At 27.8% G+C, this 136,656-nt stretch overlaps 1 protein-coding gene across 3 annotated transcripts; it reads left to right on the top strand.

Annotated features, from left to right (window-relative positions):
- Positions 1–20,315: 20,315 nt before the first annotated feature.
- Positions 20,316–126,804, top strand: LOC145270819 (uncharacterized). Of its 3 annotated transcripts, none has more exons than XM_080126395.1 (3): positions 20,316–20,511; positions 116,553–116,667; positions 119,875–126,804. In XM_080126395.1, exon 3 carries the CDS (start codon positions 119,919–119,921, stop codon positions 121,464–121,466), a length of 1,548 nt encoding a protein of 515 aa, XP_079982521.1. In that variant the 5' UTR covers positions 20,316–20,511; positions 116,553–116,667; positions 119,875–119,918; the 3' UTR covers positions 121,467–126,804. The 3 variants fall into 3 exon arrangements, with proteins under 3 accessions (XP_079982521.1, XP_079982520.1, XP_079982522.1); XM_080126394.1 differs by having other exon boundaries at positions 116,550–116,667; XM_080126396.1 differs by lacking the exon at positions 116,553–116,667.
- The last annotated feature ends 9,852 nt before the right edge of the window (positions 126,805–136,656 follow it).

Below are 136,656 nucleotides of genomic sequence, written 5' to 3'. Positions count from 1 at the left end.
ATTGTATAAAAATATAATTCTAAAAACATTTATTGAATAAAAATATAATTCTAAAAACATTTATTGAATAAACATATAATTCTAAAAACATTTATTGAATAAAAATATAATTCTAAAAACATTTATTGAATAAAAATATAATTCTAAAAACATTTATTGAATAAAAATATAATTCTAAAAACATTTATTTAATAAAAATATAATTCTAAAAACATTTATTGAATAAAAATATAATTCTAAAAACATTTATTGAATAAAAATATAATTCTAAAAACATTTATTGAATAAAAATATAATTCTAAAAACATTTATTGTATAAACATATAATTCTGAAAACATTTATTGAAACGTCTGCGTAAAAAAATATCATTTTGATAAAACAATTTTGTAATAAAACAACATTGGATTTTTGTAAAAAAAAAAAAAAAAATCAACATAATCAGTAAGTACGCCTGGAAAAAATTAAAAATTTCATTTCAGTAAGAAAGAAAACGAAATAGTAATTCAGTCTTACTAAAATAATAACAGGTCATTAAAAATGAAAATATCGAAAAAGATTATAGTTTTGGACTGAAGATATCTGAAAAAAAAAAAAAAAATCACTTAATTTGATCGAGTAGTTTTTTTTTTTGTTTTTTTTTTTTACAGCAAAAAAACACGTTCTTATGAGAGCGCGTTGAAGGCAGACATTATGGAATTTATTGAACACGCCACAGAGAGATAACTCCATGTAAAGCGCCGATACTCCCTCCCCATCTTTAATTCTAGCTTTTCTTCCTAAAAATCGAACCTTTTGCTTGGTATCATAACAAATTGTTTTTCCGCTGTAAAAAAACAAACAAACAAAAACACCTACTGGTGCACTGTGCAGTTGGTGTGCATTGGTGCAAGTCTATAAATGGTCCACAAGTAATCTTTTTTATTATAAAAATCTGAAAAATATCTTTATAATATACGTACTTGTCACTGCATGAAAATGTCATATTCCAAAAATTACGTAAATCGATCAAGTAGTTTTTTTTTTTTATTTAAGAAAATCCAATATTATCGGATGACGGACGTTTTATCGAAGATTTGCCACGCGCCATCTTGTTTGAGAGATAACGCAACTAACGACCCCTGGCGGAAATATGGGTCAACAAGGGAAGTACATACAGACCATCAAATATTTTATCAATCAAGTACTATTTTTTTTTTTTTTTTTTTTTGAAGAAAATCAAATTTTACGATTTCTAGGGATAACAAATAAATAAATTGACTTCTTTTAAGAGAATGTGTCTTTGGGTTTGTATTACTGTACACACAGATTCAAAAAAGTTGTCAAAAACAAATAAATGTTATCAAAGGCAAGATAAGTTACTTTTCTACTTAACTGGATAATTTTTAGTGTTTTTATTTAATGTAACATGTTTATCCAGTTCGAAACACATACAGTGTTTACTGAGGTATTTGGAAAATTTCAAATGGCGCCGGCTTCTCTGTTGAACCCGGTATGTTTGGGAAAATGAGTTAAAAATAAAAAATATACAAAATACTGTTAAAAACTCACTGAATATATGTCAGCCTATGTCATGGTAACATATTGAGCGACTTTCTAACAGTATTTTGTCTAGTTTTTTTTTAAATTATTTATAACCCCTTTTCCCAAACTTATCGTGTGAAAGAGAGAGTCGGGCGCCATTTTAAATTTTCCAATACTATGTTTTTTGAGCTGAATAAACATGTTACATTAAATAAAAATGCCAGAAAATTATCCAGTTAGGTAGAAAAGTAACTTATCTTGCCTTTGATAACATGTTATATATTTGTTTTTTGACAACTTTTTCGAATCTATGTGTATAGTAATACAAACCCAAAAAGGGGTTTTGACATTCAAGAAAAAAAAAAAAAAACTAAAAATAGTCGATGGTCTGCCCTCCACATTATCTTTATTAAAAGAAGTCAATTTATTTATTTATTATCCCTACAAATCGTAAAATTTGATTTTCTTCTTCTTCTTAAAAAAAAATACTTGATTGATAAGTGACAAGTACGTACATTATAAAGATTTTTTTCAGATTTTTATAGTAAAAAAAATTACTTGCACCAAACTACTTAATGAAATTAAGTGAACTATTTTTTTTTTCGGAGAACTAAATTCCATAACGGATACGTACAATTTAAACTTTTTTCAATATTTTCATTTTTTAATGTCTTGATTAAACTTTACACGTACCCAGGGGAAATACATCTTTTCTGGTAATAATAAAACTAAATATCATGTCATGAAACAATTTTGCAGTTTCCGATTTTTAAGTTTTATATGCGCGGATGATTTTTTAGCAGTGATTTGGCTAGGGTATTCCGACATTGACGTATGCCTGTGTGACCATTATATTCATAATATATTGTACCCAACCAAGTTGACACGTCAGATCACCAAAGGTAAGCAACGTTGAGCCTGCCAGTATCAGATTGGTGACCATTTGGGAAGGTTAAGCGCTGTATGTGATGCGCCGAGTCATAAGAAATTTCTAGATTGGTATCTGAGGGCGCACTGCAAAAGATGCACCCCCAGTCTTCGTTAAGACATGCAGCAAGGAGGAGGTAACTCTGACGTGAAAACCTGCATTGTACTGTATGCTTTGTCTTGTGGCAGTCATCTGCACCAACAATAATTAGCAGTAATAGCAAAAAGCGTAGTCGGTTCTACACAAAGCCTTCACCACTATAAACAAATCATGTGTGTGGATTTCCGAGCAACTTAGTTGTTGTGGCATAAACTCATACGTCGAAATCGATGGGAGAGTCCATCATATAGTTATCATTTTAAAACAAAACTAAAAAAATAATAATAATTAAATTAGAAAAAAATCCAGCAAAATTTGAGGGCCATCAGCTAGAATTGAAACCGAAACACAAACATAACAAAGCATAGTTTTGTTAGAGAATTGATAGAGGGAGAGGGAGAGGGAGATGTGCAATTTGTATTGAGACACGTTGACCGGAAGTCAATATCAGCTGATTGGATTGCGTGTGAGTCATGTGATCAGGTTAGCTGAATCGAGAAGATTTAGTTGGGACTTGGAAGAGAGCGGATGGCTTTGCCGTTGTCTCCTCCCCTTCGCTGGGGGGGGGATGAATGCTGACGTGGTAGAAATAAGACCTAGAGGAAGAGGCCAAATTCACTTTCCATTCTTCTGCGATCGATCTGGAAGGTGAATAAAAACTATAGAACCAATTTCTTGTCTTGGAGTGAAATAAATCTTCGTCCTCAAAAACAGGTATCAAGTCTCCCTCCCAGACGAGATGTTCCAGATGGACCAACAAAATGGCAGAAGGTATGTCTGAAAATACATGACATGTCACACACATATTCACACTTAACAGCATATGAACATATGTAATAGAAAGACCACTAGACGAACACACACACACACAACGACATTAACTCTGGTAAGATAATTAAACATTCAATCCTTTTATAAATAGACAATACAACCGTTTCTATGTCTACAAATTAAACAAAGACTGGAGTTTATTTGTACTCAATTTGGTTGGACTGTGGAATCGAGTGTGAATTTTATTAAATACAAGGTAGTTCTATGTTTGGCACTTGTACAGTTTAATCAAGACATTAAAAAAATGGAAATATCAAAAAAAGGTTATATTGTACATATCCGTTTGGGTCTGAAGATCTCCGAAAATAAAATTTCGCAAGTAGTTTTTTTTTTTTTTTTTGCAGCGGAAAAACACGTTTTTATGACAGCGCATTGAAGGTAGCAGTCTTTGAATTTTTAAAACACTCCATGGGGAGATAACTCAACTTAAAGCGCCGATACTCCCTCCCCATCTTTAATACTAGCTTTGATTCCTAAAAATCGAACCTTTTGCTCGGTATCATAACAAATTGTTTTTTTTTTATCATTTCAAAAACAAAAAAAAAACTACTTGATGAAATTAAGTGAAAATCTAACGGATATGTACAATGTAAACATTTTTCCATATTTTCATTTTTTAATGTGTTGATTAAACTGTACAAGTACCCAATGTTTTTAATAGATACGCCAACTGCTTATCTACAACAGAGGGGGGGGGTTTCTGAAACAATTTGGACATTGTATAAAATTTCATTGGCACTTGTGCAGTATGCGGATGGTGGCCATTTTTTTGTGCCTTTCACTAAACTGTTGCCAGCTGGCGCTTCTTGATCAAAGAACAGGGGACAATTTTACATCAAAATATATTTTGGAAAAAATAATTCAATGTTGCTTTAATTCAAAAAATATTTCATTTAAATTAAAGAAAAAAAAAAAAGAAAAAAAAATCTATTTTACTTTATAAAAATCCAATGTTGCTGTAAATAAAAAAATTGTTTTATTAAAATTATATTTTCTTTTGCAGACTTTTAAATGTTTTTAGAATTATATATCGATACATTTTGATACAATAAATATTTTGGTTTTCAACTATTTTTCTGTTCGGGAAAAAATCTTGGTACTTATTTGATTTGCTGTGTTATTTGACCAAGAAGAAATTGAAGCTATCGCCTCCTAATATTATTACTGCTGTCCGCATACTGCAGAAGTGCAATTTCATTTGTACTGTATATCAAATTTTTAATTCTCAACTTCCCACATCATATATATATATATATATATATATATATATATATATATATATATATATATATAAATGAAATAAGAATCCCAAATAGTAAAATAAAAATATATTATAAATATTAAAAACTTAATATTTATAAAGTAATCCTAACCAGATGTAAAAGGTCAATAAAACCAAATAGAAAATAGAGCTTATAATAAGAACAAAGAATTAATAAAACATGTTAAAACGCTTTAAGAAGAGTTAAAAACATTTAATTTTCAAAAAGGAAACACAAAAGAAGTGGACTGTACTTAATCCGTGGAGTTTCGAAAGAAATACTTTCCTTCTCATCAGAGGGTAGGAATTAGCAAAATGCGGAATCGGATTTTGCTTGCAAAGTATTTACTTAAACTATAAGTAAGCCATAGAGCTTACTTGGTAAAAGTTAAAAAATAGTGAAGCAGAGAGAATGGGGAAAAAATGAAAAATTATTTCATGTGAATGGATGATCGATTGAAGAGTAGAATGTCAAATAACGATAAAATCCAAAAAAAAAAGTTGGTAAAAGTTCCGTATCCAGAAGTAAAAATTCCAAGGAATCGCATTCATTACTGGAAAATATTTCGATGTCATACACAAAGGCAGAATTCTATGAAATAATTCACAAATGGGTACGAGTACAAAAGAGTGAGTTCAAAATATTATTATACAAAGATAAGTAAATTGTGCATAGAATGAAGAAATAGAGAAATTTTAAGACACATCTGCCGAGGCCAATTTTTGTCCTTTATTCGCGGAGTTTAAAAAAAAAAAAAAAAAAAAAAATTCTTTCCTTCATTCGAAATTCGATTCTGACTTTTGCAAATTCCTACCATCTGATGAGAAGGAAAGTATATCTTTCGAAACTCCACGGATTAAGGACAATCCACTTAGTTTGTGTTTCCTTTTCGACAATTAAATATGTTTTTAACTCTTCTTAAACTGTTTTTAACATGTTTTATTTACCATTTTATAATTTTTATCATGTTTTATTACTTATTTAATATTTTTATTATGTTTTATTAATTATTTAATATTTTTATTGTTTTATTAATTATTTAATATTTTTATTATGTTTTATTAATTATTTAATATTTTTATTATGTTTTATTATTTAGTTAATATTTTTTATCATGTTTTATTAATAATTTTATAGTTTTTATAATATTTTATTATTTATTTAATATTTTTATTATGTTTTATTATTTATTTAATATTTTTATTATGTTTTATTATTTAGTTAATATTTTTATTATGTTTTATTATTTATTTAATGTTTTTATTATGTTTTATTATTAAGTTAATATTTTTATTATGTTTTATTACTTATTTAATATTTTTATTATGTTTTATTATTTAGTTAATATTTTTATTATGTTTTATTACTTATTTAATGTTTTTATTATGTTTTATTATTAAGTTAATATTTTTTCTCATGTTTTATTAATAATTTTATAGTTTTTATAATATTTTATTAATTATTTAATATTTTATTATGTTTTATTATTTATTTAATATTTTTATTATGTTTTATTAATTATTTAATATTTTATTATGTTTTATTATTTAGTTAATATTTTTTATCATGTTTTATTAATAAATTTATAGTTTTTATAATATTTTATTATTTATTTAATATTTTTTTATCATATTTTATTATTTATTTAATATTTTTATAATTTCTTCTTATTTAATATTTTTATCATGTTTTATTATTTATTTAATATTTTTATGAATAAGTCTCCTGTGCATCATGAGTAAGTTGCTGGAATCTGTTAAATACAGAAGTAATCAACCATCTCAACAAAAATAACCTTCTTAGTGACACTCAATATGGTTTCCGTTCTGCTAGATCTACAGCAGATGTGCTTACAGTTATATCTCATAGGATTAGCAAATCTCTCAACGGAGGCAACCTTTCTAGGGCAATTGCTCTTGACATATCTAAGGCCTTTGATAGGGTATGGCATAAAGGTTTACTTCATAAGATCTCTAGCTATGGTATTGCTGGAAATGTCTTCTCAATTATTAAATCATTTCTTTCTGATAGGTTCATAAGAGTAGTAGTTGAGGGGCAAAAATCAGAAGCTCACAGTATTAATGCCGGTGTCCCTCAGGGATCCATCCTGGGCCCAACTCTTTTCCTGATCTACATTAATGATCTGCCAAATCACATCCTTACATCATTTGTAGACATCTATGCTGACGACACTACCATTTATGGTAGCACATCTAAGACAGTAAACGACCAAGTTCTCTCCAATTCTCTCTCCTCTGATCTTGAGCATGTAGTACAATGGGGAAAGGAGTGGCTGGTTACTTTTAATCCATCTAAAACCAATCTTCTCTCTTTACATCATCAACATTCTGATCCACATCTGGCATCAATTGAAATGAATGGCTCTTGTCTTCAGGAGGCCTCAAGTTTTGACAAGCTTCTTGGCTTGACCATTACTCCTGATCTTAAATGGAACACTTACATCAAATCTGTTGCCAAGGCCGCTGGAAAAATGGTGGGATCTTTCTATCGATCCGGTAGATATCTCACTGCTGATGCTATTCTCTATCTATATAAGAGCCAGGTACGTCCAAGGATGGAATACTGTTGCCACATCTGGGCAGGAGCTGCTAGAAAGGACTTTGCCTGCCTTGATAGAGTTCAAAATAGACTTCGTAGCCTCGTGGGAGATGTCCTTTTCTCTTCCTTGCAACCTCTATCTCACAGAAGAGATGTTGCGAGTTTGTCTCTGATGTATCGTTATTTTCATGGAAAGTGTTCGTCTGAGCTTGAATCTATGGTCCCCCCTCGCCAAACTTTCACAAGAAACACTCGTCTAGCTGTAAACACTATCAATAATTCCCCCCACTCTTTATCTGTACCTAAACCTAAATGTAGATTCCATGAACAAAGATTCTTTCTTAAAACTGCACGCCTGTGGAATTGTCTTCCGTTTTCCTGCTTTCCGGCTGACTACAATATCGTTGTGTTCAAGTCTAACGTTAATAAGTTCTTGATGAGCCGTTCCATATAAGATATCAAATTTACCAAATTTTCATTACTAATGATTACTATATTGTCCAATTTCTACTGTACACTCTTTAACCCTTATCCTTGAGTGGCCTCTGGGCCTTGATAATGTGGTGATGCCTATGTAAAAAAAAAAAAAAATCATGTTTTATTATTTATTTAATATTTTTTATCATGTTTTATTATTTATTTAATATTTTTTATCATGTTTTATTATTTATTTAATATTTTTTATCATGTTTTATTATTTATTTAATATTTTTTATCATGTTTTATTATTTATTTAATATTTTTTATCATGTTTTATTATTTATTTAATATTTTTTATCATGTTTTGTTATTTATTTAATATTTTTTATCATGTTTTGTTATTTATTTAATATTTTTTATCATGTTTTGTTATTTATTTAATATTTTTTATCATGTTTTATTAATTATTTAATATTTTTTATCATGTTTTATTATTTATTTAATATTTTTTATCATGTTTTGTTATTTATTTAATATTTTTTATCATGTTTTATTAATTATTTAATATTTTTTATCATGTTTTATTATTTATTTAATATTTTTTATCATGTTTTATTATTTATTTAATATTTTTTATCATGTTTTATTATTTATTTAATATTTTTTATCATGTTTTGTTATTTATTTTATATTTTTTATCATGTTTTGTTATTTATTTTATATTTTTTATCATGTTTTATTAATTATTTAATATTTTTTATCATGTTTTATTAATTAATATTTTTTATCATGTTTTATTATTTATTTAATATTTTTTATCATGTTTTATTATTTATTTAATATTTTTTATCATGTTTTGTTATTTATTTAATATTTTTTATCATGTTTTATTAATTATTTAATATTTTTTATCATGTTTTATTATTTATTTAATATTTTTTATCATGTTTTATTATTTATTTAATATTTTTTATTATGTTTTATTATTTATTGAATATTTTTTATCATGTTTTGTTATTTATTTAATATTTTTTATCATGTTTTATTAATTATTTAATATTTTTTATCATGTTTTGTTATTTATTTAATATTTTTTATCATGTTTTATTATTTATTTAATATTTTTTGTCATGTTTTATTATTTAGTTTATATTTTTATCATGTTTTATTAATTATTTAATATTTTTATCATGTTTTATTAATTATTTAATGTCTTTTATCGTGTTTTATTAATTATTTAATATTTTTTATCATGTTTTATTAATTATTTAATATCTTTTATCGTGTTTTATTATTTATTTAATATTTTTTATCATGTTTTATTAATTAATTAATATTTTTTATCATGTTTTAATATTTATTTAATATTTTTTATCATGTTTTATTATTTATTTAATATTTTTTATCATGTTTTATTAATTATTTAATATTTTTTATCAGGTTTTATTATTTATTTAATATTTTTTATCATGTTTTGTTATTTATTTAATATTTTTTATCATGTTTTATTATTTATTTAATATTTTTTATCATGTTTTATTAATTATTTAATATCTTTTATCGTGTTTTATTATTTATTTAATATTTTTTATCATGTTTTATTAATTATTTAATATCTTTTATCGTGTTTTATTAATTATTTAATATTTTTTATCATGTTTTGTTATTTATTTAATATTTTTTATCATGTTTTGTTATTTATTTAATATTTTTTATCATGTTTTATTAATTATTTAATATTTTTATCATGTTTTATTAATTATTTAATATCTTTTATCATGTTCTGTTATTTATTTAATATTTTTTATCATGTTTTGTTATTTATTTAATATTTTTTATCATGTTTTGTTATTTATTTAATATTTTTTATCATGTTTTGTTATTTATTTAATATTTTTTATCATGATTTATTAATTATTTAATATTTTTTATCATGTTTTATTAATTATTTAATATTTTTTATCATGTTTTATTAATTATTTAATATTTTTTATCATGTTTTATTAATTATTTAATATTTTTTATCATGTTTTGTTATTCAGTTAATATTTTTTATCATGTTTTGTTATTTATTTAATATTTTTTATCATGTTTTATTAATTATTTAATATTTTTATCATGTTTTATTAATTATTTAATATCTTTTATCATGTTTTGTTATTTATTTAATATTTTTTATCATGTTTTGTTATTTATTTAATATTTTTTATCATGTTTTGTTATTTATTTAATATTTTTTATCATGTTTTGTTATTTATTTAATATTTTTTATCATGATTTATTAATTATTTAATATTTTTTATCATGTTTTATTAATTATTTAATATTTTTTATCATGTTTTATTAATTATTTAATATTTTTTATCATGTTTTATTAATTATTTAATATTTTTTATCATGTTTTATTATTTATTTAATATTTTTTATCATGCTTTATTATTTATTTTATATTTTTTATCATGTTTTATTATTTATTTTATATTTTTTATCATGTTTTATTAATTATTTAATATTTTTTATCATGTTTTATTAATTATTTAATATTTTTTATCATGTTTCGTTATTTATTTAATATTTTTTATCATGTTTTATTAATTATTTAATATTTTTATCATGTTTTATTAATTATTTAATATCTTTTATCGTGTTTTATTAATTATTTAATATTTTTTATCATGTTTTATTAATTATTTAATATTTTTTATCATGTTTTATTAATTATTTAATATTTTTTATCATGTTTTGTTATTTACTTAATATTTTTTATCATGTTTTGTTATTTATTTAATATTTTTTATCATGTTTTATTAATTATTTAATATTTTTTATCATGTTTTATTAATTATTTAATATTTTTTATCATGTTTTGTTATTTATTTAATATTTTTTATCATGTTTTGTTATTTATTTAATATTTTTATCATGTTTTATTAATTATTTAATATTTTTTATCATGTTTTGTTATTTATTTAATATTTTTTATCATGTTTTGTTAATTATTTAATATTTTTTATCATGTTTTGTTATTTATTTAATATTTTTTATCATGTTTTGTTATTTATTTAATATTTTTTATCATGTTTTATTATTTATTTAATATTTTTTATCATGTTTTATTATTTATTTAATATTTTTTATCATGTTTTATTAATTATTTAATATTTTTTATCATGTTTTATTAATTATTTAATATTTTTTATCATGTTTTATTAATTATTTAATATTTTTTATCATGTTTTGTTATTTATTTAATATTTTTTATCATGTTTTATTAATTATTTAATATTTTTTATCATGTTTTATTAATTATTTAATATTTTTTATCATGTTTTATTAATTATTTAATATTTTTTATCATGTTTTATAAATTATTTAATATTTTTTATCATGTTTTACTAATTATTTAATATTTTGTATCATGTTTCGTTATTTATTTAATATTTTTTATCATGTTTTATTAATTATTTCATATTTTTAATCATGTTTTATTAATCTATATATATATAAAAATGTAAATTTGGTTCGTTACAAGTGAATAAAACCATATTTCTATGTTACCAATTTATTTGAAATTTTCAGACAACCCATCTTTAGAGTCGAGGTATGTTTTTATGTTATTAAAATAAATTTACCTCGGGAATTATTAAAATATTAAATAAAATAAATATATTTTCGCAAGCCGTTACTGCGAATCTGTTCTGTTGATAAAACTGAACTTCCGGTTCGATTCATTTCACAGCCACGAATTGACGAAAGATTTCCTTTTCTGTTAACTCGATAAGTAAAAAAAAACAACAAAAAAACATAATTCATTTGTTTATCTCCCAAATTTTTTAATTTACACATCTTTCTTTATTATATAAGGCCAAAAAGAAAGTTTGTCGCTTGCTTTTGGAGTTTTTTTTTTGTTTTTCGATATAAGATTGGTTGGTAAAGTACAGTTTTTTTTGTCTGCGCTATTTTTTAAATCGTATTTCCAGGTTTAATTACAGTTTTATTATATGTTTTTTTATTCAATTGTAAGGTTAAAATACACCCTCCCCTCTCCATGTTAAGAATGGCTTTTTAAATATTAACGTTATTATTACAACACGATCACTCTCTGCATGAGTACTGTACTTTCACTTAACAATTTAATAAACAAAACATGGTACTTATGCAGAGAAAGTACCATAATAATATAATAGAATAATAACGTTATTTAGAAAGCCATTCTTAACATGGGGAGGACGTTTTGTTACTATTCTATACTTTCACCTAACAATTTAATAAACAAAAGATGGTACTTATGCAGAGAAGGTACCGTGCTGAAATAACGCTATTAAGAAAGCCATTCTTAACATGGGAAAGGGAGAGTGTTCTGTAACTATTTTATATTTTCACTGAACAATTTAATAAACAAAAGATAGTACTTATGCAGAGAAGGTACCATGCTGAAATAATACCGTTATTTAGAAAGTTATTCTTAACATGGGGAGGGAGTTTTGCATCTATTCTATACTTTCACCTAACAATTTAATAAACAAAAATAGATAGTACGTATGTATAGAAAATACCGTGCTGAAATAATGTTATTTAGAAAGACATTCTTAACATGGGGATGGTATTTTGTAACTATTCTGTCCTTTCACCTAACAATTTAAAAACAAAACATGGTACTTATGCAGAGAAGCTACCCCGCTGAAATAATGCCGTTATTATTTAGAAAACCATTCTTAACATGGGGATAGGGGTGTTTTGTAACTATTCTGGACTTTCACCTAACAATTTATTAAACAAAAGTTAAACTTAAGCCGACAAGGAACAGTATTGAATCATTAACATTATTTAGAAAGCCATTCTTAACATGGGGAGGGAGGATGTTTTCTAACTATTCTGTACTTTCGGTGCTGATGCAGAGAGTGATCTGCGCTATTTTTTAAATCGCATTTCCACGTTTAATTAAAGTTTTATGATATGTTTTTTATTCAATTGTAAGGTTAAAGTACAGATTAGGTAACAAACCCCCTCCTCATGTTAAGAATGGCTTTTAAATAATAACGTTATTATTTCAGCAAGGATCACTCTCTGCATGAATACCGATTAACGTTTTGTTCTTTGCTTTTTTTACCATATTTTTTTTTAAAGAAAACCTTTTTTTAACAAAGATTGAAAGTGCACGTTTTTTTTTTTTTTTTTTTTTTTTACAGAAGTTGTCTTTATATAAGAAAATATGAATGCTTATAAAGAAATTGGGTACTCGTGCACTTATTGATCCGTGCTGAAATAATAACGTTATTATTTAAAAAGCCATTCTTAACATTGAGAGAAGAGGGTGTTTTGTACCTATTCTGTACTTTAACCTTACAATTGAATAATAATAAAAAAAAACGGTAAATTTTTAGATTAGGTCCACCTCCACAATTTTCTTTTAAATGACGACTTTTCTCGGTTTTCGACTATGCTGAATACGGAAATCGCATTGAAATTTTGCAGAAATAAGTAGTTATCGAGATATTAAAAATTTGTATAATGCATTGTAATACGTGTCAAACAAATCTACGCGCGTAACAAAGATGGCCGCCAAAGAATACAATGCATTAAACAACTATCTATATCTCGATAACTACTTATTTCTGCAAAATTTCAATGCGATTTCTGTATTCAGCATAGTCGGAAACCTACAAAAGTGGTCATTTAAAAGAAAATTGTGGAGGTGGACCTAATCTAAAAAAAAATACCCAAAAAACATAAAACTTTAATTAAGCTTGGAAATACGATTTAAAAAAATAGCGCGGATCAGTAAGTGCATTAGCACCCAATTATCGACTCACGTGACCTTATTAACAAATATTATCAAAGGCAAGATATGTTACTTTATTACCGAAATGGATAATTTTTTTTGTTTTTTTTAACGCAAAATTTTTATTCGGCTCAAAAAAAAAAACAAAAAAAACAGTGTTTACTGTTATATTTGAAAATTACAAATGGTGGCAGACTGTGTTAACACATTAGGTTTGGGAAAATTAGTTAAAACTAAAAAAAAACTATACAAAATACTGTTAAAAACCACTGAATACATGTCCGCCTATGTCACAGTAACATATATTGAGTGAGTTCCTGACAGTATTTTGTATAGTTTTTTTAGTTTTAACTCATTTTTCCAAAGTTAATGTGTTCAACAGTCTGTCGCCATTTGTATTTTTCAAAATGTAGTGTTTATCTGTAGATAAACACTACATTTTTTCAAACCGATTAAACATTTTACACTAAATAAAAACACTAAAATCTTATCCAGTTAGGTAGAAAAGTAACTTATCTTGCCTTTGATTACATTTATTTGTTATATTTATTTTTCAACAACTTTTTCGTTTCTGTGTTTAGTAATACAAACCCGTTTTATTTACTATAACGTTTAGTCGGCTCGAAGAACAGTGTTTATCAGTGTATTTGAAAAATACAAACGGTGATGGACACTGTTGATGATGTTAAGTTTGAGAAAATGATTTAAAACTAAAAAACTATACAAAATACTATCAGAAACCCACCGAATATGTCAGCCTATGTCACAATAACATATAATCAGTAGGTGTCTGACATTGTTTTGTATAGTTTTTAACTGATTTTCCCAAACTTAACGTATTCAACAGAGTCCGCGACCATTCGTCTTTTTCAAATACTGCGTTTTTGAGCCGATTAAACATTTTACATTAAATAAAAACACTAAAAAATTATCCAGTTAGATAGAAACGTAATTTACCTTACCTTTGCTTTCATTTATTCGTTTTTGAACAACTTTTTCGAATCTGTGTATAGTAACCCCCCCCCCCCCCCTACCGAAATATTAGTTAAAAACTCACATTTTTTAATACAATAAAAAAAGAAAACTATTTAGCGTTTCAATGCCAACTTTCGGCTTAATCCACTTAATGTTGGTTGAGCCCAAGCCATGATTGATGGTAACACCAGAGGATCCGGATCCAATTCTGCAAGAGTACCATATTTTTTTTAATTTCGCCTTTTTTTTTACTTTTTGGAGTGGATTGCTGTACTAAGAATATAAGAAACATGCATTTTCTCTTTTTATTAGAATTTTCTATTACACGAAATTAAGCCACAGCAACGCGTGGCAGGGTACAGCTTGTTATTTAATATTTTTTATCATTTTTTATTATTTAATACTTTTTATCATGTTTTATTATCTATTTAATATTTTTATTATATTTTATTATCTATTTAATATTTTTTATCATGTTTTATTATTTAATATTTTTTATCATGTTTTATTAATTATTGAATATTTTTTATCAGGTTTTATTAATTATTTAATATTTTTTTATCGTGTTTTATTATTTATTTAGTATTTTTATTATGTTTTCTTAATTATTTAATATTTTTTATCGTGTTTTATTATTTATTTAATATTTTTTTATGTTTTATTAATTATTTAATATTTTTATAATGTTTTATTATTTAGTTAATATTTTTTTATCATGTTTTATAAATAATTTTATATTTTTTAGAATGTTTTATCTATTTAATATTTTTATCATGTTATTAATTATTTAATATTTTCTGATCATGTTTTATTATTTATTTAATATTTTTATCGTGTTTTATTATTTATTTAATATTTTTTATCATGTTTTATTAATTATTTAATATTTTTATCATGTTTTATTAATTATTTAATATCTTTTATCGTGTTTTATAGTTTTTATTATGTTTTATAAATTATTTTATATTTTTATCACGTTTTTTTTATTTATTTAGTTTTCTTGATTTTTTATAAATTATTTAATAATTTTTACTTAATATATTAATGTTTTATGATTTATTCATTATGTAATATTTTAATGTTTTATTATTTAATATTTTTATCAGGTTTTTTGATTATTCAATACATTTTATCATGTTTTAATTATTATTTATTATTTTTTTCATGTTTATCAATTATTAAATATTTTATATCATTTGTATTAATTATTTAATATTTTTTATCATGTTTTATTAATTATTTAATATTTTTTATCATGTGTTATTTAGTATTTAATATTTTTTATCGCATTTTATTAATTATTTTATATTTTTTATCATGTTTTATAAAGTATTTAATATTTTAATAAAATTTTATTTAATATTTTTATCATGTTTAATGAATTATCATATATTTTTATCATGTTTAATTAATTATGATATATTTGTATCATTTTTAATTAATTATGATATATTTGTATCATGTTTAATTTATTATGATATATTTGTATCATGTTTAATTTATTATGATATATTTGTATCATGTTTAATTTATTATGAAATATTTTTATCATGTTTAATTTATTATGAAATATTTTTATCATGTTTAATTTATTATGAAATATTTTTATCATGTTTAATTTATTATGAAATATTTTTATCATGTTTAATTTATTATGAAATATTTTTATCATGTTTAATTTATTATGAAATATTTTTATCATGTTTAATATATTATGAAATATTTTTATCATGTTTTTTTAATTATTTAATATTTAATCATGTTTAATTATTTGATATTTTTATTATGTTTTATTATTCATTAAATATTTTTTCATGTTTTATTAACTATTTTATATTTTTTATTTAATATTTTTTTCATGTTTAATAAATTATTCAATATTTTGTATTGTTTTACTATTATGTTTTATTGTTTATTTAATATTTGTGTAACGTTTTCTTATTTATCTAATATTTTTATCACGTTTTTTTATTTATTTAATAGTTTTCTGCATTTGTTTTATTAATTTTTAAATAATTTTAATTATTTTTTATTTATTATTTAATATTTTAATCATGTTTTATGATTTATTTAATATTTATTATGTTTTATTAATTATGTAATATTTTAATCATGTTTCATTATTTATTTAATATTTTTATCAGTTTTTTTTATTATTGAATACTTTTTATCATGTTTTAATTATTTAATATTTTTATCATGTTTAATTAATTATTTAATATTTTTTATCATGTTTTGTTTATTATTTAATATTTTTTATCATGTGTTATTTATTATTTAATATTTTTTATCATGTGTTATTTATTATGTAATTTTTTTATCAGATTTGTAAATTATTTAATATTTTTTATTATGTTTTATTATTTTATATTTTTTATTATGTCTTATTTATTATTTTATATTTTTCTCATGTTTTATTAATTATTTAATATTTTTCATCATGATTTATAAATTATTTAATATTTTTATCATGTTTTTAATTATTCAATATTTTTTATCATGTTTTTTAATTATTCAATATTTTTTATCAGGTTTATTATTTATTTTATATCTTTTATTTATTTTTTAAATTATTTAATATTTTTTATCATGTTTTATTAATTATTTAATATTCTTTATCATGATTTATTAATTATTTAATATTTTTACCAGGTGTTATTTTTTATGTAATTTTTAATCATGATTTGTAACTTATTTAATATTTTTATTATGTTTTATTTATTATTTTATATTTTTATCATGTTTAATTATTTAATATTCTTTTTATGATTTATATTATTTATTTTTTTTAAAATTATTTCATATTTGTTTTCATGTTTTATTAATTATTTAATATTTTTTATCATGATTTATAAATTATTTAATATGTTTTATCATAATTTATTAATTATTTAATATTTTTATCATAATTTATTAATTATTTAATATTTTTATCATAATTTATTAATCATTTAATATTTTTTATCATAATTTATTAATTATTTAATATTTTTAATCATGTTTTTTTAATTATTCAATATTTTTAATCATGTTTTTTCATTATTCAATATTTTTTATCGTATTTTATTAATTATTTAATATTTTTTATCAGGTTTTATTATTTATTAAATATATTTTCATGTTTTACTAACTATTTTATATTTTTTATTTTTGTTATTTAATATTTTCTATCATTTTTTGTTATTTAATATTTTTTATCATGTTTTGATTATTATGTACTATTTTTTTTCATAATTTATTAATTATTTGATATTTTTTATCATGTTTTATTAATTATATAATATTTTTTATCATGATTTATTAATTATTTAATATTTTTTATCATGATTTATTAATTATACAATATTTTTATCATGCTTTTTAATTATTCAATATTTTTTATCATGTTTTATTAATTATTAAATTTTTTTTATCGAGATTTATTATTTAGTTAATATTCTTACCATGGTTTACTATTTAGTTAATATCTTTTTAAAATTTTTTCATTAAGTATTTAATATTTTTATCATGATTTATTAATTTATAATTTTTTTATGTTTTATTTATTATTTTATATTTTAATCATGTTTTATGATTTATTTAATATTGTATTATTGTTTATTAATTATTTAATATTTTTTCCGTTTTTTTAACTATTTAATATTTTTTATTTTTTGTTATTTATTTAATAATTTTTATCATGTTTTATTATTTATTTATTTTTTTCATTTTTAATGAATTATTTAATAATTTTTATTATTTTTTATTTATTATTCAATATATTTATCATGGTTTATGGTTTATTTAATATTTTTATCATGTTTATTTATTTAATATTCTTTATCATGTTGTTATTATTTATTTAATATTTTTTATCTTGATTTATTGTTTAGTTAACATTTTCTTATCATTGTTCATTAACTATTTTATATTTTTATCATATTTTATTTATTATTTGATATTTTTTATCGTGTTTTATAAATTATTTAATATTTTTATCAGGTTTTTTGATTATTTAATTTTTGTGTATCATGTTTTTCTAATAATTTAATGTTTTTATCATTTTTATTCATTATTTTATATTTTTTATCATGATTTATTAATTATTTAATATTTTTATCATGTTTAATTAATTATTAAATATTTTTATCATGATTTATTATTTATTTAATATTTTTTATCATTTTTTATTATTTAGTGAATATTTTTATCATGTTTTTTTAATTATTTAATGTTTTTATCATGTTTTATTATTTATTAAATATTTTTTCATGTTTTATTAACTATTTTATATTTTTTAATTTTTTGGTGTTTATTTAATATTTTTATCATATTTTATTATATATTTAATATTTTTTATCATGTTAAATTAATTATGTAATGTTTTATCATGATTTATAAATTATTTAATATTTTTTATCATGTTTTTAATTATTCAATATTTGTTATCCTGATTTATTAATTATTTAAAATTTTTATCATTTTTATTTATTATTTAATATTTTTATTATGTTTTATTAATTATTTAATATTTTTTATCATGTTCCTTATTTAGTTAATATTTTTCATCATTTTTTATTAAATATTTAATATTTTTATCATGTTTTATTAAACATTTAATATTTTTATCATGTTTTATTAAACATTTAATATTTTTATCGTGTTTTATTAAACATTTAATATTTTTATCATGTTTTATTAAACATTTAATATTTTTATCATGTTTTATTAAACATTTAATATTTTTAATCGTGTTTTATTAATTATTTAATATTTTTATCATGATTTGTTAATTATTTAATATTTTTATATTATGTTTTAGTATTTATTTAATATTTTTTATCATTTTTTATTAATTATTTTATATTTTTTATCATTTTTATTAATTATTTAAGTTTTTTATATCATATTTTATTATTTATTTAATATTTTGGTTCTAATGCAGAGAGTGATCCGCACTATTTTTTAAATCGTATTTGCACGCTTAATTAAAGCTTTATGATATGTTTTTTTTTTATTCAATTGTAAGGTTAAAGTACAGAATAGATACAAAACACCTTCCCCTCCCCATGTTAAGAATGCCTTTTTTTTTTTTTTTTTAAATAATAACGTTATTATTTCAGTACGGATCACTTTCTGCAGGAGTACCAATATTTTTTTTTATCAGGTTTTATTATATATTTAATATTTTTTATCATGTTATATGTGTGTGTGTGTGTTTAAGTAGGTGTTTCAACATGGAGCGATTTTGATGAAAGACTAGTGAAATTATCAAATGTTAAAAAAGACATGTTTAGCTCCCTCCCTTTTTTCGCCTTGTGCCACATTTTGTATTTATTTTCCTCTTGTAATTTTTTAAAAATAAACTACCGGGGGGGGGGGCTTTGTCCGGGCATAAAATACGCTTAAATATGATATTTTAATTTGTCTAGATTACTGGTGAAAAAATAATGTCATTTTTTGATATGAAGTTGAACGTCAAGAGAACGACATTATTTTTGCACCAACATAATATTATTTTAGAGTCGTAATTTCAGAAGTAAAAAACTGAAGTATTTTGGATGTCATCAGTTAGAATCGAAATCGAAACTGTAGCATTCAAAGTTGGTGACGTCACCAACGTGACACCTATACGAACTGATTAAACATTAAAAAATAAACTAAGATGAATGTACAAAATGTCTAACGATTTTTAACATTTTTACCCTTTTTTGATCCCTTAAAAATTATTTAAACCAGATAAAAAGTAAAAACCCATAAAAGAACGGTTCATAAAAAATTCAATCATGAGCACTCTACAGACTTTAGTTTCGGTAGTTTGAAAGTATATGGAAACAGACAGACGAACCGACAGACAGACAGACATATAGCCGTTTATATATTAAATATAGTTTTTAATAGACAAGATGCAAGCAAAGATGGTTGGAGGGTCCACAGGAAGATGGTGATGCACTTTTTTATTTTTTTACATAAGGAACGAAATTAGTTCTTACACCGGTCGGTGATTGATTTTGTTGTCCCCATCTTTTAATAATATTCGCTTTCTTTGTCTTTAATGACAATTTTTTAAAACGGCATTTCAGGAATTTTGTTTACATTTTACACGAAATCAAAAACGAAATTTAAACACAAGAAACACTTTTTAATTTTCGAGGTAAGTCGAAATTTTTTTTTATTTATTTTGGTTAAATCCAAGCTTTCGTCACCCAATATTGACAAACGTTGGTATTTATACGGAACACGGACCGTGCTGAAATAATAACACTATTATTATTTAGAAAGCTATTCTTAAAATGAGGAGGGGATGGCATTTTGTAACTATCCTGTACTTTCACCTAACAGTCTAATAAGCAAAAGGTGGAGGTGGGGTTAGTGCACTTATTGATCCGCGCTATTGCTTAGTTTAATTTCAAGTTTAAAGTTTTATTATATCTTTTTATTAAATTGTAAGGTTAAAGTACAGAAAGCATCCTCCCCATGTTAAGAATGGCTTTCCAAATAATAAGATTATTTCAGTACGGATCAATAAGTTCACTTGCACTAGTACCCAAAAGATGGAACTTACGCAGAATACTGACCATGCTGAAATTCTAAAGATATTATTTAGAAAGCCATTCTTAACACGGGGGGGGACAGTGTAACTATTCAGTACTTTCACCTAACAATTTAATAAATAAAAAAGTAACTTGTGCACTTATTATACCGTCCTGAAATAATAGCGAGTGCTTTTTAGGGTAGAGTCGACAGATCGATTTTTTTCAAATGTCGCTGAAAGCAAAAAGGGTACAAATAAAGAAAGTAGGTCTAGCAGCAGACGACTCTCATTTTGAAATTTGGAAAAAAAAAAAAAAAAAAAAAACGGCGAAGCTACCGAAAAGTAACCTTTTTGAATGAAGATGATATAAACAATATTTTTTAAATTAATTTCTTTATTTTACTTAAAAACAAAATGTAAACATATATAAACGAAATATTTTAGAAAATAATTTCTTAATTTTAATTTAAAATAGTCTATGCTTATTCCGAAAGCCGTTCTTAGTATGGGGAGGCTAGGGGTGTTTATTCTGAAAGGCATTTTCTTATTTTCAACCACCCTATGTTAAGAACAGCTTTCGGAATAAACAGGTTGGACAACAACCACTGCAACTGCACATTGACTAAAAGTAGAATTTTTTTTTAACAATAATTATTAAAAAATATTGCAAAGTTTGTTTACATACCTGGTGCTTTGAGATAATGGGGGCGCCTCCGCACACCCCTTCCCCTAAAAAATGACAAACTGAAAAAAAAAAAAAAGGTTTAAGTGGTCTTTTTTTTTTTTTTTTTTTTTTTAAAGTTTGAAACAAAAGTAGTGCCTAGTTATTAACACTAGGGCGCATATCGCAGAAATTCTTCAGAGTATTGTAATGCTTTTATTGGGAGGTGGGTGGTAGCATTGATGTCAGATGTCACGTGACCTAACTTTTCAGATTTTTCAAAACGAGGCTCGTTTGCCAGACCTACTTGCATCACAAAACACTATTACGTACTTGAGTGTTATGTCGAAAATAGTAATATATAAAAAAATTACGAAAATTCATCGACTAGAACTGCTATTGTGCTTTTAGTAAAAAAGAAGTCTATTGCAGCCGTGACACAAGTAATCTAAATTTTGCGTTCCGAATTATGTCCCTTGTGCGAACGCCATTTTTATTTTTAAAATTTTTTTATTTTAATCACATTTTCACCCCCAACAAGGCATATTGCCACTTTGTTGTAGGGAGCTACTATCAGGGACATAGGCATCAGAGGTACTGTGTAGGGAGTTGGGCAGCAAGTTCACATTGCACTTGAACTTCTGCATGTCAGTACAATTGGGGAAGCAGGGACCTGGCAGGGAATTCCAAAGTCTAGCTGTCCTGGAGAAGAAACTACTGGAGTAGAAGGCTCTCTTACATCTAGGGATCTCTACTTTGAAGGGGTGGGATTTAGTTGCTTGTCGGGTTTGTTAGGGGTATTTACGTCGACGGGGCACAAGTGTTTGCAGTTCATCAGAGCATTCACCATTAAAGTACTTGTAGAAAAAGCAGAAGGATGCAACATTTCGTCGATGGGACAGGGGCTGAAGTTTAGATGCCAGTTCAGGACCTATCAGGTTGGCGACTCTCTTTTGAACCTTGTCTAGGAGCGAGAGACTAGTGGTAGATTCACCAGCCCAAATATGACAACAATACTCCATACATGGATGAATGGTGGCCTTATAGAGGTATAGGATACTTTCGGGCGTTACTATCTTTCTAGCACGGTAGAGAGTGTAATGTGCATCCAGGAGACAAGCGCCCACGTGTTTGTGTGTTGTGTGGGTGCGTAAGAGAGACGGACGAAAAGGAAAGACTTACCTCGGGGCCGGCTCAGCGTCACCGACCGAAAATAGAGAAAGAAAGATTAAGATGGCGGGCGCCGTCTTTTGTAAAGGATGATATCTCGCAAAGTCACATGAATTCTCGCAATATGCAAATTTAGCCGGCCTGCAACGGCCATAAAAGTAGGTGATTGAAAGACGTTGGGAGAGCGATGATTGACTTGGTGTTGCTTCTCATGCCGTGTGGGTGTGAGCATATCTTACCGTTGTTGGGTCCGTTCTGAGTAACCGTTTGCGTCCGTCTAGGTACCTTGCTAGTTGGATTCCATGCAGAACCTGTGTTTACTGGTTATTGAATTGCTTTACGTTGCTGCAACATTATACATCTACAGAGGGCGCAGTACTTTTAAAGGATCTTCCTTATACATCTACGGAGGGCGCAGTAATTTTAAAGGACTTTCCTTACACATTTTCTACAAGCTATTTCGGCTATTTGCCCTCTAGGACTATGACTGAGTCGAAATTCGACTTAAAGCTCATACCCGAGTTTGACGGGTCCACGTCCATTGTCGACTGGGTTGAAAGGGTCGAGCTGACGTGCGACCTTTGTAAGGTAAAAAGGGTACACACTGTGATTCCCCTGAGATTGGCTGGGGGTGCCTTGAGTGTGTATCAGCAACTCAGTGCTGCCAAAAAGGGAGATGTCACCGCAATTAAAGCTGCGCTGTACAAGGCATTCGCCATGGATCCTTGTACGGCCTATGAAAAATTTGCTTCCCGAAAACTTCTACCGGAGGAAAGCGTGGACGTTTTCTTTGCGGAGTTAAAGAAACTCGCAGTCCTATTCGGTGGAGGGGTGTCGGAGCGGATGCTCGCGTACGCGTTTGTGGTGGGCCTTCCCACTCGGGTGAAGCAGCTATTGAGAGCCTCAACCAGCGTTTCAACAACGCCCATGGAACACTTGATGGAACGTGCTTGAGCCATCATCAAAGATGAGGAGGACCTGTGGGAACCAGTTGTGATGGCGACACAGACAGGCCAGATTGGCGCTCGGGAGATTCCGAATCAGAACCCTGCAAGCAATGGGAAATGTTTTCGCTGCGGCCGACGCGGACATTTTGCAAGGAATTGCACCAACAGGGGGCGTGTGCGCTGTTTTAATTGTGGCGGTTTGAGGCATCTAGCTGTAAACTGTGCGGGAAACATATCAGGGGAGAGGACGTCAGTGCCGCCCTGCTCCCCGAGCAAAATTTGAACAAGGCGCAACCAGTGATGACCGTCTACGTAAACAGGATACCCTGCTCAGCACTTCTCGACTCAGGCTGTTCGCATACTATAGTGAGCGCCAGGCTGTGTCCAAGTTGGACTAAGAGAAAGATCAAAGTCACCACGATAGGAGGCGAGACCCAGACATGCTGTGGAGCTGGAACTGTCGAGATCTACATGGACACCGGTGCAGCCACTAAGATCAATGTGCTCGTGACCCAAGGAAATCTCCTGGGGTTTTACCTGTTGCTCGGATACGATGCCATCAAGGTGCTGGGGGGAGTCGCAATTCATCAGGATGGAAAAGTGCGATTCTTGGAGGCCCCAGTGTGTGCAGCGCTCCACATCGATCAGCCGGATTTTACAGTGGACTACGACTCTCGCAAGAGGGCCTGGATTGCATCTTGGAAGTGGACCGAGGGAAGGGCACCGACTAAACTCTGAGAAAATTGACCAAGTCCTTTCTACTTATCCTTCAGCTAACATTCACGTATGTGGAGACTTCAATGTTCACAACGTCGAATGGTTGACCCACTCAAACAAGACCGATGATGAGGGGAGGTTCTGTCATGATTTCTCCATTGCCTATGACCTCACTCAGATTGTTCAGGAACCTACCTGTGTGCCCGATAATGACAGCCAGTATGCGAGCCTACTAGACCTTTTTCTCACAACTTGCCCTGAACTATGTTCAGTTTCTGTTCTGTCGCCTCTTGGATCTTCCGACCACTCTGTTGTATCAATTAAGATAAAAATGAAATGTAATAAGTCCCCAGACGTACCACTTCATCGTACAGTATATCGATGCACTAAGGCTGACTGGGATAGCTTCCGTACATTTATATCTGATCTACCTCTGCATTCCATGTTTAAAAAGGATGTGTCCTCTATAGTATTAGACCTAACTGAATGGTTAATTGTAGGTATTGACCATTTCATACCCTCTAAAAAGTTTCAGCAAAAACCTAACAGCCAGCCATGGTTCTCTCCAGAATGTGCTGCTGCCATTGCGCACAGAAATCACTTTTTCCACTGCTTCAAACGTAATAGATGTATGGAAACTAAAGCCGTTTTCAGGACTGCCAGCAACCATTGTAAGAAAGTAATAAGGAACGCAAGAGAGTTGTATGCTCAATCTGTTAAGTCAAAAGTAGCTGAGCAGCGGCTTGGTTCCCACCAGTTTTGGCAAATAGCAAACAGAATCCTGAACAGAAGCGTGTGCTCCATCCCAACTATTATCAATGGACCTGAGGTAATCTCGTCAGCATCAGACAAAGCCAAACTCTTTGTCAAGAACTTTGCAGCTAATTCTACCCTTTGCGACCAAGACCGCCAACCCCCAATATTTCCTCCTGTATCAGAAAACACGCTATGTGATATACGTATATCTGTACGTGATGTTGCCAAGCTAATCAAAAACCTTGATTCCAGTAAAGCAACTGGCCCTGATGGTATTCCAATTATAGTACTCAAAAAACTTCAACCTGAACTAGTGCCCATACTTACAAAACTGTTTAAACGTTGTCTTAAGGAGAATAGTTTCCCATCTCCCTGGAAAATCTCATCAGTATGCCCTGTATTTAAGAATTCAGGTGATCGCTCATCCCCCTCTCAGTACAGGCCAATAAGTCTCCTGTGCGTCATGAGTAAGTTGCTAGAATCTGTGTTAAATACAGAAGTAATCAAACATCTCAACAAAAATAACCTTCTTAGTGACACTCAATATGGTTTCCGTTCTGCTAGACGTAAAGCAGATGTCCTTACAGTTACGTAAAGCAGATGTCCTTACAGTTATATCGCATAGGATTAGCAAATCTCTCGACGGTGGCAATCTTTCTAGGGCAATTGCTCTTGACATATCTAAAGCCTTTGATAGGGTATGGCATAAAGGTTTACTTCATAAGATCGCTAGCTATGGTATAGCTGGAAAAGTCTTCTCAATTATTAAATCATTTCTTTCTGATAGGTTCATAAGAGTAGTAGTTGAGGGGCAAAAATCAGAAGCTCACAGTATTAATGCCGGTGTCCCTCAGGGATCCATCCTGGGCCCAACTCTTTTCCTGATCTACATTAATGATCTTCCAAATCATATCCTTACATCATTTGTAGACATTTGTGCTGACGACACTACCATTTATGGTACCACATCTAAGACAGTAAACGAGCAAGTACTCTCCAATTCTCTCTCCTCTGATCTTGAGCATGTAGTACAATGGGGAAAGGAGTGGCTGGTTACTTTTAATGCATCTAAAACCAAGCTTCTCTCTTTACATCATCAACATTTTAATCCACATTTGTCATCAATTGAAATGAATGGCTCTCGTCTTCAGGAGGCCTCAAGTTTTGACAAGCTTCTGGGCTTGACCATTACTCCTGATCTTAAATGGAACACGTATATCAAATCTGTTGCCAAGGCCGCTGGAAAAATGGTGGGATCTTTCTATCGATCCAGTAGATATCTCACTGCTGATGCTATTCTCTATCTATATAAGAGCCAGGTACGTCCAAGGATGGAATAATGTTGCCACATCTGGGCAGGAGCTGCTAGAAAGGACTTGTCCTGCCTTGATAGAGTTCAAAATAGACTTCGTAGCCTCGTAGGAGATGTCCTTTTCTCCTCCTTACAACCTCTATCTCACAGAAGAGATGTTGCGAGTTTGTCTCTGATGTATCGTTATTTTCATGGAAAGTGTTCAACTGAGCTTCAATCTATGGTCCCCCCTCGCCAAACTTTCATAAGAAACACTCGTCTAGCAGAAATCACTATCAATAATTTCCCCCACTCTTTATCTGTGCCTAAACCTAAACATAGATTCCATGAACAAAGCTTCTTTCATAGAACTGCACGCCTGTGGAATTGTCTTCCGTTTTCCTGCTTTCCGGCTGACTACAATATGGTTGTGTTCAAGTCTAAGGTAAATAAGTTCTTGATGAGCCGTTCCATATAAGTTATTAAATTTACCAAATTTTCATTACTAATGATTACTATATTGACCAACTTCTACTGTACACTCTTTAACCCTTATCCTTGAGTGGCCTCTGGGCCTTGATAATGTGGTGATGCCTTTGTAAAAAAAAAAAAAAATAAATAAAAGAATGGGGTTGCAGAGTACCCTATACCCAGTGAGGCCCGAGCAGAATACGAAAGGGAACTAAAGGCGTGGATCCAAGATGGCTGGTTAATCCCCTACCCTTAGGACAAGCTTGGGCCTCCCAAGGGTCTAATACCCTTGATGGCAGTAGTCCAGCATAGCAAGTCGAAAGTATGCCCGGTGCTGGACTATAGGGAGCTTAACAAGCATATTGAAGCCTACACTGCCGTTGCTGACGTATGCGCCAGCAAGTTGAGGGAATGGCGTCAGAAAGGCACTAATGTCTCGATATTAGATTTGTGAAAAGCCTATTTACAGGTGCGAGTTGATGAGACATTGTGGCCATTCCAGACAGTTTGGTTCCAGGGGCAGAGGTACTGCCTTACACGCCTCGGCTTTGGCCTAAATGTGGCATCACAGATCATGAAAACTATTGTCAACACAGTATTGTCCCAAGAAAAGCCCATGAGGGACTCAACGTCAGCTTACATTGATGACATATATGTCAATGAAGATGCACAGTCTGCGTCGTGTGTCAAAGAAAAGTTGGCTCAGTTTGGTCTGGAATGCAAGAATCCCGAATGTTTGAGGGAAGGAGCACGTGTATTGGGATTGGATGTTTATGAAGAAGATGGCACCCTACAATGGAGGCGTGGCAGTGAAATTCCAAGCATCCCCAACATCGTTACAAGGCGGACCATTTTTTCTTGGTGTGGAAAACTTGTTGGTCACTTACCGGCCTGTGGCTGGCTCCACGCAGCTGTTGGTGTAATTAAACGCAGAGCAAATTTAACAACCACGGGTTGGGATGACATATCCGATGATGTCCTACTAACTCTGATGATCAAAGAGACACTGGAGAGAGTGAACAAGAAGGACCCTGCCTGTGGGCGGTGGTGTGTTAACGGAGACAACGTAGGTGTGTGGGTTGATGCCAGTTCTTTGGCGTTGGGAGTATTGTTGGAGCAAGGAGGAAATGTGTTCGAAGATGCATGTTGGCTGCGGCCCGTAACAGATTCTCAGCATATCAACCTGGCAGAGCTGGACGCCATTGTAAAGGGGATAAATCTGGCCCTGCAGTGGCAGTCTAAGAAGTTGACCTTGTACACAGATTCTCTCTGTGTCTACCACTGGGTGTCTGACACACTTTCAGGATGGACACGAATCCGTATCAAGGCAGCAAGCAAAATGTTAATACGGAGAAGGCTAGACACGCTAAAAAACGTGGTATCTGAGTATGGGCTATCACTGAGCGTCACTCTGGTGCCATCACATTGTAATCGTGCTGACCAACTGACCCGAGTACCTCACAAATGGTATGAAGCCGCGAAGATGGGAATGGAGATTACTGCTCGATCTTGTGCAGTTGCAATCGACCCATGTCAAATACAAAAAAATTCATGCACAGAGTGGACATCCGGGTATAAAGACGACCCTTTATTTTGGGAGGCGCGTATACCCAGCAGTGACCAAGATGGATGTCAGACAGATCGTCAGAAATTGTGAGGCTTACCAGTCTATTGATCCTGCACCAGAGTGATGGCAGAAGGGTCGATTGGAAGTTGAGGGTGTGTGGCAGCGGCTGGCCATGGATATTACCCTTTCTAACTCTCATTGATTGCGGGCCTACGAGATTTGCGGTGTGGTGGTAGATGACCAGACAGGATTCGGCAAATGTTGTTCGCCACCTATCATCCATTTTTTCTGAGCGAGATGTGCCGGAAGAGCTCCTGACTGACAATGATGCAGCGTTTTGTAGCCAGCAAGTCCGGCAGTTGTTAGATGAGTGGGGCGTCCAACTACAGTTGCGATGTGCGTATGTGCCGTCAGGAAATGGCATTGCTGAAAGAAGCCATCGCAGCATCAAGAGATTTGCTGCCAGGAAGCGATGTACTATTACAGAAGCCACATATTGGTATAACATTACTCCAAAGGACGGGACGTCTCCTTCAACTGCACCTGCGAATGCTATTTACACATACCGAGTCGGAGTGAAGGGAATCAACACTACACAGCCAGCCGACAAGGGAACATGCAACAGATATGAAGTGGGAGATCCAGTGTGTGTGCGGCCCCCAGGAAATCGGTGCACCGACAAGTTTAAGCGAGGACAAATATCTGGAGTGATTAGCCAGCAGTATGTTTTGGTCGATGGAACCCCACGACATGTGCGAGATCTTCGCCCAGCTACCGAGGCGCGTCACACAACTACAGAAGAAAGCAGTGAAGCGTCCAGTGATGAGCTGCCGATACACGGATTCAGTGAGCCCCCTTCAGAGACTGATAGCGATACTTTGTCTGATGAGGCGGAACCAGATCCAGAGCCCGAATCTGAAACAGTGAATGTACCTCTTTGCAGAAGCACATGCACTAAAAGGCCACCCCCACAATGCTCCCTATGTGATCATCAGATCAGGGGAAAGTGTAATGTGCATCTAGGAGACAAGCGCCTGCGTGTTTGTGTGTTGTGTGGGTGCGTAAGAGAGACGGCCGAAAAGGAAAGACTTACCTCGGGGCCGGCTCGGCGTCGCCGACCGAAAATAAAGAAAGATCAAGATGGCGGCCGCCGTCTTTTGTAAAAGATGATATCTCGCAAAGTCACATGAATTCTCGCAATATGCAAATTTAGTTGGCCTGCAACGGCCATAAAAGCGGGTGATTGAAAGACGTTGGGAGAGTGATGATTGACTTGGTCGGGAATCGTGTTGGTGTTGCTTCTCATGCCATGTGGGTGTGAGCATATCTTACCGTTTTTGGGACCGTTCTGAGTAACCGATTGTTGGGTCCATTCTGAGTAACCGTTCGCGTCCGTCTAGGTACCTTGCTAGTTGGATTCCATGCAGAACCGGTGTTTACTGGTTATTGAATTGCTTTATGTTGCTGCAACATTACACATCTACAGAGGGCGCAGTACTTTTAAAGGATTTTCCTTATACATCTACAGAGGGCGTAGTAATTTTAAAGGACTTTCCTTACACATTTTCTACAGAGAGAACCTACCTTCTTCCCAGCGGTCCTGGTGATATTCTCGATGTAATTGTTCCAACTCATGTTTCCTGAGAGCATTAGGCCGAGGAGTTTAAAGAATGTATTTTCAGATAAAGAGTCATTGGCCATTGCTATTGGTGGTAGAGGTTTCTTGTAATTATTGAAGGAAACGAGTTTAGTCTTGGCAGCATTAAATGTGACCATCCATTTATGTCCCCATTCCACTACAGATCGGAGGTCATCCTCTAGTGTTCCTGCCATTTCTTTAGATATGTGTTCATTTGTTTTCCTGTCGTGTCTGTCATAGAGTGTGGTGTCGTCAGCATATATACCCATTTCACAGGCAATTTTGTCAGGGAGGTCATTTATGAATATTAGGAATATCAGGATAGACCCCTGAGGCACTCCTGCATTTATATTGTATTGTTTAGATGTACGACAGTCGAGGACAACCAGGATTTTTCTCTTATCTAAGAAGGATTTAATTATGTCATGTATTCTTCCAGTGATACCATATGATCTGATTTTCCTGAGAAGACCTTCATGCCATACCCTGTCAAAAGCCTTAGATATATCTAGAGCTACCGCTCTACCCTCCCCCTGTTACATGAAAAGGCTTGTCCCCTTTTCATGTAAGTAAAAATAAAGAGAATTAGTTAAATGAAAATAAAATCAGATAAAACGGGAATCGAACCCTTTGATAAGTTTTAAAGAACAATAGGTTTTAAATGGAATGTATAGTAAATTGCTGATTCTGTTACAATATTTAATAAATACAAATTTGGCTGGAAACTATTCACATTGTTAGAAAGAATGCATAATGCAATATGGGTTATAGAATTAGAGAAGTAGGTTAAATTCCTTTGTAAAACAACAAGTAGAATGGGAAATTTCCTGGTCGTCAGAAACGGTTTCAAAAACGTGCAAATCGCGCATGTTGATGACACGTGACTTATAGTCACATTGAGCAGACATAGGTGATTTCTCAATATAGGAAAGAGTTCGAAGTTAGTTAGGGGAGTCAGATCAGTCCAACCAGGGAAGCAGAGAGGTTCAGACTGAATCTTGGCACCGTCTGGAAGCGAGAGGGTTTTAAAAGAAGAAGATGTAAAGAAACTTTGAATTCCTGGATGCAAAGCTATTGACCGGTCATATGAAAGAAATAAGAAATAAATGATCATCATGTTTTTCATAACATGCGTCTTCGTGTTGTAATTCAACAGAAAAGGTATTGTCCATTTATGTTATAAGAACCATTTGATAAAATCATCATCTAAAAAAATATGGGTTAGAAAGTATATGTGTCAAACTATAAATGTTATATAAACACTCCCATTTCATACAGAACTGTCAAAAGCATAAATGCCAATCTCTCGGTCTATCTGTCTATATATCAAATCGTCTCTCAAAGTGTATTAATATGAACTTTGTGTTTATAAAAATGTACAACTGTATCTCTCTTTACATGTACCTGTTAATATCACCAATATGCTATCTCCCACAGCACACAACATGAACAACAACAAATATATAAGTCGTCATACAAACAAGAACACTAAATAAGAACAACAAAACATATGCGCGCAAGTGGTACCTTCGTCTAATAATAACACCATTACATAACACCCCGCTTTGTCCAGTGACTGGTATATATGTTCTGAGATTACAGTTAAGATGTCTGCTGTTGAACGGGCTTGTCTAAATACATATTGTTTGTCAGTCAGAAGTTTAGCATCTGTAAGGTGATGGACTAGAGCTTGGTTAATTATTGTCTCAAATATTTTGGCAAAAAGTGGGAGGAGGCTAATGGGGCGATAATTTACTGGGTCAGTTCTTTCGCCAGAATTCTTGAAAACTGGTACTACAGAAGTAGTTTTCCAGCAGGCAGGAAAGCAGGATTCATTAAGGCATTTGTTGTAAAGTGTGGAGAGAACTGGAGCTACTTCGGCTGAGCACTTTTTTAAGAACACAGCCGGGATGAGATCAGGTCCACATGCTTTTGCAGTGTCAAGATTTCAAAGTCAGGGAGGGAGTAGTTGGCAGGGTCCAGTGTGGAGTTGGAGGCAAACCGACTGAAAAGCATGTTAGCCTTCTCAGTTGCAGAGCAAACAATCTCATGATTGTTGGATAGTGGGGGGATTGTTGATTTCCCATTATTTACTACACTTTTGTAGATTTTCCAGAAGTCGCGGGTTCTTAATTTCTGTGCTTCGATGCATTTTTGGGTGGTTTGAGTAAATTCTCTCTCTTAGCTGTCGCTATTTCTTTCTTACAGTTACTTCTGGCTTCTATATACTTCTGTCTGTTTGAACTGGATTTATGTCAGTTAAATCTGCGGTATGCATGCTGCCTTTGCGCGATAGCGGCTGCACAAGTAGAAGTAAACCATTGGTGAGAGTGGGGCTTGCTATAAAATTTCCGTCTTGATTGAAATAACTTTCTACTCGACGAATTTTCGTAATTGTTGGATGTATAACTATTTTCGACATGACAATTAATTACTTAATATTGTTTTTTTTCCGACTCTATCTTAACGAGTACATAAAGTCTTGCGTTTTTTATTTACTACTGAAAACTTTAGTAAAGGTATTTTTTGTTTAAACAAAATAATACATTTCCACTCGGATTTAAATAAACATAATTAGTTCATTATATTCCGCGATCATTATTCGATAAGTACTGAAAATTTCATTAAAATTGGTTAATTTCCTGAGTTTTGGTGATTTTTCTTAAGTTAAGGAAGGGCTCAAAATGTTTATACATTTTGAGCATCTGCATTCATTTTGCCAGTACATAACAAACGAATATTGCTTTTCAGGATATATAGGTTTAGTAGTTTGTAGATTCTTTTGAAAATTTTTTCATTTTATTTTTTTCTCAATTTTCACCCCAAACAAGGCACAGTGTCACTTTTAAGTCATCATCATCATCATCATCATCATCATCATCATCATCATGCAGTCCGTCAGTCTTGACGATGACTAGTTGGAGCCTCAGTGCTTTATCCATTGGTGTTGGTGTAGTCTCTCTCCATCACCACAGGGCATCCCACCTTGGCTCCAAACTTGATTGCGCAGTTTAGGTGCAGTATCTGTTGCGCATCAGATAGACACCCTCTGAACCTCCAATGCTAATTTCCAGTGGAGTGAACCCGCGACGACTGGCAGCAGAGGAGGCCACAGCTTCTGGCTGAAAGTAATCTCATCAAGGTAAACAGTCGCCCCATCGTGTCCGCTACTACACCTTTTCTTTCAGGATGAGGTTCCATAGCCTTTTAAAGAAAACCGCAATGCAGCAGTAGGATCTTAACCTTTTGCTGTGATAAGGCCCACAAGGGAGTGGTGTTTGATTTTGGGGTTGGTTCCCCTAGTCTTCGCCCTAGTCTTCGCCCAACCAAGGGCATCTACAAGACAGTGGGGTAGGGGTTGGTTGTGTGCCAGGGCATGTCCACACATTGGTGGGCCATAGCGCACTACCTTTCGGGTCCCCTACTACTCCGAGATCTCCTACAAGTTTAGCCTGGGGCCACAAGGCACCCAGTTACTGTGTGTGACCAACGTGGAGGCACTGTAGGAATCTTGATGATGAAGAGGCTATGTACTAGCAGGGAAGACTTATGCATATCTGCTCCCTTTTCACCATGAGGTTAGCCAGTGGTGTTACCTGGAAGTGAGAAGGCATGCAAGCATGAACATAACACTAACTTATACCTAACACACTAGATGCATCACATCCCTTGCCGGATTAAGAATCCAAACGCACACACACTTTTATGTAGGGGATACTATCGGTGACATAAATTGCAGGGATACTATGTAAGGAGTTGAGCAGCAAGATGTCTCTTCATAATTACACTTGAACTTCTGCATGTCAGTACAGTTTGGGAAGCAGGAAGCCAGAGAGGAATTCCAAAGACTAGCAGTTTTGGAGAAGAAACTATTAGAGTAGAAGGCTTTCTAACATCTAGGAATCTCTACTGTGTAGGGGTGAGATTTTGCTGTTTGTTGGGTTTGTCGCTATTTACATTGAGGAGGTACAAAGGCTTAGAGCATCCACCATTAAAATACTTGTAAAACAAGCAAAGGGATGCAATATTTCATTGATGGGACAGAGGTTGAAGCTTTGATGACAGTTCAGTTCAGGTTGATGACCTTCTTTTGAACCCTGTCCAGGAGCGAGAGACTAGTAGCAGCAACAATACTCCATACATGGGCGAGTGGTGGCCTTGTGAAGGTATAGAATACTTTCAGGCATAAGTAACTTTCTAGCATGGTAGAGAGAGCCCACCTTCTTCGCAGTGGCCCTGTCAGTGCTCTCAATGTATCTATTCCAACTCATGTTTCCTATGAACGTTGAGTGAAGTACTTTCAGGTAATGTATCTTTAGTCATAGATATTAGGTTGAGAAGGTTTCTTGAAATTATTGAAGGAAACGAGTTTAGTCTTGGCAGCATTCAATGTGACCATCCATTTTTGTCCCCATTCTACTTCAGATTGGAGGTTTTCCTCTGGTGTTTCTGCCATTTCCTTAGATATGTGTTCTTTTGTTTTCCCCTCATGCCTGTTATAGAGCGTGGTGTCATCAGCAAATATACCCATCTCAGAGACAATTTTATCAGAGTGGTCATTTATGAATATTAGGAATGATAAAGGTTCAAGGATAGACCCCTGAGGTACTCCTGCATTTATATCATATTGTTTAGATGTATGACTGTCAAGGACAACCTGGATTCTTCTCTTATTTAAAAAGGATTTAACTATGTTAAGTATTTGTCCAGTGATACCGTATGATCTGATTTTCCATTCCTTGTCAAAAGCCTCAGATATATCTAGGGCTACCGCTCTACCTTCTCTTGTTTTGAAACCGAAACCAAAACTTACAAAGAATTCTTGATAAAATTATTTATAAAAAAGATTACTGGAGTGCAATCAGTTATAATTGAAACCAAAATCAAAACTTAAGAATTCTTGATAAAATTATTTATAAAAAAAGTAAATGACCTGAGTCGTATCAGCTATAGGGTTATTCCGAGTCAAATAATCTTGACACTCATATACATAGATGTTATACCGGCCTTCCTTGAACAGAGGAATTTACACTGATTAGCACTATAAATAGCGCTAGTAATTCCAACATCGGTGAGAGAGATGTGACTGCACTTCAACTGCTAGTCGAGTGCCCAGCAGATATACACACTTTCCTATCTTTGTAGGTTATTGTTAATACACTTGTTCCTTAACCGAACCTCGACTTGATTGTTCTTATTTTCACTGTTGTTCCACGACACAATAAATCTGGCTGTAGTTTGCACTGCAGATAGACAATATATTGCTGCTGTGCATTCTGTGGGTGTTCAGCATGAATGAAAACCTCATTATATTATTCTAGCCTTTTGTTAAAACTGTATCGCCCCCCCCTTACTAAAATAATAATGTTGATATATTGTCTGGGCTGATTATTTCATTACAAACATACCAATCAATTAACTCCAATTATATCATTTTTCATAATTCTGGGATATGTTACTAATTTCGACAATCATTTTTCATAATTTTAACCCACATTAACACCCTCTTCTTACTAAAGTAATAACTTTGATAGATTGTCTGCGTTGATTATTTCATTACAAACACACTACTCCATTAACTCATATTTTATCATTTTTCATAATTCTGGGATATTTTACTAATTTTGACAATAATTTTCATAATTTTAACCCACATTTTCGTCCAGCCCTACTAAAATAAGAAATTTGATCTATTTCTTAGGCTGATTATTTCATTACAAACACATCAATCAATTAACTCACATTTCATCATTTTTCATAAATCTTGGATATGGTACTAATTTCGACAATTAGTTTTTATAATTTTACCCCACATTATCGACTCTCCCCTCACTTAAATAATAACTTTAATATATTGTCTGGACTGATTATTTCATTACAACCACACCTATTAATTTACATTCCATCATTTTTCATAATTCCTGGATATGTTACTAATTTCGACAATCATTTTTCATAATTTTAACCAACCTTATGCCCCCCACCTTTACTAAAATAATAACTTTGATATATTGTCTGGGCTGATTATTAATTTAGACATTTGTTAATCTCATGTGCACCTTAATTTTAGAGTAAGATTTTGGAGTAAGCCAAATACTAAAAGTAAACCGGCTCAATTCAATCAAATAAAACTTGTTCTCACAAAGGCTTTCTCCATATATTTATCTCGCACATTAAATTGTTTCTCCACCAAAAAATGGTTAAAAGTTCTTGTTTTGTTCACTAACATTGTTGAAAGTAAAAACTTTTTCAAAAGTCTTGAAACAATTCAAAAACTATGTATGCTCATTTTCTGCCTTTTTTGACTCCTCCCCTCGTTCACTTTTCTTATGCAAAAAATGGCAATTTTGATGAGGGCTGTTTGTTTTAGCTAGACCCTTCTCTCTGAGTGAACATATTCATACACAAAAACGAACTTGAACTATCCCTTGAGAAGTATGCTAATGGGAAGCAACATCCAGTAAAAAAAAGTTGAATAAGTAAAAATAAAGAGAAAACAGTTGCAGTGAAATGCTATTCAGAAAATAATGAATTTCACAACTTAAGTCAGCATCCAACATTTACATGCTGTTGTGTTCTTTTCGCCATTGAGATGGGGAAATGTTTTTTTTTTGATAATCTTGGTCAATTATTGTGTATGTCCTTCCAATACATGTTATTGGAATAAAACACAAAGAATTTTCTTAATGAGAACAAAGAATTGTATCGTCAATCTGCGGCCAACTGTATGTCTTGCGTTGGTCCATGGAGATGCATGAACTTGACAACTGCATCACCTTCCTCTGCATTTATTTCATTCACGATACCAAATTATAAATTGATGAAATGCACCTTCAATACTGTAGAATAATCAAAAGAACTGTAGTAGTCAATAACAACAACAACAACAATAATAATAATAATAACAGCAGCAACACTTACCAAGGGTCCAGCTTATGCACAAGACTGACACCAGATTGAGCTGGACTAAGGGCTTGTATTTATGTACAAGCATATCCAATCAGGTGATTCAGCCAATCATAATCCAAAGAATAGACTGGCTCATGTGTGCACAATGGAATCTCCCATTGTGCCATAAATAGTTCTCCTCTTTCATGAGAGGTAACTTTAGTCTTTGCCAAGTTATTCACAACTTGAATGCTGACCGAAAGTCCACTACACAATCCAATATGGCGCTACGAACAGGATTCGAGACAGAAGATTGGGAAGACTATTTCCTCAAAGCAGGCATTGCTGCCGATTCCGCCAAGAGCTACGCTGCAACTTTCGTTAAGGAAAAACTGAGGAAAGAAAACCTTCAAGTAATGGATCGAGCCATGCTAAGAGAATTGGGAATCACAACAATGGGAGAAGCTCTGTCTATCCTTCGACAAGCCAAGGAGCCCGCTACTCAGACCACCTATGCTAAGGCACCAGCTGCCAGGCCTCCCCAACTTCATCTCGAAATGACCCCTCAACAATTCAGAAAATTTCGGATTGATTGGGAAGTATTCACCAGAATAACGGACATGCCAACTTCTCAGGCCAATATCCAGTTATACAGTTGCGCTGATGAATCTATCCAAAACGCAATCATAAATACGTACCCTAAGTTCTTCACCACCAACCCAGACAAGCTGCTAGAGATGACAGAAGCATTGGTAACTCAAAAATTAAATCCCATGGTCCATCGGATGACATTTGCATCTATATCACAGCATGAAGATGAACCCATCCAACAATACCTTGTTCGTCTTAGATCCACGGCCATAGACTGTAATTTCTCATGCCCCAACTGCGATCACGACCTGTCCGACATTTACATCAAGGACCAATTTATCAAAGGGATATCGAATGATACGCTTCAGACCGATCTACTGGCAAAAGCTCTCAACCAAAATATTTGTCATGCTGAGTCATTTGAGTCTGCACTACGGGACCAAACCACAATGACTGATACCTCAGACATAGCTACAGTCCGGATGTCAATATATCGCAAAAAAAAAAACAGTGCTGTACGGACTAGCAGAGGCAATATTCGCACTAGCTCTACTGCTACTCACAATGATAACATTGCTGATAAAGAACCCCGTCAAACCTGCATAGGTTGCGGTAGTCACCAACACTGTACTCTAAGGACAAGTGCCCGCCATTTAACATGTCCGGCATGGAATCAAATGTGCAACACTTGTGGGAAACTTTACCATTTCTCAGCAGTGTGCCGGACAAAGAAATATCGCCCGGCAGTGATAAAAAGTTTTGAAGACCAAGAAGCTCCCATGAATACACTCATGGCCCATATCACATTCGATCAAATGAGGGGCACCATTATGACTACAGAAGGTGATCTGTTAACTGAAATAAATGCATCAGTAATCCCATTCTCACCAAAACCAGATCCCAGACAAGCTGTCAATATCCCTAAGAGTCGTAGTACAATGCTAAAGGTTTTTCCCGACAGTGGTGCCGCCATTTGTCTTGGGGGACCAAAGCATTTAATCAAAATGGGCCTCACAGAGATTAGTCTTGTCCAATCAAGAAAGATCATACGAACAGTTGGAGGTTTCACACTCATGTGTCAGGGTTGGCTACGAGTTGAGTTTGTGGTCAGAGGGAAAACAACTAAACAAGCCCTCTACATATGCAAGGGCATACAACGGCTTTATCTCAGCAGAGCAGCCTGCATCGATGTGGGAATATTGCACAAACATTTTCCAAACCCTTTAGCAGACGAACATGAAGAGGTAGACACCGAGTCTAAAAAGCGTGCCAAAACGACATTCAACAAAGATGGGATATTTCCAGCCATGTCTGGCCCAGCTGCCCACATTCACCTCAAAGAGGGAGCAATCCCTAAAGCCAGGCATATCCCAATTCCTGTACCCTTCCACTTCAAGGAACCAGTAAGACAAGCCCTTTGGAAGGATGTAGAAAAAGGTATCATAGCTCCAGTACCCGTGGGTATGCCTACTGATTGGTGCAGTACTATGGTAATAACTGCCAAAAAGAATGGTAATCCACGGAGAACAGTAGATTACCAACACCTTCCACCGTTACAAGCTGGTGACACTGTAGCCATCCAAAATCCAGTCAATCGCAAATGGAACACAACGGGCAAAATTATCAGTTCCCTACCAGATCGACAATACTGAATCAGGGTTAACGGATCCGGAAGGGTCACACTTAGGAACCGCCGTTTCCTGAGAAAATGCGAACTCAAGCCTGCACCAACCCCAATGCCAAGTGCAACACTAGGACCAACAATTCCCTCAAGCGATACTACATTCTTGCATCTCCTACTGTCTCCCTGTAATAGCACATACACAGCAACCAAACCCCAACAACAAACCACACATATATCCCCACGCTTTCGATCATCAAGGATTCCCCGAGCTCTTTCTAGGTTACTACCACACAACAAACTAGGCCTAAAAGAGAGATATACCTCTCATACAACCCAGCCTACTCGTAGGGGGGGGGAAGAGGGGAGATGTAGAATAATCAAAAGAACTGTAGTAGTCAATAACAACAACAACAACAATAATAATAACAGCAGCAACACTTACCAAGGGTCCAGCTTATGCACAAGACTGACACCAGATTGAGCTGGACTAAGGGCTTGTATTTATGTACTAGCATATCCAATCAGGTGATTCAGCCAATCATAATCCAAAGAATAGACTGGCCCATGTGTGCACAATGGAATCTCCCATTGTGCCATAAATAGTTCTCCTCTTTCATGAGAGGTAACTTTAGTCTTTGCCAAGTTATCCACAACTTGAACGCTGACCGAAAGTCCACTACACAATCCAATAAATACCAAATTATAAATTGATGAAATGCACCTTCAATACCAAATTATAAATTGATGAAATGCACCTTCAATACCAAATTATAAATTGATGAAATGCACCTTCAATACCAAATTATAAATTGATGAAATGCACCTTCAATACCAAATTATAAATTGATGAAATGCACCTTCAATACCAAATTATAAATTGATGAAATGCACCTTCAATACCAAATTATAAATTGATGAAATGCACCTTCAATACCAAATTATAAATTGATGAAATGCACCTTCAATACCAAATTATAAATTGATGAAATGCACCTTCAATACCAAATTATAAATTTATGAGATGCACCTTCAATACCAAATTATAAATTGATGAAATGCACCTTCAATACCAAAGTCCTTATAAATTGATGAAATGCACCTTCAATACCTAATTATAAATTGATGAAATACACCTTCAATACCAAATTATAAATTGATGAAATGCACCTTCAATACCAAATTATAAATTGATGAAATGCACCTTCAATACCAAATTATAAATTGATGAAATGCACCTTCAATACCAAATTATAAATTGATGAAATGCACCTTCAATACCAAATTATAAATTGATGAAATGCACCTTCAATACCAAATTATAAATTGATGAAATGCACCTTCAATACCAAATTATAAATTGATGAAATTCACCTTCAATACCAAATTATAAATTGATGAAATGCACCTTCAATACCAAATTATAAATTGATGAAATGCACCTTCAATACCAAATTATAAATTGATGAAATTCACCTTCAATACCAAATTATAAATTGATGAAATGCACCTTCAATACCAAATTATAAATTGATGAAATGCACCTTCAATACCAAATTATAAATTGATGAGATGCACTTTCAATACCAAATTATAAATTGATGAGATACACCTTCAATACCAAATTATAAATTGATGAAATGCACCTTCAATACCAAATTATAAATTGATGAGATGCACCTTCAATACCAAATTATAAATTGATGAAATACACCTTCAATACCAAATTATAAATTGATGAGATGCACCTTCAGTACCAAATTATAAATTGATGAAATACACCTTCAATACCAAATTATAAATTGATGAAATGCACCTTCAATACCAAATTATAAATTGATGAAATGCACCTTCAATACCAAATTATAAATTGATGAAATGCACCTTCAATACCAAATTATAAATTGATGAGATGCACTTTCAATACCAAATTATAAATTGATGAGATACACCTTCAATACCAAATTATAAATTGATGAAATGCACCTTCAATACCAAATTATAAATTGATGAGATGCACCTTCAATACCAAATTATAAATTGATGAAATACACCTTCAATACCAAATTATAAATTGATGAGATGCACCTTCAGTACCAAATTATAAATTGATGAAATACACCTTCAATACCAAATTATAAATTGATGAAATGCACCTTCAATACCAAATTATAAATTGATGAAATGCACCTTCAATACCAAATTATAAATTGATGAAATGCACCTTCAATACCAAATTATAAATTGATGAGATGCACTTTCAATACCAAATTATAAATTGATGAGATACACCTTCAATACCAAATTATAAATTGATGAAATGCACCTTCAATACCAAATTATAAATTGATGAGATGCACCTTCAATACCAAATTATTAATTGATGAAATACACCTTCAATACCAAATTATAAATTGATGAGATGCACCTTCAGTACCAAATTATAAATTGATGAAATACACCTTCAATACCAAATTATAAATTGATGAAATGCACCTTCAATACCAAATTATAAATTGATGAAATGCACCTTCAATACCAAATTATAAATTGATGAAATACACCTTCAATACCAAATTATAAATTGATGAGATGCACCTTCAATACCAAATTATAAATTGATGAAATGCACCTTCAATACCAAATTATAAATTGATGAGATGCACCTTCAGTACCAAATTATAAATTGATGAAATGCACCTTCAATACCAAATTATAAATTGATGAAATGCACCTTCAATACCAAATTATAAATTGATGAAATGCACCTTCAATATCAAATTATAAATTGATGAAATGCACCTGCAATACCAAATTATAAATTGATGAAATTCACCTTCAATACCAAATTATAAATTGATGAAATGCACCTTCAATACCAAATTATAAATTGATGAAATGCACCTTCAATACCAAATTATAAATTGATGAAATGCACCTTCAATACCAAATTATAAATTGATGAAATGCACCTTCAATACCAAATTATAAATTGATGAAATGCACCTTCAATACCAAATTATAAATTGATGAAATGCACCTTCAATACCAAATTATAAATTGATGAAATGCACCTTCAATACCAAATTATAAATTGATGAGATGCACTTTCAATACCAAATTATAAATTGATGAGATACACCTTCAATACCAAATTATAAATTGATGAAATGCACCTTCAATACCAAATTATAAATTGATGAGATGCACCTTCAATACCAAATTATAAATTGATGAAATACACCTTCAATACCAAATTATAAATTGATGAGATGCACCTTCAGTACCAAATTATAAATTGATGAAATGCACCTTCAATACCAAATTATAAATTGATGAAATGCACCTTCAATACCAAATTATAAATTGATGAAATGCACCTTCAATACCAAATTATAAATTGATGAGATGCACCTTCAGTACCAAATTATAAATTGATGAAATGCACCTTCAATACCAAATTATAAATTGATGAGATGCACCTTCAATACCAAATTATAAATTGATGAAATGCACCTTCAATACCAAATTATAAATTGATGAAATGCACCTTCAATACCAAATTATAAATTGATGAGATGCACCTTCAGTACCAAATTATAAATTGATGAAATGCACCTTCAATACCAAATTATAAATTGATGAAATGCACCTTCAATACCAAATTATAAATTGATGAAATGCACCTTCAATACCAAATTATAAATTGATGAAATGCACCTTCAATACCAAATTATAAATTGATGAAATGCACCTTCAATACCAAATTATAAATTGATGAAATGCACCTTCAATACCAAATTATAAATTGATGAAATGCACCTTCAATACCAAATTATAAATTGATGAAATGCACCTTCAATACCAAATTATAAATTGATGAAATGCACCTTCAATACCAAATTATAAATTGATGAAATGCACCTTCAATACCAAATTATAAATTGATGAAATGCACCTTCAATACCAAATTATAAATTTATGAGATGCACCTTCAATACCAAATTATAAATTGATGAAATGCACCTTCAATACCAAAGTCCTTATAAATTGATGAAATGCACCTTCAATACCTAATTATAAATTGATGAAATACACCTTCAATACCAAATTATAAATTGATGAAATGCACCTTCAATACCAAATTATAAATTGATGAAATGCACCTTCAATACCAAATTATAAATTGATGAAATGCACCTTCAATACCAAATTATAAATTGATGAAATGCACCTTCAATACCAAATTATAAATTGATGAAATGCACCTTCAATACCAAATTATAAATTGATGAAATGCACCTTCAATACCAAATTATAAATTGATGAAATTCACCTTCAATACCAAATTATAAATTGATGAAATGCACCTTCAATACCAAATTATAAATTGATGAAATGCACCTTCAATACCAAATTATAAATTGATGAAATTCACCTTCAATACCAAATTATAAATTGATGAAATGCACCTTCAATACCAAATTATAAATTGATGAAATGCACCTTCAATACCAAATTATAAATTGATGAGATGCACTTTCAATACCAAATTATAAATTGATGAGATACACCTTCAATACCAAATTATAAATTGATGAAATGCACCTTCAATACCAAATTATAAATTGATGAGATGCACCTTCAATACCAAATTATAAATTGATGAAATACACCTTCAATACCAAATTATAAATTGATGAGATGCACCTTCAGTACCAAATTATAAATTGATAAAATACACCTTCAATACCAAATTATAAATTGATGAAATGCACCTTCAATACCAAATTATAAATTGATGAAATGCACCTTCAATACCAAATTATAAATTGATGAGATGCACCTTCAATACCAAATTATAAATTGATGAAATGCACCTTCAATACCAAATTATAAATTGATGAAATACACCTTCAATACCAAATTATAAATTGATGAGATGCACCTTCAGTACCAAATTATAAATTGATGAAATACACCTTCAATACCAAATTATAAATTGATGAGATGCACCTTCAATACCAAATTATAAATTGATGAAATGCACCTTCAATACCAAATTATAAATTGATGAAATGCACCTTCAATACCAAATTATAAATTGATGAGATGCACCTTCAGTACCAAATTATAAATTGATGAAATTCACCTTCAATACCAAATTATAAATTGATGAAATGCACCTTCAATACCAAATTATAAATTGATGAAATGCACCTTCAATACCAAATTATAAATTGATGAAATACACCTTCAATACCAAATTATAAATTGATGAAATGCACCTTCAATACCAAATTATAAATTGATGAAATACACCTTCAATACCAAATTATAAATTGATGAGATGCACCTTCAATACCAAATTATAAATTGATGAGATGCACCTTCAGTACCAAATTATAAATTGATGAAATGCACCTTCAATACCAAATTATAAATTGATGAGATGCACCTTCAATACCAAATTATAAATTGATGAAATGCACCTTCAATACCAAATTATAAATTGATGAGATGCACCTTCAGTACCAAATTATAAATTGATGAAATACACCTTCAATACCAAATTATAAATTGATGAAATGCACCTTCAATACCAAATTATAAATTGATGAAATGCACCTTCAATACCAAATTATAAATTGATGAGATGCACCTTCAATACCAAATTATAAATTGATGAAATGCACCTTCAATACCAAATTATAAATTGATGAAATACACCTTCAATACCAAATTATAAATTGATGAGATGCACCTTCAGTACCAAATTATAAATTGATGAAATACACCTTCAATACCAAATTATAAATTGATGAGATGCACCTTCAATACCAAATTATAAATTGATGAAATGCACCTTCAATACCAAATTATAAATTGATGAAATGCACCTTCAATACCAAATTATAAATTGATGAGATGCACCTTCAGTACCAAATTATAAATTGATGAAATTCACCTTCAATACCAAATTATAAATTGATGAAATGCACCTTCAATACCAAATTATAAATTGATGAAATGCACCTTCAATACCAAATTATAAATTGATGAAATACACCTTCAATACCAAATTATAAATTGATGAAATGCACCTTCAATACCAAATTATAAATTGATGAAATGCACCTTCAATACCAAATTATAAATTGATGAAATACACCTTCAATACCAAATTATAAATTGATGAGATGCACCTTCAGTACCAAATTATAAATTGATGAAATGCACCTTCAATACCAAATTATAAATTGATGAAATACACCTTCAATACCAAATTATAAATTGATGAGATGCACCTTCAATACCAAATTATAAATTGATGAAATGCACCTTCAATACCAAATTATAAATTGATGAGATGCACCTTCAGTACCAAATTATAAATTGATGAAATGCACCTTCAATACCAAATTATAAATTGATGAAATGCACCTTCAATACCAAATTATAAATTGATGAAATGCACCTTCAATACCAAATTATAAATTGATGAAATGCACCTGCAATACCAAATTATAAATTGATGAGATGCACTTTCAATACCAAATTATAAATTGATGAGATACACCTTCAATACCAAATTATAAATTGATGAGATGCACCTTCAATACCAAATTATAAATTGATGAAATGCACCTTCAATACCAAATTATAAATTGATGAGATGCACCTTCAGTACCAAATTATAAATTGATGAAATGCACCTTCAATACCAAATTATAAATTGATGAAATACACCTTCAATACCAAATTATAAATTGATGAAATGCACCTTCAATACCAAATTATAAATTGATGAAATGCACCTTCAATACCAAATTATAAATTGATGAAATTCACCTTCAATACCAAATTATAAATTGATGAAATGCACCTTCAATACCAAATTATAAATTGATGAAATGCACCTTCAATACCAAATTATAAATTGATGAGATGCACTTTCAATACCAAATTATAAATTGATGAGATACACCTTCAATACCAAATTATAAATTGATGAAATGCACCTTCAATACCAAATTATAAATTGATGAGATGCACCTTCAATACCAAATTATAAATTGATGAAATACACCTTCAATACCAAATTATAAATTGATGAGATGCACCTTCAGTACCAAATTATAAATTGATGAAATGCACCTTCAATACCAAATTATAAATTGATGAAATGCACCTTCAATACCAAATTATAAATTGATGAAATGCACCTTCAATACCAAATTATAAATTGATGAGATGCACCTTCAGTACCAAATTATAAATTGATGAAATGCACCTTCAATACCAAATTATAAATTGATGAGATGCACCTTCAATACCAAATTATAAATTGATGAAATGCACCTTCAATACCAAATTATAAATTGATGAAATGCACCTTCAATACCAAATTATAAATTGATGAGATGCACCTTCAGTACCAAATTATAAATTGATGAAATGCACCTTCAATACCAAATTATAAATTGATGAAATGCACCTTCAATACCAAATTATAAATTGATGAAATGCACCTTCAATACCAAATTATAAATTGATGAAATACACCTTCAATACCAAATTATAAATTGATGAGATGCACCTTCAGTACCAAATTATAAATTGATGAAATACACCTTCAATACCAAATTATAAATTGATGAAATGCACCTTCAATACCAAATTATAAATTGATGAAATGCACCTTCAATACCAAATTATAAATTGATGAGATGCACCTTCAATACCAAATTATAAATTGATGAAATGCACCTTCAATACCAAATTATAAATTGATGAAATACACCTTCAATACCAAATTATAAATTGATGAGATGCACCTTCAGTACCAAATTATAAATTGATGAAATACACCTTCAATACCAAATTATAAATTGATGAGATGCACCTTCAATACCAAATTATAAATTGATGAAATGCACCTTCAATACCAAATTATAAATTGATGAAATGCACCTTCAATACCAAATTATAAATTGATGAGATGCACCTTCAGTACCAAATTATAAATTGATGAAATGCACCTTCAATACCAAATTATAAATTGATGAAATGCACCTTCAATACCAAATTATAAATTGATGAAATGCACCTTCAATACCAAATTATAAATTGATGAAATACACCTTCAATACCAAATTATAAATTGATGAAATGCACCTTCAATACCAAATTATAAATTGATGAAATGCACCTTCAATACCAAATTATAAATTGATGAAATACACCTTCAATACCAAATTATAAATTGATGAGATGCACCTTCAGTACCAAATTATAAATTGATGAAATGCACCTTCAATACTAAATTATAAATTGATGAAATACACCTTCAATACCAAATTATAAATTGATGAGATGCACCTTCAATACCAAATTATAAATTGATGAAATGCACCTTCAATACCAAATTATAAATTGATGAGATGCACCTTCAGTACCAAATTATAAATTGATGAAATGCACCTTCAATACCAAATTATAAATTGATGAAATACACCTTCAATACCAAATTATAAATTGATGAGATGCACCTTCAGTACCAAATTATAAATTGATGAAATGCACCTTCAATACCAAATTATAAATTGATGAAATACACCTTCAATACCAAATTATAAATTGATGAGATGCACCTTCAGTACCAAATTATAAATTGATGAAATGCACCTTCAATACCAAATTATAAATTGATGAAATGCACCTTCAATACCAAATTATAAATTGATGAAATGCACCTTCAGTACCAAATTATAAATTGATGAGATGCACCTTCAGTACCAAATTATAAATTGATGAAATGCACCTTCAATACCAAATTATAAATTGATGAAATACACCTTCAATACCAAATTATAAATTGATGAGATGCACCTTCAGTACCAAATTATAAATTGATGAAATGCACCTTCAATACCAAATTATAAATTGATGAAATACACCTTCAATACCAAATTATAAATTGATGAGATGCACCTTCAGTACCAAATTATAAATTGATGAGATGCACCTTCAATACCAAATTATAAATTGATGAGATGCACCTTCAATACCAAATTATAAATTGATGAAATGCTCCTTCAATACCAAATTATAAATTGATGAGATGCACCTTCAATACCAAATTATAAATTGATGAAATACACCTTCAATACCAAATTATAAATTGATGAGATGCACCTTCAGTACCAAATTATAAATTGATGAAATGCACCTTCAATACCAAATTATAAATTGATGAGATGCACCTTCAATACCAAATTATAAATTGATGAAATGCACCTTCAATACCAAATTATAAATTGATGAAATACACCTTCAATACCAAATTATAAATTGATGAGATGCACCTTCAGTACCAAATTATAAATTGATGAAATACACCTTCAATACCAAATTATAAATTGATGAAATGCACCTTCAATACCAAATTATAAATTGATGAAATGCACCTTCAATACCAAATTATAAATTGATGAAATGCACCTTCAATACCAAATTATAAATTGATGAAATGCACCTTCAATACCAAATTATAAATTGATGAGATACACCTTCAATACCAAATTATAAATTGATGAGATGCACCTTCAATACCAAATTATAAATTGATGAAATGCACCTTCAATACCAAATTATAAATTGATGAAATACACCTTCAATACCAAATTATAAATTGATGAAATGCACCTTCAATACCAAATTATAAATTGATGAAATGCACCTTCAATACCAAATTATAAATTGATGAAATACACCTTCAATACCAAATTATAAATTGATGAAATGCACCTTCAATACCAAATTATAAATTGATGAAATGCACCTTCAATACCAAATTATAAATTGATGAAATGCACCTTCAATACCAAATTATAAATTGATGAAATGCACCTTCAATACCAAATTATAAATTGATGAGATGCACCTTCAATACCAAATTATAAATTGATGAAATACACCTTCAATACCAAATTATAAATTGATGAGATGCACCTTCAATACCAAATTATAAATTGATGAAATGCACCTTCAATACCAAATTATAAATTGATGAAATGCACCTTCAATACCAAATTATAAATTGATGAAATGCACCTTCAATACCAAATTATAAATTGATGAAATACACCTTCAATACCAAATTATAAATTGATGAGATGCACCTTCAATACCAAATTATAAATTGATGAAATGCACCTTCAATACCAAATTATAAATTGATGAAATGCACCTTCAATACCAAATTATAAATTGATGAAATACACCTTCAATACCAAATTATAAATTGATGAGATGCACCTTCAGTACCAAATTATAAATTGATGAAATGCACCTTCAATACCAAATTATAAATTGATGAAATGCACCTTCAATACCAAATTATAAATTGATGAAATACACCTTCAATACCAAATTATAAATTGATGAGATGCACCTTCAGTACCAAATTATAAATTGATGAGATGCACCTTCAATACCAAATTATAAATTGATGAAATGCACCTTCAATACCAAATTATAAATTGATGAAATACACCTTCAATACCAAATTATAAATTGATGAGATGCACCTTCAATACCAAATTATAAATTGATGAAATGCACCTTCAATACCAAATTATAAATTGATGAAATGCACCTTCAATACCAAATTATAAATTGATGAAATACACCTTCAATACCAAATTATAAATTGATGAGATGCACCTTCAGTACCAAATTATAAATTGATGAAATGCACCTTCAATACCAAATTATAAATTGATGAAATGCACCTTCAATACCAAATTATAAATTGATGAAATGCACCTTCAATACCAAATTATAAATTGATGAGATGCACCTTCAGTACCAAATTATAAATTGATGAAATACACCTTCAATACCAAATTATAAATTGATGAAATGCACCTTCAGTACCAAATTATAAATTGATGAAATGCACCTTCAATACCAAATTATAAATTGATGAAATGCACCTTCAATACCAAATTATAAATTGATGAAATGCACCTTCAGTACCAAATTATAAATTGATGAAATACACCTTCAATACCAAATTATAAATTGATGAAATGCACCTTCAGTACCAAATTATAAATTGATGAGATGCACCTTCAATACCAAATTATAAATTGATGAAATGCACCTTCAATACCAAATTATAAATTGATGAGATGCACCTTCAGTACCAAATTATAAATTGATGAAATACACCTTCAATACCAAATTATAAATTGATGAAATGCACCTTCAGTACCAAATTATAAATTGATGAGATGCACCTTCAATACCAAATTATAAATTGATGAAATGCACCTTCAATACCAAATTATAAATTGATGAAATGCACCTTCAATACCAAATTATAAATTGATGAGATGCACCTTCAATACCAAATTATAAATTGATGAAATGCACCTTCAATACCAAATTATAAATTGATGAAATGCACCTTCAATACCAAATTATAAATTGATGAAATACACCTTCAATACCAAATTATAAATTGATGAAATGCACCTTCAATACCAAATTATAAATTGATGAAATACACCTTCAATACCAAATTATAAATTGATGAAATGCACCTTCAATACCAAATTATAAATTGATGAAATGCACCTTCAATACCAAATTATAAATTGATGAAATGCACCTTCAATACCAAATTATAAATTGATGAAATGCACCTTCAATACCAAATTATAAATTGATGAAATACACCTTCAATACCAAATTATAAATTGATGAAATACACCTTCAATACCAAATTATAAATTGATGAGATGCACCTTCAGTACCAAATTATAAATTGATTAAATGCACCTTCAATACCAAATTATAAATTGATGAAATGCACCTTCAATACCAAATTATAAATTGATGAAATACACCTTCAATACCAAATTATAAATTGATGAAATGCACCTTCAATACCAAATTATAAATTGATGAAATGCACCTTCAATACCAAATTATAAATTGATGAAATGCACCTTCAATACCAAATTATAAATTGATGAAATGCACTTTCAATACCAAATTATAAATTGATGAAATGCACCTTCAATACCAAATTATAAATTGGTGAAATGCACCTGCAATACCAAATTATAAATTGATAAAATCACCTTCAATACCAAATTATAAATTGATGAGATGCACCTTCAATACCAAATTATAAATTGATGAAATACACCTGCAATACCAAATTATAAATTGATGAAGTGCACCTTCAATACCAAATTATAAATTGATGAGATGCACCTTCAATACCAAATTATAAATTGATGAAATGCACCTTCAATACCAAATTATAAATTGATGAAATGCATCTTCAATACCAAATTATAAATTGATGAAATGCACCTTCAATACCAAATTATAAATTGATGAGATGCACCTTCAATACCAAATTATAAATTGATGAAATGCACCTTCAATACCAAATTATAAATTGATTAAATGCATCTTCAATACCAAATTATAAATTGATGAAATGCACCTTCAATACCAAATTATAAATTGATGAGATGCACCTTCAATACCAAATTATAAATTGATGAAATGCACCTTCAATACCAAATTATAAATTGATGAAATGCACCTTCAATACCAAATTATAAATTGATGAAATGCACCTTCAATACCAAATTATAAATTGATGAAATGCACCTTCAATACCAAATTATAAATTGATGAAATGCACCTTCAATACCAAATTATAAATTGATGAAATGCACCTTCAATACCAAATTATAAATTGATGAAATGCACCTTCAATACCAAATTATAAATTGATGAAATGCACCTTCAATACCAAATTATAAATTGATGAGATGCACCTTAAATACCAAATTATAAATTGATGAAATGCACCTTCAATACCAAATTATAAATTGATGAAATGCACCTTCAATACCAAATTATAAATTGATGAAATGCACCTTCAATACCAAATTATAAATTGATGAAATGCACCTTCAATACCAAATTATAAATTGATGAAATGCACCTTCAATACCAAATTATAAATTGATGAAATGCATCTTCAATACCAAATTATAAATTGATGAAATGCACCTTCAATACCTAATTATAAATTGATGAAATGCACTTTCAATACCAAATTATAAATTGATGAGATGCACCTTCAATACCAAATTATAAATTGATGAGATGCACCTTCAATACCAAATTATAAATTGATGAGATTCTTTAAGTTTTTATATTGAGCTCCACATGCATCACTCAAGTAAATCATTTTATTCACATGTGGTAATAAGGTCTGGATTAAGTGAACAGTCAGTGTCTGAGTTTTATACACGAATGCAATATCAAGGTTGTTGTCATATCAGCTCCTCATCCAAAATTTCTGCAATGCTTCTCTACCAGGACGATTTTCACAGCGATGCATCGTACACTCTTTGTTAGAAGAATTACACACAAACTAACTTTGAAATCAAATCTTTGTAAGTGATGTTCCACTTAGACATCAACAACAAGTTTTGCATTCTGATGTATGCCAAGGACACAAACAGAATGTATACAACACACACCACTTTGGATGTACCTTGACATCAGGATACTTCTGTTTCAAACTGACATACAGTTCATGCAAATTGCACAATATTAAGCGTTAAAAAAATGCTGATTTTCATGCAAACCAATTTTTGCCATATTTCATCAAGTGTTTCTATTATGATCAATATATTTACGCAAATCACACAATATCAAGCGTTTTTGTTTGTGAATACCGTTTGCTATACTAACAAAGTCCTTTTTGTCTGGCATTTGTACTATCAGATCGACTGTCTCGGATGAAAGTGGTTTCCGTTTTTAAGAGTTAGTTTTGACAAAATGCCATTGGCCCTTGGTCAGTTCCCTGGCAGTTTGAACAACATATCATTAGTTTCTTAATCAAAATTCTCAAATAATTTGGAAATTGCAGTTTCACTTAATGCCATAACCAGCAAATTCTAGCATTTCTACAAATATAATTTGCTGATTTCTTTCTGTCCTCTGGTGAGATGAATAGCACGAATAGCATTCTTGGAAACTCTTCAGAATAAGAACTTTGTAAATTGTGTTTTAGAGTATCCAGTTGAACAATAAATTTTGATTCATTTATTTTTATTGGCTGATCTTCCATCGTCAGTTATAAAACATATACCATTCGGTACGGACCTGACCATGGAAGATTAGGTAATAAAAGAACATGAATTTATAAGACCAAAAAATTCAACCTTGATCGGGGCCCGTGGTGCAGTTGATAGAGATGTTGAATCTCTACAGTTCCAGGTGAGAATTGTCTGAAGATAGCGGTTTCAATCCTACCCAAAGCCGGCTAGAGGCTTACTTGGCCAAAATGTGGTGAGACGACAACAACTACAGAAGGCAATAATTGCAGTGAGGAGATTCAGAGTTCCTATCCGTCGCGGTTACCACCTGACGAAGGCCATAATGATGTTTCACTAAAACGTGAAACATCTAAGGACGATGGACGTCTAAGGACGTGAAACGTGAAACATCTAAGGACGATGAAACGTGAAACGTAAAGACGTGAAACGTGAAACATCTAAGGACGATGTTTCACTGAAACGTGCAACATCTAAAAAAAAAATGTGGATAATAGTCCGCAATAAATAAAATTAATAAATAATACTCATCTCAATAAATTCCAATTGTAAATTTCAACTTAGAGTTTTCATTTTCTTTCTTATATATATATAATTGTTTACTATAATAGACTACAGACATGAGTGTTTCATCCTTTTGTGAATCTTTAGTGCAGGGTGTCACGATTAACACCAGTTGATAGATTCGAACCCGGCAACACAAGCATCTCTGGCTCGATTAGCAAAGACCGCATCCATTCGGCTACCATTAACCACGTGAAATAACGTTAAAATTAAATATTTTTATTTTGAAATGTTTTTTATGTCAGTCAGACAGTGATCTAATCATTATATCATGATCATAAGAGCTAAATTGACCGACTTCAATTCAACTGAAAGTGCTCAACGATAAGAAACATGTTTTTTAAAGGGGCTGACATAATTATTTAATACAATAATTAAATACCTACAGACATTAGTGTTTCATCCTTTTGGGAATCTACACACACACACACACACACACACACACACACACACACACACACACACACATATATATATTTTAAAATAATCATTAATCAAGTATACAACCACAACACAATCCCCCTCCAGCTATAAAACCCCAAACCCTTGAAAAGTTACTATTAAAATGCACCACACAAGTTCCCTTCACTGATCCCAATGGGAAAATATACACCCAAATAGATGTCTCAATGGGATCACCTCTATGCCCGACATTCACAGAACACTATATGACCCACCTCGAAAATAAAATTTTTTCATATTCAAAAAATAAATCCACTATCTATGCCCAATATGTCCACGACATATTCATTGCAGCAGAATCAGTAAAAGACATTAAAAAGCTCAAACTAAACCTAGAAACACACTCTGTCCTCAAATTCACACATGAACCAAATATAAATAACAAAATACATTTCTTGACATATTAGTATATATTATTATTAGTAGATTCCAGCAACCTCACTAAGTACACAACTTTAACATATAAAAAACTACCAACAATAATGTAATACTTCTAAATTCCCATAGTGAATGCCCCCCAAAAATATAAAACTGCCCTTATAAAAAATTTAATCAACTGCTCATGCAATATAGCATCAACCCAACAAATATTTTACAAAGATAAAACAAACCCTAATAAACAATAATTTTCCCAATAAAATCGTCGATAAATAATAATAAAACTCTATTTAAACTCACTCCACACAAAAAACACAAACCCTAACAAAAACAACACTATACTATAAAAACCAACTACAGACTAACTACAAAACAGATGAAAAAATAACAAACCTAGTTAAAAGATACACCAAACCCACCAACCAAAACAAAAAGATCAAACTAATAATATACTAAATTAAAACCTCCAATTTAATAATTAAAACAATAATAATATTAACACCACACTAAACCAAACTAATGTAGTGTATGAATTTATTTGCCCCTTCGAAGAATGCCTCCGAACCCACTCTAAAAACTCATACAACGCATACATAGGCCACACCACAAAAACACTCTCCCAACAACTAACCTATCATTTAGCTGACAATAGTGCAATAAAGCCACACCTAACATCCCACGATGAAAACCTACAGTTGTCCAACATAAGAAATATCTTAACTAACAATACTAAAATTCGATATCTTAACAATTGCACACAACTAAAATTACAAGAAGCCATACTTATCAAAAGACTACAGCCCCCTTTTAACTGGATCTCATTTAACACCGGGACAAATATATCAACAGTATTTAATAACTAACAAGAAACTAAATAAAGTATAAAATAAGAAAATTGAAATTAAAAATAAAAATCATTCGCCCTTAACCTTCCTACACTCACCTTTATAACCAATTAATAAAAAAAAATTATAAATACACCAAGCCTCAAACGAAAAGTAAAAAAAAAAACTACAACAACGACAATCGCTCCTGATGATAATTGGACGCACTGATAGAAAGCGCTTCAGTAGAAAATGGCTGAACAACAACTTTTGGGTGCCATTTTATACAACATGCCAGCTGAAATAAAAAAGGACCACTTGGCAAATGAAAACGATATCCAGGAAAATCGGAAAAAAGAATAACTCATGTTCAATCAGACGTACTTAAATACACACACACACACACACACACACACACACAGTAATATATATAATAATGGTACTTGTGCATAATTTGAACCAGACGTAACTCAATGTCCAATCGGTGTTGCTTGGAACATGACAATAACTGCCAAGCTTTACCGATTATGAAAGCATAACAAACGCTGCTAAAAAAAGATGAAGAAAACACGTAAACATAATAATTTTAACAGAAGAAATAAACAAAACAAATAATAAACCAAGAAACAACAACCTACTGTAACAAATTTTTTTTTTATTGTTCTGTAATTTTGTTTTTTGTCCAACAAAAAAATTCCAAACGAAACAGATAACATACTAGAACTGTCTACAAAGACCTGTGGCACAGTGGTTAGAGTACTTGGAAAAATTATATGTAAAAGTGATATTCTCCTGAAGGTTTAATTCTCAGTGTGGACAACCAAAAATCCAATTGCGAATTACTTAGGGCCTCTATCCAGTTATGGCTGATGGAACAAGAGCACTCTAGCCTCATGAAGTAAATAAAAATGACCGTTATCATCCTGACCATCCCTTAAAAGGAAAGTGGAATATTCCAAATAATAAAAAAAATCCCATTAATAAAACAAAAAGATTGTTGTCGCTTGGAAGGCAAACACATTCTTATTATATACTAGTGGGGGTACTCGGCATTTCCCAGGTGTTTAGGTGTAGTTAGGACCCCTGGGTGGAGGTGGGGGGGGGTCAAAACAACAGTAGCAGGGGTTCTGACTGTGTGTAGGTAGTAAGGAATCCTGGGGGGTGTAAAAAAGTCGTAGTAGCAGGGGAGGGAGAATCAAAAGAACAGTAGGCAGAGGTGTAAAAAAAAAACCAATAAAGTGGTAGTAGGTAGGCAGGCAAAGGTAACGCAAAGGAGGAAAAAAAGACCTTGGCTCTTAAGCAATGTCTCCATCGCCTGACCGGAAGTTGAGAACATTGAAATTAAGGTTAGTCAATCGAAAAGAGGATGACTTGCAAACATGATGACGCAAAAACTGACTCCTCAAAACATACAAAACGTCTAAGCTAAGAGACAATTTTTTGATATTTGTTGTCCGAATGATCCAGGTTTAAAACGATACCGGTTTTGTAAGGTTCCGTCATATCTGTCGAAAGTTTTTGTGAGATATACAAACACACACACACACATATTTTGCCTTTTCTATATTAGACTGGTGTGGGTGCCCGGCATTGCCCGGGTGTTTGTAGGTGTGGAAAAAGAAGTGGTAGTAGGCAGGCAAGCTAGAACCCATGACACGAAGGCAGGAAAGAACAGAAGTGTAAAGTGTTCAAATTTAGCAATGAAAAAGAAATGAATGAGTTTGTAATTAAGTTAAACATCATGCAGGTGCAGACATGAACGTCTGGATGGAGGCCAGTTAAGCTTCTAGCTTTCTGCCATTTTATTTATCGGTTTCCCCCACGATGTTTGGGAAAACCATCTCCCTCCAAAAAGGGGGAACTCTGGCAATGTCCAAATGAATAGCAATTGTCTGATATGAAGGGTTTTCCCCACATTGATCAAAGCTAATTGCCTTCACGATGTCCCGGCCAGGAAAGCCTTGCATTTGCTTCGATTAGTTTTGCTTTATTTATTTGAAAAAGACAAACAGAGGATTACTGTCAGCATTTTAGAAGGGGACTTCATATAAAGCATGTGCCGATGAGATAATACATATTAAGAGAAAGTAAAAAACACATTACTTTGTTGAAATTCGCTTCCTGAAAGAGCTCAGGCTTACTCTTTTTTCTCTCTCAACTGCCAACTCTAACTCTTTGAACTAACTATTATTTTGAACTCTACTCTATATTTCTTTATGACATCAGAATGTGGCCAAACATGTGCATGTTTGCACTTGAATATTACACATGACTCCAACACATTTTTCTAGCGTCTATGAATGATGTAAGGGTGTGATTTGGAAGATCATTGATGTAGATCAAGAAGAGAGTTGAGCCCAGGATCAGAATCTGTAATTGTATTGGTATCAGAAAATATTGGAATTATCCTGTCACTAATCTATATATATATAAAAATGTAATTCTTGGTTCAAAGTCGATAAAACTATATTTCTACATTACCAATTTATTTGAAATTTTCAGACAACCTATCTTTAGAGTCGAGGGATGTTACTATGTTATTAAAATAAATTTACATCGCCCATTATTAAAATATTAAATAAAATAAATATATTTTTCGTAAGCCGATAGTGCGAACCTGTCTTGTTGGTAGAACTGAACTTCCGTTTCAATTCATTTCATACACCACGATTTTACGGAACAAATTAGAAGATTTCATTTTCTGTTTACTCGATAAGTAAAAAAACATAATTCATTTGTTTATCTTCCAAATATTTTAATTTAAAAATTTATTATAATAAAGAAAAAAAATTTTTAATTAAAAAATTTGGAAGATAAACAAATGAATTATGAATTATGTTCAGGCAAAAAAAAAAGTTGAGTTGAAGCATAAAAGACGAAGTGTTTTTTTTGTTTTTGTTTTTTTAAACAGTTGTTTCGATATAAGAAAATATGAACTTTTTATTATTAAAACTATAAATTGTTAGGTGAAAGTACAGGTTTTTTTTCGAAGAAAATTTACGGATTTGTAACGTGCTTAAATAATATTTGGTGCTAATGCAGAGAGTGATCTGCGCTATTTTTTAAATCGTATTTCCAAGTTTAATTAAAGTTTTATGATATGTTTTTATTGAATTGTAAGGTTAAAGTACAGAATAGGTAAAAACACCCTCCCCTTCCCATGTTAAGAATGGCTTTTTAAATAATAACGTTATCATTTCAACACGGATCACTCTCTGCATGAGTACCAATATATTATATGTACACAATGTTTAAATATTATTTCAACAGTGCTCAATACTTTCACCTAACAATTTAATAAATTATGGTACTTATGCAGAGAAAGTACCATGCTAAAATAATATTATTTAGAAAGCCATTCTTAATGTGATGAGGGCGTTTTGTAACTATTCTATACTTTCACCTAGCGATTTAATAAACAAAAGATGGTACTTATGTAGAGAAGGTAACATGCTGAAATAATACAGTTATTATTTAAAAAGCTATTCTTAACATGGGGAGGGAGTTTTGCATCTATTCTATACTTTCACCTAACAATTTAATAAACAAAAATAGATAGTACTTATGCATAGAAAATACCGTGCTGAAATAATGTTATTTAGAAAGACATTCTTAATATGGGTACGGTATTTTGTAACTATTCTGTACTTTCACCTAAAAATTTAATAAACAAAACATAGTACTTATGCAGAGAAGCTACCGTGCTGAAATAATGACGTTATTATTTAGAAAGCCATTCTTAACAAGGGAAGGAGGGTGTTTTGTAACTATTCTGTACTTTCACCTAGCAATTTAATAAACAAAAGTTAAACTTAAGCAGACAAGGAACAGTACTGAAACATTAACATTATTATTTAGAAAGCCATTCTTAACAAGGGAAGGAGGGTGTTTTGTAACTATTCTGTACTTTCACCTAGCAATTTAATAAACAAAAGTTAAACTTAAGCAGACAAGGAACAGTACTGAAACATTAACATTATTATTTAGAAAGCCATTCTTAACATGGGGAGGGAGGATGTTTTCTAACTATTCTGTACTTTCGGTGCTAATGCAGAGAGTGATCCGTGCTATTTTTTAAATCGTATTTCCACATTTAATTAAAGTTTTATGATATGTTTTTTATTCAATTGTAAGGTTAAAGTACAGAATAGGTACAAAACACTTCCCATGTTAAGAATGGCTTTTTAAATAATAACTTTATTATTTCCGCACGGATCACTCTCTGCATGATTTTATAATTAAGACAAGCGTATGGTAGCAAGAAAAACGTGAACACGGAGATTGTGTATATACATATATATGCATATATTTATTCTCGACAAACGAGATGTTAGAAGAAAAAAAAAAAGAAAGGATCGTTAGTATTTACTCGAAGTTGACTGGGACGACGATAAGGTATCGGCCGTGGCGTCGTTGGTGAGAAGAGAGGTGGTTGAATGTTTGACTCGTGCGTCGGTGAAGTAGCTGTCGTGGCGACGGTGGAGACGACGATTAAGATGGCGTCGGAGAAGAGGAAGGTGCTGATGTTGACAGCATTCGAGGCGAAGATGACGGCGTCGGCGACGAAGATGGCGGAGGCGGCAACGAACGCGAAGCGTGATGTGTTTGACTGGTCGGTCTGTCTAAACTGCCGATTTGAACATGCTGCCACTTTTTTATATCGAGGCGCGATGAAAAAGTGGCTCAAGAAAGCCTGTGTTTAATTTAGGCCGGAGGCATTGTTATTGGCCAAAAAATATAAATGTTATTTTGGCAATGTCTGCGGAATTGCGCGTAAATCGTCTGAGATTTGTATTTCTGTTTTATAACAAAGCTCCCCCAGATCTCAGACAGATTTACAATTTGTGGGTGTGTTTAGTAGTGTAGTGTTTAGATCATGACAAAGTCCCTGAAGCGGGTGGGGAGGTTCCCTCTTGTTGTTCTCACCGGGGGTAGGGTCGGGATAGTGTTATTGTCGTGTGGTGATGATGTTGAGGGATTCATGTTTTGATTTTGTGGGGGGTTATTTGGAAAATGTTGTGTGGCATGAAGCTGGTTGGTGTTGCAAGGTGGAGGCAGGGGGTTTGTTTTGCACAAATGCGGTGGTCGAGGGGCCAAGCGTCTGATATGTGCGCGGTGGATCCAGGCTGTATCGCCCTTTTCATTTTGCACCTGAGACATCATGTCATTTGTTTTTATGATTGTGAAGTCACCTACCCATGGTAGATGAGATGATTGTGCCGTTGCTGATTGTGGCCGATGGAGTAAAACTTTATCACCTACTTGTATCGGGTCTCGACAGGTAAAGTGATGGGTGCCTTTCTCAAGTTTGTGATCGGCCTCATCGTTGGCCAGGGTGACATGGTGGTGGACCTGTCTTAGCAAAGCGTTGATTTGCATGCCATATGCTCCCGGGTCGTCGCTTTTAATTTGTTTATTATGAAGCGTAGGCAAACCAATGTTGGGGTGACGACCGGTGATTGCATAATGAGGGAGACACCGGTAGTGCTATTAGTCATGGCGTTCATGGATGAGACTACCGATTCGAGGACGTCAGTCCATTCACAATTCCTCTCCTCGCATAGCATGTATAGGGCATTTTTCATTGTCCGATGTTGCCACTCAATGTTCCCCGAGCTTTGTGGATGCCAGGGGCAGTGGAGCTCCTGTGTGATGGACAGCTGGTCACAGAATTGTCTATAGACTTCTCCCGTGAAGTGTGTGCCCCGATCAGAGGAAACTATTCTTGGAATTTCCCTGTGCCGAAGAAAAAACTGAAACAGCCCGCGGGCCGCGTCAATGGCACGGTCCCTTGCACATGGTATCGCCATGAAATACCAACTAAAGCTGTCCAAAATCGTCAGTATGTACCGTTTTCCTTTTGAATTTGGCATTGTTACAAAGTCGATAAAGACCAGCTCGAATGGCCTTTTTCCACGTTTGCAGCGACCCATCGGCCAGTGGGTGCGTTTACCATAGTTCCCTTTGCATTTTGCGCAAGTTTCGCAAGAGTCGACATAGGCCTTAATGTCGCAGTTCTTGAACTCCCACCAGTAGCCGGACAAGAGTTCTCGCATGCGAGTGATGCCTGAGTGGTTGCTGCCCTCGTGGGCCTGGAAGAGGTATCTGGGATGAAGTTTATATGGCACAACCAGTTTGGGGGAGTTATTGCTGTCCCTCATCATCAGCACGGCGGTACCCGGTTCCAGAAAAAATTGTTGGAAGTGATGTTTGAAGAGCGTAGCTCGGTGATCACTAAGATCAAAATGTGGTTCACTGGGGTTGGTTGACTGGAGGGCACTGATGATCTTTGCTAAGGTTTCATCCTTCTGTTGTTCGTTTGCAACGCCTAGGTGGTTGCAGATTTTCTCCATAGGGATGGGAGATGAGTGGTATGCGAAGAATGCATTGCTGATATGTTCTTGGGTGTGGGCGTCCCGTGTTGTGTGTGTCTTGGGAATGAGTTGTAGACTGTGTGAGTCGTTGAGGCACCAAGATGGGATGTATATGCGTAAGGTTGATCCACTTAGCTTGAAAGTCTGGCCTGCTGGGGTCGGGTTGTGTGGAGTTTTGATTTTTCTTTGTCCATTACTTCTGCTGAGCATGTCGACCCAAATGTTGGATTCACCCTCGATGTATTCCAGGACAAATTTATAGCATGAAATTTCTTCCTGCCATCTTCGTATTTTGGCGTTATTGAATTCTCGTTGATCCAAATATGTTAATGATCGATGGTCAGTGAAGAGAACAAAAGGGTGGCTTCGGAGGAAATAATCGAATTTGATTATCGCCCACTTGACAGCGTAGGCCTCCCGTTCCGTCTTGGACCAGTTCTGTTCTGTGGAGTTAAAAGTTGGCAACAGCGACGATATTTTTCTTCCCGTTGTCAGTCTCTTGCATTAGTATCGCACCACATGCCACGTTGCTAGCGTCGGTGGTGAGTGTAAACAGCTTGGAAAAATCCGGAAATGAAATGATGGGTGGTGAAGAGAGTCGTTCTTTAATTTTTTTGAAGGCTTTGTCGGCGCTCTCTGTCCATATGAAGGGTTTATTGATCTTGTTGAGATCATGTATAGGAGACATGAGTTTTGAGAATGTGCCCGACCTGATTTGTTCCTGCAGGCGCGTCTCAAGGAACTGTCTGATCCATACCAGTCGGCCGATGAGGCTTTGTAACTCCTTCTTTGATGTTGGGGGCTTCATTTCTCGGATAGCTCGAACGTATTCGGGGTCAGGCTTGAAGCCTTCCTTGGTTATAATGCAACCCAGGAATTTTGCCTCGGTTGTGAGGAATGAGCACTTGTCAGGGTTTAGTTTGAGTCCAAAATTTCGGAGGGCGGTGAAAAGTTGTTCTAGAGCGAGTAAGTATTCGTCAAAAGTTCTTGCGTGAACCAAATTGTCATCGATGTAGGACGAGATGTTATCACGCGACGTGACTGTAGCCAGAGCTTCTGCTACACAGTGGGAAAAGATCTGTCCGGCCGAAGTAAGACCGAAAGCCAAACGAGTGTATTGGTAGCACTGGTCTTTCCACGTGAATGCGGTTTTGTGTCGGTCTTGTTGATCGATTTCGATTTGCTAATATCCGCTGCGTAGATCTAGGGAAGCAAAGTATGTGTTGCCTTTGCCGATCTTGTTGAATAACTGGTCAATTCTCGGTATTGGGTAAGGGTCTAGATCGACCAAGACTTTGTTCAGTGTCCTTTTGAAATTGGCTACTATGCGGACCGAACCGTTTTTCTTGCGCACGGCGAACACTGGGCTATTGAAGCCTTTGGGGTCGGTGCATTTTTCAATGACGCCTTCATTTGCCATGCGATTGATTTCCGCGTCGACATCCGCTTCTAAGGCCTGGGCGATCGGGTGTTGCTTTTGACTGCGGGACTGACCATTGGTTGGTATGCGGACGGGTCGGATGAATGTCCCCTTTTCGCTGTTATTTGTACCAATGATGTCTGCATATCTAATGAATAGGTCAGCTGTAGCCCCCAATTCGTCACGACGAGGGTGGCTTGGTAATGACAGTCCAGTGTTTTGCTTCAGCCAGGTAAGTTTTTCCTCTAGCTTCGGAAGACAGCAGTTTGGGGTTCAAATGCCGAAATGTGGGTTAACGAAGCCGGCGGTGTGATGGGTGCTGAGTGTGTTAGGTGTCCCGAGGGAAGTATACGTCTGAATTCTACAGTAGAGTTCTGGTTGTCAATTACGTATGAGTTGAGCGTGTTATGGCGCAGGATATTTTGGCCGATCAGAATTGGAGTGTTTTGGGTTCTCTAAAAGTGGGGGAGTCAAAACTGCCAATAGTGACGTCACTGGTTAATTCGCCGAACGCGGTGATGCTGCCGTTAATGCCTTTCACTCGAACGTCAGTGTGGGCAATGTGTTTCTTAGCTTCTTTCGGAAGCTGACATAAAGGGATTATGCATGTAGAGCATCCCGAGTCTAGCATCGCGATGGCAGAGAAATAAATATCTTCGATTCTGAAAACAGACTGGACAAGTGGTGACTGGTGGTCAGGTCCTTGATGATTGAACATGTGATGGTTGATGTGGGGGTAGGGTGAACGAGCCATCACATCTCGTCCTGCTCGAAGTGAAAATCCTGGAGGTTTGTGGATTGTTGCGGCGATGTGGGTCTATCGGCTGATGGGTCGTCATCTGCCGTGGCGACGTGGGCTTGAGCTTGGGTATGAGGTGGGTGACGAAATGGGCAGTTACGCCCACGGAAGCAGGGTCGACCTCCGAGGTAATTCTGACACAGTGGCGGTCTATGCTGGCGCTTCTTGTGGTATTGAGGGCGGTCCTGTCTTTGTTGTTGGTTAGTTGGGCCAGTTTGTTGAGGGTGTGGCTGCCTACTAGATCGGGGTGATAGGTTCGACTTGGGTGGCGCATTCTCCCGATTTGACTGCCATGGTCTTTGAGTGTAAAATGATTCCTGGGCAGTCGCGTGTGTGAGATCAGATTTTATACCGCGATCGAGGTACCTTTGGGCCTCGCAAGCTATACCGATCGCGTTGTAGTGGGAGTCCATAGTTTTGACCAAGTGGGGGTAAAGACTTGGGTTCCAAGCCTTCACCTTCTCGCTCATCAGCATCGCGCCTATGATGGAAACAAGGCCGTCCACCGTTCGTTCGGTGTTTTTATCTTTTTTAAACTTGTTTTTAATGTGGACGGCCGCATCTCTGAGGGTGCTTTCTAAGCGAGATGCGAAGTCCGGTAGTCTCTCGCCATCCAGTCGCTCCAGGTCCCAGGCACGGCTAAGGTGTTGAAAATTCGTCATCTGGCTGCCGTGTGCTGCCTGTAGGTAGTCTTTCAACGCGTTGAACGTGGATGTGTCAGCCTTCGAATCGACCATTTGTTGAAAGATTCCCTGGTCGAGGAGATCCTTCGCAGATTTGACAAACTCGCCCTCTAGTCTTGTCTAATTCCGGTGCGACATGGATGGCATAAACCTTGGACAACGCTGTGATAAACTGGTTGACATCGTTACCCGGTCGGAAGGACTTTTGCTGCCTCATAATGTCCCGTATCGTCTGCTGCCGTATAACCAGACTGTAATCGCCTTCCGATCAGTTTGTATAGGGTGTTGTTGAGGTTGATAGCCTCATAGCCGACAACATTTCGTCGATGTCCTCCTGTAACTCGCGGAGGGTATGTTCCGATGGTTGTGTGTCTCTGATTTTTATGTTGAATATCAGTGCTTTCTGTTCCCGGATAAGGGTAAAAAAGTTCAGCTCGTGTGAAGTCTGAATATTTGTTCATATTTTCCTTGCTGCACGCTCTGACACCAATGTTATAATTAAGACAAGCATATGGTAGCAAGAAAAACGTGAACACGGAGATTGTGTATATACATATATATGCATATATTTATTCTCGACAAACGAGATGTTAGAAGAAAAAAAAAAAGAAAGGATCGTTAGTATTTACTCGAAGTTGACTGGGACGACGATAAGGTATCGGCCGTGGCGTCGTTGGTGAGAAGAGAGGTGGTTGAATGTTTGACTCGTGCGTCGGTGAAGTAGCTGTCGTGGCGACGGTGGAGACGACGATTAAGATGGCGTCGGAGAAGAGGAAGGTGCTGATGTTGACAGCATTCGAGGCGAAGATGACGGCGTCGGCGACGAAGATGGCGGAGGCGGCAACGAACGCGAAGCGTGATGTGTTTGACTGGTCGGTCTGTCTAAACTGCCGATTTGAACATGCTGCCACTTTTTTATATCGAGGCGCGATGAAAAAGTGGCTCAAGAAAGCCTGTGTTTAATTTAGGCGGGAGGCATTGTTATTGGCCGAAAAATATAAATGTTATTTTGGCAATGTCTGCGGAATTGCGCGTAAATCGTCTGAGATTTGTATTTCTGTTTTATAACAAAGAGTACCAATTAATGTTTTTTTTTTAAAGAAAACCTTTTTTTAACAAAAATTGAAAGTACACTTTTTTCTTTTCTTTTTTTTACAGAAGTTGTTTTATATAAGAAATTATGAATGCTTTTTCTTTATTAAAGAAATTGGGTACTCATGCACTTATTGATCCGTGTTGAAATAATAACGTTATTATTTAAAAAGCCATTCTTAACATAGGGTTGTACCTATTCTGTACTTTAACCTTACAATTGAATAAAAAAACGGTAAATTTTTAGATTACATCCACTTCCACAATTTTTTAAATGACGACTTTTATAGATTTTCGGCGATGCTGAATACGGAAATCACATTGAAATTTTGCAGAAATAAGTAGTTATCGAGATATAAAAAGTTATATAATGCATTGTAATCTCTGGCGGCCATCCTTTTTACGCACCTGCATGCACGTCATAAACAAATCTACACGTGTAACAAAGATGGCCGCCAGAGATTACAATGCATTATATAAAACAACTATTTATATCTCGATAACTACTTACTTCTGCAAAATTTCTATGCGATTTCTGTATTCAGCATAGTCGGAAACCTATAACAGTTGTCATTTAAAAGAAAATTGTGGAGGTGGACCTAATCTAAAAAAAATACCAAAAAAACATAAAACTTGGAAATATGATTTAAAAAATAGCTCGGATCAGTAAGTGTATTAGCTCCTATTAATCGACTAACGTAACCTTATTGCCAAATAAGCTCCGGCTACAATGTTGAACGCGCCGTTCACATTGTTTTTTTTATTATTTTTACAGTTAAATTCAACTTTCACAATATCTTTATTTTTTTATAATTTTACAATATCTTTTTTTAATAATAAATTGTTAGTTGAAAGCACAGAATAGTTACAAAACATCATCCCTTCTCTATGGCTGAAAAAAAAAATATTAGGTAGAAGAGAGTGATCCGTGCTGAAATAATAACGTTATTATTTAAAAAGCCATTCTTAACATGGGAAGGGGAAGGTGTTTTGTACCTATTCTGTACTTTAACTTTACAATTGAATAAAAAAACATATCATAAAACTTAAATTAAACTTGGAAATACGATTTTAAAAAATAGCACGGATCAGTAAGTTCATTAGCACCAGAAATTGTTAGATGAAATACAGAAAACCGTTATTTTTTTCAGCCATTTTTACCAAGGGGAGGGGATGGTGTTTTGTCATTATTCTATGCTACTGTGACATGATGCGGACCGAGCGATGCCGAGTGACCTTGCTAGTCGACAGAAATTCAGAGGAATTCGCACGGCTGAATTCTAATGATGATGATGATGATGGTTTGATGTTGTTTTAAACAGAAATGTCTATGGGATTTTGTCAGAAAGAAAAAAAAAACAATAATTGTTCTTATCTTATTGCTATTGTATATCCGTTAACAACAAAAAGGTTGTTTTTGAGCCCTCTGTTGAGCGATATGAAGAAATCCAGAGATTCTTAAGCTGACAGCTTGGGGTGGGAATTGGGGGTGAGGGGTTGCCGCCAGGCATTGTTCGACCTGGAGGTGACTAATAGCTCCTAATGACATGATAAGTGAACACCTCAGTGCAATGAGGGTTAAAAATGGGGATAGATAAAGCCAAAAGGAGGAGTAGAAATTAGGGAAACAGAGAGAGGGAGGAAATTCAAAAGAGGAAAAAAGGAAAGGGAGTACAAATTAATAGGATAAAAGAAGAGAGGGAGAAGAAAGAAAGAAAGAATAACTCCAAAAAGGTGGAAGGAGGAACGACTGATTTGATAAAAACAAGACACTTGGTTAATTGGGGTCCTTTTTTTGCTGATCCTTTTCCATGGACTGACGGTAGATGAAGAACGGAGAACTTGGTAAAAGAAACAAACTGCCAGCCCCCTAAGTTGCATAACTAGGCCAGTGTGTAACTATTATTTGTAAAGTCAAAGACAATAATCAATTCTATGTTAAGAAAAACCAATTAAGTTTTGACTTTCTTTTCTTTGATTGAAACGCCGTTGTGAATGCAATATATTTCTCCGATAGCCCAGGTGACGGTTGGAAGCTGATTTGAAAGCAGAACCGGAGAGCGACCGACGACGACGGCGAAGACGAATTCGACCACTAGATGAAACCACGGGTAATGCCACAGGTATTGGCTACGGGTGCATTTCAATCACGAGCCTATGCACCTGAGCTGAGCTGCACTGGAGGGGTTACACTACAACTAACAATTTATTAAAAAAGCAGAACGTAAATTTTCACATTAGGTCCACCTCTACAATTTTGGACATGGGTAGGTTGGGAGTGTTTATTCCGAAAGCCGTTCTTAACATGGGGAGAATGGTGGTATTTATTCCAAAAGCTGTTTTTAACAGACAAAAGACAGGTAAAATGTTAAAACACGTGGTTAGGAATGGGTGTTGTTTATTCCAAAAGCCGTTCTTAATATGAGGAGGTTGGGAGTGTTTATTCATGGCCGCCAATGAATTATAGTGCATAGTACAGGTCTTTATATCTCGAAAACTACTTGCCTCTTCAAATTTTAAATGAGATTTTCTTATTCAGCATAGTCGAAAATTGTGAAGGTGGATCTAATGTAAAAAAAATACCCTCCCCCCCAAAAAGATATTGTGAAATTTAAATTTAAGCGCGGTACCAAAAATAAAATTAGACAGAAAAATACCCCTTTGGGTTTGTACTTGCACAAAACTTGAAAAAGTTGTCAACAAAAACAAATATATAACAAGTAAATATTTCAAAGGTAAGATAAGTTACTTTTCTACCTAATTGGATAATTTTTAGTGTTTTTATTGGGTTTGTACTACTGTACATATAGATTCAAAAAAGTTGTCAAAAAATAAATGTATAACAAATATTATCAAAGGCAAGATATGTTACTTTATTACCAAAATGGATAATGTTTTAGTTTTTTTAATGTAAAATGTTTATTCGGCTTGAAAAAATAGTGTTTACTGCTATATTTGAAAATTACAAATGGCAGCAGACTCTGTTTTAAACACGTTAAATTTGGGAAAATGAGTTAAAACTAAAAAAACTATACAAAATACTGTTAAAAACCACCGAATACATATCTGCCTATGTCACGATAACATATATTGAGTGAGTTCCTGATAGTATTTTGTATAGCTTTTTACTTTTACCTCATTTTCCCAAACTTAACGTGTTCAACACAGTCTGCCGCCATTTGTATTTTTCAAATATACCGATAAGCACTACATGTTTTCAGACCGATTAAACATTTTACACTAAATAAAAACACTAAAATCTTATTCAGTTAGGTAGAAAAGTAACTTATCTTGCCTTTGATAACATTTATTTGTTATATTTATTTTTTGACAACTTTTTCGTTTCTGTGTTTAGTAATACAAATCCATTTTATTTACTGTAACGTTTAGTCGGCTCGAAAACAGTTTTTATCAGTGTATTTGAAAAATGCAAATGGTGGTGAACACTGTTGATGTTAAGTTTGGGAAAATGATTTAAAACTAAAAAACTATACAAAATACTGTCAGGAACTCACCGAATATGTCAGCCTATGTCACGATAACATATAATCAGTGGGTGTCTGACACTGTTTTGTATAGTTTTTTAGTTTTAACAGATTTTCCCAAACTTAACATATTCAACAGAGTCCGCGACCATTCATCTTTTTCAAATACATCGATAAACACTGAGTTTTTCGAGCCGATTAAACATTTTACATTAAATAAAAACACTAAAAAATTATCCAGCTAGGTAGAAACGTAATTTACCTTACCTTTGCTTTCATTTGTTCGTTTTTGGACAACTTTTTCAAATCTGTGTATAGTAAACCCCTCCCCCTAAATATTAATTAAAAACCCACATTTTTGAATACAATAAAAAAAAAACTCTATTTAGCATTTCAAAGTTTTAGCGATGCTCGGCTTAATCCACTGAATATTGGTTGAGCCCCTGCCATGATTGATGGTAACTCCCGAGGGTCCGTATCCAATTCTGCAAGAGTACCATTTTTTTTTCATTTTCACCTGCTTTTTTTACTTTTCGGAATGGATTGCTGTACAAAGCCATGTCACTAGTAAGGGTGCTGGAGGTAAACGTTTTGTCTGGGCTGACGTTATCCGCCTGATAGTCAGGGACCCGAACCTTGGATTGACCACTAAGGAGGCTGTCCTATCAGCAGGTGCAAAGTACTGGGGCTGCTGTATTGCCATTTGGTGAATGGATTCTGGACCATGCAGTAGCTTCTGGTGGGGCCTCTCGATGCCATACTAGTGGGTAATTGTTACGGCTTTACCTTATCATTAGCTACAAAAAAAAAAAAATTCTTCGTTTCTTTTTCTCTCTTAGTTTCCCCTCTCTGTCCTGCTCTAAGTAAATCTGACGACCTAGTCCACAAATTCCAAAATTTCATCATGACAAGTTTCAAGAAAAAATACACGATTAAACCCGGTTCTCCAACTTCCAACGTAGACCTCTACTACCATGTCTCCTTCTCCAACATCAGGGGTCTACGTTCTAACCTTCCAGAGGTTGAAACCCAATTACAGGAGGCTAAACCAGACCTTTTATTTTTAAGTGAAACTGGCATTGGACAGGCTATTTCCCTAGAAGAGTTTGCAATTACAGGATACTCTAACTTAACTTCTAAATCTGACCCCCAAGATCGCCATGGGCATGGAATATGTGCCTATATTAAAGATAGCTTTCCATGTGGGAGGGACATCTCCAGGGAAGATCCTAACTTACCCTATATGTGCTTCTGGGTTGCTTTAGCTCACACTACTGCATTTATATTTACTCTCTATCGCCCCCACAACAGCGGAGTTACTATCTTTCAAAGCATATCTGAGAAAATTGACCAAGTCCTATCTGCTTATCCTTCAGCAAACATTCACGTATGTGGAGACTTCAATGTTCACAACGTCGAATGGTTGACCCACTCAAACAAGACCGATGATGAGGGGAGGTTCTGTCATGATTTCTCCATTGCCTATGACCTCACTCAGATTGTTCAGGAACTCACCCGTGTGCCCGACAATGACGGCCAGTATGCGAGCCTACTAGACCTTTTTCTCACAACTTGCCCTGAACTATGTTCAGTTTCTGTTCTGTCGCCTCTTGGATCTTCCGACCACTCTGTTGTATCAATTAAGATAAAAATGAAATGTAATAAGTCCCCAGACGTACCTCTCCATCGTACAGTATATCAATACACTATAGCTGACTGGGATAGTTTCCGTACATTTATATCGGATCTTCCTCTGCGTTCCATGTTTAAAAAGGATGTGTCGTCTATAGTATTAGACCTGACTGAATGGTTAATTATAGGTATTGACCATTTCATGCCCTCTAAAAAGTTTCAGCAAAAACCTAACAGCCAGCCATGGTTCTCTCCAGAATGTGCTGCTGCCATTGCGCACAGAAATCACTTTTTCCACTGCTTCAAACGTAATAGATGTATGGAAACTAAAGCCGTTTTCAGGACTGCCAGCAACCATTGTAAGAAAGTAATAAGGAACGCAAGAGAGTTGTATGCTCAATCTGTTAAGTCCAAAGTAGCTGAGCAGCGGCTTGGTTCCCACCAGTTTTGGCAAATAGCAAACAGAATCCTGAACAGAAGCGTGTGCTCCATCCCAACTATTATCAATGGACCTGAGGTAATCTCGTCAGCATCAGACAAAGCCAAACTCTTTGTCAAGAACTTTGCAGCTAATTCTACCCTTTGTGACCAAGGCCGCCAACCCCCAATATTTCCTCCTGTATCAGAAAACACACTATGTGATATACGTATATCTGTACGTGATGTTGCCAAGCTTATCAAAAACCTTGATTCCAGTAAAGCAACTGGCCCTGACGGTATTCCAATTATAGTACTCAAAAAACTTCAACCTGAACTAGCGCCCATACTTACAAAACTGTTTAAACGTTGTCTTAAGGAGAATAGTTTCCCATCTCCCTGGAAAATCTCATCAGTATGCCCTGTATTTAAGAATTCAGGTGATCGCTCATCCCCCTCTCAGTACAGGCCAATAAGTCTCCTGTGCGTCATGAGTAAGTTGCTAGAATCTGTGTTAAATACAGAAGTAATCAACCATCTCAACAAAAATAACCTTCTTAGTGACACTCAATATGGTTTCCGTTCTGCTAGATCTACAGCAGATGTGCTTACAGTTATATCTCATAGGATTAGCAAATCTCTCGACGGTGGGAATCTTTCTAGGGCAATTGCTCTTGACATATCTAAAGCCTTTGATAGGGTATGGCATAAAGGTTTACTTCATAAGATCGCTAGCTATGGTATAGCTGGAAAAGTCTTCTCAATTATTAAATCATTTCTTTCTGATAGGTTCATAAGAGTAGTAGTTGAGGGGCAAAAATCAGAAGCTCACAGTATTAATGCCGGTGTCCCTCAGGGGTCTATCCTGGGCCCAACTCTTTTCCTGATCTACATTAATGATCTTCCAAATCACATCCTTACATCATTTGTAGACATTTATGCTGACGACACTACCATTTATGGTAGCACATCTAAGACAGTAAACGACCAAGTTCTCTCCAATTCTCTCTCCTCTGATCTTGAGCACGTAGTACAATGGGGAAAGGAGTGGCTGGTTACTTTTAATGCATCTAAAACCAAGCTTCTCTCTTTACATCATCAACATTCTAATCCACATTTGGCATCAATTGAAATGAATGGCTCTCGTCTTCAGGAGGCCTCAAGTTTTGACAAGCTTCTGGGCTTAACCATTACTCCTGATCTTAAATGGAACACGTACATCAAATCTGTTGCCAAGGCCGCTGGAAAAATGGTCGGATCTTTATATCGATCCGGTAAATATCTCACTGCTGATGCTATTCTCTATCTATATAAGAGCCAGGTACGTCCAAGGATGGAATACTGTTGCCACATCTGGGCAGGAGCTGCTAGAAAGGACTTGTCCTGCCTTGATAGAGTTCAAAATAGACTTCGTAGCCTCGTAGGAGATGTCCTTTTCTCTTCCTTGCAACCTCTATCTCACAGAAGAGATGTTGCGAGTTTGTCTCTGATGTATCATTATTTTCATGGAAAGTGTTCGACTGAGCTTCAATCTATGGTCCCCCCTCGCCAAACTTTCACAAGAAACACTCGTCTAGCTGTAAACACTATCAATAATTCCCCCCACTCTTTATCTGTGCCTAAACCTAAACGTAGATTCCATGAACAAAGCTTCTTTCTTAGAACTGCACGCCTGTGGAATTGTCTTCCGTTTTCCTGCTTTCCGGCTGACTACAATATGGTTGTGTTCAAGTCTAAAGTAAATAAGTTCTTGATGAGCCATTCCATATAAGTTATCAAATTTACCAAATTTTCATTACTAATGATTACTATATTGTCCAATTTCTACTGTACACTCTTTAACCCTTATCCTTGAGTGGCCTCTTGGCCTTGATAATGTGGTGATGCCTATGTAAAAAAAAAAAAAAAAAAAAAATTGAGCTACAGCAACGTGTGGCAGGGTACAGCTAGTAATACGATAAATTGATACGTTTTCAGAACTCAACTCTTGCCAACTCGACTTCAGATTCTTTATGACGTCATTTTAAGCCGAATCTTCATTGATATACAAATTACTGCATATCAAACTACATTCCCACCTGATCCTTAAAGCTGACTTCATAAACTTAAAATCCAGCTAGACTCTACTGGCCTCTCAAAACCCTGTTAGTTTCTCTACTAGCCCCTTAAAACCCTGCTAGACTTTACTAGCCCCTTAAAACACTGCTAGACTTTACTAGCCCCTTAAAACACTGCTAGACTTTACTAGCCCCTTAAAACACTGCTAGACTTTACTAGCCCCCCCCAAAAAACTGCTAGACTTTACTAACCCCTCCAGAAAAAAAAAACTGTTAAACTTTAATAACCTATCAACAAATATTGCTATGCAATACTTGTTACAATACTTTTTTTAATGGGGTATGATCTCACACGGGAAATGATGAATTGAATTCACATTCTGCTACCAACCAATCAGAAACCAGAATTGCTCCATAAATATTGAACCTTTCTGTAGCAACTTCGCATATGTTTTCTTCGTGTCAACACAGGAAGAGTCTTTTGCTGTGTGGATTCCAATTCGAGAACCAGCCACCTCCAGGACTTGTGCAGAACAACTAACCATCGGAAACTGTTCTGAAACTAAACATGGCTCTAAAAAAAGGTCACTTAAATCGTAATTCTCCATTATATGATGACGGCAATTAGAAAAACATTTTTCTAGTTTAATTTTTCTCGATGCTTTCTATTTTAAAAAATCACGCTTTCATCTTGGTCACATTATCTTTATATTTCTGGTCAAAATAGATTCTAATAAAAAGAAATGGAGTCTTGGCAGTATTTGAATGGCATTGTTAGTTGTGACCTGTTCAGTTTTTAGAACTCGACTCTTGCCAACTCAACTTCAGGTTTTTTATTACACATTTTGGGGGTTTCTATGCTGACTGCCCAAATAGTTTTTTTTAACTTCCTCTCTTAAATTTTTGGACTAAACTAATTAGTATAATCTCTTCCTACAACTTATTTCTCCTAATTACTCCGCTCCATATAGCGAGATTATTCCGGACAACACTAGTTAATCTACCCTTTTATTTTTGGGCCCCTTTTTTCTTTTAACTGTTCAGCCCTTTTTGCCTCTTAACCCCCTTTTGGTGAGATTATACGAGACAATTATGGTTGAGACCTGACCCAAAGAGGCATTATCTGTGGCTCTGACTTCATCAGATATCAACATATTATGCAATAATTCCTCTTTTTATTACAATACTGTCTGACCATATCATTTTTTCATCTTCTATCTAATACAAGTACTTTTTATTCACTTATTTCTCCAATTTCCGAAACATCAAACGTCTAGTGATTAATTTCTGATGGGTTATGTTCCATACCCGGGAAATTTGATTTGTTGTCCGAATTCTTTTGACAGCTTTTGAACTGTCTCTGCAGATAAATTCACATTTAATTTATTATTTATTTAGTTTTATTATTTTAAATATTTATTTAAATATTTTTATGTGCATAAAATTATGCATGTCTGTCTTTATTTTATGCACCCAAAAATATTTAAATAAATATTTAAAATAATAAATTAATTATAGATAATACGCCCCAAAAATGTGGGGCGACTAAACAAAGATCTACAGCAGATGTGCTAACGGTTATATCTCATAGGATTAGTGAATCTCTTGACAAAGGCTTCCTCTCTAGGGCAATTGCTCTTGACATATCAAAAGCGTTCGATAAGGTATGGCATAAGGGCCTACTTCACAAGATTTCCAGCTATGGTATAACTGGAAATGTTTTCTCAATCATTAAATCATTTCTCTCTGATAGGCTTATACGAGTAGTGGTTGATGGGCAGAAATCAGAGGCCCTCAGTATTAATGCTGGGGTCCCTCAAGGGTCCATCCTGATCTACATCAATGATCTCCCAAAACACATCCTTAAATCATTCGTTGACATTTATGCTGATGACACGACCATCTATGGCAACACATCAAAGGCCGTAAATGACAAAGTTATCTCTGATTCTCTCTCCTCTGATCTTGAGTGTGTGGTACAGTGGGGGGAAAAGGTGGTTGGTTACTTTTAATGTATCTAAAACCAAGTTCCTATCTTTACATCATCAATGCTCTGATCTCCATCTGCCATCAATTGAAATGGATGGCTCTTGTTTAGGGGAAGCTTCATGTTTTGATAAGCTTCTGGGCTTAACCTTTACTCCTGACCTGAAATGGAACACATATATCAAGTCTGTTGCTAAGGTCACTGGAAAAATGGTAGGATCCTTCTACGGCTCCAGAAGATATGTCACTGCTGATGCAATTCTCTATCTGTATAAAAGCCAAGTACTGCTGCCACATCTGGGCAGGAGCTGCTAAAAACAGCCTATCCTGCCTTGACAGAGTACAAAAAAGGCTTCGTGGCTTAGTGGGGGATGCCCTTTTCTCTTCCCTGCAACTTCTCTCCCACAGGAGAGATGTTGCAAGCCTGTCTTTTTTTTATCGTTACTTCCATGGCAAGTGCTCATCTGAGCTCCAATCTATGGTCCACCCTTGCCAATCTTTCACGAAAAACACCCGTCTAACTGAAACCATGGTCAAAAATTTTTCTCACTCTTTATCTGTGCCAAAACCAAATCGTAGATTCCATGAACAAAGCTTCTTTCTTAGAAGTGCACGCCTGTGGAACTCTGTTCCGTTTGCCTGCTTCCCACCTGACTGGATGTCTTCAAGTTCAACATAAACAAATTCCTGATGAACCACTCCCTTAAGTAAGACACTTAATCAAATCTCAACACTAACGTACTGTACACACAATAACCTTTATCCCCAAGTAACTTCTGGGCCTTGATAAGTGGTGACCACCTTGTAAAAAAAAAAATAACTTTTCCCTTTAAAGCACTCAGAAATACCACAGAATCATTTTTAAAAAATAAAGAAACAATCTTACATTTAAAAGCGATAAAAACCGTGCATAGCATTGTCGAGATGACATATTGAGCGGCGGTGATTTTGAGTCTCAATAAGTTTAATTAAATTGACGAGAAGTTAAACTTTGAAGCATGTTATGTCTGTAGATAACTTAATTTTATGCATGTAGAAAATATTTAAATAATAAATTATAAAAAATTAAATAAATCAACGATCTCATATATATAAATATATATATATATATAATGATGAGAATAATGGAAATAGTATTTCGACAAAATAAAGAGTTTAATAATTTTATCTATGATGTAAATAAATTTAATAATTTTATCTATGATGTAAATAGATTTAATAATTTTATCTATGATGTAAATAAATTTAATAATTTTATCTATGATGTAAATAAATTTAATAATTTTATCTATGATGTAAATAAATTTAATAATTTTATCTATGATGTAAATAAATTTAATAATTTTATCTATGATGTAAATAAATTTAATAATTTATCTATAATGTAAATAAATTTAATAATTTTATCTATGATGTAAATAGATTTAATAATTTTATCTATGATGTAAATAAATTTAATAATTTTATCTATGATGTAAATAAATTTAATAATTTTATCTATGATGTAAATAAATTTAATAATTTTATCTATGATGTAAATAGATTTAATAATTTTATCTATGATGTAAATAGATTTAATAATTTTATCTATAATGTAAATAAATTTAATAATTTTATCTATGATGTAAATAAATTTAATAATTTTATCTATGATGTAAATAAATTATAAATAAATTTATTTTTAATAAATTTATTATTTTAAATATTTATTTAAATATTTTTTACGTGCATAACATTATGCATGTCTATAAATAACTTAATTTTATGCACGTAGAAAATATTTAAATAATAAATTACAAAAATTACGTCCCAAAAATGTGGGGTGGCAAGAATATAAACAAAGGGCAAATAACTCGGGGAGTGAAAAAGAAAAAAATACCACAGAATCGTGTATAAAAAATTAAATACATCAGTCACATATGGCCGAGTGGTCCTAGACGTTGTATCAAAGTTTACAGTTACCCAAAGGTGCTGAGTTCAATCCTGAACGAAGGCAGTGAAAAGTAACATTCAAAACAGAGAATCAGCAACTATGACCCAGAGCCTAGCTGGAGTCCGAACACGGTACCCCCATAATAATAATAATGGGTTGGGTTCGAGACTCCTAACGAACGGTTCCCTAGTTCGATACAAAAAAACACCTGATGAAGGCCGGAGGGCAAAACGGCCGAAACGTTGTGACTCTTACAACCAAGATGAGGAAGTCAGTCCGACAATCTCAATCAATATCTCGGTTTGTTCCTTTTTATTTCTTTCTCTCTGTATATACATATATATTTATATATCTACCTACATCCACTATATACTTGTCGGATATTGATCGGGCAATGCGAAAAAATGTATTGGTCAGCAATTATTACAATTATTTAACCTCAAAACTTTTGCCAACTAAAGCTTGGAATGTTAATGTAAAAATGCTATCTGATGACAAGTCCGTTGAGAACTTAGAAAAAAATATGTAAAAATATGTAAAAATATGTAAAAATATGTAAAAAATATGTAAAAAATATGTAAAAATATCCGGTGATTATCTTACGTATACTAATGACTTTAATGACGTCATTTAGAAGGCAAGATGATCTTTCCGAAATATTTTTTAATTACAAAGGAGTCACCATGTATCAAGGCCCGGAGGCCACTTGGGGATAAGGGTTAATGGGTATACATTAGTCAATGTGATTATAGCGTAGTAAACATAAATAGTGGAAATTTTGTAAATTGGATTAGTCATCAAGAACTTGTTTATGTTGGACTTGAAGATAATCAGATTGTAGCCATCTGAAAAGCAGGCAATCAGAAGAGAGTTCCACAGAGAGTTCTAAGAAAGAAGCTTTGTTCGTGGAATCAACGCTTAGGTTTAGATACAGATAGAGAGTGTGGAAAATTATTGATAGTGGTTTTAGCTAGACGAGTGTTTTTCGTAAAAGTTTGGCGGGGGGGCATAGATTGAAGCTCAGCTGAGCATTTGCCATGAAAATAATGATAAAGCAGCGCAACATCTCTTCTGTGAGAAAGAGGTTGCAGAGAAGAGAAAAGGGCATCCCCCACTAACCTACGAAGTCTACTTTGAACTCTGGCAAGGCAGGATAAGCTGCTTCTAGCAGTTCCTGCCCAGATGTGGCAACAGTACTCCATCGTTGGCTGAACCTGGTTTTTATATACGTAGAGAACTGCATCAGGAGTAAGATATCTACTGGAGCAGTAGAAGGATCCTACCATTTTTCCAACGACCTTGGCAATGGACTTGATATATTGTAGTCAGCTGGAAAGCAGGAAAACAGAAGACAGTTCCACAGGCGTGCAGTTCTAAGAAAGAAGCTTTGGAAATATGCATGGAAATTAGTGTTTCGAAAATAATAAAAAGGTTCAATTCAAATGAAAGATAATCCATCAGGATTCCACGATAAAATTTCTTTTTACGTTTACATTTTGCCAGCTTTTTTTATTTTCTCCCTTAATCCTTTTTCTGTAATGCTTAATGACTTGATAATGTAATGAAGTTCCTATGTAACTTTGTCTCTCTCTCTCTCTCTCTCTATCTATCTATCTATCTCTATATAAGACAGTAGGACTATATATTGAAAAATATAGAATGAGTCATTTATTTAATACATACATACATTTAGTTGACTCATTCTATACATGGAAATTAGTTGAATCAGTCAAAGGGACAGAAACAGTCAATGTGTCCAAGTAAAGTAAGAGTCAGAAAGTAAGAATCTAGAACCAGCGTTTCAGCTTTCCAATAGGGGAAACATTTGGAATAAAGCTGCTGTAAATACCACCAAGATTTCGAGTTGCACGAATCTTTGTTTCCAGATTCTAGAGCGCGATGGGTTTCTGAGGATTCGTCAAAAGCATCCAAAGATGGACGAGATATGTTGAAACCCCAAATGAATGTTATTCGACCTTTAAGGTATTTATGTATGTTCTTGTCCCGTCATAGACTTCACATACAAACATTTTGCCAGCTTTTTTAATTTTCTCCCTTAATCCTTTTTCTGTAATGCTTAATGACTTGATAATGTGATAAAGTTCCTATGTAACTTTACTCTCTCTCTCTCTTTCTCTGTTTCGTGGTTAAATTTTAAATTCTGAAAAAACAACATATAGAGACATATATTCGGTTTAAGAATTTATTGTTTGACAAAAGGAATATAACCCCTTCTATATATTCCTTTTGTCAAACAATAAATTCTTAAATACAAATATATGTCTCTAGATGTTGTTTTTTCAGAATTTAAAATTTAACCACAAAACTTATATATTGCTCTATTCTTAAATATTGAGCTTTTCCTTTTTGGCTAGGATCACCTTGAAAGTATTACTTCAAGTAATATCTATCAGGATTTTTCTTCTGAATTCAATCATTGTCTTCTCTCGCTTATGTATATATATATATATATATATAATATAAAGACAATAGGATTATATATTGGAAAATATAGAATGAGTCATCTATTTAATAAAGGTATACGTACATTTAGTTGACTCATTCTATATTTTTTCAATATATAGTGTTTGTGAATTCATTTTCCACTCCTATTGTCTCCTATATAAGCTCCAATGAAATTTGTTGAGCTTTATATTATCCTCTTATAGAACTGAACTTACTCTATTCTTCTATCTACCCTTGTTTTATATATCTTCTAAATATATAAAAGGCAAAATGTGTGTGACCATTTCGTGTATGTCTCGCAAAGGCTTCTTTCGCACACGCTCCCGGGTTCGTTATGATCGCTTACAACTGTTTATATAGGTCCTATATAATAATAACTCGGATTTGGGAAAGCGCATCATGTCTAGATTTATTTACGTCGATATTTACAAAATTATTGCTATTTTGGCTTCTCGCGTGTTGATTGGGCTTTTTAGTATAAATAAAGTGAAACTAAACTCAAACGGACGTTCTCGGCATTGCGCCGGGAAAAACGTCCATAAGCAATCAGCTTTGATCAATCTTGTATATCAGACAGTTGCTATTCAATCTAGACAATTGGGAGCTGCTTTCCCCCTCCTCAACATCTGTTGGGGGAAAAAACAGTAAAATTTGGGTAAACAAACCCAAACGCTGCGTAACTTCTATTTGACCTTCTTAATTAGGTCAAATGGAAGCAGCAGAGTTAACTTTTTATTGCGCACGTCTGTTTTTATAGTTAAATAAATGAATTCAAACATGTGTATGTTGTATGTTGCTGTGGCCTAATGGGTAACGTCGCCCGTTTTTTTTTTTTTTTCACACATTAATTTCCAACTCAAGGGTACGGGTTCGATTCTCATACTTACCTACCAAAACATTTTTTTGTTTACTATTTAACCCCCCACCCCCGGAGTTTTGATTTACCTCAAGACACTCGGGCATCGCCGGGTACCCCCCGCTAGTATATATCTATAAATATAAAAGCGAAAATGTGTGTGTGTGTATGTATGTGTGTTCGCTTTTTCTGTATGTCTACAAAAGGCTTTTTTCAGAGAAGCGGTTGGTCAGTTCACAACTTTTAAAATCTTTTTATATCACATATAAATCGTAATATCTCACAGTTAACAACGAAGCTCGCCTGTCTATTTAATTTGCTCGATTTCGGGAAGATAAATATTCAACATTTGTCGTTCGCCGCATGTGGGTTCATCTTTTTCCTATAACATCTTGGGAAAATAAAAATAAAAAAAGCGTTCCACAGTAAATGAATACTATCCCGCAGTCAAACTTGACCTCATTAACTAATTAAAACGGGCACCTGCCAAATCCAAGTAATTAAATAAATTCAAACGTGTTTCCATTAGCATCTCACGGTGGGGCAATGGTTAACATCGCACGTTTTTTTTTTCACACTTTAATTTACAACTTTGCCTCAGGGATTCGGGTTCGATCCTCATACTTACTTTTTTTTTACTCCCCCCCCCCGGAGTTTCCACACACACCTCCAAACACCCGGGCAACGCCGGATACCCCTCGCTAGTATATATATAAAAGGCAAAATGTGTGTGTGTGTGTAAGTATGTGTGTTTGTATGTCTGTCAAAAACTTTCAACATGGGCCACGGATTTTCATGAGTTCAGTATCATTTTATAACTCCACATCTTGGACGATCGAAAAATTGGGCAAAAAAGTTCATTCCTTCATCCTTAACGGCTCTCTTTTTTACAAGGAGGGGGTGAAAAAAATGCCATCTTCATGACAAGATGGCTTTACGCATGCGTCAATACGCGCAAAAGACGTTGTACATTGAATTCGTTTTAAATCTTATAAAAGCCAACCTACTTTCATCCATGCGTCTAGAGCGCGATGGGTTAAATGACAGCGTTGTCATCTAAAGATTTCAGGTTCGATCCCAGTTATCAGATATACTTTTTTCTCGATTTCTAAACATTTAATATTGAAACGAGGTTATTTATACCATTTTTTTTTTCGCTTTTCGCTGTGTTTTTTTGTTTTTGTTTTATTTTCCTTTTTTTGGGTTTTTGTTTATCCGATTGTTTCAAACAAGTTTTACATCGGTTCGCTGTTTTATTTGTTTTGTTTTTTTTTCCGATTTTTTTAAAAAGTTTAAACAGGGTATTCGCTTATTCTTCCCCCCCCACTTACATACACACCTCCAAACACCCAGGCAACGCCGTCCTTTTTTTTTGGGGGGGGGGTTGTTTTTCCGATTTTTAAAAAAAGTTTTACGTTCGTTGGCTGTTTTTTTGTTTGTGTTTTTCCTATTTTTAAAAAAAGTTTTACGTTCGTTTGCTGTTTTTTTTGTTTGTGTTTTTCCGATTTTGTAAGAAGTTCTTTAACCTCCCCTACACACACCTCCAAACACTCGGGCAACGACGTTTTTTTGGGGGGGGGGATTGTTTTTCCTATTTTTTTTAAAGAAGTTTTACGTTCGTTGGCTGTTTTTTTTTGTGTGGGTTTTTCCGATTTTTCAAGAAGTTCTCCCCTGTCAGAAATTTAATTTCTTCCTTCTTTTCGTCGTTGTCTTTTATCTTTCCTCCCTTCTTTCCTTCTTTAACTTTACGTCTTTTTAACGAGCTGCTGCTGCTGCTGCTGCTGAAAGAATCACGCCACAATTGGTTCTACTAAGAGATATTTTTCCCGCGAAAATTCAACAAGTGCACTAGAGAGCGGAGCGAAAGTCAGTTTTGGACAGAGATTCCACGAAGGTAACACGCAAGTTACGAGCTCTGGTCCTACTCAGACATTCAAGTCTTAAAAATAGTAAAAGTTATTTCATTGTTCATATGAATGAATAATGAGTTTCAGTAAGAGTCGAATCAAGTTGGTTGACTCAAAAAGAAAAGAAAGAATCAATTCTAAGAAGAATTGATCTATAAACTGGACGCACGAGATGCGATTAAATGTCGGCGTGTGGAAACCGAAATGTCTTTCCATGTTGTAACCAGTGAGAATTTCATCTGACAAGAAGGACGAACGAAGGTTTTACCAAACAACATTGAGTTTTCAAATTCAAGGATTATTTTCAAAAGAACTTTCAAGGATTCTGTCACTGAAGTGAGGACAGATCGATTTGGAGTGGCGTGAAGAAAATATATATGTAAAAAAAAAGGACTCACACATATATATATAAAGATAAAAAAAGAAAGGTTAAAAAAAACGAAATCATTGTTTTACGCAGTAAGTTCTCTTATTCTAATTTTCTCTTATTTCTGTACTCTCTCTCTAGTGTTAATTAAGCCTTTAGTGTTTGCCATAAGGACATTTTTTGGCAGTCGAATTGGTGAACATATAAACTGTATTTTCTCTTGTAAATTGAACATATAAACTTTTTTCTCAATAATTGAACTTTGCAGCTTTGCTGCCTTCTTTCCCCAACCCTTATGCTTTCTTTTTCCCTCAATAAAATGTCAATATTCTTTTATTCTTAAAAGTATTTCCATGTCTTTATTTTTTCATGTCCTGATTTTTCTAAGCTTATTAACATGAACCACGTGGGATAACCTTCACGGGACTCAGTGAATAAATTCCCGCCCCCCCCCCACGCACATCCCTAAACACCCAGGCAACGCCGGGTACCCAGCGCTAGTATATATATAAAAGGCTATATATTTGTCTGTCTCCATATTTTCGAACTCCATCTCCCCGGAAACTAAAAGCTGCAGAGTGGTGCTAGGGACCCGAAATGATTGAGTTTTTTATGGATCGTTCTTTATGGGTCTTTAATCAGTTAAAATAGTTTTTAAGGGATCAAATATGGGACAAAATTGGAAAAACTTGTTATACATTTTGTACATTCATCTTCGTTATTTTTAATTTTTTGGTAACGTCATCAGTTTTTACTTTCATTTCTAGCTTTACTTTTTTCTTTACTTTTGAAATCACGACTCTATAATGGAATCTGGACAAATAAAAATATATTAAGTGTATTTTACACCCACGTGGGGATCTTGCTAATGGCAACGTTTTGTGTAAAAGACTCTGGTTTTACATTTGATTGAGGGGTTTTATTATTTTTATTGATACTAGCATTTTAGCCCAGTGTTGCCGGGGTGTTTGGAGGTGTATGTTGAGCAAAACAACAAAAAAAAAAAGCGGGCAATTTTTTAAAACTTTGACCTCTATTATGACCTCTTAACATTTATTGTTTTGAACTCAAATCAAAAGTTAGATCCACGTCCAAGGAACCTATATCTAAAATATCAAGTGTTTAGACCCAAAATTGGTGGACGAGTTTGGTAGAGTTCTCAAAGGTTAAATCGTTGAACTTTGACCCCTTGACAGTCAAATTTCTGGCCAAAAACAGATTACAAAGGTTTTCCCAAATCTCAGTATCCTGTATATCAAATTTAGAGTCTGTAGACTTAAAATAGACAGTTATTGCGTAGGAAAATGACACAGACACACAGACACGTTCACTTTTATGGATATATAGATTACTAGCGAGGGGTACCTGGCGTTGTCCGGGTGTTTGGAGGTGTGTGTGTGGGGGGGGGGGGGTTAAAAAAAAGTAAGTATGAGGATCGAACCCGAACCGTTGAGGCAAAGTTGTGAAAAAGAAATGCAACATTAACCATTGCCCCACCGTGACATGCTTGTGGAAAGGCGTTTGAATTTATTTAATTACTTGGATTTAGCAGGTGCTCGTTTTAATGAGTTAATGAGGTCAAGTTTGACTGCGGCATTTCATTTGCTGCTGAACGCTTTTTTTTCCCCCCAAGATGTTATAGGAAAAAGACTAATCCACATGCGGCGAGCAACAAATATTGAATATTTATCTTCCCGAAATCGAGCAAATTAAATAGACAGGCGAGCTTCATTGCTAAGTGTGAGATATTACGATTTATATGTGATATAAAAAGTTTTAAAAAGTTATGAACCGACCGACCGCTTCTCTGAAAAAAGCCTTTTGTAGACACACAGAAAAAGAAAACACACATACATACATACATTTTCGCTTTTATATTTATTATTTTTTCTCTCTTTTTTTTCTTTTCTAAATCTGTTTTCTTTCATGTTCTAAGGTTGCAATAAGGATTCGATTCTGGGGTTCGAGACGAAGTGAGTCACTCACTCAACAACAGCACGTTTCTCCCCTCTTCTTTTCCAATTGACCACACCTGGCCTCTCACAACCAATGTCACACAGCACAATCTGAATGTCAGCAATACGAAATACTTTTCAAGAGAAGATGTTCACAACTCTTCTTTTTCCCAAGGAATTTTTCCCAGCTTTTATATCCTCCTAACAAAAAAAAAAGGACGAGACAACAGAAAAAAAAATAGCTTCTCCTATCATGCCCTGCCTTTCCAAGATGCACATTGGGTATATAAATGAGCTAGCCATCCTTTCCTTCTTCTTTCCTAAAGAGCAATGCAGATACACCCAGTACGTCGTATATTACTTATTTTTTTTTGTTTCTAACCATAACCTAGCCTTAAACGGTACCTTTTTTCCCTTTTGCACGTGAACCCCACACGTGTGAACGCTATCGTCTCTACTGAAATAATTACACCTTCAATAATAGAATAGAAAAAACAGAATTTTTTTCATACGTTCGTCAGCTACCATACGTTCTGTTAATGTACTTAATTGAACTCTTATTCAATTTGGATCAAAATCCATGGTAGGAATATGATTTACAAAACTGTCTTGAATATAAATCTTAAGATTAAGGAGTCTTCAGAAGAAATTTAAATTTAGGGAATCTTTATTAATTGGTGTTTAATGAATACGGATCAAATTGAATGCAAATCTGACAGATTCGAAGTTTCAAATGGACACTTGTTTCCATATTAAAAACCTTTAAAATTATACTACAAAGATTAATTATTTATTTAATACAAAGAAACTAAAATATGAAGAATAATTGTTTATTTAATACAAAGAAACTAAAATATGACGAATAATTATTTATTCAATTCAAAAAAACTAAAATATGAAGAATAATTATTTATTTAATTAAAAGATACTAAAATCTGAAAAATAATTATTTATTTAATTCAAAGAAACTAAAATATGAAGCATAATTATTTATTTAATACAAAGAAACTAAAATCTGAAAAATAATTATTTATTTAATTCAAAGAAACTAAAATATGAAGAATAATTATTTATTGAATTCAAAGAACCTAAAATATGAAGCATAATTATTTATTGAATTTAAAGAAACTAAAATATGAGGAATAATTATTTATTTAATTCAAAGAAACTAAAATATGAAGAATAATTATTTATTTTATTCAAAGAAAATAAAATATGAAGCATAACTGTTTATTTAATACAAAGAAACTAAAATATGAAGCATAATTGTTTATTTAATACAAAGAAACTAAAATATGAAGAATAATTGTTTATTTAATACAAAGAAACTAAAATATGAAGAATAACTGTTTATTTAATACAAAGAAACTAAAATATGAAGAATAATTGTTTATTTAATACAAAGAAACTAAAATATGAAGAATAATTGTTTATTTAATACAAAGAAACTAAAATATGACGAATAATTGTTTATTTAATTCAAAGAAACTAAAATATGAAGAATAATTATTTATTTAATACAAAGAAACTAAAATATGAAGCATAACTGTTTATTTAATACAAAGAAACTAAAATATGAAGAATAATTGTTTATTTAATACAAAGAAACTAAAATATGAAGAATAATTATTTATTTAATACAAAGAAACTAAAATATGAAGAATAATTGTTTATTTAATACAAAGAAACTAAAATATGAAGAATAATTATTTATTTAATACAAAGAAACTAAAATATGAAGAATAATTGTTTATTTAATTCAAAGAAACTAAAATATGAAGAATAATTATTTATTTAATACAAAGAAACTAAAATATGAAGCATAACTGTTTATTTAATACAAAGAAACTAAAATATGAAGAATAATTGTTTATTTAATACAAAGAAACTAAAATATGAAGAATAATTATTTATTTAATACAAAGAAACTAAAATATGAAGAATAATTGTTTATTTAATACAAAGAAACTAAAATATGAAGAATAATTATTTATTTAATACAAAGAAACTAAAATATGAAGAATAATTATTTATTTAATACAAAGAAACTAAAATATGAAGAATAATTGTTTATTTAATACAAAGAAACTAAAATATGAAGCATAATTATTTATTTAATACAAAGAAACTAAAATATGAGGAATAATTATTTATTTAATACAAAGAAACTAAAATATGAGGAATAATTATTTATTTAATACAAAGAAACTAAAATATGAAGAATAATTATTTATTTAATACAAAGAAACTAAAATATGAAGAATAATTGTTTATTTAATACAAAGAAACTAAAATATGAAGAATAATTGTTTATTTAATACAAAGAAACTAAAATATGAAGAATAATTGTTTATTTAATACAAAGAAACTAAAATATGAAGAATAATTGTTTATTTAATTCAAAGAAACTAAAATATGAAGAATAATTATTTATTTAATACAAAGAAACTAAAATATGAAGCATAACTGTTTATTTAATACAAAGAAACTAAAATATGAAGAATAATTATTTATTTAATACAAAGAAACTAAAATATGAAGAATAATTGTTTATTTAATAAAAAGAACCTAAAATATGAAGAATAATTGTTTATTTAATACAAAGAAACTAAAATATGAAGAATAATTGTTTATTTAATTCAAAGAAACTAAAATATGAAGAATAATTATTTATTTAATACAAAGAAACTAAAATATGAAGCATAACTGTTTATTTAATACAAAGAAACTAAAATATGAAGAATAATTGTTTATTTAATACAAAGAAACTAAAATATGAAGAATAATTATTTATTTAATACAAAGAAACTAAAATATGAAGAATAATTATTTATTTAATACAAAGAAACTAAAATATGAAGAATAATTATTTATTTAATACAAAGAAACTAAAATATGAAGAATAATTATTTATTTAATACAAAGAAACTAAAATATGAAGAATAATTATTTATTTAATACAAAGAAACTAAAATATGAAGAATAATTGTTTATTTAATACAAAGAAACTAAAATATGAAGAATAATTGTTTATTTAATACAAAGAAACTAAAACATGAAGCATAATTATTTATTTAATACAAAGAAACTAAAATATGAGGAATAATTATTTATTTAATACAAAGAAACTAAAATATGAGGAATAATTATTTATTCAATACAAAGAAACTAAAATATGAAGAATAATTATTTATTTAATACAAAGAAACTAAAATATGAAGCATAATTATTTATTTAATTCAAAGAAACTAAAATATGAAGAATAATTATTTATTTAATACAAAGAAACTAAAATATGAAGAATAATTATTTATTTAATACAAAGAAACTAAAATATGAAGAATAATTATTTATTTAATTCAAAGAAACAAAAATATGAAGCATAATTATTTATTTAATACAAAGAAACTAAAATATGAAGCATAATTATTTATTTAATTCAAAGAAACTAAAATATGAAGCATAATTATTTATTTAATACAAAGAAACTAAAATATGAAGAATAATTGTTTATTTAATACAAAGAAACTAAAATATGAAGAATAATTGTTTATTTAATACAAAGAAACTAAAATATGAAGAATAATTATTTATTTAATACAAAGAAACTAAAATATGAAGCATAATTGTTTATTTAATACAAAGAAACTAAAATATGAAGCATAATTGTTTATTTAATACAAAGAAACTAAAATATGAAGCATAATTATTTATTTAATACAAAGAAACTAAAATATGAAGAATAATTATTTATTTAATTCAAAGAAACTAAAATATGAAGAATAATTATTTATTTAATACAAAGAAACTAAAATATGAAGCATAATTATTTATTTAATACAAAGAAACTAAAATATGAAGCATAATTATTTATTTAATACAAAGAAACTAAAATATGAAGCATAATTATTTATTTTATTCAAAGAAACTAAAATATGAAGAATAATTGTTTATTTAATACAAAGAAACTAAAATATGAAGCATAATTATTTATTTAATACAAAGAAACTAAAATATGAGGAATAATTATTTATTTAATACAAAGAAACTAAAATATGAGGAATAATTATTTATTTAATACAAAGAAACTAAAATATGAAGAATAATTATTTATTTAATACAAAGAAACTAAAATATGAAGAATAATTGTTTATTTAATACAAAGAAACTAAAATATGAAGAATAATTATTTATTTAATTCAAAGAAACTAAAATATGAGGAATAATTATTTATTTAATACAAAGAAACTAAAATATGAGGAATAATTATTTATTTAATACAAAGACACTAAAATATGAAGAATAATTATTTATTTAATACAAAGAAACTAAAATATGAAGAATAATTGTTTATTTAATACAAAGAAACTAAAATATGAAGCATAATTATTTATTTAATACAAAGAAACTAAAATATGAGGAATAATTATTTATTTAATACAAAGAAACTAAAATATGAAGAATAATTGTTTATTTAATACAAAGAAACTAAAATATGAAGAATAATTATTTATTTAATACAAAGAAACTAAAATATGAAGAATAATTATTTATTTAATACAAAGAAACTAAAATATGAAGAATAATTATTTATTTAATTCAAAGAAACTAAAATATGAAGATTAATTATTTATTTAATTCAAAGAAACTAAACTATGAAGCATAATTATTTATTTAATACAAAGAAACTAAAATATGAAGAATAATTATTTATTTAATACAAATAAACTAAAATATGAAGAATAATTATTTATTTTATTCAAAGAAACTAAAATATGAAGAATAATTATTTATTTTATTCAAAGAAACTAAAATATGAAGAATAATTGTTTATTTAATACAAAGAAACTAAAATATGAGGAATAATTGTTTATTTAATACAAAGAAACTAAAATATGAAGATTAATTATTTATTTAATACAAAGAAACTAAAATATGAAGCATAATTATTTATTTAATACAAAGAAACTAAAATATGAAGAATAATTATTTATTTAATTCAAAGAAACTAAAATATAAAGAATAATTATTTATTTTATTCAAAGAAACTAAAATATGAAGATTAATTATTTATTTAATACAAAGAAACTAAAATATGAAGAATAATTGTTTATTTAATACAAAGAAACTAAAATATGAAGAATAATTATTTATTTAATTCAAAGAAACTAAAATATGAGGAATAATTATTTATTTAATACAAAGAAACTAAAATATGAGGAATAATTATTTATTTAATACAAAGACACTAAAATATGAAGAATAATTATTTATTTAATACAAAGAAACTAAAATATGAAGAATAATTGTTTATTTAATACAAAGAAACTAAAATATGAAGCATAATTATTTATTTAATACAAAGAAACTAAAATATGAGGAATAATTATTTATTTAATACAAAGAAACTAAAATATGAAGAATAATTGTTTATTTAATACAAAGAAACTAAAATATGAAGAATAATTATTTATTTAATACAAAGAAACTAAAATATGAAGAATAATTATTTATTTAATACAAAGAAACTAAAATATGAAGAATAATTATTTATTTAATTCAAAGAAACTAAAATATGAAGATTAATTATTTATTTAATTCAAAGAAACTTAACTATGAAGCATAATTATTTATTTAATACAAAGAAACTAAAATATGAAGAATAATTATTTATTTAATACAAATAAACTAAAATATGAAGAATAATTATTTATTTTATTCAAAGAAACTAAAATATGAAGAATAATTATTTATTTTATTCAAAGAAACTAAAATATGAAGAATAATTGTTTATTTAATACAAAGAAACTAAAATATGAGGAATAATTGTTTATTTAATACAAAGAAACTAAAATATGAAGATTAATTATTTATTTAATACAAAGAAACTAAAATATGAAGCATAATTATTTATTTAATACAAAGAAACTAAAATATGAAGAATAATTATTTATTTAATTCAAAGAAACTAAAATATAAAGAATAATTATTTATTTTATTCAAAGAAACTAAAATATGAAGATTAATTATTTATTTAATACAAAGAAACTAAAATATGAAGAATAATTGTTTATTTAATACAAAGAAACTAAAATATGAAGAATAATTATTTATTTAATACAAAGAAACTAAAATATGAAGAATAATTATTTATTTTATTCAAAGAAACTAAAATATGAAGATTAATTATTTATTTAATACAAAGAAACTAAAATATGAAGATTAATTATTTATTTAATACAAAGAAACTAAAATATGAAGAATAATTATTTATTTTATTCAAAGAAACTAAAATATGAAGATTAATTATTTATTTAATACAAAGAAACTAAACTATGAAGATTAATTATTTATATAATACAAAGAAACTAAAATATGAAGAATAATTATTTATTTAATACAAAGAAACTAAAATATGAAGAATAATTATTTATTTAATTCAAAGAAACTAAAATATGAAGAATAATTATTTATTTAATTCAAAGAAACTAAAATATGAAGATTAATTATTTATTTAATACAAAGAAACTAAAATATGAAGAATAATTATTTATTTAATACAAAGACACTAAAATATGAAGAATAATTATTTATTTAATTCAAAGAAACTAAAATATGAAGCATAATTATTTATTTAATACAAAGAAACTAAAATATGAAGAATAATTATTTATTTAATACAAAGAAACTAAAATATGAAGCATAATTATTTATTTAATTCAAAGAAACTAAAATATGAAGAATAATTATTTATTTAATACAAAGAAACTAAAATATGAAGAATAATTATTTATTTAATACAAAGAAACTAAAATATGAAGAATAATTATTTATTTAATTCAAAGAAACTAAAATATGAAGCATAATTATTTATTTAATACAAAGAAACTAAAATATGAAGCATAATTATTTATTTAATTCAAAGAAACTAAAATATGAAGCATAATTATTTATTTAATACAAAGAAACTAAAATATGAAGAATAATTATTTATTTAATTCAAAGAAACTAAAATATGGAGAATAATTATTTATTTTATTCAAAGAAACTAAAATATGAAGATTAATTATTTATTTAATACAAAGAAACTAAAATATGAAGCATAATTATTTATTTAATACAAAGAAACTAAAATATGAAGCATAATTATTTATTTAATACAAAGAAACTAAAATATGAAGAATAATTATTTATTTAATACAAAGAAACTAAAATATGAAGAATAATTGTTTATTTAATTCAAAGAAACTAAAATATGAAGAATAATTATTTATTTTATTCAAAGAAACTAAAATATGAAGATTAATTATTTATTTAATACAAAGAAACTAACATATGAAGCATAATTATTTATTTAATACAAAGAAACTAAAATATGAAGAATAATTATTTATTTAATTCAAAGAAACTACAATATGAAGAATAATTATTTATTTTATTCAAAGAAACTAAAATATGAAGATTAATTATTTATTTAATACAAAGAAACTAAAATATGAAGAATAATTATTTATTTAATACAAAGAAACTAAAATATGAAGCATAATTATTTATTTAATTCAAAGAAACTAAAATATGAAGAATAATTATTTATTTAATACAAAGAAACTAAAATATGAAGAATAATTATTTATTTAATACAAAGAAACTAAAATATGAAGAATAATTATTTATTTAATTCAAAGAAACTAAAATATGAAGCATAATTATTTATTTAATACAAAGAAACTAAAATATGAAGCATAATTATTTATTTAATTCAAAGAAACTAAAATATGAAGCATAATTATTTATTTAATACAAAGAAACTAAAATATGAAGAATAATTATTTATTTAATTCAAAGAAACTAAAATATGAAGCATAATTATTTATTTAATACAAAGAAACTAAAATATGAGGAATAATTATTTATTTAATACAAAGAAACTAAAATATGAGGAATAATTATTTATTTAATACAAAGAAACTAAAATATGAAGAATAATTATTTATTTAATACAAAGAAACTAAAATATGAAGAATAATTGTTTATTTGATACAAAGAAACTAAAATATGAAGAATAATTATTTATTTAATTCAAAGAAACTAAAATATGAGGAATAATTATTTATTTAATACAAAGAAACTAAAATATGAGGAATAATTATTTATTTAATACAAAGACACTAAAATATGAAGAATAATTATTTATTTAATACAAAGAAACTAAAATATGAAGAATAATTGTTTATTTAATACAAAGAAACTAAAATATGAAGCATAATTATTTATTTAATACAAAGAAACTAAAATATGAGGAATAATTATTTATTTAATACAAAGAAACTAAAATATGAAGAATAATTGTTTATTTAATACAAAGAAACTAAAATATGAAGAATAATTATTTATTTAATACAAAGAAACTAAACTATGAAGAATAATTATTTATTTAATACAAAGAAACTAAAATATGAAGAATAATTATTTATTTAATTCAAAGAAACTAAAATATGAAGATTAATTATTTATTTAATTCAAAGAAACTAAACTATGAAGCATAATTATTTATTTAATACAAAGAAACTAAAATATGAAGAATAATTATTTATTTAATACAAAGAAACTAAAATATGAAGAATAATTATTTATTTTATTCAAAGAAACTAAAATATGAAGAATAATTATTTATTTTATTCAAAGAAACTAAAATATGAAGAATAATTGTTTATTTAATACAAAGAAACTAAAATATGAGGAATAATTGTTTATTTAATACAAAGAAACTAAAATATGAAGATTAATTATTTATTTAATACAAAGAAACTAAAATATGAAGCATAATTATTTATTTAATACAAAGAAACTAAAATATGAAGAATAATTATTTATTTAATTCAAAGAAACTAAAATATAAAGAATAATTATTTATTTTATTCAAAGAAACTAAAATATGAAGATTAATTATTTATTTAATACAAAGAAACTAAAATATGAAGAATAATTGTTTATTTAATACAAAGAAACTAAAATATGAAGAATAATTATTTATTTAATACAAAGAAACTAAAATATGAAGAATAATTATTTATTTTATTCAAAGAAACTAAAATATGAAGATTAATTATTTATTTAATACAAAGAAACTAAAATATGAAGATTAATTATTTATTTAATACAAAGAAACTAAAATATGAAGAATAATTATTTATTTTATTCAAAGAAACTAAAATATGAAGATTAATTATTTATTTAATACAAAGAAACTAAAATATGAAGATTAATTATTTATATAATACAAAGAAACTAAAATATGAAGAATAATTATTTATTTAATACAAAGAAACTAAAATATGAAGAATAATTATTTATTTAATTCAAAGAAACTAAAATATGAAGAATAATTATTTATTTAATTCAAAGAAACTAAAATATGAAGATTAATTATTTATTTAATACAAAGAAACTAAAATATGAAGAATAATTATTTATTTAATACAAAGACACTAAAATATGAAAGAATAATTATTTATTTAATTCAAAGAAACTAAAATATGAAGCATAATTATTTATTTAATACAAAGAAACTAAAATATGAAGAATAATTATTTATTTAATACAAAGAAACTAAAATATGAAGCATAATTATTTATTTAATTCAAAGAAACTAAAATATGAAGAATAATTATTTATTTAATACAAAGAAACTAAAATATGAAGAATAATTATTTATTTAATACAAAGAAACTAAAATATGAAGAATAATTATTTATTTAATTCAAAGAAACTAAAATATGAAGCATAATTATTTATTTAATACAAAGAAACTAAAATATGAAGCATAATTATTTATTTAATTCAAAGAAACTAAAATATGAAGCATAATTATTTATTTAATACAAAAAAACTAAAATATGAAGAATAATTATTTATTTAATTCAAAGAAACTAAAATATGAAGAATAATTATTTATTTTATTCAAAGAAACTAAAATATGAAGATTAATTATTTATTTAATACAAAGAAACTAAAATATGAAGCATAATTATTTATTTAATACAAAGAAACTAAAATATGAAGCATAATTATTTATTTAATACAAAGAAACTAAAATATGAAGAATAATTATTTATTTAATACAAAGAAACTAAAATATGAAGAATAATTGTTTATTTAATTCAAAGAAACTAAAATATGAAGAATAATTATTTATTTTATTCAAAGAAACTAAAATATGAAGATTAATTATTTATTTAATACAAAGAAACTAACATATGAAGCATAATTATTTATTTAATACAAAGAAACTAAAATATGAAGAATAATTATTTATTTAATTCAAAGAAACTAAAATATGAAGAATAATTATTTATTTTATTCAAAGCAACTAAAATATGAAGATTAATTATTTATTTAATACAAAGAAACTAAAATATGAAGCATAATTATTTATTTAATACAAAGAAACTAAAATATGAAGAATAATTATTTATTTAATTCAAAGAAACTAAAATATGAAGAATAATTATTTATTTTATTCAAAGAAACTAAAATATGAAGATTAATTATTTATTTAATACAAAGAAACTAAAATATGAAGAATAATTGTTTATTTAATACAAAGAAACTAAAATATGAAGAATAATTATTTATTCAATTCAAAAAAACTAAAATATGAAGAATAATTATTTATTTAATTAAAAGATACTAAAATCTGGAAAATAATTATTTATTTAATTCAAAGAAACTAAAATATGAAGCATAATTATTTATTTAATACAAAGAAACTAAAATCTGAAAAATAATTATTTATTTAATTCAAAGAAACTAAAATATGAAGAATAATTATTTATTGAATTCAAAGAACCTAAAATATGAAGCATAATTATTTATTGAATTTAAAGAAACTAAAATATGAGGAATAATTATTTATTTAATTCAAAGAAACTAAAATATGAAGAATAATTATTTATTTTATTCAAAGAAACTAAAATATGAAGCATAACTGTTTATTTAATACAAAGAAACTAAAATATGAAGCATAATTGTTTATTTAATACAAAGAAACTAAAATATGAAGAATAATTGTTTATTTAATACAAAGAAACTAAAATATGAAGAATAACTGTTTATTTAATACAAAGAAACTTTAATATGAAGAATAATTGTTTATTTAATACAAAGAAACTAAAATATGAAGAATAATTGTTTATTTAATACAAAGAAACTAAAATATGACGAATAATTGTTTATTTAATTCAAAGAAACTAAAATATGAAGAATAATTATTTATTTAATACAAAGAAACTAAAATATGAAGAATAATTGTTTATTTAATACAAAGAAACTAAAATATGAAGAATAATTATTTATTTAATACAAAGAAACTAAAATATGAAGAATAATTGTTTATTTAATACAAAGAAACTAAAATATGAAGAATAATTGTTTATTTAATACAAAGAAACTAAAATATGAAGAATAATTATTTATTTAATACAAAGAAACTAAAATATGAAGCATAACTGTTTATTTTATACAAAGAAACTAAAATATGAAGAATAATTGTTTATTTAATACAAAGAAACTAAAATATGAAGAATAATTATTTATTTAATACAAAGAAACTAAAATATGAAGAATAATTGTTTATTTAATACAAAGAAACTAAAATATGAAGAATAATTATTTATTTAATACAAAGAAACTAAAATATGAAGAATAATTGTTTATTTAATACAAAGAAACTAAAATATGAAGAATAATTGTTTATTTAATACAAAGAAACTAAAATATGAAGAATAATTGTTTATTTAATTCAAAGAAACTAAAATATGAAGAATAATTATTTATTTAATACAAAGAAACTAAAATATGAAGCATAACTGTTTATTTAATACAAAGAAACTAAAATATGAAGAATAATTGTTTATTTAATATAAAGAAACTAAAATATGAAGAATAATTATTTATTTAATACAAAGAAACTAAAATATGAAGAATAATTGTTTATTTAATACAAAGAAACTAAAATATGAAGAATAATTATTTATTTAATACAAAGAAACTAAAATATGAAGAATAATTGTTTATTTAATACAAAGAAACTAAAATATGAAGAATAATTGTTTATTTAATACAAAGAAACTAAAATATGAAGAATAATTGTTTATTTAATTCAAAGAAACTAAAATATGAAGAATAATTATTTATTTAATACAAAGAAACTAAAATATGAAGAATAATTATTTATTTAATTCAAAGAAACTAAAATATGAAGAATAATTATTTATTTAATTCAAAGAAACTAAAATATGAAGATTAATTATTTATTTAATACAAAGAAACTAAAATATGAAGCATAATTATTTATTTAATACAAAGAAACAAAAATATGAAGAATAATTATTTATTTAATTCAAAGAAACTAAAATATGAAGAATAATTATTTATTTAATTAAAAGAAACTAAAATATGAAGAATAATTATTTATTTAATTCAAAGAAACTAAAATATGAAGATTAATTATTTATTTAATACAAAGAAACTAAAATATGAAGCATAATTATTTATTTAATACAAAGAAACAAAAATATGAAGAATAATTATTTATTTAATTCAAAGAAACTAAAATATGAAGAATAATTATTTATTTAATTCAAAGAAACTAAAATATGAAGATTAATTATTTATTTAATACAAAGAAACTAAAATATGAAGAATAATTGTTTATTTAATACAAAGAAACTAAAATATGAAGAATAATTATTTATTCAATTCAAAAAAACTAAAATATGAAGAATAATTATTTATTTAATTAAAAGATACTAAAATCTGGAAAATAATTATTTATTTAATTCAAAGAAACTAAAATATGAAGCATAATTATTTATTTAATACAAAGAAACTAAAATCTGAAAAATAATTATTTATTTAATTCAAAGAAACTAAAATATGAAGAATAATTATTTATTGAATTCAAAGAACCTAAAATATGAAGCATAATTATTTATTGAATTTAAAGAAACTAAAATATGAGGAATAATTATTTATTTAATTCAAAGAAACTAAAATATGAAGAATAATTATTTATTTTATTCAAAGAAACTAAAATATGAAGCATAACTGTTTATTTAATACAAAGAAACTAAAATATGAAGCATAATTGTTTATTTAATACAAAGAAACTAAAATATGAAGAATAATTGTTTATTTAATACAAAGAAACTAAAATATGAAGAATAACTGTTTATTTAATACAAAGAAACTTTAATATGAAGAATAATTGTTTATTTAATACAAAGAAACTAAAATATGAAGAATAATTGTTTATTTAATACAAAGAAACTAAAATATGACGAATAATTGTTTATTTAATTCAAAGAAACTAAAATATGAAGAATAATTATTTATTTAATACAAAGAAACTAAAATATGAAGAATAATTGTTTATTTAATACAAAGAAACTAAAATATGAAGAATAATTATTTATTTAATACAAAGAAACTAAAATATGAAGAATAATTGTTTATTTAATACAAAGAAACTAAAATATGAAGAATAATTGTTTATTTTATACAAAGAAACTAAAATATGAAGAATAATTATTTATTTAATACAAAGAAACTAAAATATGAAGCATAACTGTTTATTTTATACAAAGAAACTAAAATATGAAGAATAATTGTTTATTTAATACAAAGAAACTAAAATATGAAGAATAATTATTTATTTAATACAAAGAAACTAAAATATGAAGAATAATTGTTTATTTAATACAAAGAAACTAAAATATGAAGAATAATTATTTATTTAATACAAAGAAACTAAAATATGAAGAATAATTGTTTATTTAATACAAAGAAACTAAAATATGAAGAATAATTGTTTATTTAATACAAAGAAACTAAAATATGAAGAATAATTGTATATTTAATTCAAAGAAACTAAAATATGAAGAATAATTATTTATTTAATACAAAGAAACTAAAATATGAAGCATAACTGTTTATTTAATACAAAGAAACTAAAATATGAAGAATAATTGTTTATTTAATACAAAGAAACTAAAATATGAAGAATAATTATTTATTTAATACAAAGAAACTAAAATATGAAGAATAATTGTTTATTTAATACAAAGAAACTAAAATATGAAGAATAATTATTTATTTAATACAAAGAAACTAAAATATGAAGAATAATTGTTTATTTAATACAAAGAAACTAAAATATGAAGAATAATTGTTTATTTAATACAAAGAAACTAAAATATGAACAATAATTGTTTATTTAATTCAAAGAAACTAAAATATGAAGAATAATTATTTATTTAATACAAAGAAACTAAAATATGAAGCATAACTGTTTATTTAATACAAAGAAACTAAAATATGAAGAATAATTGTTTATTTAATACAAAGAAACTAAAATATGAAGAATAATTATTTATTTAATACAAAGAAACTAAAATATGAAGAATAATTATTTATTTAATACAAAGAAACTAAAATATGAAGAATAATTATTTATTTAATACAAAGAAACTAAAATATGAAGAATAATTATTTATTTAATACAAAGAAACTAAACTATGAAGAATAATTATTTATTTAATACAAAGAAACTAAAATATGAAGCATAATTGTTTATTTAATACAAAGAAACTAAAATATGAAGCATAATTGTTTATTTAATACAAAGAAACTAAAATATGAAGAATAATTATTTATTTAATACAAAGAAACTAAAATATGAAGCATAACTGTTTATTTTATACAAAGAAACTAAAATATGAAGAATAATTGTTTATTTAATACAAAGAAACTAAAATATGAAGAATAATTATTTATTTAATACAAAGAAACTAAAATATGAAGAATAATTGTTTATTTAATACAAAGAAACTAAAATATGAAGAATAATTATTTATTTAATACAAAGAAACTAAAATATGAAGAATAATTGTTTATTTAATACAAAGAAACTAAAATATGAAGAATAATTGTTTATTTAATACAAAGAAACTAAAATATGAAGAATAATTGTATATTTAATTCAAAGAAACTAAAATATGAAGAATAATTATTTATTTAATACAAAGAAACTAAAATATGAAGCATAACTGTTTATTTAATACAAAGAAACTAAAATATGAAGAATAATTGTTTATTTAATACAAAGAAACTAAAATATGAAGAATAATTATTTATTTAATACAAAGAAACTAAAATATGAAGAATAATTGTTTATTTAATACAAAGAAACTAAAATATGAAGAATAATTATTTATTTAATACAAAGAAACTAAAATATGAAGAATAATTGTTTATTTAATACAAAGAAACTAAAATATGAAGAATAATTGTTTATTTAATACAAAGAAACTAAAATATGAAGAATAATTGTTTATTTAATTCAAAGAAACTAAAATATGAAGAATAATTATTTATTTAATACAAAGAAACTAAAATATGAAGCATAACTGTTTATTTAATACAAAGAAACTAAAATATGAAGAATAATTGTTTATTTAATACAAAGAAACTAAAATATGAAGAATAATTATTTATTTAATACAAAGAAACTAAAATATGAAGAATAATTATTTATTTAATACAAAGAAACTAAAATATGAAGAATAATTATTTATTTAATACAAAGAAACTAAAATATGAAGAATAATTATTTATTTAATACAAAGAAACTAAACTATGAAGAATAATTATTTATTTAATACAAAGAAACTAAAATATGAAGCATAATTGTTTATTTAATACAAAGAAACTAAAATATGAAGCATAATTGTTTATTTAATACAAAGAAACTAAAATATGAAGCATAATTATTTATTTAATACAAAGAAACTAAAATATGAAGAATAATTATTTATTTAATTCAAAGAAACTAAAATATGAAGAATAATTATTTATTTAATACAAAGAAACTAAAATATGAAGCATAATTATTTATTTAATACAAAGAAACTAAAATATGAAGCATAATTATTTATTTAATACAAAGAAACTAAAATATGAAGCATAATTATTTATTTTATTCAAAGAAACTAAAATATGAAGAATAATTATTTATTTTATTCAAAGAAACTAAAATATGAAGCATAATTGTTTATTTAATACAAAGAAACTAAAATATTAGGAATAATTGTTTATTTAATACAAAGAAACTAAAATATGAAGATTAATTATTTATTTAATACAAAGAAACTAAAATATGAAGCATAATTATTTATTTAATACAAAGAAACTAAAATATGAAGAATAATTATTTATTTAATTCAAAGAAACTAAAATATGAAGAATAATTATTTATTTATTCAAAGAAACTAAAATATGAAGATTAATTATTTATTTAATACAAAGAAACTAAAATATGAAGAATAATTGTTTATTTAATACAAAGAAACTAAAATATGAAGAATAATTATTTATTTAATACAAAGAAACTAAAATATGAAGAATAATTATTTATTTTATTCAAAGAAACTAAAATATGAAGATTAATTATTTATTTAATACAAAGAAACTAAAATATGAAGCATAATTATTTATTTAATACAAAGAAACTAAAATATGAAGAATAATTATTTATTTTATTCAAAGAAACTAAAATATGAAGATTAATTATTTATTTAATACAAAGAAACTAAAATATGAAGATTAATTATTTATTTAATACAAAGAAACTAAAATATGAAGATTAATTATTTATTTAATACAAAGAAACTAAAATATGAAGAATAATTATTTATTTAATTCAAAGAAACTAAAATATGAAGAATAATTATTTATTTTATTCAAAGAAACTAAAATATGAAGAATAATTATTTATTTTATTCAAAGAAACTAAAATATGAAGATTAATTATTTATTTAATACAAAGAAACTAAAATATGAAGCATAATTATTTATTTAATACAAAGAAACTAAAATATGAAGAATAATTATTTATTTAATTCAAAGAAACAAAAATATGAAGAATAATTATTTATTTTATTCAAAGAAACTAAAATATGAAGATTAATTATTTATTTAATACAAAGAAACTAAAATATGAAGAATAATTATTTATTTAATACAAAGAAACTAAAATATGAAGAATAATTATTTATTTAATTCAAAGAAACTAAAATATGAAGCATAATTATTTATTTAATACAAAGAAACTAAAATATGAAGAATAATTATTTATTTAATACAAAGAAACTAAAATATGAAGCATAATTATTTATTTAATTCAAAGAAACTAAAATATCAAGAATAATTATTTATTTAATACAAAGAAACTAAAATATGAAGAATAATTATTTATTTAATACAAAGAAACTAAAATATGAAGAATAATTATTTATTTAATTCAAAGAAACTAAAATATGAAGCATAATTATTTATTTAATACAAAGAAACTAAAATATGAAGCATAATTATTTATTTAATTCAAAGAAACTAAAATATGAAGCATAATTATTTATTTAATACAAAGAAACTAAAATATGAAGAATAATTATTTATTTAATTCAAAGAAACTAAAATATGAAGCATAATTATTTATTTAATACAAAGAAACTAAAATATGAAGAATAATTATTTATTTAATACAAAGAAACTAAAATATGAAGAATAATTATTTATTTAATACAAAGAAACTAAAATATGAAGAATAATTATTTATTTTATTCAAAGAAACTAAAATATGAAGATTAATTATTTATTTAATACAAAGAAACTAAAATATGAAGCATAATTATTTATTTAATACAAAGAAACTAAAATATGAAGAATAATTATTTATTTAATACAAAGAAACTAAAATATGAAGAATAATTATTTATTTAATTCAAAGAAACTAAAATATGAAGAATAATTATTTATTTTATTCAAAGAAACTAAAATATGAAGATTAATTATTTATTTAATACAAAGAAACTAAAATATGAAGCATAATTATTTATTTAATACAAAGAAACTAAAATATGAAGAATAATTATTTATTTAATTCAAAGAAACTAAAATATGAAGAATAATTATTTATTTTATTCAAAGAAACTAAAATATGAAGATTAATTATTTATTTAATACAAAGAAACTAAAATATGAAGCATAATTATTTATTTAATACAAAGAAACTAAAATATGAAGAATAATTATTTATTTAATTCAAAGAAACTAAAATATGAAGAATAATTATTTATTTAATTCAAAGAAACTAAAATATGAAGATTAATTATTTATTTAATACAAAGAAACTAAAATATGAAGCATAATTATTTATTTAATACAAAGAAACTAAAATATGAAGAATAATTATTTATTTAATTCAAAGAAACTAAAATATGAAGAATAATTATTTATTTTATTCAAAGAAACTAAAATATGAAGATTAATTATTTATTTAATACAAAGAAACTAAAATATGAAGAATAATTGTTTATTTAATACAAAGAAACTAAAATATGAAGAATAATTATTTATTTAATACAAAGAAACTAAAATATGAAGATTAATTATTTATTTAATACAAAGAAACTAAAATATGAAGCATAATTGTTTATTTAATACAAAGAAACTAAAATATGAAGCATAATTGTTTATTTAATACAAAGAAACTAAAATATGAAGCATAATTAGTTATTTAATACAAAGAAACTAAAATATGAAGAATAATTATTTATTTAATTCAAAGAAACTAAAATATGAAGAATAATTATTTATTTAATTCAAAGAAACTAAAATATGAAGAATAATTATTTATTTTATTCAAAGAAACTAAAATATGAAGAATAATTATTTATTTTATTCAAAGAAACTAAAATATGAAGATTAATTATTTATTTAATACAAAGAAACTAAAATATGAAGAATAATTGTTTATTTAATACAAAGAAACTAAAATATGAAGAATAATTATTTATTCAATTCAAAAAAACTAAAATATGAAGAATAATTATTTATTTAATTAAAAGATACTAAAATCTGGAAAATAATTATTTATTTAATTCAAAGAAACTAAAATATGAAGCATAATTATTTATTTAATACAAAGAAACTAAAATCTGAAAAATAATTATTTATTTAATTCAAAGAAACTAAAATATGAAGAATAATTATTTATTGAATTCAAAGAACCTAAAATATGAAGCATAATTATTTATTGAATTTAAAGAAACTAAAATATGAGGAATAATTATTTATTTAATTCAAAGAAACTAAAATATGAAGAATAATTATTTATTTTATTCAAAGAAACTAAAATATGAAGCATAACTGTTTATTTAATACAAAGAAACTAAAATATGAAGCATAATTGTTTATTTAATACAAAGAAACTAAAATATGAAGAATAATTGTTTATTTAATACAAAGAAACTAAAATATGAAGAATAACTGTTTATTTAATACAAAGAAACTTTAATATGAAGAATAATTGTTTATTTAATACAAAGAAACTAAAATATGAAGAATAATTGTTTATTTAATACAAAGAAACTAAAATATGACGAATAATTGTTTATTTAATACAAAGAAACTAAAATATGAAGAATAATTATTTATTTAATACAAAGAAACTAAAATATGAAGAATAATTGTTTATTTAATACAAAGAAACTAAAATATGAAGAATAATTGTTTATTTAATACAAAGAAACTAAAATATGAAGAATAATTATTTATTTAATACAAAGAAACTAAAATATGAAGCATAACTGTTTATTTTATACAAAGAAACTAAAATATGAAGAATAATTGTTTATTTAATACAAAGAAACTAAAATATGAAGAATAATTATTTATTTAATACAAAGAAACTAAAATATGAAGAATAATTGTTTATTTAATACAAAGAAACTAAAATATGAAGAATAATTATTTATTTAATACAAAGAAACTAAAATATGAAGAATAATTGTTTATTTAATACAAAGAAACTAAAATATGAAGAATAATTGTTTATTTAATACAAAGAAACTAAAATATGAAGAATAATTGTATATTTAATTCAAAGAAACTAAAATATGAAGAATAATTATTTATTTAATACAAAGAAACTAAAATATGAAGCATAACTGTTTATTTAATACAAAGAAACTAAAATATGAAGAATAATTGTTTATTTAATACAAAGAAACTAAAATATGAAGAATAATTATTTATTTAATACAAAGAAACTAAAATATGAAGAATAATTGTTTATTTAATACAAAGAAACTAAAATATGAAGAATAATTATTTATTTAATACAAAGAAACTAAAATATGAAGAATAATTGTTTATTTAATACAAAGAAACTAAAATATGAAGAATAATTGTTTATTTAATACAAAGAAACTAAAATATGAAGAATAATTGTTTATTTAATTCAAAGAAACTAAAATATGAAGAATAATTATTTATTTAATACAAAGAAACTAAAATATGAAGCATAACTGTTTATTTAATACAAAGAAACTAAAATATGAAGAATAATTGTTTATTTAATACAAAGAAACTAAAATATGAAGAATAATTATTTATTTAATACAAAGAAACTAAAATATGAAGAATAATTATTTATTTAATACAAAGAAACTAAAATATGAAGAATAATTATTTATTTAATACAAAGAAACTAAAATATGAAGAATAATTATTTATTTAATACAAAGAAACTAAACTATGAAGAATAATTATTTATTTAATACAAAGAAACTAAAATATGAAGCATAATTGTTTATTTAATACAAAGAAACTAAAATATGAAGCATAATTGTTTATTTAATACAAAGAAACTAAAATATGAAGCATAATTATTTATTTAATACAAAGAAACTAAAATATGAAGAATAATTATTTATTTAATTCAAAGAAACTAAAATATGAAGAATAATTATTTATTTAATACAAAGAAACTAAAATATGAAGCATAATTATTTATTTAATACAAAGAAACTAAAATATGAAGCATAATTATTTATTTAATACAAAGAAACTAAAATATGAAGCATAATTATTTATTTTATTCAAAGAAACTAAAATATGAAGAATAATTATTTATTTTATTCAAAGAAACTAAAATATGAAGCATAATTGTTTATTTAATACAAAGAAACTAAAATATTAGGAATAATTGTTTATTTAATACAAAGAAACTAAAATATGAAGATTAATTATTTATTTAATACAAAGAAACTAAAATATGAAGCATAATTATTTATTTAATACAAAGAAACTAAAATATGAAGAATAATTATTTATTTAATTCAAAGAAACTAAAATATGAAGAATAATTATTTATTTATTCAAAGAAACTAAAATATGAAGATTAATTATTTATTTAATACAAAGAAACTAAAATATGAAGAATAATTATTTATTTAATACAAAGAAACTAAAATATGAAGAATAATTATTTATTTAATACAAAGAAACTAAAATATGAAGAATAATTATTTATTTTATTCAAAGAAACTAAAATATGAAGATTAATTATTTATTTAATACAAAGAAACTAAAATATGAAGCATAATTATTTATTTAATACAAAGAAACTAAAATATGAAGAATAATTATTTATTTTATTCAAAGAAACTAAAATATGAAGATTAATTATTTATTTAATACAAAGAAACTAAAATATGAAGATTAATTATTTATTTAATACAAAGAAACTAAAATATGAAGATTAATTATTTATTTAATACAAAGAAACTAAAATATGAAGAATAATTGTTTATTTAATACAAAGAAACTAAAATATGAAGAATAATTGTTTATTTAATACAAAGAAACTAAAATATGAAGAATAATTATTTATTTAATACAAAGAAACTAAAATATGAAGCATAACTGTTTATTTTATACAAAGAAACTAAAATATGAAGAATAATTGTTTATTTAATACAAAGAAACTAAAATATGAAGAATAATTATTTATTTAATACAAAGAAACTAAAATATGAAGAATAATTGTTTATTTAATACAAAGAAACTAAAATATGAAGAATAATTATTTATTTAATACAAAGAAACTAAAATATGAAGAATAATTGTTTATTTAATACAAAGAAACTAAAATATGAAGAATAATTGTTTATTTAATACAAAGAAACTAAAATATGAAGAATAATTGTATATTTAATTCAAAGAAACTAAAATATGAAGAATAATTATTTATTTAATACAAAGAAACTAAAATATGAAGCATAACTGTTTATTTAATACAAAGAAACTAAAATATGAAGAATAATTGTTTATTTAATACAAAGAAACTAAAATATGAAGAATAATTATTTATTTAATACAAAGAAACTAAAATATGAAGAATAATTGTTTATTTAATACAAAGAAACTAAAATATGAAGAATAATTATTTATTTAATACAAAGAAACTAAAATATGAAGAATAATTGTTTATTTAATACAAAGAAACTAAAATATGAAGAATAATTGTTTATTTAATACAAAGAAACTAAAATATGAAGAATAATTGTTTATTTAATTCAAAGAAACTAAAATATGAAGAATAATTATTTATTTAATACAAAGAAACTAAAATATGAAGCATAACTGTTTATTTAATACAAAGAAACTAAAATATGAAGAATAATTGTTTATTTAATACAAAGAAACTAAAATATGAAGAATAATTATTTATTTAATACAAAGAAACTAAAATATGAAGAATAATTATTTATTTAATACAAAGAAACTAAAATATGAAGAATAATTATTTATTTAATACAAAGAAACTAAACTATGAAGAATAATTATTTATTTAATACAAAGAAACTAAAATATGAAGCATAATTGTTTATTTAATACAAAGAAACTAAAATATGAAGCATAATTGTTTATTTAATACAAAGAAACTAAAATATGAAGCATAATTATTTATTTAATACAAAGAAACTAAAATATGAAGAATAATTATTTATTTAATTCAAAGAAACTAAAATATGAAGAATAATTATTTATTTAATACAAAGAAACTAAAATATGAAGCATAATTATTTATTTAATACAAAGAAACTAAAATATGAAGCATAATTATTTATTTAATACAAAGAAACTAAAATATGAAGCATAATTATTTATTTTATTCAAAGAAACTAAAATATGAAGAATAATTATTTATTTTATTCAAAGAAACTAAAATATGAAGCATAATTGTTTATTTAATACAAAGAAACTAAAATATTAGGAATAATTGTTTATTTAATACAAAGAAACTAAAATATGAAGATTAATTATTTATTTAATACAAAGAAACTAAAATATGAAGCATAATTATTTATTTAATACAAAGAAACTAAAATATGAAGAATAATTATTTATTTAATTCAAAGAAACTAAAATATGAAGAATAATTATTTATTTATTCAAAGAAACTAAAATATGAAGATTAATTATTTATTTAATACAAAGAAACTAAAATATGAAGAATAATTATTTATTTAATACAAAGAAACTAAAATATGAAGAATAATTATTTATTTAATACAAAGAAACTAAAATATGAAGAATAATTATTTATTTTATTCAAAGAAACTAAAATATGAAGATTAATTATTTATTTAATACAAAGAAACTAAAATATGAAGCATAATTATTTATTTAATACAAAGAAACTAAAATATGAAGAATAATTATTTATTTTATTCAAAGAAACTAAAATATGAAGATTAATTATTTATTTAATACAAAGAAACTAAAATATGAAGATTAATTATTTATTTAATACAAAGAAACTAAAATATGAAGATTAATTATTTATTTAATACAAAGAAACTAAAATATGAAGAATAATTATTTATTTAATTCAAAGAAACTAAAATATGAAGAATAATTATTTATTTTATTCAAAGAAACTAAAATATGAAGAATAATTATTTATTTTATTCAAAGAAACTAAAATATGAAGATTAATTATTTATTTAATACAAAGAAACTAAAATATGAAGCATAATTATTTATTTAATACAAAGAAACTAAAATATGAAGAATAATTATTTATTTAATTCAAAGAAACAAAAATATGAAGAATAATTATTTATTTTATTCAAAGAAACTAAAATATGAAGATTAATTATTTATTTAATACAAAGAAACTAAAATATGAAGAATAATTATTTATTTAATACAAAGAAACTAAAATATGAAGAATAATTATTTATTTAATTCAAAGAAACTAAAATATGAAGCATAATTATTTATTTAATACAAAGAAACTAAAATATGAAGAATAATTATTTATTTAATACAAAGAAACTAAAATATGAAGCATAATTATTTATTTAATTCAAAGAAACTAAAATATCAAGAATAATTATTTATTTAATACAAAGAAACTAAAATATGAAGAATAATTATTTATTTAATACAAAGAAACTAAAATATGAAGAATAATTATTTATTTAATTCAAAGAAACTAAAATATGAAGCATAATTATTTATTTAATACAAAGAAACTAAAATATGAAGCATAATTATTTATTTAATTCAAAGAAACTAAAATATGAAGCATAATTATTTATTTAATACAAAGAAACTAAAATATGAAGAATAATTATTTATTTAATTCAAAGAAACTAAAATATGAAGCATAATTATTTATTTAATACAAAGAAACTAAAATATGAAGAATAATTATTTATTTAATACAAAGAAACTAAAATATGAAGAATAATTATTTATTTAATACAAAGAAACTAAAATATGAAGAATAATTATTTATTTTATTCAAAGAAACTAAAATATGAAGATTAATTATTTATTTAATACAAAGAAACTAAAATATGAAGCATAATTATTTATTTAATACAAAGAAACTAAAATATGAAGAATAATTATTTATTTAATACAAAGAAACTAAAATATGAAGAATAATTATTTATTTAATTCAAAGAAACTAAAATATGAAGAATAATTATTTATTTTATTCAAAGAAACTAAAATATGAAGATTAATTATTTATTTAATACAAAGAAACTAAAATATGAAGCATAATTATTTATTTAATACAAAGAAACTAAAATATGAAGAATAATTATTTATTTAATTCAAAGAAACTAAAATATGAAGAATAATTATTTATTTTATTCAAAGAAACTAAAATATGAAGATTAATTATTTATTTAATACAAAGAAACTAATATATGAAGCATAATTATTTATTTAATACAAAGAAACTAAAATATGAAGAATAATTATTTATTTAATTCAAAGAAACTAAAATATGAAGAATAATTATTTATTTAATTCAAAGAAACTAAAATATGAAGATTAATTATTTATTTAATACAAAGAAACTAAAATATGAAGCATAATTATTTATTTAATACAAAGAAACTAAAATATGAAGAATAATTATTTATTTAATTCAAAGAAACTAAAATATGAAGAATAATTATTTATTTTATTCAAAGAAACTAAAATATGAAGATTAATTATTTATTTAATACAAAGAAACTAAAATATGAAGAATAATTGTTTATTTAATACAAAGAAACTAAAATATGAAGAATAATTATTTATTTAATACAAAGAAACTAAAATATGAAGATTAATTATTTATTTAATACAAAGAAACTAAAATATGAAGCATAATTGTTTATTTAATACAAAGAAACTAAAATATGAAGCATAATTGTTTATTTAATACAAAGAAACTAAAATATGAAGCATAATTATTTATTTAATACAAAGAAACTAAAATATGAAGAATAATTATTTATTTAATTCAAAGAAACTAAAATATGAAGAATAATTATTTATTTAATTCAAAGAAACTAAAATATGAAGAATAATTATTTATTTTATTCAAAGAAACTAAAATATGAAGAATAATTATTTATTTTATTCAAAGAAACTAAAATATGAAGATTAATTATTTATTAAATACAAAGAAACTAAAATATGAAGAATAATTGTTTATTTAATACAAAGAAACTAAAATATGAAGAATAATTATTTATTCAATTCAAAAAAACTAAAATATGAAGAATAATTATTTATTTAATACAAAGAAACTAAAATCTGGAAAATAATTATTTATTTAATTCAAAGAAACTAAAATATGAAGCATAATTATTTATTTAATACAAAGAAACTAAAATCTGAAAAATAATTATTTATTTAATTCAAAGAAACTAAAATATGAAGAATAATTATTTATTGAATTCAAAGAACATAAAATATGAAGCATAATTATTTATTGAATTTAAAGAAACTAAAATATGAGGAATAATTATTTATTTAATTCAAAGAAACTAAAATATGAAGAATAATTATTTATTTTATTCAAAGAAACTAAAATATGAAGCATAACTGTTTATTTAATACAAAGAAACTAAAATATGAAGCATAATTGTTTATTTAATACAAAGAAACTAAAATATGAAGAATAATTGTTTATTTAATACAAAGAAACTAAAATATGAAGAATAACTGTTTATTTAATACAAAGAAACTTTAATATGAAGAATAATTGTTTATTTAATACAAAGAAACTAAAATATGAAGAATAATTGTTTATTTAATACAAAGAAACTAAAATATGACGAATAATTGTTTATTTAATTCAAAGAAACTAAAATATGAAGAATAATTATTTATTTAATACAAAGAAACTAAAATATGAAGAATAATTGTTTATTTAATACAAAGAAACTAAAATATGAAGAATAATTATTTATTTAATACAAAGAAACTAAAATATGAAGAATAATTGTTTATTTAATACAAAGAAACTAAAATATGAAGAATAATTGTTTATTTAATACAAAGAAACTAAAATATGAAGAATAATTATTTATTTAATACAAAGAAACTAAAATATGAAGCATAACTGTTTATTTTATACAAAGAAACTAAAATATGAAGAATAATTGTTTATTTAATACAAAGAAACTAAAATATGAAGAATAATTATTTATTTAATACAAAGAAACTAAAATATGAAGAATAATTGTTTATTTAATACAAAGAAACTAAAATATGAAGAATAATTATTTATTTAATACAAAGAAACTAAAATATGAAGAATAATTGTTTATTTAATACAAAGAAACTAAAATATGAAGAATAATTGTTTATTTAATACAAAGAAACTAAAATATGAAGAATAATTGTATATTTAATTCAAAGAAACTAAAATATGAAGAATAATTATTTATTTAATACAAAGAAACTAAAATATGAAGCATAACTGTTTATTTAATACAAAGAAACTAAAATATGAAGAATAATTGTTTATTTAATACAAAGAAACTAAAATATGAAGAATAATTATTTATTTAATACAAAGAAACTAAAATATGAAGAATAATTGTTTATTTAATACAAAGAAACTAAAATATGAAGAATAATTATTTATTTAATACAAAGAAACTAAAATATGAAGAATAATTGTTTATTTAATACAAAGAAACTAAAATATGAAGAATAATTGTTTATTTAATACAAAGAAACTAAAATATGAAGAATAATTGTTTATTTAATTCAAAGAAACTAAAATATGAAGAATAATTATTTATTTAATACAAAGAAACTAAAATATGAAGCATAACTGTTTATTTAATACAAAGAAACTAAAATATGAAGAATAATTGTTTATTTAATACAAAGAAACTAAAATATGAAGAATAATTATTTATTTAATACAAAGAAACTAAAATATGAAGAATAATTATTTATTTAATACAAAGAAACTAAAATATGAAGAATAATTATTTATTTAATACAAAGAAACTAAAATATGAAGAATAATTATTTATTTAATACAAAGAAACTAAACTATGAAGAATAATTATTTATTTAATACAAAGAAACTAAAATATGAAGCATAATTGTTTATTTAATACAAAGAAACTAAAATATGAAGCATAATTGTTTATTTAATACAAAGAAACTAAAATATGAAGCATAATTATTTATTTAATACAAAGAAACTAAAATATGAAGAATAATTATTTATTTAATTCAAAGAAACTAAAATATGAAGAATAATTATTTATTTAATACAAAGAAACTAAAATATGAAGCATAATTATTTATTTAATACAAAGAAACTAAAATATGAAGCATAATTATTTATTTAATACAAAGAAACTAAAATATGAAGCATAATTATTTATTTTATTCAAAGAAACTAAAATATGAAGAATAATTATTTATTTTATTCAAAGAAACTAAAATATGAAGCATAATTGTTTATTTAATACAAAGAAACTAAAGTATGAGGAATAATTGTTTATTTAATACAAAGAAACTAAAATATGAAGATTAATTATTTATTTAATACAAAGAAACTAAAATATGAAGCATAATTATTTATTTAATACAAAGAAACTAAAATATGAAGAATAATTATTTATTTAATTCAAAGAAACTAAAATATGAAGAATAATTATTTATTTATTCAAAGAAACTAAAATATGAAGATTAATTATTTATTTAATACAAAGAAACTAAAATATGAAGAATAATTGTTTATTTAATACAAAGAAACTAAAATATGAAGAATAATTATTTATTTAATACAAAGAAACTAAAATATGAAGAATAATTATTTATTTTATTCAAAGAAACTAAAATATGAAGATTAATTATTTATTTAATACAAAGAAACTAAAATATGAAGCATAATTATTTATTTAATACAAAGAAACTAAAATATGAAGAATAATTATTTATTTTATTCAAAGAAACTAAAATATGAAGATTAATTATTTATTTAATACAAAGAAACTAAAATATGAAGATTAATTATTTATTTAATACAAAGAAACTAAAATATGAAGATTAATTATTTATTTAATACAAAGAAACTAAAATATGAAGAATAATTATTTATTTAATTCAAAGAAACTAAAATATGAAGAATAATTATTTATTTTATTCAAAGAAACTAAAATATGAAGAATAATTATTTATTTTATTCAAAGAAACTAAAATATGAAGATTAATTATTTATTTAATACAAAGAAACTAAAATATGAAGCATAATTATTTATTTAATACAAAGAAACTAAAATATGAAGAATAATTATTTATTTAATTCAAAGAAACAAAAATATGAAGAATAATTATTTATTTTATTCAAAGAAACTAAAATATGAAGATTAATTATTTATTTAATACAAAGAAACTAAAATATGAAGAATAATTATTTATTTAATACAAAGAAACTAAAATATGAAGAATAATTATTTATTTAATTCAAAGAAACTAAAATATGAAGCATAATTATTTATTTAATACAAAGAAACTAAAATATGAAGAATAATTATTTATTTAATACAAAGAAACTAAAATATGAAGCATAATTATTTATTTAATTCAAAGAAACTAAAATATCAAGAATAATTATTTATTTAATACAAAGAAACTAAAATATGAAGAATAATTATTTATTTAATACAAAGAAACTAAAATATGAAGAATAATTATTTATTTAATTCAAAGAAACTAAAATATGAAGCATAATTATTTATTTAATACAAAGAAACTAAAATATGAAGCATAATTATTTATTTAATTCAAAGAAACTAAAATATGAAGCATAATTATTTATTTAATACAAAGAAACTAAAATATGAAGAATAATTATTTATTTAATTCAAAGAAACTAAAATATGAAGCATAATTATTTATTTAATACAAAGAAACTAAAATATGAAGAATAATTATTTATTTAATACAAAGAAACTAAAATATGAAGAATAATTATTTATTTAATACAAAGAAACTAAAATATGAAGAATAATTATTTATTTTATTCAAAGAAACTAAAATATGAAGATTAATTATTTATTTAATACAAAGAAACTAAAATATGAAGCATAATTATTTATTTAATACAAAGAAACTAAAATATGAAGCATAATTATTTATTTAATACAAAGAAACTAAAATATGAAGAATAATTATTTATTTAATACAAAGAAACTAAAATATGAAGAATAATTATTTATTTAATTCAAAGAAACTAAAATATGAAGAATAATTATTTATTTTATTCAAAGAAACTAAAATATGAAGATTAATTATTTATTTAATACAAAGAAACTAAAATATGAAGCATAATTATTTATTTAATACAAAGAAACTAAAATATGAAGAATAATTATTTATTTAATTCAAAGAAACTAAAATATGAAGAATAATTATTTATTTTATTCAAAGAAACTAAAATATGAAGATTAATTATTTATTTAATACAAAGAAACTAAAATATGAAGCATAATTATTTATTTAATACAAAGAAACTAAAATATGAAGAATAATTATTTATTTAATTCAAAGAAACTAAAATATGAAGAATAATTATTTATTTAATTCAAAGAAACTAAAATATGAAGATTAATTATTTATTTAATACAAAGAAACTAAAATATGAAGCATAATTATTTATTTAATACAAAGAAACTAAAATATGAAGAATAATTATTTATTTAATTCAAAGAAACTAAAATATGAAGAATAATTATTTATTTTATTCGAAGAAACTAAAATATGAAGATTAATTATTTATTTAATACAAAGAAACTAAAATATGAAGAATAATTGTTTATTTAATACAAAGAAACTAAAATATGAAGAATAATTATTTATTTAATACAAAGAAACTAAAATATGAAGATTAATTATTTATTTAATACAAAGAAACTAAAATATGAAGCATAATTGTTTATTTAATACAAAGAAACTAAAATATGAAGCATAATTGTTTATTTAATACAAAGAAACTAAAATATGAAGCATAATTATTTATTTAATACAAAGAAACTAAAATATGAAGAATAATTATTTATTTAATTCAAAGAAACTAAAATATGAAGAATAATTATTTATTTAATTCAAAGAAACTAAAATATGAAGAATAATTATTTATTTTATTCAAAGAAACTAAAATATGAAGAATAATTATTTATTTAATACAAAGAAACTAAAATATGAAGAATAATTATTTATTTTATTCAAAGAAACTAAAATATGAAGATTAATTATTTATTTAATACAAAGAACCTAAAATATGAAGAATAATTATTTATTGAATTCAAAGGAACTAAAATATGAAGAATAATTATTGATTTGATACAAAAAAACTAAAATATGAAGAATAATTGTTTATTTAATTCAAAGAAACTAAAATATGAAGAATAATTATTTATTTAATACAAAGAAACTAAAATATGAAGAATAATTATTTATCGATATCTAATATCTATTATTAAATTTAAAAATAACTCAGAAGTATTTAAGTTCACAGGAAGGCATTCCAACCTCATTTCATCCCCTCTGTATGAAACTAAACTAAACTAAACATAGCTCATGTTACTTAGACTTAAGCCTAGAACATGTCTCCCGGTGGTAATTTATCGAGTATGGATCTGGCAATCTCTTTTGATCGTTACGTCATTTTCAATATGTTTCTCTTCGATATGTTTTGTTTCAATATGTTTTTTTTCAACGCTACACCATTTCACACATCAAAACAGCCGAGAAAAGAAAATGATTCTTGTTTTCCATTCTATTTCAGCAGATTATCATCTTTTCCCTACGTCTCTGAGTGTCTATCGTGCAGTTAGGGAAGCTGAGCTTTTTAGCGACTGTACATGGTCCCTGATACCTTGCTTTGAATGGCTGACCGTGCTGCGGTAAGAGCAGAAGGAATTCTTCGCCCACTTTAAACTCTCTTTCTACCAGTTTTGTATCATATGTGGCCTTCATGGTCCTCTGGCTTTTTTACCAGGTTGTAGTATTGGTAAACTTAAGTGGGAGGAATTTCAAATAAAAATTTTTTTTAAAGATTTTGAAGTGGTCTTAAATTCTTGATCAGGAGTGTGTATATATATATATATATATATATATATATATATAATGGTTACTGGTAGCCGAATGGATAGGTCTTTGGTAATCGAGCCAGAGATGGCTCATGTTGCCGAGTTCGAATCTGTCGACTGGTGTTAATCGCGACACCTACATTGACGATTCCCGAAAGGATGAAACACTAGTGTTTGTAGGTATTTAATTATTATAGTAAAAAAAAAAAAATATATATATATATATATATATATATATATCAAAACATCGTTAATTCATTACCTACTCAGCAGCAGCCATATAGCGCAATGGTGAGAAGCCTTGACTGTCATTTGGGCGGTTGGGTTTCGATCCTGGCTCTTGGCAGTTGTCTGTCTAGCCGCACTGATGAACTGTGAAACAGCAAAACAGTACTCTATGTGGATGACTATAATGCTCCCTATCTTGGGTTGAACATATTGGGAAGTGATATACAAACTGCCATCAGCATATTCAGCGACGCTCTTTGTATAAACAAATCGAGTGGAGGCATTTGGACGATGTCAAAGCATTGTTAATTCATTACCCACTCAGCAGCAACCATGTAACGCAATGGTTAGAAGCCACCTAATGTCCTTGTTTTTCCCCATTGTAGTATTGATAAGTGGGAGGAGTTTCAAATCTATCTTTAAAATAGATTTCTTTTTTAAGATTTTAAAGTGGTCTTAAATTCTTGATCAGGAGTATGTATATATATATATATATATATATATATATATATATATATACTGGACTACCCGTGACCTGTTGGGTCAGTATGTAATATTAGCTATGGAATTAATGTATGAGCATGACACTTGTGACGTAAAGAAAATAGTTTTTTTTTTGACATAACAGAAACATTTCTATGAAAGCATATTAAAATGAAAAAAGAATATAGATAGATTTCTATGAGTGGTTCTGTTTATAATTGTTTATTTTTGAAAAACAAAAACTTACAGCCATTGAATTATAAGTGGTTTGCCATACTTATAGGTAAATGTGCACTGAATAGATATAATACGTAAATTTAAATTTTGATATACCCTTGACCCACTTCCCATAGCAGTAGAGCAACGAAACTTGGCACAATTATTAGTTTTTTTTCTACATAGGAACCACCCAGAGTTATGCATTTCTCCCATTGTTTGATGCAGCTCTGGAAACTGTTTTTGTGGAACACCCCAGCTTGGTCCTCCAACCATGACGTGACTTCAGAAATCAAGGCTGCATCATCTGGGAAACGCTTTCCTTTCAAAAACCACTTCATGGCTGCGAAGAGGTGAAAGTCAGAAGGTACAAGGTCAGGAGAGTAGGGATTTCATAACCACATGCCCGTGCTTCTGATCTGCTGACATGGGAGTTGTGGACCAGCTGATCTTACCCCACCTCTTGATTTTGATAGCTTCCCTTAATTTCCTCAAAAGTGAAGCATAATAGGCTCCTGTAATTGTGGTAACCTTTGCCGGAAAATCTGTCATCACTACTCCGTTCTGGTCCCAGAAGACTGTGAGCATAACCTTGCCAGCGGAGGGCTGCACCCTTGCCTTCTTTGGAGGTGGTGAGTCCAAGTGCTTCCACTGCATTGACTGGGCTTTGGTCTCTGGATCATAGTGATGGATCCAGGTTTCATCCTGTGTAATCAGTCTTTTAAAAAACTTTGACTCATCTTCTTGGCACATCTCCAACCTGGGAATCCATCTGGCAGACACCTTATGCATATGCAAATGGTCATGAATGATAGTTTCCACAGACTCTGTACTAATCTTGACATCTTGGGCTATTTGGCAAATAGTAATGCGCCGATCTTCCAAAATGGCAGCCTCAACTTGACGGACAGATGCCTCATCAATGGCAGAAGGGTGGGGGGGCGACCAGGTCTAGGAGCTGTTTCCACAGACTTCCGGCCATGTTTGAATTCACAATGCCAGCGTTTTACAAGGTCATATGATGGGGCATTATTACCATAAGTTTCTTTCATTTCATCAAAAGTTTCCTGTGGTGTGCGACCTTTCAAATACAAAAACCGGATCACTGCTCAACATTCAACAGGCTCCATTTCACACCTGACTCGGTTCAAACACCTGTAAAATAGAAACCACAATTAGTTCAGAGCTGTAATTTGTCACATAATCTGTAGAGATATAAATCATTGCACATGCAGAATTTCAGGTAGATCAGACAACTGGAAGTGGGTCAGGGGCATTACTTATTGCACGCTTCTCGTAGAAGAAAATGTATGAATGTTTTTTTAAGAAAGGTGTATTAAAAAATTGAGAATAAATTAAAAAAAAGGTGGTGGGTAAATCGCCATTGTAAAATACTCTTATGGTTGTCAACGGGTTAAAGTAGATTTATTTGTAAGAAAATTGCGTTAAAATAACTTAATATAATACGGAAATGAACGACGTAAAAAAATCCAGAAAGTATCAACAATTTTTTATTTTGATAATTAAAACACACAAAAAAAAACAATTGGGACGTTGAAAACGTACACAGTAAAACAATGCGTTTTATTCTCGTGTTGATTATTTGTAACGCAATGTAAAACCATTGTTTATTTGGAAAATTTAAATGTGAAAAAAAAAATTGTACGTATGCACAACCGGAAGTCGTAAACCAGATGTTGTGTTACAACACCCATTACAAGGTCATCTGAGTTATATATACTAGCAAGGTGACCCAACTTTTTTTTACAAAGGCTGTTTAAAAAAATATCTGTAGAAATTAGAACATTTATACGTTCAAATATCAACATAAAATCTGTTGTATATTTAGAATTACATTTAAAAAAAACAGAAGAATCTTTATGATGTACATACTCGGCACAGAACAAACATGTCATATTCCAAAAAATCATGTAGGTTTGGCTAGTAACTTTTCTATTTTATATAAACGAAAATATTTAGTTGTCAACTAAAAGATAAATTTGTTTGTAGAGCCGTGATAATTCATTTTGTTATACATTTTGTATATATTCAACTTCTATTGAATCTAATGAATTCTATTTATTTTATTTACAGATTTTCCACCTGCAAAATTCATAATTCGTTTGTTAACCAGAAAAATGGAAAAGAAGGAATCAAAATCAAAAGAAAAAAAGACGGACAAAAAATATTCGTGCGAAAAGTGTGGATGTAAGTTTTCCAATAACTCAAATTTAAAACGACACGTGAAAACGCACAAAAAAGATACAGCAGCATCGAACAAAGAATCTAATGCTGCTGTTTCACAAAAGCCAAGTGCGGAGAGCAACACACAATCCGTTGGGAAGCAGGTTACGTGTGAGATTTGTGATTCTGCATTTCCGAAGTCGTATTTAGACATCCATATGAGAACGCATACAGGTGAAAAGCCACATCGCTGCAAAGTTTGTGATGCATCTTTCACGCAGAAGTCGCATCTTGTCATGCATATTCGCATTCATACTGGGGAAAAACCGTATCGATGTCAGATCTGTGAGACGTCGTTTTCAAGGAAAGACATGTTATCGTCTCATATGCGTTCACATACTGGCGTTAAACCGTACCGCTGCAAAGAATGTGACAGTTCATTTTCACATTTGTCGACGTTGAAAAACCATAAACTTACGCATACAAAAGAAAAACCGTTCACTTGCGAAATTTGCGGGCATTCGTTTTCACGTCACTCGAATCTGAAACAACATCTACACACGCACGATGAAAAGAAACCATTTCGATGTGAGACGTGTGCATCTACTTTCAAAACGGAAGAGTTGTTAAAGGATCATGCCCAAACGCACAGCGGGGATCGTCCATATTCTTGTGACGTCTGTGATGGTTCGTTCACGACAACGTTAGCGTTAAAGCAGCACAAGAACATACACACGCGAGAGAAAACGTATTTCTGCGAAGGTTGTAACACCTCGTTTACAAACAAGTCAGGTTTCTCGCGGCATAAATGTAACCACGTCCACGAAAAATGCTTCTGCTGTGAAGTATGTGGCACAGCCTATTCATGGAAGTCACAGCTCATACGTCATCTTCGAACACATTCTGGTGAACGTCCATTTTCCTGTGAAACGTGCGGAGCTTCATTTTCACGGAAGTCATATCTAAAACCGCACATGCGAACCCATTCTGGTGAACGTCCATATTCGTGCGAACTCTGCGGTTCCTCGTTCACCAATATTTCTGGACTAAATTATCATATTCGAACGCACAGTGGAGAGAAACCATATTCCTGTGACCTCTGCAATATTTCCTTTACAAGCACGTCAGGTCTAACATCACATAAACGAACACACACAGGTGAAAAACCATATACTTGCTCACAGTGCAACACCTCATTCACAACGTCATCAAGTTTAAAACGTCACAAATTCATTCACACTGGAGAAAAACCAGTGACCTGTGACATTTGTGGCCTTTCTTTTTCAATGAGGTCACACCTTAAAGAACATATACGCCGTCACACTGGAGAGAAACCATATTCTTGTGAAGTTTGTACAAATTCGTTTACAACTTCAACATCATTGAAATATCATATGAGAACTCACACTGGAGAAAAACCATATTCTTGTGAAGTTTGTGGCTCTTCTTTCTCATTTAAATCAAATTTAAATCAGCATATGCAAAAACATGCTGTAAGTTAAAGATTTAGTGTCTATTATACACTGTCCTCAGCTCTCTAAGATGAATTCTTGTCCAGAAAGATATGCTCTAATGCCTACATACAGTTTGTTTTTTTTTTACTGTAATGACATATGCATTTGTTGTTTGTTGGGAATTATAGAGGGGCCTCCAGGCCTTTATAAGTGGTGACCCCTTTGTAAAATATATATATATATATATATATATATATATATAATGTTGTATATGACAACCTGCCATGAACAAAATCCTATCTGTATATTTACCCTTGACTGGGTTAAGTTTAAGATTTAATTGTTTAATAGACATTGTCCTATGGTCTCTGAGCTGGATACTCAACCAGACTAGATAAATTCTTCTCCAAACAACCTTGCTTGAAGATCCTTTCCATTACAACTAACTGATGATTAATCAATTTGAGGTGACAGCATTGGAATAGATGTTGCGAGCCTGTCTTTGCTTTATCGTTATTTTCATGGCAAGTGCTTGTCTGGGCTCCAATCTCTGGTCCCCCCCCTCGCCAATCTTTCACGAAAAACACTTGTCTAGCTGAAACCACCGTCAATAATTTTCCCCACTCTTTATCTGTGCCTAAACCAAAACGTAGATTCCATGAACAAAGTTTCTTTCTTAGAACTGTATGCCTGTGGAACTCTGTTCCATTAGTCTGTTTTCCAGTTGACTACAATTTGGTTGTCTTCAAGTCCAACGTAAACAAATTCTTGATAAACTGTCCTGTTAAATAATCCAATTTATCTACTACTTTCTACTAATAACAATTACTAAGAAATTATCCCATTGACTCAATATGCCTTATTCTCGAGTGGCCCCTTTGTAAAAAAATATATATATGTTATATATGACAACCTGCCATGAACAAAATGCTATCTTTATAGTTACCTTATACTGGTTTTAGTTTAAGATTTAATTGTTTAATAGACATTGTCCTCGCGTCTCTGAGCTGGATATGCAACCAGACTAGATAAGTTCTTGTCTAGAAAAACCAAGACACCAAAACAAAGATATGCCTATATACAGTTTTTTTTTTAGGACAACCTAACTTGAGAATTTTTCCATTACAACTGACTGATGATTAATCAGTATCAGAAATCAGAAAAATTGGAACATTTTGGGGTAATGAAGTCAGTATCGGAAAAGTCTAATTTGGTATGAAAACACTTTCCCCTACAAGTGACCCTGACACTACAGAAGTAAATCCTGACAATCATTCTAAATACAGTATGGTTATCCTACACTGACTTCTACTTGGTACAAAATCCTATCTGTATAATTACTCTATACTGGTTTTAGTCTAAGATTTGTTTGATGAAAACATTTCCCCTACAAAAAAATCTTTATTTACATACTTATCACAGAACAAAGATGTCACATTCTAAAAATCATGTGGGTTTGGCTAGTAACTTTTCTATTTGGCTAGTAAATGAAAATATTTAGTTGTCAAAGGTCAACTAAAGAAAATTTGTTCATAGACTTGCATGTGTATACATCATGCTAATATATGAAAGCGAAACCTGACCAGTGATTGTTGAGGACATGTGTTGCATGGAGAGAAACAATACGAGAACAACAGGATCCAGAGAAAGAATATTTGGATAGTGAGACGATTAAAGTTATTGAAAAGTTTATTTTTACCTTGGTGATATCATTGGAGCATGGAGAACTTAGTGCTAGTTGCGTATATGTTGGGATACCTCTTATTTTTTCTTTCTTTTTTTTTAACAAGGGACTCTCCATTGATCAAGGCATGAAAGCCACTCGAGGATTAGGATTAATCACTGAGACAATAGCATACTGATCGTTACTGGTGATAAATCATTGTGTAAATCTTGAAATTCAGTAGTGCTGCATTTCTCTAAGTGATATAACATTGCTTAAGCTGAATACTCAACCAGACTAGATGAATTTTTGTGTTGAAATCCAGTAAAACGAAGAGACTAGCCACTGTCTGTAAAACTTAATTCCATATGCAGAGAAATGTATTATTGGCAGATGGTTAAAGCACTTAATAATTTATTGTTTGTTGGGATTTATGGATTTCAAAATTATATGTTGTATTTGATTGGTTTTATTGATCAACTAGCAGTTCAACCTGGCTTAGCCCGGGCTCTACGTACTGTTCATAACTTGCTCTACGTGAATGCACTTTATGTAAGATTTCAAATGTTTAGACCAAAATTTATCTGAGAAATTTCGTAGAGACCGCAGAGGTCAATTTTTTAAAACTTTGGCTCCAATTTTGATTAATCCAATGTATTATTTTGGTTTCAAATCAAAATACAAAGTTTTACCCATGTCCAAGGCAATATTGGAAAAGTTTAACTTGGTATGAAAACACTTTCCCCTACAAGTGACCATAATACTATGAGTCTTGAAATCCAGTAAGATCAAATGAAAGATAACATAGTTGTCTGGTCGATAAGTGAGGGGAAATTAATATTTCTAACTTCGTCTCTAACTCAACATTTGAGAGAAGACAATTTTAATTTAGTTTCTGTGAACTTCAACTTTTGCTCAAAAACTTTTAATACCTACTAAACACTGTACTCGTGTGTCTAAATTTTCTCTGTACAAAAAATAGAAAGAAAGCAACTTTTTGGTTCATAGAAAAAGACATTGTGTCTTCATGTTTTTAACGTTTCTCTCTACATGAGAAGATACTTTTGACTAAATATTCAAAATACCAAAGAAAATCATTTCAATATGGCTACCAAACACTGGTTTAATACAAGGATTGGTGCAGCTTCTCTAATTGATGTGACATCATTAAGCTGGATACTCCACCAGACTAGACGAATTCTTATCTTGAAATTCAATAAAATCATGTAAGGCGACAGAGGGAAAGGGGGTGAAAAAAGCAAATGCGTTAGCTGTCTCACCCACGGTGACTTTGACATCATGGGCCTTCGAAATAACGTCTTTTAAATGTACATTGAAATCAGTCGGTGTGAATGATTTGTAAAAATATCAACACAAAAACTAACCCCTCCTTGCAAAAAACTGCTCAGTTGACCAGAACAGAATCAATCTTTTTGGTCAATGTTTCGATATTTGTCGTCTGAGAGATCGATCTTTCTAACAATACAAATTTTGTCAGTGTTCCTTTCATGTGTAAAAAGTTTTTGGCAGACATACTAACACACAGACACACACACATTTTGCCTTTTAGATATTAGACTAGTGTGGGATACCCGGCGTTGCCCGGGTGTTTGGAGGTGTCTGTGTTAAAAAAAAAATGTTTACCTTTTAGATATTAGATGTAACCACAATATGCTGGATACTCCACCAGACTAGATAAATTTTTATCTTGAAATTCAGTAAGATCAAAAAAAAATATACTACACCATAGTTATGTAGTAAATAAAGTAAGGGTGAAATTAATATTCCTGACTTCTTAACTAACTCAACATTTAAGAGATTGAAGCGAATTTTAATAGAATATTCAAATATGTATGTATTTCATATAAAGATCAAGGATTAGTCCGAAGATGGAGGCCCCTTGATTTCTGTGAACTTTGAATTTTAGCTGAAAAATCTTTCATACATATTAACCACTGTACTCATGTGTCTAAATTTTCTCTGTAATAAATGTTCCGACTAGAAAGAAAGCAACTTTTTATGTTGTTTGTTCATAGAAAAAAAGAAACCATTATCATAATGTTGCTAATGTACCCCCCACTGTTTTATATGGATGACCAAAACTGATACAATAACCCACAATCTTTAATTCCTTTAACATTATTTCATTCAGCCTGAAATCCTTAAACTCTTATTATCATGTGTTGTTTTTTATGTATATTTATTTTACACACAGAGTTTTCTATTTGCTCCACTCATCCAATATGTGATGATTTGGATTTATGTGACCTTTGACCTTTGCTCCCCAAACTTTAATACATACTCTGTACTCATGTGTCCAAATTTTCTCTGTACAAAACATGCTAGAAAGAAAGCTACTTTTTTATGGTATTTTGTTTATACACAAAGTTTTCTATTTGCTCCACTTCTGCAGTATGTGGTCCTTTAGTCTGATTTAAATCGCATTTAAAACGGCCTTTTCAAAAACAAGAAAAAGTTTTAATACTTACGACATACTGTACTCGTGTGTTTAAATTTTCACCGTATAAAACAGACTTACTAGAAAGAAAGCAACTTTTTATGTCGTTTGTTCATAGAAAAAAGAAATCATTATTATAACGTTTGGATCACTCTTTATATGGATGACCAAAACTGACAAAAATAACCAACAATCTTTACTTTCTTTAATGTTATTTAAATACCAAACAAAATCATTTCAGCATGGCTACCAAACACTGGTTTATGCAACGATTCATGCAACTTCTATAACTGATGTGACATCATTAAGCAGAATAATCCACCAGACTAGATGAATCCAGTGTAATATTCTGGTGAACTATGTGGTCCTTCAGTCTGATTTAAGTCACACTTAAAACAACTTTTTCAAAAACAAGAAAAAGACTTAATACCTACTAAACATTGAAATCCAAATCACAACATAATGTTAGGAAAATAAACAAATTTTTTACTTCTCCAACTTTACAGCATGGCAAGGAAGAAGAAAAAAAAGAAAGAAAACTGAAGATGGAGTATATCCCTGAAATATATTTATGTTATAAATTTCAAACAAGTAAAATATTTGTTTATTTTCCTAATATTACGTTGTGATTTGGTTTTCAAGCGCACTTGATGAATTCAAATTAAATCAACGTTTCTATATGGAATTTATATCCTTGACGTTATTTTCGCGTTGCCTACGCACTGTTCCAACATTTCAAAATACAACCGCTGAGATACAACTTGCGGCTTTTTACAAACCAACTTTCCTTCCTCCAACTTTAAAACATGGCAAGAAAGAAGAAAAAGAAAGAAAAAAAAAAGAAAACATACTGAGGATGGAGTTTGGCTCTAAAATATATTTATGTTATAAAATTCAAACAAGTAAAATATTTGTTTGTTTTCCTATTATTACGTGATTTGGCTTTCAAGCGCACTTGATGCATATTTTATTCTGTACTCATGTGTTGAACTTTTCTCTATACAAAACGTATTAAAAAGAAAGCAACTTCTTTGTTTGTTCAGTCATAGAAAAATAAATTGTTAGAACATTATATCTGTAGAAAACGTACTTACAAGAAAGAATGCAACTTTTTTATGTTTGTTCATAGAAAAAAGAAATCATTGTTATAATATTGTTAATGTTTTGCTCATTCTTTATATGGATGACCAAAACTGACAAAATAACCGACAACCTTTATTTCCTTTAATGTTATACTGAAATTTAATTTAATCTTCCGAAACTCTTATTATCGTGCATTTTTTATTTATGCATAATGTATTTTACACACACACACACACACACACACACACACACACACACACACAGTTTTCTTGTATTATTAGCTCTACATGAATAGGTATTCATGTAGAGCTTTTTGTATCCTGATAAATTATTGTATAAAGACGATTTTTTTTTAATCTTTGTTTAAACACATACACAATGGCGAGAACTTGAATGCCTACTAGACACTATCCTCAAGTGTCTCTCTGTTCAGGGTTTGTTAGGATGTAGGGGATGAAGTCATCCTTTATTGTTAGGTGGGAGATTAATGAAAAGTCGTTTGCTAAGAAACGAAGTCACAAAATACGCCAACATAATAATTACTACCAAAGTAAATTGATTTATATCATAGTAAAATCTGCTAAAAAAAAGAAAAATTAGTAAGCAGACCAAGCATAGAGATCAGCAGTATATGGGAACCTATAATTATAAAGAAAAACAAAAACTGTACAACCCTTCCTTAAATTTTCAACAGTAAAAGGGAGATAATCCCCTGTTAAACTTTATTAGAAATACCTCCCCTCGTCAACCAATTTTTTTTTCACAGATTCGAAACAATGACTAAAAAAGTCTGATTTAAGTCACATTTCAAAAGTAAGAGAAAGTTTAAATTATTGTCATGTGTCTACGGTTCCTCTGTAGAAAACGTATAAGAAAGAAAGCAACGTTTTTATGGTGTTTTGTCCTTGAAAAAAAAATTGTTATCACGTTGCTAATGTTTCACTCACTCTTTATATGGATGACCAAAACTGACAAAATAACCGACAACCTTTATTTATTAATGTTATACTGGAATTTGATTAAGCTCAATCTTCCAACACTCTTATTATCATGCATTTTTTATTGATGCATAATGTATTTTATGCACGCACACACACACACACACACACACACAGTTTTCTTGTATTATTTGCTCCACTTATTCATGTAGAGCTTTTTGTATCTTGATAAATTATTGTATAAAGACGATTTTTTAAAATCTTTGTTTAAACACATACACAATGGATAGAACTTGAATGCCTACTAGACACTATCCTCAAGTGTCTAAGGTTTCTCTGTTCAGGGGTTTGTTAGGATGTAGGGGATGAAGTCATCCTTTATTGTTAGGTGGGATATTAACGAGAAGTAGCATGGTCTCCTTTGCTAAGAAACGAAGACACAAAATATGCCGACATCATAATTACAACCAAAGTAAATCGGTTTATGTTATAGTCACACATGCTAAAAAAGAAAAATTAGTAAGCAGACCAAGCATAGAGATCAGCAGTATATGGGAACCTATAATTATAAACAAAAACAAAAACTGTACAACCCTTCCTTAAAATTTCAATAGTAAAAGGGAGTTAATCCCCTGTCACACTTATTAGAATTACCTCTACTTGTCAACCAATTTTTTTTTTTCACAGATTCGAAACAGTGACCAAAAAATGGAGACTGACTCACAGAAATACGACAATATATACGGAGATAGTAACTTTTCTCCTTGTTTTTTTTTTTTTTAAATAACAACCAACATGCATGATAGAAGATCGGAGGACAACCCGACCGAAACGTTGCACGAATAACAATCAAAATGAGAACAATCGTCGAATCAAATCAAGTAAAATAAACAATCAACTAAAAAATTCAGAATTTTAGTATTTCCCCTTAACTGAACAGTTTTTTTGCTGAAAGGGTATGGAATTTCTCCAGGTTAACCTAGTTGACAGTCGTAATAAGTTAATGGTCATAATAAGTTAATGGTCATAATAAGTTAATAGTCATAATAAGTTAATGGTCATAATAAGTTAATGGTCATAATAAGTTAATAGTCATAATAAGTCAATGGTCATAATAAGTTAATGGTCATAATAAGTTAATGGTCATAATAAGTTAATGGTCATAATAAGTTAATAGTCATAATAAGTTAATGGTCATAATAAGTTAATGGTCATAATAAGTTAATGGTCATAATAAGTTAATGGTCATAATAAGTTAATGGTCATAATAAGTTAATGGTCATAATAAGTTAATGGTCATAATAAGTTAATAGTCATAATAAGTTAATGGTCATAATAAGTTGACGGTAGTAGTAAGCAAAATCCATTAACACTTTCCAAACATTCTATAATCCGACTGTAAATGATGCGAGATGATTTAGACAATTTACTCTAAATCACTAAATATGGTAAGAAAAAGAAAAAAAAATACCAAGCATAGAGACCAGACGTATATGGGAACTTCTAATTATAAAAAACAACACTTGTACCCCCCTCCTTAAAACTGTAACGGTAAAAGGGAAATAATCCCCTGCCAAACTTTACTATTAGAGTTACCTCCTCTTGTGAAAAAATTTTTTTCACACTCCCTAATACATGTGCAAAGATTGTAATCAAATCAAATTTTGTCTGGTTTTTCAATTTTTTAAAGTCTTTGTTGGTCATATAACATGCATGCAATCAGACGCCCTGGTGCTGCCACGTCAGGCTGTCTGAGATGAAAGGCACCTGACATTGATGCTTTTTGTTTTTCTACTTTTCCAAAATTTAATTATGTTACCAAAAAAAAAAAAACACGGATGAAAATGGATTAATAAGTTTTCCATTTGTCTGAATATTCTATACACAAAGTTTATAGTATTTAAATGAAAAACTAGTTGAGTCTATAGGTTGAGAAGTGTCCTCACACTCACACATTTTTGCAATGAAATGAAGACAGGAAATATGCTGCTATTATAATTACAATAAATTATTACAGTATTAAATTTTTTTGCATCATAGATAAAATTATTAAATTTATTTACATCATAGATAACATTATTAAATTTATTTTCATCATAGATAAAATTATTAAATTTATTTACATGATAGATAAAATTATTAAATGTATTTACATCATAGATAAAATTATTAAATTTATTTACATCATAGATAAAATTATTAAATTTATTTAAATCATAGATAAAATTAATAAATTTATTTACATCATAGAAAAATTATTAAATTTATTTACATCATAGATAAATTATTAAATTTATTTACAGCAGAGATAAAATTATTAAATTTATTTACATCATAGATAAAATTATTAAATTTATGATAATCATAGACAAAATTATTAAATTTATTTACATCATAGATAAAATTATTAAATATATTTTCATCATAGATAAAATTATTAAATTTATTTACATCATAGATAAAATTATTAAATTTATTTACATTAGACAAAATAATTAAATTAATTTACATCATAGATAAAATTATTAAATTAATTTACATCATAGATAAAATTATTAAATTTATTTTCATCATAGATAAAATTATTAAATTTATTTACATCACAGATAAAATTATTAAATTTATTTACATCATAGATAAAATTATTAAATTTATTTACATCATAGATAAAATTATTACATTTATTTACATCATAGATAAAATTATTAAATTTATTTTCGTCATAGATAAAATTATAAAATTTGCGATTCTTCATAGACAACATAATTAAATTTATTTACATCATAGATAAAATTATTAAATTTATTTTCATCATAGATAAAATTATTAAATTTATTTACATCATAGATAAAATGATTACATTTAGTTACATCATAGATACAATTATAAAATTTATTTACAACATAGATAAAATTATTAAATTTATTTACATCATAGATACAATTATTAAATTTATTTACATCATATATAAAATTATTACATTTATTTACATCATAGATAAAATTATATACATTTATTTACATCATAGATAAAATTATAAAATTTATTTACATCATATATAAAATTATTAAATTGATTTTCATCATAGATAAAATTATATAAATTTATTTACATCATAGATAAAATTATGAAATTTATTTACAACATATATAAAATTATTAAATGTATTTACATTATAGACAAAATTATTAAATTTATTTACATCATGATTAAAATTATTAAATTTATTTACATCATAGATCGAATTATTACATTTATTGTCATCATAGATGTAATTATGAAATTTATTTTCATTATAGATAAAATTATGAAATTTATTTACATCATAGATAAAATTATTAAATTTATTTTCATCATAGATCAAATTATTAAATCTGTTTACATCATAGATAAAATTATTAAATTTGTTTTCATCATAGATAAAATTTTTTAATTTATTCACATCACAGATAAAATTATTAAATTTATTTACATTATAGATAAAATTATTAAATTTATTTACATTATAGATAAAATTATTACATTTATTTTCATCATAGATAAAATTATTAAATTTATTAACATCATAGATAAAATTATTCAATTAATTTTCATCATAGATAAAATTATTAAATTCATGATCATCATAGACAAAATTATTAAATTTATTTACATCATAGATAAAATTATAAAATTTATTTACATCATAGATAAAATTATTAAATTTATTTACATCATAGATAACATTATTAAATTTATTTTCATCATAGATAAAATTATTAAATTTATTTACATGATAGATAAAATTATTAAATGTATTTACATCATAGATAAAATTATTAAATTTATTTACATCATAGATAAAATTATTAAATTTATTTAAATCATAGATAAAATTAATAAATTTATTTACATCATAGAAAAATTATTAAATTTATTTACATCATAGATAAATTATTAAATTTATTTACAGCAGAGATAAAATTATTAAATTTATTTACATCATAGATAAAATTATTAAATTTATGATAATCATAGACAAAATTATTAAATTTATTTACATCATAGATAAAATTATTAAATTTATTTACATCATAGATAAAATTATTAAATTTATTGACATTATAGATAAAATTATTAAATTTATTTTCATCATAGATAAAATTATTAAATATATTTTCATCATAGATAAAATTATTAAATTTATTTACATCATAGATAAAATTATTAAATTTATTTACATTAGACAAAATAATTAAATTAATTTACATCATAGATAAAATTATTAAATTAATTTACATCATAGATAAAATTATTAAATTTATTTTCATCATAGATAAAATTATTAAATTTATTTACATCACAGATAAAATTATTAAATTTATTTACATCATAGATAAAATTATTAAATTTATTTACATCATAGATAAAATTATTACATTTATTTACATCATAGATAAAATTATTAAATTTATTTTCATCATAGATAAAATTATAAAATTTGCGATTCTTCATAGACAACATAATTAAATTTATTTACATCATAGATAAAATTATTAAATTTATTTTCATCATAGATAAAATTATTAAATTTATTTACATCATAGATAAAATGATTACATTTAGTTACATCATAGATACAATTATTAAATTTATTTACATCATATATAAAATTATTAAATTTATTTACATCATAGATACAATTATTAAATTTATTTACATCATATATAAAATTATTACATTTATTTACATCATAGAAAAATTATGAAATTTATTTACATCATAGATAAAATTATATACATTTATTTACATCATAGATAAAATTATAAAATTTATTTACATCATATATAAAATTATTAAATTGATTTTCATCATAGATAAAATTATATAAATTTATTTACATCATAGATAAAATTATGAAATTTATTTACAACATATATAAAATTATTAAATGTATTGGCATTATAGACAAAATTATTAAATTTATTTACATCATGAATAAAATTATTAAATTTATTTACATCATAGATCGAATTATTACATTTATTGTCATCATAGATGTAATTATGAAATTTATTTTCATTATAGATAAAATTATGAAATTTATTTACATCATAGATAAAATTATTAAATTTATTTTCATCATAGATCAAATTATTAAATCTGTTTACATCATAGATAACATTATTAAATTTGTTTTCATCATAGATAATTTTTTTTAATTTATTCACATCACAGATAAAATTATTAAATTTATTTACATTATAGATAAAATTATTAAATTTATTTACATTATAGATAAAATTATTACATTTATTTTCATCATAGATAAAATTATTAAATTTATTAACATCATAGATAAAATTATTCAATTAATTTTCATCATAGATAAAATTATTAAATTCATGATCATCATAGACAAAATTATTAAATTTATTTACATCATAGATAAAATTATAAAATTTATTTACATCATAGATAAAATTATTAAATTTATTTACATCATAGATGAAATTATTATAATTTTTTACATCATAGATAAAATCAACTTTATTTTACTCATAGATAAAATTATTAAATTTGTTTATATCATAGACAAAATAATTTAATTTATTTACATCATAGATAACATTATTAAATTTATTTACATCATAGATAGAATTATATAAATTTATTTCCATTATAGATAAAATTATTAAATTCATTTACATTATAGATAGAATAATATAAATTTATTTTCATCATAGATAAAATTATTAACTTTATTTACATCATAGATAAAATTATTAAATTAATTTTGATCATAGATAAAATTATTAAATTTTACATCATCATAGATAAAATTATGAAATTTATTTAGATCATAGATAAAATTATTAAATTTATTGTCATCATAGATAAAATTATTGAAATTTATTTTCGTCATAGATAAAATTGTTGAAATCATGATCATCATCGACAAAATGATTAAATTTATTTACATCATAGATAAAATTATAAAGTTTATTTTCATCATAGATAAAATTATTAAATTTATTTTCATCATAGATAAAATTATTAAATTTATTTACATCATAGATAAAATTATTATTATTTACATCATATATAAAATTTTTAAATTTATGTACATTACAGATAGAATTATATAAATTTTCTTTCATCATAGATAAAATTATTAAATTAATTTTCATCATCGATAAAATTTTTAAATTCATGATCATCATAGATAAAATTATTAAATTTGTTTACATCATAGACAAAATTATTAAATTTATTTACATCATAGATAAAATTATTAAATGTATTTACATCATAGACAAAATTATTAAATTTGTTTACATCATAGACAAAATTATTAAATTTATTTACATCATAGATAAAATTATTAAATTTATTTACATCATAGATATAATTATTAGATTTGTTTTTATCATAGAAAAAATTATATAAATGTATTTACATCATAGATTAAATTATTATTATTTACATCATAGATACAATTATTAAATTTATTTACATTATAGATAGAATTATATAAATTTATTTTTATCATATATAAAATTATTAAGTTTATTTACATCATAGATAAAATTATTAAATTTATTTACATCATAGATAAAATTATAAAATTTATTTACATCATAGATAAAATTATGAAATTTATTTACATCATAGAAAAATTATGAAATTTATTTACATCATAGATTAATTATTAGATTTGTTTTTATCATAGAAAAAATTATATAAATGTATTTACATCATAGATTAAATTATTATTATTTACATCATAGATACAATTATTAAATTTATTTACATTATAGATAAAATTATATAAATTTATTTTTATCATATATAAAATTATTAAATTTATTTACATCATAGATAAAATTATTAAATTTATTTACATCATAGATAAAATTATTAAATTTATTTACATCATAGATAAAATTATAAAATTTATTTACATCATAGATAAAATTATTAAATTTATTTACATCATAGAAAAATTATGAAATTTATTTACATCATAGATTAATTATTAAATTTATTTACATCATAGATAAAATGATTAAATTTATTTACATCATAGATAAAATCATGAAATTTATTTCATCATAGATAAAATTATTAAATTTATTTACATCAGAAAAATTATGAAATTTATTTACATCATAGATAAAATTATGAAATATATTTTCATCATAGAAAAAATTATATTAATTTATTTACATCATAGATAAAATTATTACTTTTTTTTTCATAAGAGATAAGATAATTAAATTTATTAACATCATAGATAAAATTATTAAATTTATTTACATCATAGATAAAATTATTCAATTTATTTACATCACAGATAAAATTATTATATTCATTTACATCATAGATAAAATTATTAAATTTATTTACATCATAGATAAAATTTTTAAATTTATTTACATCATAGATAAAATTATTAAATTAATTTTGATCATATATAAAATTATTAAATTTTATATCATCATAGATAAAATTATGAAATTTATTTAGATCATAGATAAAATTATTAAATCTATTGTCATCATACATAAAATTATTAAATTTATGATCATCATAGACAAAATTATTAAATGTTTTACATCATAGATCAATTATTAACTTAATTTTCATCATAGATAAAATTATTGAAATCATGATCATCTTAGACAAAATTATTAAATTTATTTACATCATAGATAAAACTATAAAATTTATTTACATCATAGATAAAATTATTAAATTAATTTTCATCATAGATAAAATTTTTAAATTCATGATCATCATAGACAAAATTATTTAATTTATTTACATCATAGATAGAATTATTGAAATTTATTTTCATCATAGATAAAATTATTGAAATCATGATCATCATAGACAAAATTATTAAATTTATTTACATCATAGATAAAATTATAAAATTATTAAATTTATTTACATCATAGATATAATTATTAGATTTGTTTTCATCATAGATAAAATTATACAAATGTATTTACATTATAGATAAAATTATTAAATTTATTTTCATTATAGATAGAATTATATACATTTATTTTCATCATAGATTAAATTATTAAATTTTTTTACATCATATATAAAATTATTAAATTTATTTACATTATAGATAAAATTATTAAATTTACTTACATAATAGAAAAATTATGCAATTTATTTACATCATAGATAAATTATTAATTTTATTTAAATCAGAGATAAAATAATTACATTTATTTACATCATAGATAAAATTATTAAATTTATTTACATCATAGATAAAATTATTAAATTAATTTTGATCATATATAAAATTATTAAATTTTATATCATCATAGATAAAATTATGAAATTTATTTAGATCATAGATAAAATTATTAAATCTATTGTCATCATACATAAAATTATTAAATTTATGATCATCATAGACAAAATTATTAAATGTTTTACATCATAGATTAAATTATTAACTTAATTTTCATCATAGATAAAATTATTGAAATCATGATGATCTTAGACAAAATTATTAAATTTATTTACATCATAGATAAAACTATAAAATTTATTTACATCATAGATAAAATTATTGAAATTTATTTTCATCATAGATAAAATTATTGAAATCATGATCATCATAGATAAAATTATGAAATTTATTTACATCATAGATAAAATCATGAAATTTATTTCATCATAGATAAAATTATTAAATTTATTTACAGGAGAAAAATTATGAAATTTATTTACATCATAGATAAAATTATATTAATTTATTTACATCATAGATAAAATTATTACATTTATTTTCATAAGAGATAAGATAATTAAATTTATTAACATCATAGATAAAATTATTAAATTTATTTACATCATAGATAAATTTATTCAATTTATTTTCATCATAGATAAAATTATTAAATTTATTTACATCACAGATAACATTATTATATTTATTTACATCATAGACAACATTATAAAATTTATTTACATCATAGATAAAATTATTAAATTTATTTACATCATAGATAAAATTATTAAATTTATTTACATCGTAGATAAAATTATTAAATTTGCGATTCTTCATAGACAACATAATTAAAT

Source organism: Euprymna scolopes, chromosome 46, assembly GCF_053919585.1.
Source record: "Euprymna scolopes isolate OS-2025 chromosome 46, ASM5391958v1, whole genome shotgun sequence".
Taxonomy (NCBI): domain Eukaryota; kingdom Metazoa; phylum Mollusca; class Cephalopoda; order Sepiida; family Sepiolidae; genus Euprymna; species Euprymna scolopes.
Note: the sequence above shows the minus strand (reverse complement) of the source record. Positions and strands in the feature narration are given on the sequence as shown.

Coding starts and splice junctions, on each gene's coding strand:
- LOC145270819 (XM_080126396.1), top strand. CDS start 119,919: ATGGAAAAGAAGGAATCAAAATCAAAAGAAAAAAAGACGGACAAAAAA.